Source organism: Lytechinus variegatus, chromosome 1 (assembly GCF_018143015.1).
Source record: "Lytechinus variegatus isolate NC3 chromosome 1, Lvar_3.0, whole genome shotgun sequence".
NCBI classification, from domain to species: Eukaryota; Metazoa; Echinodermata; class Echinoidea; order Temnopleuroida; family Toxopneustidae; genus Lytechinus; species Lytechinus variegatus.
Window position 1 is genome coordinate 59,753,177 of NC_054740.1, and position 144,179 is coordinate 59,897,355.

Here is a 144,179-nt window from a genome sequence, read left to right on the forward strand (position 1 = left end):
AATGACATTTGCATATTAATGAATATCGTACAGATGATGTGGAGCGTTGTGGCCCTGTGGATTAGTCTTCCAACTTTTTTTTTTTTTTTTTTATCCACATTGCGCAGCACTCAATCCAAGAGAGATGAATGGGTACCTGGCAGGACTTTATTCCTCGAAAACCCAGGGTAATAATATCCAGGTCATTGGACATAATGTGATATGTGCTAAACAAGAACTGATTTATTATCATTAACCAATTCCTGATGAAAGTTGCAGGCAAAATATATGAGATACCATATTGGCCTTCAATTTGATGTAGGCAAAAAATTGACCACCCCTTGTACACTTCCAGAACCAGTTAGTTGGATCAGTTGGTAGAATGTACTTCTCACAAACAGGTGTGGGGGGTATTTGCTACCACCCTGTTCGGCGTTCAACATTTAGAGTACAGAGCCTCATCGGTCTGGAGCTGCACAGTGGCTGCCGGGCTCACAATAAATTGGGTAAAGAGAATTATGGAATATTTCTTAACTCAGATTTCTATTACGAACATTAAAATATTATCTTAATCACAATCCCTGATTGAAAACTCTGGGATTGTATGGGAATCTTTATCATTGGAACACACAGTAGATTTATGTCATAAATATTTCCAAGGAGAAGCTGATATCATTGTGGCAAGTGGTAGAAACTGATGGACAATAGCAGCAATTCTTAAGGGTTCACTACCCTCAGGCCTTGGTTTGAGATCTCAAGACTGTCTGAGCATCCAAAGACCACTCCATAAACCACATCTACAAGTTACTTCTGTCATTGCTTTGTAAGCCAAAAATAGTGTAGATATACACCTCAGATGCCACAAAATTATCAAGAATATTACTAGGTCTACATTCTATACAAGTGAACGCAACTTTGTAAGTAACCCAAGTTTGGCAAGTTTTACCATTATGCCTGTATGATTTGCCTGGTATGATTTTGACAACCTCATCCATCACCACTATTTCCTCCTTTCTACATTCTTCTGATATGAAAGGGTATTTTTTTTTTTTTTTTTTTTTGGCACATGAACACCTCAATATTACATATTGCTGAGGACTTGGAACAGATTTCAAATAATGAAAAGTAAAGGCAAAGAAATAGTCTTCTCCCTACTGCTTGTGGGGAAGGGTTAGTGTTAGATTGTCATAAGTCCCGGTTATGAGTGGGGGCCCTGAAATATGGTGCATTGAAAGAACGCCTGGCGGCCCCGTTCCCCACCATGAGGATTCCTATGACTTTCCCAGCGGCCCCTTTCATTCCTGGCGTCGCTACCAGAGCAAGGGAAGAGGGGGATGACCTTTTAAGTTCATTATAGGTCTAGGGTATGGAGCTAGAGCTAGCGTATGGAGGTCTCTGGTCTGGGCCTGGCCCTGGACTAGGGCCTGGCGGACTACATGTGTAGGTCTACTCGAGGAGAGCTAATAACAAGTCTTGTCAGCTGTGGTGTTGGCTGAAAAAGAATTGTGCAATACTTCATGAAAGTGTCCATAAACAAGTCCTTACCTTCGCAAGGAAGCTTATTGAGAATGAGAAGTCCAGCTCAGTAGCTGCCCCTTTCTCAATCATCTTGAGAGCATCTAGTCTTTAGCCCTCCTTGCCCTTGTGCATAGCAGTGTTGATTGCTGCTTGCTCATACTGGAGATCAGCGATTTTGTGACTCTAGCAATAAGTTCTTGTCATTGGTAGAGACTCAGTCCAAGCCGCTCAGCTTCACTACGAGCGGATATCAGATACCCCTAGTAGTACATCGCGAAAACCATACCGCTCCGGGCGGCCACGTCCAGCGCTGCAACTGTAAGCTGATAGTCGGCTGAGTGGTAACCAGTGCCGCGGCGAGGGTTACGGCCCGATCTAGTCTTCCTCGCTCCCGCATCCCCGACACGGAAAGCAACGTCCGGGGCCGAAGGGATGCACAAAAAATCCTCAAAGTCTTGAGCGGTAAACCGATAAAGTTCGAGACTTCTTTACTGATGGGTATAGGCTGAGAGTGTTGCTTATCTGGGAGCGGACGTCCCGAAAGCAGGATCTATATACGGAACGTCCATCTTGATCGCAGACGGACGAGTTCAGGCGGAAGATTGACTTCTCTCTCGCTCATTATTCGCTAGCTACGTATACGCTACTGGTATACTGTTTTCGGCCCGAAGATGAGGGCAGTATTTAAAAGGCATGTTCCCACTAGTCGGAGTATCACGTTTGAGTAAGCCAGAACTCTCTCGTACCCCTAATGGTGAATCTCTCGATCGAATCCCATTTGCTGGGCAGCTTTCAGGGAATGCAAGGAGCTGCTACACTGTTAGAAAATTTATCCTTAAAATAAAAGAAGTTCCTGCAGCAGAGTCTCGAGAACACCTGTAATCTTAGCGAATTGCGTAATCTTACAGGAAATTGGTATTTGGTGTATGGAGACTTACATATTTCCTTGAATAAAACACCCTTTTTCCCCTTTTTAAACAGACCTGTTCTGTAGAATTGCAGAAAAGTTCCTGTTTAATGAATTTACAGAATGATTCTGTTATTGCTTTCTGCATAATCTTCTGTTTATTTTCTGTAAAATCACGGTGTTTTTTTTTTTTTTTTTTTACAGTGTATAAGGATTTGATTGGGGAAATCGCCCCCAATCTCTTCTAATGAATTGGGTCGGTGGTAATCGAATTCCGAATCAGATTCTCCCACGATGGAAAACTATTATCTACGGCTAGTACGAGGCGAGTTATCATTAGCCCCAACTCCGCGATCTGTATGAGGCGATCTAGGCCTCTTTCTCTCTACGTCTAGAGCATTGAATTATGGTCTAGAATGAGTCGAGTTTTCATTAGCTCATTGTCTCGGGCGGCTAGGGGTCGGGATGGGTCGATTGCAGCACCCGATGGGGGAGGATCGCCTGCAAGGCTTCCAAGATCCAACTACTACAATTGTTAATAATTTCTCTTAATTATTATTTTAAACCGCATGTACGTAGAATAGATCTTAATTCCACAGCACTGAATGAACTCCTGCACAATTCTACAAGTACGATGATACACCAACCTGGTGGACTGTAATGATAACTGATGATGACCCGTCTCGGCGGGGTCTGGCAATGAATGGACTGACCGGTCACAATCCCGGGCCAGTCGAAGCTTCTTATAAAATATAGGGGTTGTAGTGGGTCGTTAACTCGAGCCTGATTGTCATTAGAACACGAGTGGTCATCGCGAGGCTTCTTCTTGCCCGCCCTATACTCTTTGATGAGAAGTTTTAGTTACCCCGATCGGAAGGAGTGTAAACAGCTTCTTCCGATTTATCCGTACCCTTGTCTACTTCCCGCCTAAGGGGCTGGGTGTCTGATTGTGTAGTGTCATTAGCCGGCGTTGTCTTGGCCGGGTTACAAGTGTTAGACTTCTTATTCTTCGGCTTTATCTTGGCCGCCTTATCATCGTGCTGTTATTATTTCTCGGCTTTGTCTTGACCGAGATAATGGCCCTCGGCTTTATCTTGACCGAGTTGATCTCCCCTATTTATTGAGATCTTAGGGTTGGAAAATAATGCTTATTTCAGTTATTTCTTCAGACATCGTGATTCATAAAAAAAAATTGCGCGGTGGCTAAACGTTTCGAGTGTACTCAACGACGTCGCGGTAACGAAAGAGGAGGCTTATATGTGGCGAGGGGGTTTTATGGGTCTCGTCCCGTGACGGGTTTCCCAGGCTATCTGATTGCAGTTAGCCTCTTTCGGGGAGTTTTTTACCGGTGGCTATTCGAGTCAGGGTAACGAATAGCAATTTGATGAGATGGTATAGGTAAGTATAGCGCAGTGTAGTAAATCTTTTGGTGTTGTGTTGGGCCAATTTTTACTAAAGCACAGTACCAAATTTGAAATAGTTGTTTTATGGTAGGGATCAGCACTAGATGTTGGGTGAACTAATCATACTAATGTCATTTTGGAACCTTTTTTGTAAACTCTGTTACATGTTGGATCTCAGTTTTGCTTCCTTAGGAAATGCACAAATTACTCCCTACCTGTATGACCTACGTCCCCTGAATAATATTAATGTCATAGTACTTCCCAAGCAATGATTACAGAAGGTCAAAAGTTCTAGGAATTAAACAAAAGGTAAGATAAGGGATTAATAGATTTTGACATAAAAAAGAAAGATACTTCTCAAACATTCTGCCCTAATATTGAATTAAGATTATGCAAGTGCTAACAATAACAATAGCAATTGATTGTTTTTATCCCTGACAAGTCAATTTCATACTCATCCATCTTCCTACAATTTCACTTCCTTAAGAAGAATAAATTCTGCTTTAAGCTATCCAAACTCATCAAAATATGCAGTTACCCTACAGATATGAATATAAGATATCCTTTTCAATTTTGAAAATTGAAGAAATGAAAATGAATCCTGAAAATCAATCACTATGTGATTTTTCGATTCACTATTGTGGAGGCTAAACTTCATATACAGGTGTACATAAAAGGTTCATATATTTACAGATATATATTCACAAAAAGCTGAAGGTTCGAAAGACTCAAGAAAGTATAAAAATTTCAGATGTTAAGTACTCGTGCATTATATGCGCAAAGACTATTTTTTGAAGAGAGAATATTGTAAAAATGAGCAATTTCTTCCTTTTCAATATTCAGTTTTAAAAATTGTATCATTTTTTGTTCATAAAGTGACACCAGCGTCCCGTTTAATATAAGGTAGACTTTGCAAAAGTCAAGCATTCCATAAATGATGAATGATTGACAGAGTACCTGCTTTCTGATTCACCTCACCCTTTCTGTACCATGATTGCCGATGTAACGCCTGCAGTATTTGTGGAAGAGAGAATCTTGAAAAGTCTGTGGGTGCAGCCTACATGCAACGATGGTCGAAACAGACTCTCTGCAAACACTGAACTGGAGGTCAAAATTGCATGCCTGTGTTCTACTTTTGATTTCTATTGACTTCTTTCTCTACTTGACAGAAATGGAGGGCATTGGAAAACTCCTGAAACGATGCTATGGAAAACAGCGGTTGACATGTTACCATGGGAACGGATGTTAGTTGTAAAATGAAGAGACTGTGTAGAGAGGAGTCGATATTGCTCTGGCGAAAGACACTGTCATGAAGTTGATAGAGTATGGTCCCTGGAGGATGAGATAAAATGAGAAAGAACAAGAGAAACAATGCAATTTTGTTTTTAGCCAACTTTGCAATTATGAGGGTTTTGGAAACTATATGAATAAAATTGCGACAGTTGGAATTTTTTTTATGTTTTGTGAAATCTATGTACTTACAGTAATTGTACAAAGAAGAATAATTTCACAGTTCAGATAGGTCAACTCAGTACATGCAATTTTGATTGCTTGAAAGCATTATATTGACCAAGCATTGAAAGCATTATATTGACCAAGAATCTAAAGAAGTTCCTTCTCTTATTGGAATTGTAAATCATGTTAGGCTGGTACAGTCTGTCCACTTTCAATGAAAGATTTTTTTATGGGGAAATGCATTAGAGTAACACACATAATCTAAATAAAAATGTAAATCTAAATTCAAAACATTTTACAAATTTTATGATAAGTGATCTGAAAATACAATGTATAACAAGTGGTTGTAAAAAATTACCTGTTTTTATGAGTTGAGGGCAGCATTGAACTGTCTGCTGATATTAGCCTCCGAGCGTGACCGGGTCTTGTTTTCTTCATCTCCCCTCTATCGTACCCACTGGTAGGAAACACCCCTGCTCCAACACCCCCACGGGAAGAGCCTTTACGCTTCGTATCTGCAGTCTTTGTCCTTTTGAGTGGCTGTCAGATAAAGACAATTTAAAATGAAAATGTAAAAGAAATGACATGGAACATTTGCTGCTTCTCAGGGGAAAATGAAGGAAAATTCAATACTTTTAAAAGGAATTCATTATTGTGGTCCCCCAAATGGTAAAAGGCTTTGGTAGCCAATAAAAATCAAGCTTTCCATTGTTTTTAACCTTTATTTTCCCCCAGTCCAACAATCTCACTATGCATTGCATTATAGATCAGACGCTTTTCGTAAACTTACAAATTCCTAAATTGAACTCCAAGATAGGTCAGTAAAGTATAACCTGTTCATGTTCTTCAGTGCCAGTATTCTCAAATAAGTTAAAAAACCTATTTTTCTATATTATGTTATCTTGCAAAGCACATTGAGCATGTTCAATGGAAAAGCGCTATTGCTCAACATATGTAATGGCAAAGTCACAATTATGAAATGAGCGACATTATTCAAATAATGGTTAAAGGCAATTAGTAATTTCCTGCAGGAAAATCAAAATCATTAATTCAGATGGCAATTTTTCGCTCCTCATTTCAATTCTTGAAGTCAGACAGGAATTGGTAGAGCTACATGAGAAAAATGGTCACCCAGTTTTTCACCAAGATATCTACAAAGTCACAATAAAAACTTCTTTTAGCAGGCAGGTGCCTGTGCCTCACGCTCTGCAACCAACATGGCCTGCCTGTCGGGTGCTCTCAGGCATGGTCTATGGCAAACCTTTATCATTATTACCTTTTTAACAAGTTAATGACTTGAGTTTTTCCTAAAAAGTTCAGATGGGTGTTTCATAAAGCTGTTCGTAAGTTTAGAGCGACTTTAAGAATGACTAGTGATCGCTTCTTGTGGAAAACGGTACGCACCAAAATGTTCATTGGCGATGGTTTAGTGCATTCTTAAAGTCGCTCTTAACATACAAACAGCTTTATGAAACATTTCCCAGGTATTGTTGAACATCGTCTATTCAATGCTTCCTACTCTTAATTGTTCCTGAATCTATTACTATTATATTTGTACTTTTTCTCTTTCGCTCTTTCTTTCACTGCGCCTTGGACACTCTGCAGAGTGGATTTGGTGCATTACAAATCACATATATTCTTATTATTATTATTTAAGAGATGTAGTAAACCTCTATCTATTAGAAGTAAATTCAATTACTTTTGACATGGTTAATTCATCCCTTAAATCATTGTCCAAAATGGTGATTGAAGACACGCCATCATACCTTTCTGTTGATCACTGCTAAGATATCGTTGACAGGAACGAAGATCCCATGATTTCTTGGGCACCAGAAATATCTTACACCATGGACCATCCCATCATGCTTCCCAACTGAAGAGCAAAAGAAATGGAAAACTATCAATTATGTGCTTCCGAAGCTACTTGGATATTGTCTCCCTGGATTGAGCATGGCAAGCCTTCAATAGTGCACAAGCATTTCAAGAAAAATTCCCTGCCAGGTATCCATATACCTTACCTGGGTTAGTTGCAGCACAATGTTGATAAATTTCTTGCTGAAAGAAATTACGCCATGGCTGGGATTCAAACACACGACCTTCTATTTCAAAGTCTTAAAGGCAATCCACGTAGGAAAAGAATAATGTTAACAAAATTAGTTAATACTCTGCATCCCGGGGGGTCACACTCCATATGGCCCGCTACGCACCCGCATCCATAAAAAGCGTCGAAAAGGGTCCCGTTTCAGGCACTCAGGTGTCAACGTCTTGAGCAAAAAAAGGTAGCATTTAAGCACTATTCGCTGGTAAATCGCCCTATGGGTAGCCTTTTTGCTCTCTTTACGCCATTAAGGGGTGCAAATTTCATTTAGGCAAATTTGAGGAAACCCGGGAGCAGACCTAAGTCATAAACACCATGAAGGGCGTGATTTTAAGGGATACAAAATAATCCTCGCACACGTCAGCCAGCGCAGCAGGCCTAGCTAGTCTCTTACACCTAGCTCTATACTTGCAGCACACATCACCTATACCAACCCGCTCACAGGTATCAAATTAATTGATTTCTATGTTTACGCAACTTAGGGTATCAAATTAGGGAATTTCCTTGTTCACGCCACTTAGGGTGGCTTTTCTTGTGGGTTACGCCATTTAGGGTTGCAAATTTATTTAATGTAGTTACGCCGTTTAGGGTGCATTTCTGAGGTTGTCGGACATGGATGGATAGCAGTCCATGTGGAGAGCGACCCCCCCTGGTCTGCATCATTCATACTGATGGCATGAGATATCATCTCACAGCTGCCATAATAAAGAATAAACACCAAAACTGGTGGAATGCCTCTGACAGTCTCGCTTGCATTACACAATGCGATAAAGCAGTAGTGCTGACTTTGAAAACATTGATTGAATAATTATTCACAGAAGAAAACATTCATATAATAATAAAATACTATGTCCACTGACTCAAAAACCTTTGAACATGATCATGTGACCTAAAACATGTACAAAACAATTAAACAAATACCCTCAACATGGCCAAAGTTCACTGACCTTTAAATGACCTGTGATCTTGGTCATTTGACCTGAAACATGCACATTTGAACGGTGACTTAAGACTTGTCAACTACATCCATGTCCACATTTCATCCACTCCATCCATAAACTTTCAAAGTTATGATGGCAATTCAAAAATTACCCCAACATGGCCTAAGTTGATTGACCTGAAACTCGTACAGGAAATTCAGGGATATATGGTTGCTCTTAGGCCCAAGTTTCATGAACTAGATCCATAAACTTTTAAAGTTATGACAACAGTTTCCCAAATACATCTTCCATCATACATCTTTATTCAACTGCAAATAAAACCTTGTACTGTTCAATCTGGCTTATTAAACCATGCATGAGACGCAGTCACAAATGACAATATTACCTGGAGCATCTAGATGAAGTCCAACAAATACAGTATTTGGTACTGAACTCTTTTCTAGGTGGCCAATAAACCTGACAAAGCCAGTCCTCTCTCCTTTAATCAACACATGGTCTTCAAGTCTCACAGTCAGGCTGTAAAAGTAAAAAAAAAGAGGATTGATAATTTAACTTTTGGTATTTTAGATGTCAAGCTATAGTCAATAAAGAATCCTGTACTAGCTTTATATGATCCAACATCATAATATAATGTTTATTGTTCAGTTTAGTCGCAACACCGGCAACAAGGAAGGCTGGGCCGGGACCGCCATATCGTAACCACATAGCAACGCATATTCAATGTGACGTCAGTTACATCATCGCGCATCAAATATGCAAATGAGACATATTACTACATTAGAAGAAACTGATTATCCATTCTTCAGCTTGATAAATCAAAGACATCTAATTGCAGACATCAAACAAAACAATTTCTTGAATATTAAGTCATTAAAATCATACTATACCAAACTTAGTAAACTTTTGCTAGATTAAACCAAAGAAATTAAAGTGCAGAAACATTTTTTTTCAGAGCACAAGAAAAAAAAAATCATTTACTGGAATGAAAGTGCTCCACCGACAATTGCCATGAAAAATGTTACATTTAGCAGGTTTATATAAATTTTCATCAAAATAGAGGCACAAAGACATTAATCACATATGAATTTGAAAACATAGCAACCAATCCCGGTGTGTTGGCTCAGTTGGTAGAGCATCCGTCTCACAACCAGGAGGTCGGGGGTTCAAACCCCGGCCGCATCACCAAAAGACGTTAAAAGATGGGAGTTGCTGCTACCCTGTTTGGCGTTCAACGATTACAGGGATAGAGCCTCATCGATCTGGCCACTGCACAGCGGCTGCCGGGCCCACGATCAATTGGGCAAAGCGAATTTTCGGAGTATTTCATTTCATGTCTATTTCGAACCATAAAATATGGATTTTCATCATTTTCATTTTTCATCATCTATTTCAGTGCTTTGTTTTTTTTCTCAAAAGTCAGACTACAGAAACACAAAATCAAGAGATGCTTTACTTGTTCTGGTTGTTCTCCGTTTTGTTGGTTCTTGTGCTGCTAATCCCATCTCCTCTATTGATAGGACTAGTTGGGTCTGGATTCCTAGGACTGACCTGTCTGGGGCTTGCTATAGGTGGAAGTCTGCAGGAAAGCATCAAAACCAAACATACTGCTGTGTATATGTGTTCTGGGTCAGGACCCATATTCACAACACCCAATTACCTGTAAGTCTAATTATCACCTAATTACAAAGGCTATGTTACACTAATAGGTGATTACTAGTCTTATTATTGTTTTATGAATATGGGTCCAGGTGGGTGTTTCATAAAGCTATTCGCAAGTTAGGAATGACTGGTGACCATTTCTTGCACTAAATGATTTATCCCTATGTAGCTGATTACCACCTAAGAACATGTTCCAGTCATGCATAAAGTCAAGAGGGGGAGAGGGAGGGGGAGGGAGGGAGGAGAGGCAGTCAGTCTGAACAAGCCTAATCACCTTTGTTCTGTTTATCATTTGTAGGTAATAAGGTGGGTGGGGTACTTCTGAAGTCACGTGAATGTGAGGGGGTGGTCTAAACAAGACTTACCCTTCGCTAAGTTTATCATGTGTTGTTGATAAGGTTGTGTGGGGGTACTTCTGAAATCCCACGAATGCTATTGGGGCGGGAGAGGAGGTCGGTCTAAACAAGTCTGACCCTTCACTATGTTTATCGTGTGTGGTGATAAGGTTGTGTGAGGTACTTCTGAAATCCCATGAATGCTATTGGGGGAGGGGAGAGGTAGGGAGAGGAGGGAAGGAGAGGAGGAAGCTAGCCTAAACAAGGCTTACCCGTCATTCTGTTTATCATGTGTTGGTGATAAGGGTGGGTGGGGTACTTCGGAAATCCCTTGGATGCTGTGACTCCGACTTCTCTTCAGTAGTGGAGTTGGAGACATCTCGTTTTCAATCTGAAATCCACACACTCCTCCCGTCTGCATTAGTGACAGAAATAAATAGGGATACAGTGAAATATGAAATAGCAAGTATATCTAGATTTCAAATGGCAATCCAATCAAAGTAATTAGAATTTCCTTACCTTAGAAGTAAAGGAAAAGAAGTTGATCAAGACAACATGAAATAATTTCCCCTAAAATTTTCATTGTACATAATAACACTGATAAATAACAAATGCATACACCCTGATGCCACAAAATACTGGGTAGGAAATTGTGATTAATGAAAATTAGATTTACATTGAATTGATAAGTATGCTTTATAATCACATTTCTTGTTTAAATTTTGAAATAAAAGATAAGACATTTATAGGTATATTGAGTATCCTTAGGGATGGAATTGTTTCATTTTTGCAATATTGTCGTTATCATTATTAACCTACCCACAGCTGCCAGTGCAAAATATGGGAAGAGTTAACGTTCTTCAAAGAAATGAAAATGGATTTACTACCTTTTGACACTGAGCTCTCTCTATGTTTGCATTCACTTTGTAATTTATCAGGGTGATAGGTCATTAAGGGTCAGTCTGATATGCGGTTTCAAAACTATATGAATTTATTACCTTTTAGCACCAAATTCTTCCTATATATTAGTTTTGTGATTTATCAGAGTGACAGGGCATTATAGGTTATTCCGATATCCGGTTTTCAAGATAAAGAGTTTCGAGGGCTCTGGTTTAAAAAGAAATGCCAGTAGTTGCAGTAAACACTGATTCCATGAGAAAGTCTGTAAAACCCGGCTTAATTGTCAGTATATCATGGAGGATCTAGATCTGGTACAGTGAACTTTGTGAAATCTTGAAATCTACGCTAAAAAATGTTCACGCTGAAGATCACCAACACAGATAGGCACACGTGGGACAGTGTATTATTATTGTTGGAATAAAGACCCGACGGAAGTGACCGAATCCGCGCTTATCCTTTGGCACATATTTTTTATTCATACAAACAGACACTTGGGTGGTTATTATATTAGATTCTGTAAAAAGTCATTTTGAGATCATTACCAATACTGGAATTTATCTTTAACCTCGCCTGACTTCTAATTCATGAAATATACAGGCTCACTGCAACAAAGTATATCAAGTAAATTGTTGCTACCATTAACATGGCATTGCATGGCCACGTCAAGCAACTGAAGGACTCTGGCCCATTTTTAAAGGAATTGTTAAATTACCAAAGGCTTTGTACATCATCATCATTTCTAATATAATTCTACTTTCCTGATATATATATATATATATATATCAAGATCATAGCTTAACATTTCAAAAAGAAATTCGTAGTCACACATGTGTCATTGATTAAAACTTTGCAAAATGTTTGATTACACAGGTCTTAAATCAACTATGATTTGATTCTTAAAAAAGTGCATTATTCAATGAAGAGGAGACGATACCAATAAGCAACATACTCAATGCGGGAATGAAGCCAATCATTTAACTTTGCTTGCATTTTAAAGACAAAACAAAAACAAAACTAATTAATTTTGCCTAGAATGAGTATCAAACACGGTATACATCTATTGCAATGAAAATTGCACAAAGTGTATATCACTCTACCTCTTTGTCTCCCGGTGACCATTCTTTCACTTTCGACCCCAGTCTGACCTCTTCCAGCTCGGCTCTGACTCTCAGGAGTTCATTCTCAAGAGCTTCCCTCGCTTGGCAAGCTGTCATATCAAATTCAATTTACGATCATTTTTTAAACATGAACTTGCAGTTTTTGCACCATCTAATGCACTTCCCTCTTTATGATTCAATAGTATACACTGGTGATCCCTTTCTTGCCCCCCCCCCCTTCCTCCTCATTTTTCAAAGTGGTATTCCCCCATTTGATACAAAGGATGGAAAATGTATCATTTAAAAAGTCAAAATCCAACCTATAGGGGAAAAGGGACAAACATCATATATCTATTCACTGACTTTCTGTGTCCTTTGCTCCATGGAGCTTGGCAGACAATGTAACTGTTTTAGTCACGTGTAAAGTTTGGTTATTTTAGTAGACCAAATAAAACAAGCTCTGTCATACCAAAGCCAACATATTTGTTTCACCCATCTTTGCAGTCACATAGATTCTGATGTTTCTTTACAATTTCAAAGTTAATCGGCCACAAATATTTTGCCCTGGTGGGCTGTTTGTAATTTAAGAGCGACTTTAAAAATGACTGTTGATCCTTTCTTGTGTTAAATTGTGTACACCAAAATGTTCATTGATGATGGTTTAACGCGTAAGAATGGATCACCATGTCTTTCTTAAAGTCGCTCTTAACTTACGAACAGCTTTATGAAACGGGCCCCAGAAAACAAACAGTAGCATGGTAACAACAACACACAGATTTATTGGTGGAAAAACAGATGACATAGAAACAAAACTTAGCAAGCAGAAGACAAATTAGGATTCAATGAGATTGTAGTTTCAGATTCAGTAATTGTTACAGTCTAGACGCAAAGATTTGATGGACCTAAATGGCTCCCAATGGAAAATGAATATACACAGATTGTGACCTAGAATGGAAAGTTCATGTCATGAGCTTCATGTGACTTTTAATCTGTCTATTTATGCTACAGGGAATACCAAACATCTTCTACAAATCAAAGCTTGTAAAAAGCATTAAAAGAGAGAAAAAAAGATGTTGTTGGAAACTGATTGTCTACACATGTAGTTGGCAATTATCTGCCTTGAACAGAAAGATACATGAGCTACATAAAATGAAATTACTTGGGCAACACAAAAAAATCATAAGTTATGTCATTTTTTATTGTAGAGATGTCTATGCATCTGTAATATATTTATTTCTTGCTTTTTTGTTGAATGCAAATTATTTTTTGGGGGGAGAAGTTATGTTATATAAAAAGTTATGATCACTGAAAGATTCTAAAAAAATCATTACAAATTTCAGTTTATTTCTACTATGTATGGAATTTGTAATGCCTTAGAGTAGCTTTTCTTAATAATCCTGGACAATTGATTACTCACATTCCTGAGTGCAACTCTACTGCAATCCTTAATGTCTTTAGTTTAAAAAAAACTTACTGTTGAGGACATAAAAACATACATCTAAATCAATACAAATGAAAAAGGAATACTAAATTTTTAGAGATTATCGAACTTATGTGTACACTTGAACATCCTAACAACTTTCTGTTTCTCACCTTCTTGGTACTGCTGCTGAAGACACATATCACCTTCTGGCACTTCTGAAGGTAAACTCTGAGTCTCAATTGACCTCCTTTCTAATGTTGAGGCGTGTGAATGGACATCACTCTGAAACATATGTCAAAGATCAAAGGTCAAATAAATCAATGATCGAAATGCTAAGGTCAATCTTGGGATTGGAAATGTGAAAATCAAAGGCCTGTTGTATGAACATTTAATAGGAACTCTGTTAATAACTCATCATGGAATATTGGCTTTTGAGCAACTGTTGAGCAACATGCCATACTCAACAGCCAATCAAAATTCAGTATCCCATAAAGAATTAGTACATGTTTATGTACATAATAAAATAGCAAAGTTACTATTATACTATGCATAGGACTCCCAGATCTTAGAACCAACGATTATTGAGCAGCTTGTATGAGAAAGCTGGAACCTACACTTTTGTGATGTGAATTGGATGAAGATGAAAAACTGGTGAATCAAAACAGCAGTTTCGTCCCGGACTCTGGACAAACTACATTTTGCCATTTTTCTCCAGCTCCGAAACTTTGAATGAAACTGCTGTTCCAGTTCACAAATATTCGACAAAGACCTCTCTGTTGTTCATTGCCATATGCCAGGGCATTTTGAATACATTCACTGCGTTTGAGATTGAGCCCGTATTCTGAAGTCAGGTTTACTTTAGACCATGGTCTAACTCAGTGCTAAAGTTATGGGAAGCCAAAAGCATCAAAATTCTTATTAAGTTGTTCTTATCTTTTTGTGCTCTTTCCTGATTCATCGATGGTGAAGACAATCATCTATTTACCTAGACAATTATGAATGATTTGAGAGCCAAATGAGTTGAAATATGATATATCTACCGGTAGTGATTTATGTAACAATTGGCTGTCCATACTTAAACCACAACTTTAAACCTGAGTTTAAGTTAAACCCGACTTCAGAATACGGGCCCATGAGTCTAAGAGCGTTGTAGAAGCAATTACTCCATAATATTCCAAACAGACCAACCTGTATGCTGGTAACACTTGGCACTCTATGGACTTCAGCCAGCACAAGACGTTGGTTGGGCAAGAGAGTTGATGATGATGATATTGGGTGGGGCTCCCCATCCTCTACTGGTGACTCTTGAGGGTGGGGCATCGATGGGACATCTGCCAAAGATCCACATGAAGCACTGGAGAGCTCCAAGGAGTTGGGGAGGGGTGGCGATGGGGAGCGGGGCGAGGAACACGGGCTGCATGGGGAACTCAGCAGGGGCGACTCGGCAGGTTTCTGGAATGAAAATTTGTACTCTTTCATTATGGTTTGTAAAAGAAAAAAAAAGACTAATCAGAAACTAATAAGGGCATGGGCTACATGGAAAAAATGGCAGGAGTGACTGCAGATTTCTGGCATGAAAATATGTACTCTTTCATTATAGGTTTCAAGATAATAAAGATCATCAAAAACTTATAGGAACCTACACTGTGGGCTGCATGGGGATCACAGCAGGAGTGACTGTGGATTTCTGGAATGAAAATTTGTATTCTGTCATGATAGGTTGCAACAGATTATTATTCAAAACAATCCGTTCATCAGATATTAATCAAGCAAATTTAAACACAACCTCCCTAAAATTAAACTAAATAAAACAGATATAAATGTCTAAAACTTAAAATATTTCAACTCAAGTTTTGACAAATATAAAAAGAATCTGTTTCTCATGAACCAATCTGTCATAGAAATCTGGAAGAACATGGAATTTCAAGGAAAACACAATTTCTTCATGCCAAGTAAGTAGAATTTTCAATGAATACATTAAAAATGAAATGATTGCAAAATCCTTAAAATAAGATGCATATCTATGGTGAAAACCTGACCATCAAACCAGTTCGAAGCATCATCTTTTCTCCCAAGATTTATCTGCATAGAAATTTATGTTTTTCTAAGATTTTCACTAATTACATTTCCTTTTATCATGTGCTTTGTACATCTCACTAAAGAATGAGAAATGCAATGATTAGAACACAGAAGAGCATGGAATTAGCATAAAAAAAAAACAACATCATAAAACTGGGTCTCTAATCTTACCTTTAATCTAGCACTAGATTGCCTTGACAACATCTGCATATCTATGTGAGGATGGGTGGGGCTAGTAGACCTACTTGTCCTGCCACTGAGACTTGCCCCGCTCTTTTTCAGTCTCTGGATTTCCGCACGCTGCTTCTCGATCGTCCGCTCTAACCTACAGATCAAGTGAGCACAGATAAAAAAGTTATCGGTTAAAGGGGGAGTAAACTGTGTGTGGTCTCTCATTGACTGTGTTATAGCCTTTTTACACAGGCTAAAATTTCCTTAACCCCGTACTATTGGTGGGGCTAAATGGCAATTTAGCCCCACCTATAGTACGGGGTTAAGCTTAGCCCACTTTCGTTTTACACAGCGTTTTTGCAAAGTGGGCTAACCCCACCAATAGTACGGGATTATTTGGCCCTGCAAAAAAGCAGGGTTATCCCACCAATTGCGGTGCTAAGAGCAATAGTACGGGGTTAAGCTCGCATGTGTAAAACGAAAGTGGGCTAAGCTTAACCCCGTACTATTTGGCCCCACCTATAGTACGGGGTTAAGGAAATTGTAGCGTGTGTAAAAAGTGTACGACTGAAGCACTTGTACTACGAATGATCAACAAAAACCACTAGTCCGGGGTTAGCGAGTTTCGTGTGTAAAAAGCAAGCATTTCTTATCCGGGGTTAGCAATAACAATTTGGCATGTGTGAAAAGGAAAAAAAATAGTACGGGGTTAAGGATAGTACGGGGTTAGCGATAGTCCGGGGTTAAGAAAATCCTGTGTAAAAAGGGCATTAATAGTCTTGAAATAAACATCTACTCATACTACAGAAAATAATATGAACTACAATAGTATTTATATAGAGAAACTAAAATGTTCTGAGAAGAAAAGTAATTGTTTTGCTACTTGGTAACATAATTATTGCGGTATAAATGTATTGAGTAGTTAATTAGCATGTTATCATTCAAGTGGGTCTTTATTACTAGATTACACTAGCATTGTGGGTCAGGAAAATGGCCAGGTATGAGTACTTGAGTTGAGGATGGCGCTATTGATTCGTATCTGTATTAAAGGACATACAAACCTTGTATAGTGCCACCTCAAGTTCTCAACCATTCAAATCTGGCCAGATGACGAACCCATGATGCAACATTCTGATCATTGCAGTCTTGCAATATTGGCCCAATTGAATTAAAACACACCAATCGAATACCAAATACATCAATGCCACATGTATATGTAACTACATGTAAGTAGCAAAACAAGTACTTTTCCTCTCAAAAGTATTTTCGTTTGTTAAAGAAAAAAACATGCTATTTTGTTCTCTGTATCATTAATAGTTACATTTCAAAACTTGAGACTAGCAATTTACCATACACAATAAGAATGCGTTGGTCAGTTCATTCCCATTAAAATGCATTTTGATCAACCCTTTGTATTTTCCCCTTGTATCCGCTACAAAATTTCCAGAATGGTTAATGATTTTTAAAGCCTGGCTAAAGCTTCTAAATGGTAAGAAATGAATATCAGCTAACATGCTAATTTACGCATAAGTGTAGTCACCTAAGTACTTTCAACCATGAATTCTCTAGTCAATGTTACTTTTGTTTTTTTTTTTAACCCCATATCTCCCGGGGTATTTTGATTCTTGTCATTCCGGGGGGGGGGGGGGCATTATGGCCCCCCCTTAAGATCTCAGCCGTGGATTGCGCGATCACGACAAAAATTTGCATGATGGTAGAGAATGACGTAATCTACGCAGTTGCATTGGTAAATCTCACTAAATTCATTTTTTAAAATTTTATATGAATTAATTATGCTAATTTATTCATGAAATCATACTTTTTGCTCTGATTCACTAAATATAGCTCCTAGAATGCTATTTTTTGGTGAAAATATTCTTTATAGCATTCCTAACAATTGTGAATGAAAAAAATTCTGGTACCAAGACCGATTTCTTATGTATTTTATTGCTTTTTAAAATTCTAATGTATTTCCTTTTTTTTCTTTTATTGTTTTTTTTAATGGAAATTGTTGCAGACTTAATTCTGATCATAAACAAGGCAAAATTAATTAAGTTTAATCAGTAAAAGTAGAAATAATGATACATTTATGAATTTTGGCTAAATACACAATTTGCATTGGATTTGTACATGAAATCACGTTTATGAGCAATTTGGGGTCTGGCATGCACTTACATAATGTTGTTCAATGTCGTTACCGCGTATCCGAGTGTCACAAATTTGGTCTCAAAATTTGCGCGAGACTTGAAAGTAAAAAGTCTGCGAGCAGCGAGGTCAACAAATTTTGCACAGCGGATATATCGCGAAAATTGTGGAGGGGGGCATTATGGCCCCCCCCCCTTGACAATTTTCGCGATATCCCCCCTCCCCCCCCCCCCCCCCCCGCGGGAGAATTAGGGTTAAAAAAAAGATCTGTTGATCACTGATCTTTGGGTATAAGAATCAGCACACACAAATTATATCTTGAAAGTATCAACCTCTTCTTCACAAAAGGGGGTAATATACATATATATATTATTGGTGCACAAATTGATTTTGATAAGTTGCCTTATCAAAATTGATTTTGATTTAAAAATCAGTCAATTTATAAAATTTTATATCATCTAGTAAGTCATTGGAATAATAACATGCAATTTTGGAGGATATACCAAAACTTAAAATAAGCTTACGACTATTCAGATATTTTTTTTCATGAGCTGTGACAAATGGATGAAGTTTGTTCTCTCATGAAATTAGATGCAAATACATGTATAGGTAATTCAAGACCATTTATATCAATATAGGAAATCACTGGTGCATATGTTGCAATTTTTCATTGATGATATAAAGGCTTTTTTTTCACCACTTCATGACCAAAATAAGCATACAGCATGCTTTATCTGTGAACTGTGAATTTTTTAAGTCCTACTTATCAACCTAAGAAGAGTTGTGTTAATCATTCATAATGACAAAGATAGTAGAATTCACCTGAGCATCAAGCTTTTGATAGCTTGAATAAATGCTTTAGAGAGATTTTTACACAGTTATGCTAAGTTATTCATCTGCACACAGTTAAGATGTTCATCTCTAAGAAAGGTTATGTCCGTGAAGAGGGTATTATGTGAAGGTTAGACCACAGTGAAACATGAACACAGCCCCCTATTTACAAATAAAAGGGATGAGAGTGAATTGTATACCAGGATGAGGGTGAATTATATACCAACTGCAAGTTTATAAGCCAATTAACTTAAAGGAATAAATTTTGTGTGAAAAATATGTATAACAAATAATGAGCAATCTTTAATACACTTGTGGCAGTTGACTTGTTTAAGAGATGATGTGAGTCAGTGACTTTGAATCAATGAAGCAGCAGATCATGTTTTAAATTTTGAATTGATGGGCAGTTCACAGTGTAGCTGCAGCAGTGGGATGAGTTTCAGTGGTCGAACTGATTATAATGTGGTAGTGCCGGACCGTAGACTACCACTACGGTAGTGGTAGGTTTATTTTGATCCATTATATTATTTTCAACGTGGCAATGGTGTGCTTATTTCAATGTGGCAACAGTTGTATTGTTTTTAGAGAGACAGCAGTTACGTTGTTTTTCAATGTGGCAGCAGTGGGATTGTTTCAATGTGGCAGTAGTGGGATTTGTTCCAATGTGGCAGCAGTGGGATCGGTTTTGATGTGGCAGCAGTGGGATTGTTTTTTATGTAGCAATGGTGGGATTCTTAATGCGGTGGTGGAATCATTTTCATTATGGCAGCAGTTAGATTGTTTCTCAATGTGGCAGCAGTGGGATTGGTATCAATGTGGCAGCAGTTGGATTGGTTTCATTGTGGCAGCAGTGGGATTGGTATCAATGTGGCAGCAGTGGGATTGGTATCAATGTGGCAGCAGTTGGATTCTTTTCAATGTGGCAATTGTAGGATTACTTCAATGTGGCAGCTGAAGGATTATTTCACTACACATGGCATTGGTGGAATTGTTTATGGTATGGCAGTGGTGGGATTATTTCAATGTGGCAGTGGAGGGATGGTTTCAATGTGGCAGCATTGGAATTGTGTTCACTGTGGCAGTGGTGTGTTTTCACTGTGGCCGTTTTGATTGTTACAGCTGTGAGATTGATTTCAATCAATGTGGCAGCAGGAAGATTATTTTCAATGTGGTAGCAGTGCAGCAGCGGTGTTATTTCAATGTGGCAGCATTAGGGTTTTAATTCACTGTGTCAGCTGTGGGATTATTTCAATGTGGCAATGGTGGGATTGTAGTCTCTTTTCCAGCATTTGAACTGTTTCAATGTGGCATCAGTGAGATTGTGTTCACTGTCGCAGCAGAGGGATTGTTTTCAATGTGGCCGAAGAGGCGCAGTTTTTGATGTGTAAGTCATCTTCTATGGTGATTCTCAATGTCAAATTAATATTATAAAGTCCTGGAATGCGCTACAGCTTATATATTGTATTATTCACTCTAAAGATGTTGCCTTTTGTGCAAAACAACATATTACAACAAAGAAGAGGAAGAAATCTAGTACAGTGTTCTGAGATTTTGTCAAGTCAAAGAAAAGTATAAGACAATATCCATCTTGCATCCCTTTCCAAGATATCTGTTAGCCTGCCTGTTTGTTTGTTTTCATCACTCCTGTCCAACAAAGTAGGCCATGTTAAGCCAATGAGCAAATAACAATCGATAAAACTATCTTTTCTTCCTTGCCGCTTCTCTTAAGCTGGCACTCCACCTGAGCCCTGCTTGTCTTGGGATGCCAACAAATGCGCTGAATGAGGCGATAAGTGTGTTAGTACATGCAGAAGGTCTACATATTGTACCTCTTCACAGTAAGGGCTCCAGCATGATATATTTTTAGATCTCACTTGTCCATGTACTACTTATAAAGTATTGTGGAACACAGTCCTAACACCGATTTTTAAAGCCTACATATCTAAAGGTTTGGTAAATCCCTAAAAACCAATGGTCCATATTCTGAACTCTGATTTAATTCAAACCTGAGTGCAAAGTTGTGGTTCAAGTATGGATAGCCAGTTGTGACAAAAATCTCTAAAAACGGCACAGGTTTGATTAATCAGCTCTACTGTCACTCAGATCATTCATATCTGTCTCAGGAAATAAATAGAATTACTGAATTAGTTAGTCCCTTGGCTATTATCACTTATTACATAATAAACATAAGAAAGATTCAATGTTAGGCCTACTAAATTTTTTGACACTTTCAGCTTTCCATAATTTACTTCACACTGTGGTAGTCTATTCTTGTTGTTAAAAACAGTGATTAAAAACAGATATATCAGTAACCCAACCCTTATCCATGGGTAGTTCATACTTGGATGAAGCATGGACTTCTCTTGTCCCCCATTCCACACACACTTAACCCTTCTTCTCTCACAAGCCTCTATCAAACCAAATGTGTGATACATGATACAAAGACTGTCAACAATTCAGGAGGCTAGGTGTTAATCCCAGGATCCCGCCTCCTGTCCTGCCTGCTTGGCCACGCTTGAATTCTAGAAAGGGGGTGAAAAGTGGCCGGGCTTACAAACGCACAATGAATCCGCTGCCCTTACAAGTCTGTTAAGGGTGGTCGGCCATTGTTTGTTGGTTCATTTCAATTCAGCGCCCATGCAGGAATGTAGGTAAGGATGCTCGACAAACAAAGATTTGACAAGAACTCACTCACAGTCTCACAAGATATCAACCAAAGAATGAAGCCAGACATGGGGTAATCTGAAGTTCCTAACGAAAAACAGTACCACGATGCTCTAATTTATATTCCTGTACGACAGACAGGTGACTATTTAACTAATAAGGTATCCTTACCATGTTCCTGAAATGAAGTCTGGGAAAAATCTAACTTAAACCTTCTCCCAACTGATATGAAAAATAAAAATCTTCAGGATTGACTTGAAAGTAAAGTTTTGAAGACCTACATGTACTTAGTGTACAGCTGAGCTGATACCTGTAGATTACACTTCTGAACACGTGCATGCACTTTAATCTGAAATGACCAGTCGAGCCCCATTTTACAAAGAGCTGTGATTGAATCAATCACACGCAAATTGAAATTGATGTAATTATAGTGCAGATAAGAAAAAACAATTTCATTACATTTTACTGTAATTTGAATCCACAGTGCATTGCTATTTTGTGCGAGATGATCGAGGCCCACTAGGGCATGGCTCCAGTCTCGTCAAGGCACAGGTCTGGATTTTTATTTTAAAGCAAGATCCTAATATTTGGTCACCAAAATTATATTTCATTTCTCTAAAATTCTGTCACATCTGTCACTGATGACAAGAAAAAGCTTCCTATGTGTACACTACAACAATCATTGCATATTATACAATACATGTAGTCTCTCAAATAAGAGGAATTCTAACACATAGTTGAAAAGTTACAAAATAACATGATTTTTCACTAGATTATCCTTTTAAAAAATGATTGACAGTCAGCAATTTGCAGAAAACAGCAAGAAAAATTAGGAAATGTCTCCTACTCTTCTGCTGCCTCTTTTTACAACTTTTGAGGGCAACTGCATGAGAAATAGCTACAGTAGAGATACTGTGGGCAACTTGTGGGTAGCACAAATAGTTACCTGCAAGTCACACCCAAGGCTTGCACAGGACGATGTTACAGGGCCTTTACCAGATTCACAAAAAGCCTATACCAAAGCTAAGCATCCATCCCAACAAAAAGTTGATTTGAACAAATAAAGTAAAATCGGAGAAACATAACACTGAAAATTTCATTGAAATCGGATGTAAAATCGGAGAGTTATGACATTTTAAAGTTTAGCTAAATTTCACAAAACAGTTATATATGCACATCTTGGTCGGTATGCAAATGAGGGGACTGGTGACGTGACATCACTCACTCACTATTTCTTTTGTATTTTATTATATGAAAGATGAAATATGTTAGTTTTCTCCTCATTGGAAGATAAACAGTTTTCTTCCTTCATGAACATGGGGAATTACAATTGTTCTAACTAATATGATTCAGAAAAACTGGTCCTTATTGTCAAATCTGTAAAAAATTGAAATACTGTATAATTCAAACAATAAATAACAAAAGAAATACTGAGTGAGGGACATCATCGACTCTCATTTGAGTGTTGCCGAGTTGTGCTATTAAACTGTTTTGTGAAAAATGAGCGAAACTTCAAAATGTCATAACTTTCTTATTTTACATCCGATTCTGATGAAATTTTCAGCGTTATGCTTGTTAGATTTTTCTCCATTTATTCAAGTCAACATTTTCTGGGATGGGCTTGACCTTTAAAAATCTTACTTGAGTTTATTTCTCAAAATAGCAGCCACATCAGCACACAAAGGAACTATTCCTCTCCTGCTGCTGTTGACGACAAATGCCACTGCCTTAGCTGCCACATCTTTGTCATGGACTAGATCAGTCAAACCAGCTAGGGAACCTGTGTTGGAAAAAAAAAATAAAAAAAGAAAATTCAGTGTATATTGGGGGTAAAGAGACAATTTTATCTTAATTGTCGCAAATGCTATTAGTTACACCCTGCTTGTTCAAGAAATATGGAACAAGGGTCCCGTAACACAAAGGTTAGCGATTGATCGCTAATTTAAAAGAAGAATTCTGATTGGTTCATAGTCAGTCTACTTAGCAAAATGCGCATGCAACGAGGATCTTGATTGGTCATTTCATATTTCCCTTTTTTATAAGAACAAGCAGGGTGTAACGATTTTTATCTCTTTAAATGCATCCTTATATTATCATAGCATTGTTATATTATTGCAGAATAGGAGATATCAATAAAATAGAACTAAAAATATGCAAAACCCAGCATTTTGAGAGTGATTTTTTAAAGGAACTAGTCACTCATTACATCACAATGATCACAGTAAATAGAAAGCACATTTTGCCATTGAAATTGATGCGCAATTAGTAATGCGCAGCGCGATGCTTGAATACGCACGTAATACGGTCTCATACTACTTTGTTGAATACAGCACTGGGCATATCTTATCAAATTAAGTTTTATTTTGATATCATGACTTTGGAAATCAATAGAAAGGTGAACCTCATGTAAGGCCCAGGGGGCCACTTACATTGACAAGTGGATACCATGCGTGACAAAAAAAGATCTCTTTTTCAGGATAGGGCATGTTATGTGTGTAACGTAGTAAGGGTGCCAAAAACACTAAAATAATGAAGAAAGGGTATATATTTTGCTAGGAAAACTACATATTACCGTCCAATTTGCGAGGGTATAAAAAGACTAAAATACTTTATAAAGGATGTACTTTTAGCCCCAACACTCCATGTTTAGGGTCCAATAGTTGTTAAGGGGTGCATTTTCAGAACATGGAAAATACTTGTTTAGGGTGCTTTTTGAAACCCCATTGTCACGCATGGTATCAACTCGTCAATGGAAGACCCCCCCCCCCCCCCCCCCCGGAAGTAAGGTTAGCATGCACAGATTCAATACAAGTCAAGTTCACTGTTGTTCGCAATGTGAAGGGGGTGTGGCCATAAATGTGAACATAATGTTCGTGTAGTTGCATCTGTCATTGCGTGATACATGATAGACACAACATTGATTACATACTATGGGTGGTCTGACAGGTGCAGTAGGCCTGTGTATGATAACATCCAATGTCACAATGAAAATGTTGTCATGTAGTTTAGACAATTGGGTAATTGAGGGGGTAGTAGTTTCTAGAGAAAAATAGTTGAGTAAAGATCTACATGGAACTGGTCTACAAGCAGTTGGTCTTCTCAGATAGTCTCGTACTATATGGTTTAAACCCATTTTGTTAACTAAACCCTTTAGCCTAAAAATAATAATTAATAATAGCGCTTTATCAATCTACGACTGTTCAAAGCGCTTCACATTTATTATTACCTGGTCACTGGATTCATAGCATTTCAAGCAGCCTGTTAGGAGCACACTTGCTATTAGAAGCAGTCTAATTTTCATTTAGTCTAATGCACACATGGTCTCTATTCTATTTCGTCTAGTAATCAAAACAGTTTGCCATTCTTATCTAATGAAAATTTGATTTGTATACTAAACTTTTCATATAATATGTAACCATGTATGGACTCAGTGGTGTAAATGGTATATTGGCTCGATGTTATACATGTAAGACCAAATGGTTTATATTTATAGACAAATTGCTTGCTGATGAACTAGGTAGATATCGAACAACACCGAATAGAAAGTAGAAAAACTTGATGGACAGCAAACTGTGATAATACCATTACAAATTTGGGCAATTTGTAGAGCGGTGGGGGGGGGGGGAGTGAGGGGGTGTAATTGTAACTAGAAAGAAAAAAATATTCAAGACCCAAGATATTACAAAAACCTCATTACAACATCATCATTTTAATTTTCCAAGTACTGAGAGATAAATTTTCAACATTTTTTCATAACACCATACTCACTAAAGGGGAATGAAACCTTTGGAACATGTGCACTAGTGTTGAACGGAAAAATTAAGGAATAAGAACAAAGAAAATTTGAGAAAAATCAAATACTGAGAAAGTAATGAGAAAGTAATGAGCATTTGGATATTGCGATATCACCACAGATAGAGATCCTCAATGTGACAAAGATGTGTGATGTCACATGTTAACAACTTTCCCTTTGGTGGACTATAAAATACTACCAAACTGTCTCTTTTTGCTATTTGTTATGGTGATACCATGGTGATATAAACTCTTTTATCCATAATGTATTCTTTGAAAACTGGTATTACATGTCCTCCTATAGAAAGAATACATGATCTTCTGATACATGTAGATGTGATAAAAGAGGCAGTTTAAAGGGAAATATATAAAAGTACTGGGAGAGTTGTTGACAAGTGACATCACACATCTCTGTCGCATTAACAATGGAAGGATCTCCGTAACATCACTGATTGCAATATCAAAATGCTCAGAACTTTCTCATTATTTGTCCGATTTTTGTCAAACTTTCATTGATCTATTTCTTTGACATTTCTGTCTTCACACAAGCTATCTTGTTTCAAAGGTTTCATTTTCCCTAAGAACATAAATGGTTTGGAAAGGGCAGAGGGGTCACTGGGTTTTCAATCCTTTAAATAAAACACTAGACTCATTCTAAAGAGGAAGTTCATCCTGAATTTATTCTTTGTAAAAATAGTACCACAAAAATAACATTGCTGAAGGTTTGTGGAAGATCCATCAAAGATTTAAAAAATGATTACTATTGTTATTTTATTCCAAAAAGTTTGACATCATATATGAGCAGTTTTCCCCCATACATGTGTATCGTGGAGTAATAAATCAACAAAATTTGTGCATTTTAATATGGGGCAGCTGCCGGTATGATGTAAAATCAAAATCTTTAAATTTCAATAACTTTCTCAATCTTTGGTGGATTTTTCTCTAAGCTTCGTCAATATTCTTTATAATTTTTCTGATTTTTTACAACAAATTTTTCATCAAGGTGAACTTCCCCTTTAGATATGATTCCTCCATTTCCACTCTTTCATTTTTATAGTGTTCGACACAAACTATCAGAATTTCGCCCCAAGTAGCATCCATTCCTGGACAAACCACACATAAAATGACATTATTGTAGTTTGTCTTGAGTCTTAATTAATTCACTTCACTTTGATGTCAAAAATTGTTTGCAAAACTCTTAATGCTGATTTTTCTTCAGGTGATGATGACGATGCTGATAATAGTGATGACAATTATGATTATGATGGTGATGCTGATGATGATGACAATGTTGATTATAAGGAATAAGCTGAGTTTGATTATGCTGATCATGATAATAGTGATGATGATGCTGCTGTTGATGATGGTCCTAATAATAATGGTATAAGACAATTCATATGCATGCAAGCATGTTTTTCTTCAAGACTTTTCGAACAGAATAGCATTTAAATGCCCGGTAAATCCCACCCCCAAAAGAAACATTCAAGACACGGACTGATGTAAAAACGAATGATACAACCAGCACCAGCGCTTTAATACATTAGAAGAAAGAATCTACTTGACAATTTTCTGCAAAATTCTGAATGTAGTACAGAGTTTGGCTTTGTAAAGCTCAAACAAGTATTGATTCATAAAAAGTAGGGCAGATCATCACCCCCACTGGGGATGAAATGTGGCAGGCCCAACCTTTACTGGCTAGCCTAACCCTTAGAATAGACTCATTTGACTTCACTATAGTTCTAAACCAAATATGAAAGTGGTACAAGATTTATCCTGTATACTGCACCTCTTTATTCGACGACATTCTGCCGACATGATTTATGAAACCATAAACATTTCAATTTGTGTTAGGGTTGACTGGTGAGAAATATTTTTCTATTCATTGGGGTTAAAGACACAAAAAAGAAAGCAAGTTAAAAGCACTTGTTAGAATTATTTGACATTGATAATGTCTGACCTGCAAGATCCTATATTTGTCACCCATGCCCGTGATATGCTTCACAATTGAAGCCGTGAAAGATTGCACTCGAAAATCATCATATATAGAGCTTCAAAATGCATGGTGAATAAGAAAGCGAATAGAGACAAAGTTCCTGCTATTCCATACATAAATTAACATGTACATGTACGTGTACGTGTTACAATTAATCTACCCTGGAGGTAAATTAAATGATGGTTTTTCAGAGACAAATATCTTGAAAGTGTTTGCACAGATTTTATTTTTTTCTTGATCTTTTCTATACTCATCAATGATTTTAATATTTTGTTTTGCTTTATGAATTATATGCAGGCCTAGAGAACACATGTCGGCCTTCATACTTTTCCTTCATACAGTTGACTATCCTTTTCTGCTTATAACATTTTTCACTGCAATGCATTGATTAGGTGTACAGGGAGCATAGCGAGCTAAGACTTTGGGGCTTATCCTGTGAGAGAACGTGCATATACCACAATATCCTCAGCTTTCAAGTATTTGTCGTTATTACCTGTTCTATTTTTGCCCTTTTTATTTGTCCAATGTTGAAAGGCTAATCCCACTGTAAAAATCACACAGAAAGCAGTCAGGGAAGGGATTTAATTCTCTACAGTAAGGTCCTTTGACAGAACTAAGCCAAATCTTTTTCTTTCATTGAGCTTTGGGCTCCTGTGTGGATGTATTCACACCTACACTAAAGCATGAAAATACCTGTACATCGCAAGCGACTGTTAAGGCTTTCAAATCAACCAAAAATTATTTCTAGTTCATATCTATCTACAATAGATAGGCCTAACTCTCATATCTATAAGCCAGCAACCAAAGTTTGCCATTCATCTAACAAAGGATATTGGCTTATCTCACATAATTACATAACTTTTTCATTACAGGCTTTGACCTACTTTAAAAAAAAATCCCTGAAATCATAAAGAAAACCCTGCAAATGATTCTTGAGATTTTTAAATGCAAATTTGCAGATATTTTGTTTCAGAGATATATGCAGGAACTTTGCTTTTGAAAAACTGTGGCAAAATACAGGAGCCCCCCAAAGATTACCAACAATTGTAACTAGAATCGTAACAGCTTGGGCTCAGCAGCCAATCACAAAAAGAATATTCCATGGAAATTACAATACTGGCAAATTTACAACAATGCTAATAAAGCATGTATAAAACAGATTCCAGGTATTTTGTTTCAGGGATGTTGCAAAAAACTTTGCTTTCAACTCTGGCAAAATAAAATACCCGATAAGAAAAAAATTAAGGTATGTTTTGTAATGAGACGTGTGTGAAACATCCATATCAACAAATTGGGCAGAGGACAATAATACACCTCTGAATAGAAGGGAGGTGTAGAAAAGAAGCGGCTGAGAAGTATACAAAACCATCTTGCCTTGCCAGGGGATAAATCTACGAACACTAAAGAAATCTTCTCCCTTTTCCCTTCTGGCTCCTTCAAGCTTTCAATGTTTTTATTGTGCATCTTTCAGGTAATTCTTGCATTTCCAGTCATGTATCCCCACTAAGATGTAACCTTCTTTATCTTTCTTCTCTCCTTTGGCTCCTATCCTTCTTGCGTCATTTCTGCCTTGGAGATGTTATTATCATGTCAAAAATTAGAATGTATACCGTATACTTTGTGACAGATCATGGCATGGAAATTGCTTGTACGTTTAAATGATGAGAAATTAACGAGACTTTCTTATATGAAAATAAAATCATTTGCAGCTCGTTTAATAATACAAATGAAATTTCGAAGGGGTATCTAACAAGAAATTAATCTGAAGTTGAATTCAACAAAGTGATCTGATTTCTGATGGAAAATGACTAGGTTGGCTTGCCTTGTAATAAGCATGGCATTCCGCTAACAGACAGACTATAAATTTATCTATCTATCTATCAGGGTTGGGCGGTAAATACCGGTAGCGGTAATTACCGGTGGTAAATACCGGTAAATACCGTCCGGTAAATAAGATGGGCGTCCGGTAAATATGTAAAAAACGGGAAATATGATTTATAATTATTTTTTTCAATAATTTTAGTTGTTTTTAACCTCAACAAGTGAAAATAAGTGTTCTGAAATAATTAGAATCACAAAACTCATAGTAGAAACACACAAACAGATAAAATCCATACTGCATACATGTACATACATGTACCCAAACACACATAGGATCTAAGTCCACACATACGTACACAAACTCAAATTATGTTCCTGGAAATTGAATAATCATATTAAAACATATTTCTCCCGGGGTTTAACTTTTTCCTTTAACCCTAAATCTCCCAGGGTATTTTGATTCTTGTCATTCCGGGGGGGGGGGGGGGATAATATCTCAGCCGCGAAATGTGCCATCACAAAAATTTGCATGATGGTAGAGAATGACGTAATCTACGCAGTTGCATTGGTAAATTTCACTGAATTCATATACATGTATTCTTATTTTAATTTATTCATGAAATCATACTTTTTGCTCTGATTTACTAAACTAGTCTAGAATGCAATTTTTTGCTGAAAATATTTTTTATAGCATTCCTAACAATTGTGAATGAAGAAAATTCTGGTACCAAGACCGATTTCTTCTGTATTTTATTGTTTTTTAAATTTCTCTTGTATTTCTTTGTTTTTTACTGTTTTTTCAATGGAAATCGTTCCAGACTTAATTCTGATCATAAACAAGCAAAGTTAATTAAGTTTAATCAGTAAAAAAGAAATAATGATACATTTATGAATTTTGGCTAAATACACAATTTGCATTGGATTTGTACATGAAATCACATTTATGAGCAATTTTGGGTCTGACATGCACTTACATAATTTTGCGTAATGTTGTCACCGTGTACCCGGGCGTCACAAATTTGGTATCAAAATATGCGTGAGACTTGAAAGTAAAAAGTCAGTGAGCAGCGAGGTCAAAAAATTTTGCGCAGCAGATATACAGCGAAAATTGTCGAGGGGGGGCATTATGCCCCCCCCCCCCGCGAAGGAATTAGGGTTAAGAAATATAAAATGAATTCAATAACAACATAATTGGCATACTTTTAGCTACTGCATGTTTCATGGGAAATGTAAAATAAATAACTTGTACAGTTTGTCATATTCATATTGATTGAAAGCTATTGTAAACAAATCAATCTTGGAGCATGCTCCATTGTTTCCCTTTACAATAGCTTCTTCTCTTTTTAATCAGTCACATTAGGCGGTGCTGCACCATCCCGAGTTTGCTCAATCTCGAGATTTTAGCCCGATCAGCCCTCTTCGCGATTAATCTCGAGATTCAAGAAACCCCGTCTCCACCATCGCACGAAGAGCGATTCTTACTCGAGCGAGGCAACAAGCCCGATATTCCGAGCATGCGCACTTTCGATCTTGGAGTTTCAACGGCCCGCGCTTTTGAATAACTTCCCGCGATATGCAATCAAGTACATGTACTCTTTCGCCGAATTCGACCGTTGTTATGTAACAATCCTCTCAGCTCAGCCGCGCTATAATTATAAGCGAGTGATGGCCGACTCCGAGGCAACGACAGAGGGGGAGAGAGAGAGAGGGGGGAGGAAAGAAATGCTATTTGCTCACATTTTGCGAAGGAATAAGACGACAATGCTGTCAGTATTGTTATTGACTATGACCATCGTCGATAATGAGCGCCTCCCCCATCGGTCTGGTCTCTCCCAAAATCCATTCTAGGGGGGCTTGACACCATCGTTGCTGATTGGGGAATTGATGAACGCTATGATAAAGTTGACTTTCGCATGCGTTCGGTATAATCGCTGTTTATGTTTTTACCAAGGCGGAAATGGAACGCGAATTGCATTATGGACTGAAGGTCATGAATAAATTAACCCGAGTCCAAACCCGAGTGCGTCTGCACCTACGAATTAGCGCGATAATTCGTAAATAGCGCGCTATTTTGCAAATAAACCCGAGTTGACTTGGGATTGCAATCTCGAGATTAATCCTACGAACTAGCGCGATAATTGCGTCTGCATTACAAACAATCTCGAGATTTTTCAGATCGGGATAATTTGCCGGATCAGAAATAGCGCGCTAATTTGAAAACTCGGGATGGTGCAGACGGCCCTAGTGAGATCAACAAAATTTCAAAAGAACGTCTGGTGCACATTGAGACAAGGATATCCTCGATATACATGTACATGTATGACCAAGGAGATGGTATGATGAAGAAAGATATAGCAGAGATACAATGTAGTGACATCAATGAGGATGACAGAGAAATTAAAGAATCTGAATTAGATGTATATTTGGGATCTTTTTAGTATTTTATTTTTCCAGCATTTCATGATAACAGACATAGATAACACCCAAACACAAACATAAACACACACACAAACAAACACACACACTCACACAAATGGTACACACCAGAGCAACCATACTGGCCACCTTTCTTTTTATATTCAAAATTTGACAATCCCTATAGAAAACTGAGTGGAAAATTATATTTCCCAGTATTTCCCGGTGAAAAGTGGTAAATACCGGAAAAAAGCGGTAAATACCGGTAAATACCGCTTATTTCCCGGCGTCCGGGAAATAAGCCTCCAAAACGGGAAATATGCCAACCCTGCTATCTATCAATCAATCAATCAATCAATCAATCAGTCAGTCAGTCAGTCAGTCAGTCAGTCAGTCAGTCAGTCAGTCAGTCAGTCAGTCAGTCTGTCTGTCTGTCTGTCTGTCTGTCTGTCTGTCTGTCTGTCTATCTTTCTATCTATCTATCTATCTATATCTACTTTTTCAGAATTAGATATCTTTGGGGCCCATTTGTGCCTGTAAGTGATCTGTTTGAGAATAATTGAGTTTGTAACATCATTTTACAAGACTTACTGTCTGCTTTAAACTCTTGGATCTGCACTCATAGATTTCGTGGATCATTATTTTTAACTTTTTAATAGTCAGTCAAGAACTCAGGAGCATTTTGGAAGACTAGTCACAGGTAATGTAGAATAAATTCTCCATCATGGAATTGAACAGTCCAACCCCACAAGGTGGGAAAAACAAGACATTTAATGATGATGATGATGACTGAAACCAGTTATTCTTTGTATTAGGCCGATCTTTGTATGCATGTTTCTTTAAATAAAGTTTATATAAATTCATTGTCTACATAGAAAACACTGAACAGGATTCTCAAAGCCTGATCTCAAAATGGTGAACGCAACAACCAAAATCGGAGCATTCCTAGTAGCCTCGCAAAAATAACCCTTCAAAAAAGCAAGGTAAAGGATTACAGTGTCCTTCAAATCTTCAAACATTCAAAACTCATGCCATTTCGAAGGATGTTTTGGAGACAATTTTAATGATGGAGCTACTGTACTACAAAGAGAATAATCGTTGGTGATGTATGTTGAAAACATCTGTACTCAATAGAAAAGATGAGGTAAAAATATCCTGAAATTAAGAATAAAGAGTTATTATTAGGCTAAAGCAGGAAGAAAAGGCGAGTTAGAGACATACACATTCACGAGGTGAGAGAAGGAATGCAAATGTTCGAGAGAGAGGCATAGTCTGAAAGCTTACAAATAAACAAGTAACAAATACCTCAAATGAAAATAACAACAATCCCAATTTTGGGGGGTGTCATCCAGCACTGTCTTCGGCATACTTTCAATCAATTAATTCTATCATTATGTAATTGAGAAGATGCTTCACTGTAGAACCCAGACTTGGTGTAACTTATATTGATCTAGAAGAAGTATAACTATCCAAATCTGCAAACAGAGTTAAATATTTAAATCTAAAGGAAACAAAAATACAAAAATGTGGCAACTGACATTATGACATGAGCTCAGAGAATGCATCACTGTTTAGCCTACCTAATGTGTTAGAATTCATCATATTCGTGTCTTCATCCTGTTTTAGAATATACAAATATTTGCAAAAATGATTTCCCTTATTAATTAAATAACATTTCACATGATTGTAGGGTAGCATGTCCCTTTAAGAATCAATAAGAGTAGATTCGAGCTGAGATGAGGAAGGAACAAATAGTAGGAATCATCTCAATTCTACAAGCTTCAAGTATCCTCTTTCAAAATCTTACCAAAAAATGGTAAAAATGGGATTAAAAAGGCTGCATTAAAGTTTAAAAAGACAAGGAAGTGTGATGACATTGTCATGTGAGTCTTCTAAATTCTCTAAAAGGATTTTTTTAAAAACCTAGCTTAAGGGTCAAGTCCACCTCAGAAAAATGTTAATTTGAATCAATAGAGAAAAATCAGACAAGCACAATGCTGAAAATTTCATCAAAATCGGATGTAAAATAAGAAAGTTATGACATTTCAAAGTTTCGCTTATTTTCAACTAAATAGTTGTATGAACGAGCCAGTTACATCCAAATGAGAGAGTCACTATTTCTTTTGTTTTTTATTGTTTCAATAATAATACAATATTTCAATTTTTACGAATTTGACGATTAGGACCTCCTTGCCTGAAGCACAAAATGTTAAAGTAATGGAATTCCACGTGTTCAGGGAGGAATGAAACTTCATTTCACATGACAATGACGAGAAAATAAAAATATTTCATATAATAAAATACAAAAGAAATAGTGAGTGATGGCATAAACTCTCTCATTTGGATGTAACTGGCTCGTTCATATAACTATTTTGTTGAAAATAAGCGAAACTTTAAAATGCCATAACTTTCTTATTTTACATCCGATTTTGATGAAATTTTCAGTGTTATGCTTGTTGAATTTTTCTCTTTTTATTCAAATCAAGTTTTTCTTGGGGTGGACTTGTCCTTTAAATGAAAAATAAACTTTCAAAAGGCAAGTCAACATCCTACATTTCCTAATGCATGTTCAGTTTGGTGTGGAACAAAAAAAAAAAAGATGTATCCTCCCATTTAACTGTCTCATGGCACATTAATTCGCTTTGTGTTTATAGGCAACACACTCTACCTCCCACAACCAGAACAAAAATGCAATTCCTTTGAAGTTTGGAAGCCTTTAATATTGCATCATATTTGGAAGAACAGCATGTTTTGCATGATGCGATTTCAATTTTGGGGATTCACATTACAGCGTGCCAGCCATCAGTTTCAACGGGAAGGCCAATTTCTAACTTTGGGGTTGACATCGCCAGTGCTGGCAGCGCACAGTGCTAGTATTCTAATGATTCACAAATTGAAAAACCTTGGCAAAAGCGGAGGAAAAATTCACTGACAACGGTCTTAATTTCGCAAAAGAAATATATGCCAAAATTTCCCCCACCTCCTAGACCCTGGTTGATAAGCATATCTACATGTATACATGCAAGCCAACTGAGTGGCATGCATGCAGTGTGCGCCACAGGCATTCAAGATGTCAACTTTTTCCCATGGGGCACTGCGAATATCGGCCTGTCCACTGCAACTGATATATAGGTGGTGCACCATATTGTGAATCCATCGAATAGGATGAACAAAAAACAAAAATTGGAAGTCCATCGCCTTTTTAAAGATGAGTAACTATATAGGACATTGAAGACAATATATGAATTGCAATAGTGTACATTAAAATCTATGAAGATGTTGTCAATTCCTAAAATGAATCCTCAAATTTTACACTCCCTACCAGTGAAATACAGGCAAAATCTATCGGTCCTAGTACTAGTAGCTTTTGTCTACTCTTAGCGTTGAGTTTATAGGAATTTAAATTTCTTTGAGACAAACCCTCAGCATTTTCTATAGTGTATTATCTTTCTTTCCCTGTGCACCTCAACAATGCCAGACTGCCAGTAACACCCAGCTCCACACACTTATTCTATGCTTCATTCACAATCTTCATACAACCCGCCAAAACTTCCTTAGCAACTTTTCTAGCTCTAACAACCCTTAGGAAGTGTCTGCATTCATTTCTACTGATACTAGCGATCTCCGACCTTAACATAGGAAAGATACTTGTAAGAGAGAGATAAAACCTGTATAAAACTAATTAATATCAAAAGCAGAAAAATATCAGATATGTAAACATGTTAATAATAATTTGGCAATAACAGAGTTTTATCATTTGACAAAGATGAAAGAAGAGAGACCAACTGATAGATGGAGAAGAAGATTAGACAAAGAAAATGGGGAAAAAGGAAATGAAAAAGATGAAAAGATGGGGAAAGAGAAGACTATGAACAAGAACAAAATAATTTGAATAATATGACTGTAATCATTTCCAGTGTTTTTATGTAATATTTTGTAATACCACCTAGTTATACAAAATCATGAAATTTATGAACACATCTCCTTATCCATTCATAATCATTCAAGGATTAATATTTGATGCAAATACTAATTTGCTTGGAATATGCAATTATTTGTTGTCAGTCTGCCATTCAAATATCCTCAATTAATGATAAATGATTTCTTGAAGAGTCAGTTATCACCCAATACACTCCACTAGCTGGGCACAGACTGCACTGTGTACAGATTTAGTGGTAGGCTTCGAACGCTGTCGCTCCACGGCCCGGTCGGGGTCTGTTCCGCCGAGTGGTAGGCACTCCAATTTCAAAGGAGTCGTAACCAATGTAAACTATCTACTTTCTTTCAAACTTACCATCTTTTAGTCCTCGCATCAGAGCCGATTCTGTCCCCCAAAGTTTCTCGAAAGATCCACTAGGACAAGTAGGACTTCCAATGGAGTCTGAGCTATTATCGGAACCAGATAAATCCATGGCGACTCCCACCATCCAGTTGAAACTTTCTAGAAATTAAAAAAAAAAAAATTTCACTTCTCCACCATGGTATCGGATCGGACTAATAAAAGTTTTACGTAAATCAATCGCTCTCCATATGCATATGCACTGCGAATCCAAAATCACTGCAAGCCAATTCCTTTGACTTTCGAATTCGATGAAGTTAGGTGATTTTCAAACTTCAGAGTGTCGCCTGTGATGGAAACTGTAACATGAATTGACACTGACTAGTCGTTCATCTCCTTTTGTATTTCGTTTTCGGCGACATCGAGAATTCGTATTTTCTCTGGTATTCCGGGGTGGTATTTACATGAATTTTTAGTAGTTGTCCCCGATCTCACAGATTCCATTCCTTACAACTGAAACTCTAATACAGTTACAGCGCCACTTCTGGTAGAAGGACGCACATGCTCGACAGGTGGAATGTAATATGCAAAAGGTATGCAACTCAACTCAAATTGTTTCTTCAAGGTATCGTAAGACATGTAAAAAATAATAATAATAACAAATCAATTTTAAAAAAATCCCAAACTAAGTTCATTCAGGGAATTGAGCCGAGTCGACCAGATACATTTTCGTTACATTTATGATTAGGTAGCCGTCTAACTTATCACATATATTGTGGATATTGGGATATTGTTGGCCCTGCATCCAATTAAGAGATTTGTTTTCAATCTGTCTTCGGGGATGTTGTAAGAAAATATTTGCGAACAATATTGCAAATATTCTGTTGCAGTTTTACAACTGATAGATCAACGTTAATAGCAAATCAGATTAAATTTCTTGTTTCTAGGAGCAGATTAGCAATCAATCACTAATTTTCAATTAACTGCATTTGGACATGACTAGGGACCAAAAATCGATCGACTTGCAGTTGATCGTAAGTTTCTTGCAACGCCCAATTAGAATACTTTCTAAAAAAAGTCAGTAAAGGGAAAAAAAAGAAATGAGTTCAAGTTTGAGCGTGCCTGTCAAGCCTGCCTACCCTGCAGTCACTTCAGTTTCTTTCTTTCTTTCTTTTCTTCTATCTATCTATCTATCTTTCTTTCTTCATTTATTTCTCTCTCTCTTTCTTTCTTTCTTTCTTTTTCTTTCTTTCTTTCTTTCTTTCTTTCCTTCCTTCTTTCTTTATTTCTATCTTTCTTTCTTCCTTGCACTATTTTTTTTTCATATATAATCTCGAATAAATAAACAAGCAGAGATATTGGGGGCGGTCCATCAACTCATCAATTGCCAATGATAAGGAAAAATAATAGTTTGTGACGCATTTTCCTTTCAACAGAATCACATATTTACATGATTATTATTTGATAATAGGCTTTTATTTGCTTTAAGATATCGGAGCATTGAAGTACAATGTATAATGTTCCCGTCGGGGTTCCCGTTGAAATATTGGAACTGATAATAAATTTATTTAAGTCTTAATATAAGTCTTTTTTTATTTTTTTCAAGTCGATACACGTCTTTTTATCACGCTAATTACCTGAAATCGACCTAATAAATGTTCTAGTGATTGGAAAAGGTATTTCAGTTTTTCAAATGTCATTGTCGCCCTTGTATAACATTATAATCATCTGCCATAAGAGATATATACAGCTTTGTGTTTAGTTTTATTTACAAATAACTGAATAAAACCACAATGGTAACTATCGTATATTCTTTTGAAAATGACGTATTTCGGCTGTTCGCTACATATTCAGCAATGCTGATTGCATTAATGATGTTCCTGAATGTTGTATTACATGACGTGAAATGGATGCGAGGGGGAAACATCCCGTTCAACATTGAGTAAGTATATATGCCTATCAAAAATTATATGTATATAATATTTTGCTAATCGTGAAACGGAAACAAGTAAATCAATAGAAATCTGAAGTTCTAAACGTTATTTAATGAAGAATGCATATGTTATGCATGTTTTTCATTGTAAACATGATTACGAAATGTTCTTTGATGATTGTGGAATATGAACATATCAATCAATAAATAAATAAATAAAAAAGAATAATATGATAACTTTTTTCGGTATCGAGACATCTCCTTGGTCCTGGCCTGGGAAGCGGGGGGTACCGGGGATGATGCACCTCAAAAAATTCCTTGGTGATGTGTTATTTTCTAGAGGCAGCACCCCTGGAAATCTGGTAGGTATGATGAATGGCAGAAATGTAATGAAAATGGACAACATTTTGTAGCCTGTCAGTGGGCACGTCGTGGCTAGTGGTTCTGGCTCTCGCCTTTCAAAGGGTCGTACGTTCGAATCCTAGCCGTGACGTGTTTTCCTTTAGCAAGAAATTTATCACACTGTGAATCTGTGATGCTCTCCACCCAGGTGAGGTGAATGAGTACCCGGCAGGATTAATTCCTTGAATGCACGAGCGCTGAAAGGCAGCTCGAGCTAAAGCCAGTGTAATAATAATAAAAATTACAAAATAATTACAAAATTAGATTTTTGTTGGCTTTATTAAGAATGGTCGAAATTTCCACTCACTCGCAACTATTGATAAATTTTGCCCGATACGCCATATCTGGCCCCCTTAGATAATTATTTTTGGTTAATTATGCCACTGCTGGTGCTTAAAAGAAATAGCATCAAACAAAATGATATGAACCATATACCATGCATATGCAGTGTGGTATACAGGGATTTGAAATGAAATGAATGCTGAGGTTACTGACTACAAGCCACACTTCCGTGACTGCAGCTGGTCATAATAGATTCAATGCAATTTGTTTTATTTCAATATCTATCCAAAGGGTAGACATTAAAACTTAAAGTGTAGATTTATCCATGACTTGAAGTGATGGATCCACAATTACTTAATATGATAGAAATAGAATATTTAGCGATAAAATGGAATTTGAATTTGAACAGTTGCCCTGACCTTGTTTGGTGAGCCTTACAATTTCTTATTGGTAGAACAAGTCGTTCGTTGAAAAAAAAACCCTCTAGATAGTGAGGGAAGCATTTTTATCTTTGCAAATCTATTTTCATGACAGATTTTCACACAATGTCCAAAAACTTTCATTTTCTTTTTAAATCCCCTTTTATTTCTCCCCTCCCAGGATAATTAAGGACCCGTTTCATTAAGGGGGTGGGAGTCGGGTGAAGAGCACTGGCCCCTATAGTATAAAGGCTTAATCAACCTCATTCTTAAAAAGGGTGTGTTGCAATTAAAATATTGCAATCAATTGTAAATATTACTCTGTTCAAATTTTACAATTGATGTGGATATATCAGTTTTAACTGCAGCAAATCAGATTACGCCTTGTTTCCAGAAGTAGATTAGCAATCAATCGCGAATTCACAATTAATTTCAAGACTTACAATTGATTTAGGGACCGAAAATAGACTTGCAATTGGTTGCTAGTTTCTTGTAATGCCCCTTCAGTTTCGTCTCATTTTCTCCTCTGTGTTCAATGCGATATGGAAATCAGACTGAGGTTCAGAAAATAGACTTTGACAAGTAGGATGTAAATAATTTTGTTTACTTAACATATGTATTATTTATTTTTTTCGCTCTTGATACATTTCTAAGAATTATTCATACGAACTACTCAAAACAATGTAATGTTTATTGCCCTCGTCTGGTAATCTGAATTTATCTGCCAATGTTGATCATGATTATAATAGATCTAGGCTACATGTTCCTGCTTGTCTAAGTACAAACCTGTTTAGGCCTGTTCACGAGGGCGATTTTGTTATTCATAAATCACAGCTTACTCAAAATGGACAACAGAGTAAATCAGCTATTCCAAGCAGTAAAACTTGACATAACAACATCTTATGAGAATGGACATTAGGGACATTAGCCCGGCCTTGTGGACTCGCGTCCTCTTGGGCCCTCCGTGAATTTCTGCTTTCCTAAACGCTATGCATAACAACGTTTGTTATCAATTCTCTTGTTCTCAATCTTTCACCCCCCCCCCTTCCCTTGGCATGCACTTCTTCGCCTCATCCTGCAGAGTCGATGCAAACGTGGTCAAAGAACTGATGAACAACCTCATCTTCATATCGCTGGGATTCTTCTATGTCGGCACTGAACCGGATCCTGATCTCACGTTTCGAATGGTCAGAATTTACTTTGCCTGTCGTTTCATCCATGTCGTCATCACGGTGTTCACCAAAATGGAACGTCAACCGATCATCGAATTCCTACGCCGTTTCTCTTTGTTCATTTACGTCGTTGTCCACGGAACCATGGCCCTTACGATCATATATAATGATGGTAATGGAAAGTTTTAGTTTCTGGAAATATGAAATTATAAAAAATCTGAGGGAGAGGTTCCGCGGCCATGCACCTTTTCGATAAAATGAAGATGCACTTATACTGTGTTTCAATATTCTTCGCTATTTTTACTTATATTCCACTTTCTCTTTATTCATGTTTTCTCTTTTATAACAATTTGATTGTCAAATCGTATTAAAAAAAAAATCACTTGAAAAATTAAAGGACCGCTCGCTAGTTCCCCTGTGTAATACAGCCCCACTATGTATACTCGAACAGAAAATATATTTGTATGATGAGAGACCATTAGTTTGTAATAGTATCAAAATTTATTATTTTCTGTAGGCAATTAGGTTACGGATATTGACGATAATGATTATTATGTATATAGAAAAGAAAAAATGCAGAATTTAACAATCAGTTTGGCCCTGGTTATTTTTTTTCAGTTTCTTGTTACAAGCATGTTCATAATTTATGTTGTATTCTCATGGTTCAGTTCAATTGAAACAGTGGGTAGCATTGTATAATTTTAATTAGCCCGTTTTAGTTAATTTGAGGAGTCATAACATTTCCATACGGCTTTTATAAAGTCATTTTCAGTTATTTGAAAAATTGCAGATTGAAATAAAAACAATCTTAAAACAAGCAAGTACATATAGCGTTCCACAACTGTTTATTTCAATTTAATTAAATTATTATTTTTCTTTTCTGAAAGCCTACGAAGGTAGAATTAATATGACTAATATAATTATAATAAGAATCAGTTGTCATTTAAGTATATGATAAACAAACAATTATATATGAAAATTGAAATGAATAATATGTTCTATTTTTATACTTTCAGTTCTTTCCTCGAATATCTCTGTTAATCGTGGTTTGTCACAAATAAAAATGTCGAACTAATTTCTTTATACAAGATTATTTCGGTAACGAGCTGCTATATGAATATGAGTTGTCAGTAAAGACACTAATGTTTTCGGTTGTCATGAATATGTTTCCCGCTTGACGAAGACATCTTTGTTGAAAGAATTTCATATTGTTTTATTCATGAAATAAAAGTCTGATGAAAAAAAATGGAGATTTAAGATGCAGTATAATTAGTGGTGAGGATGGAATGGGGGGGCGGCGTGGTATCCCTTGCACGGCATTGATCATGAGGCTCCTTATCTCTTTAATTCCAATCTCTTTCTCTTTATTCTTCTCTGTTTCTCCATGGAGGTCGGACCCCCCCCCCCCCGCTTCTTGGCGAAATGAGCGAAATATTTTTAGGGAACTCAACGTGGCATATGAGGCAACGTATAAAAGTGACGGGTTAGCGACCTCTTTAAAATGAAAAGAAGTGCGTTGTGATAGATTTTGACAAAAAAAATCAGACATTAAAGTAATACTCATCTTTCACCCTTTCCTCTTCTTTTCTTCACTTTCTTTTTTGCAGGAGGAGGGGGATTTCTTCTCACCCCATCTCTCTATTTCTAATTATCTTTCCTCCGTTCCCCTCCATCTCCAATGCAATCCCTCCCTTTTCTGTCTCGCCCTCATTCTGTCCGCCTCTCTCTCCCTCTTACCACGCCAATCTCCTCCACCCTCTCCTGTTCCTCATGCACCCCAACTCCATCTCTTCTCTTTCTTGACCCCAAGTATTTTTCTCCCTGACCCTTCTCTGTTTATCGCACAACCCTTCTCTACCCACATCTCTTCCTTCCCCCTGTTGCCCCCATTATCTTGTGTTCCTTCTCTCTCTCTGTCTCTCCCCCTTTCAAACCATCTCCTGTATCCCCTCCTCCCTCCGTGTCTTTTGGCCCACCTATACATACATCTCCCCCATGTATTCCAAGTTTACCCCCCCCCCATCTCTGATCTCTCTTTGTCCCCTCTCTGTTTCTTCAATAAAAATCACGTCTCACAGTAACCCCAGGAGCCTAGGAATGATTTTTTTTTAATAGAGGGAACTGGTTTTGAAAAAAAAAATGACAGGCAAAAAAGGTTTATACTCCAAACTGTACGTCATTTTTTGTAAAAAAAGAAAAGTTGACACGGAAAAAAGGGGATGGGTTGCTCCAATCTAAAAGATTTTGGTCAGGGACCATTCCAAAACTGGATTGAAAGTATCTTTAATTCTAAATCTTTTACAATGAAAACTTAAATTCTGGACTGGTCCCACATCGCAATCTATATCAATCAGAAGAATATAACTGCTACTTGGTCTACTAGCAGATTATCCAACACCATCATGGCCAACCCCATTTTGTCTACTCTGAATTTGGTCCAACTGGCCCATCATGGCTAAAACCACTCTTAACTTGGTCCAAATGCCATTTGGTCTACTACTCATACAGACTAACTGGCAAATTGTCTAATGCCCAGATGGTCTAACTTCCACTTCATCTACTTGCACTTATAGAATTTGTCAAATTAATAACTGGGTTCACAAACAGTGTTTGATTGAATGGGATTTTTTTACCCGATTGCTAAGAAAGCAGAAATGCTTGTAAGCAAGCAACCAGAGGACCGATGGCTTATGGTCCTCTCCAAAGGACCTGGTAATGAGGATAAGAGCCTTACCAAAGGGCACAGGCGCAACAAGTGGGAATCAAACCCGGGTCACCGGAATATGAATCCCCTGCTCCACCGACTGAGCAATCGCGCCTCCATAAACAGTGATCATATAGACTAAGTGATTCCAACCAAGTAGGTATTAATGAAGATGGGTATAGCCTACTAAACTGGAATTAGACAAAATGGTAAATGGGGTTTAATGCAATTAGACCAAATGGTTGGTAGACAAACTGGTTGTAGATGAGCTCTATCTCTAAGCTAAGAGCTAAGACTGGATCATAGGTGATTAGACCAGAGAGCAGACCAAAGTTAGTTTAGACCAATCACCCATTTATGGATATAGGCTTGTTTCAATTGTTTGTGGCAGTGGCACCAGGTCACAACACACTATGTAATTCTGATAAATTCCTGCATGAACAATGAATACAATTGTTTTAGATGATTTCTTTATTGCACCTTGCATAGTAAACAAACAAGACTGTGAAGAGGCAAAATATAATTAAAAGACTTCAGAATCTCATTCAAAACTGATGGATTCCGAATAAAAATATTAATTCTTTAAACAATATACATGAACTTCAAATGATTTAACATTTCGTAACATAGAATAATTATTTGAAGATTTTGGGGATTCACGCTTCAGACTTAGGACTTGCCAAAACACAATACAAAATGGTACTGTTGAAAAGTTGTGTACTGGAGCAAAAATTTCAGGGATCAATTTTTTTCCAAGCATGTGAAACAAATATACAAAGTATGGGATTCTTTAACAAATATTTATATTTGTCATAGATATGATGGGTTGTAGAGTCATAAGGTCTGATAATTAGGAAGATAGACAAAATCTACAATGGTCACAAATAAAAAAAAAAAATAATAATTTAGAAAATAAAACCCAAACAAGATTTTCAGCAATTAGGATCACATGAAATAAGGTGTACTGTTAGAGAGGAATTAAGAAAAAAGAGTGTGGGTTTTCATAATCGGATCATGATTAAAATTAAGCCAATCTTAATTTAAATTCAGTTAAATAGATAATGCATCACTGCAATGGGTGAGCTATGACAATGGGATGTGCTCTATCGCAAATAAATCAATTAGATTATGGGTGGAATATCAAGTGCATGTGCAGGACATTGGTACTTTATAAAAATACCTTTTACTCTGTTTTAAATCTTTGTGAAGCACTGCCCATATGAGTTTGGGATTTACTTTTTTAGCCAATATATCTCTAAACAGCTGAAAATTTCAAGGTTATCTGAAGGGGGGGGGGTGTTTAACAAAGATTTAAGTATGACTCAGTGTCATACTTAAGTGCCGAAGCCTGTATGATATGCAATGTGCAATCTTATTGATCAATACGCAGTAGCCAGCATCCTCTTGGCATGATCTGACCCATGCGGTCATGTCTTTTATAATGCACGCAACTAGGCATTTAAGTGCGACCCTTAGTCCTACTTCGATCTTTGTGAAACACCTCCCTGGTCACACAAACACCCCTACTGTACTTATTTGATGCTTGGCTTTCACTGGATTAGTAACCATGGAAACTTATAAACAACATATCACTTTCATTCATCAAGGAATTCAAGCTCTGAGACAGTAGGTAGATTCCATTATCCTTTCTCACTAGGACCCAGTTTCACAAAACTGGTAGTAATAACAACTGTAAAAACTACTGATACAGTGATCCGATTGGCTGATGCTAAAGTGGTCTTAGAAATTTCACATTCATCATTTGTAACAAGTTTCACAAAATCAAACTCTGGGGAGCCTTTCACAAAACAAATGGTCAATGATTTTCACTGACTATATATATTTTTGTTGCTTCGGAAATCCTTGCATCTGATTGGCTCAGAGTAAATTTTCCAATGACAATCACTGATGAGATGGTTCATGCAAAACTCCCGACGTCCCTCACGTAGCTGATGTCCCAAGTGCTTCTTCTAGTTTTGCAAAGTGATCATCAATCTCTTTGATTTCATTGGCATGTTGGATGTCTTCCCGATCTCTTTCCTTAGACAACTCCTCCAAGAAATAGGACCAATTATCTTCTCTCTTCTTACGTTGATCATCAAGTGTCTTGATCTGACAACAACAACAATAAAAACAATAATAATCATCATAATAACAATAATAATATTAACAATAATAACAATAATATTCCTGATAATATTCATAATGATAATAATAATAATTATAATAGTATGCAACGCTTAGAAACATCTGTATTGAGCGCTAAATAAATGTTGCATATTATCACAAAAATAATGATACTATTAATGGTAATAATCATAATGAAAATGATAACAATGATAACAATATTCATGATAGTAATATAAAAACAACAATAATAATGATAATAATAATAACAATAACATTGTTTAAAGGAAAATAAAAGCAATGCCAAGAGATGGTATTAGATAGCACCAATGATAGATTTGAATTCTAATGGCTTAAAAAGGCACAATGTCCACTACTCTACGTATAATTGGAGTGTTAGAAGTTACTTGAGTTATAATTAACATTATTGACCCTTTATAAAAGCTTTATTAGCTGGATTTTAATAAAATATGAAAATATGCACATCTAGCTAGGCTTATTCAGACCGAATTGTAGCATTGAGAAAGTTGTCTACACTCCTCTCTCTGTAGGCCTAGTTCATATGCAGTTCTCACATTCATTCCCCACCCCCCACCCATTCCTCTCTCTCTCTTTCATTCATTCGCTTTCTTTCTATATTTTCTCATTCCCGAGTTTTTGCGTAATTTTTGTATATTTTGGTTATTTGATATTTTCTTTTAATGATGTCTTCTGTTGGCTCTCATGGTTTCTGATTTGATTTGTATATATAAAATTTATTTCTCGTTTGTCATATTTTGAGGAGCCCACAATATACAAGCCTAGCTCTTTAGTGGGATCCTCCATTTTCACAAATTATAAATCACAATTTCTTTACACATGATTATTTTATATGTAACTGTTTTATAACATGTCTTTCTAAAGTTGATTTTATGACAATGATATATTTTTTATGATGTTGACTTGTTATGATTGTATTTATTTGATTTATAGTTTGTTGAAAATGAAATGAAAATGAAAACCCGCTGAAATCCAACAGGTAATTTTCTATCATCTCCTGTCAATTCTTTGCTTAGTCAGTGAGTTGTCATAATAGATAGGTTCATCTATACTCTTCCTGTGCATTACATGTAGAAACCCCCTCAGATTATTGAATGGCAAAATCTAAAATATGAGTAGTAATTAATTTCCATGAATCAGCTCACATTTAAATCAAATTGCTTAAATCTCTCTTTTATTTCTAGAGATTTTTTTTTTGAAAGTGTAGCATCAACTCACCTCCATATGTTTTTCCTCTTTGCTCTGCAGATTAGAACATATCTTGTTAGCTGCCTCCACTGCAAAATATATCATACAAACAATAAAAAGGGTTAATCTAGTTCTTTTTATTTGACCAATCTAAGCTCTTACAGGACAGGTCCATCCAAACAATGGTTAAAATTTCACTGAAATTGGATGTAAAATACAACATTTATGACATTCTCAAGTGTCTTAAAGTCTCCCTTTAAAAAGTTACACTATACAGTGCGTCCCAGAAAAAACGAAACCGAGATTTAGCGATCATTTATCATAACGTAACCATAAATAGAATAGACAAATGACCTACCAACTTAAAGCTTAGAATCTCTTCTTTCATATGATATTACTTAAGTTATTTCTCATTCACGCATGAGTGAGCAAAAACAATTTGAAGAAAGGATACCAAAAACTCATTTGGCGGGGGGTATCTGAGTTTCAAAAAGAAAACCACATTTTTGAAAAGTTCAATATCTGTTCTTAAATTTGATACCTCGATTACAGAAAATGGTAAAAAAATAAAAAGTTCTGGTCATTTGAAATAAGGCTTGTATTTCCATAATTTCATTAGATAAACGTGTTTTCACCAGATTCCCACAGAAGCTATCGCATGGTGAACAAAAGATTTAATGCATGGCTGATCGTCAACAAAACGGAGTGTCAAGTGAGTTTCAACGCTAGCCTGGAGAACCTCTTCATTTTATCAAATTATTGAAATTCAAGCCTTATTTCAAATGACCAGAACTTTGTTATTTCTTGACCATTTTCTGTAATTGAGGTATCAAATTAAAGAGCAGATATTGATCTTTTCAAAAATGTGGTTTTCTTTTTGAAACCTAGATACCCCCCGCCAAATGAGTTTTTGGTATCCTTTCTTCAAATTGTTTTTGCTCACTCATGCGTGAATGAGAAATAATCTAAGTAATATCAGATGAAAGAGGAGATTCTAAGCTTTAAATTGGTAGGTCATTTGTCTATTTTATATATGATTAAGTTATGATAAATGATCATTAAATCTCGGTTTCGTTTTTGTGGGATGCACTGTACAGTGATATGCCAATGAGAAAGTCAATGATCTCACTCACTATTTCTTTGGTATTATATGGATATAGAATGTTTTTGCAGATTTGACAATAAGAAAGGAAGCATCTCCGTGGACAACAATAGGATGCAAAAATACCAATCCCACATCCTAACAGAGGAATGACACATTGTTTTGCATTTTCATGAGGAAAAATAAGGTTTTTCATATTTTCCATTTGAAAATAATACATGATCAGTCCAGTTGGAATACTTACAAAACAACTGCACAATATTACTGAATAATAATATCTATAGATCCTATGCAGTGCACATATATGTTTTTACTTTGAAAATAGGTTGTCTGTAGGCCAATTTCATCAAAATATTACCAATAATTTTCATTCATGAGATTTAGAAGTTAAGGCCTTAGTTACAATATTTCTTACAAAATAAAAACAATATATTTCATCATTCATAACATACCCTAAGCATATTTTCTCAACTAAATGTACATGCAGCAAGTGTCAAACATACATACAAGGAATTTTACCGAGTAAATAAGTTTTAACTGATTTAAAAATCTTTGATTTGAATCAGAGGAACTTGTTTGACTTCATCTGAGAGGTAGAGAACATGTTTAATTCACAATCAACATAGGTGAGGTACAACACATGCTTTCCCTAATTCAATGAGGTAAAAAACACGTTTTGCACCATTCATCTTCATAAAAGAGACAAATGACAAGTTTTACAGCGAGTTAGAAGAATATATGTTTTGAATATTTTGGTCAGAGAAATTTGCTCTGACCTGGGAAATTACACTGTACACTGTATTCCAAAAGAGAAACACCAATTTATGGGGTTTTAACTAATAATAAGATACATTTTGTTTTGGTGACTTACATTGATCAAGCAAGTTTGGAATGTGTTCTTTCATGATACCTATGCAATCTGGAGCGACAGTTTCATCTACATCTTTCAATTTCTGAAGGGTGGCTTCGAGTCTCTTGCATTCCCGGTCATTTCGCTTTGTCTGCAAGAAGTAACATTCCATTTTTATTTCATTTATTTCCACTTCAAGATAAAGACATTTTATACATTCATATAAGTTTCCAAACAAGGTGATACAATTAATATTGCTGGAAGCTCATGAAAAGCACATAGATGGCTTGATGGAAATGATCCTCATGAACATACCTAAAACAAAGACTGAATTAAACTAAAGATGGATTGAAATAGAAGGGGGAAAGAATGGAAATTGCATCATAATGTACGAAATATACTAAAGGAGAGCAATAGAAAAGATAATTGCATTTGATAAAAAAATATTGCCTATATAGTATTCCTATTCTCATAAAATATTGTTTTTAAGTTACCATCAAAGTTATCATCAAAAGATGCTGACAGCTAATATTCGCTTGGTATTCAAGCAGTCTTATACCACAAGGGCTACATCCATTTGATTTCCTATCAGTTTAGTCTAATTGCTATTTGGTCTACATTACTCTTGGCCTAATACCCACTTAAACTAACTCTCATATAGTCTCCAATGCCTGGCAAATATATTTTCCACTTTGTTTTAAATAAAGGAAAATTTAATTCATCAGCAGTTAATCTGACTTTGAACCACAAGGTCCGTGGTTCAAATCCCACCACAGCACTCGTGTCCTTTAGCAAGGAGTTTATCTACAATTGCCACTCTTCACCCAGATAAAGTAAATGGGTACCCGGTGGCCGGAATTCCTTGAATGCTTGAGCGCCCGATCAGAGTAGCTGTGCTAAAACCGGGTAATAGTATGCAGCGCTTAGAAATTTGTATTGAGCGCTATATAAATGTTTCTTATTCATATTGTGTAGTAGACCAAGTGGACATTAGACAAATTGGGTATAACATTTTGAAATTAGTCAAAATTGTGATGGCTAAATGACATTACTGGTATTCTGATTGCTTAGTAGATAGACTGGTGGTGACACGACTTCTGCTTCTCCAACAACTGCTCTTTGATTTATTTCATCCAAGATATAGGGTCAGAGTTTGGGTAGCAATGGAGTTTAAGTTTGGTTTATGCTTGGGTTTAAGATAGGATAGTGTTATAATCCAGGGTTAAAGTTGGCCATTCCTTTAGTGTATGGAATTAACAGGAGAGCTATTGTCGGCAGAGCAAATGTCATGGAACTAAACCAAACTTGTAGACAGACTAAGATTAGACCATGTGGGACAGGGGCGGATACAGAATTTTCCCAAAGGGGGGGGCACATTTTTCTGAGGAAGAAAAAAGAAAGTTTTTAACAAAAAAATCAGGATATTTTGTCTCCGAAAAAAAATTGACAAGCAAAAAAAAAAAAATAAAGGTTTTCATCTTCAAAGGGGGGGGGTCACATTCCTGTTTTAATGGCATTTTTCCTTCTCAAAGGTAATGTGAGATGAGACTAAAAACAGAAAATAACCAAACTGGGTTTTGGCTGTTGACCAATTCGAAATTTACCAATATGGCGCACAAGACAGGTTAAGCACAAGAAATGTGTTAAAGTTTAAGATTCCTTGCCAAGTTAGATCATCAAGTTGCCCTTGATAGGATTTTTATACCTCGGTCACATTTGCTCTGCAGCGGCCATACAGCAATTCCAAAACAGCCGTTTTAACATTTTCTGTACCAGCAACATATAGGTGGTTTGAATAAAAATGAACAAAAAGGCTTTTTCCACTCACAGTACGGCCGCCGTAGAACAAATGTGACCAAGATATTACACAGGGAAATAGACCATCCGACAAGATAGCCTTTGAGAAAACTGATGCCTTAGGCCCTACCCCTCCCTCAGTTGAAGTGTTGCAATATACCAAGTTGACAGTCAAGCTGCTCAAACCTTTAAGACTCCTCATCTCATCTATACTCATGGATGTAGAAACTCCTCAACTCATCTACTCTCTGTCCAAGTCATCACATCTTGTCTGGTTTACAGTCATGTTAAGGAGTTCACCTTACCTAAAGAATGACTCCTCTCCTCTCTCATCTATATCTTGTAAATTTCTTTTCAATCTCTCTAAATGTAATATATAGTTCCTCTTTCATTTCACCATCACAATAATCCTTTTCAGGACTAATCACATGGTGCATTAAAGCCTATCTGAACCACCATGCAAACCTTCAATGACAGCTGTCATCATATACTTCAATTAAGTCAAAGACTATTACTACGAAATAAGAGTTCCTATTGGTGATCCCTGCTATCCTCACCCCTATAAATGTAGGAGATATTAAGCAAGGAGATAAATTAATGAATAAAATGGTGAGTCCTGTACATGTAAACACAGCTTACCTCAAATTCTTTGATGAAATATTTTATTTCTCCTTGCAAAATGGCTCTGTGGTCAAACAGTCTTGCAGAAATTTCCCCAATATCTAAAATATCAGGGAGTAAGAAATAGGAGATAAAGCAAGATAGAGAATGATCCTCATAAGTTATAAACAGAATTAGACAATGGAAGACCAAATAACTTTCATTAGCTACATGCAAAATGAAGAAGAAATCATAAAACATTCTTCATGATGAATTTTGTATTTTGTTATATGTTCAAAATCTTTTTACAATTTTGTCTCGCTCGTTATATTGGTTTCCTCTGAAATAAAAATGAGCTGTCTTCTTGTGTCAACAATTCTTTTGACATGCATGATCATGATCTGTACAAGAGCACTGCCTGCGAGTCCATTGTGTCCATTGTGTAAATGTGGCAAAGCTTAAATGCCGGAAGATCATGCTTATTTATCTGGGTCAGCAAAGAAACTACCGGATGATCGGATCAGTGATTTCTTCAAGTATGTCACCTTTAAGAAATCTGAGTTTATCATTATTTTTGGCAAGTTGTTCCTGTCATTTTTTATCTTGTATTTTGAAATGTTGAAAAGTAGACTACGATTTGTTGTTACATTTGAACATTGTTTGGAAGTGTAGGGAATTCACATTTGCATCAAAATTTGACTAGTTTAAAACCATGCATGGATTCACCATGGAAACAAGGGGCTAAATTTTTAAATGTGCTCAGCCACTGTTAAATCTGCAAGCCCAAGTTAATCCTTGTATTTATTGTCAACATTCACTATTGTCTAGTCTAATTTGAATTTTTAAAAAATTATCGTCATCAATTAAGAACTGAAAAAAAAAATATTAATGCAAGCCATCAAGATTGAGGATCGTAACTGTGCTATTTACATAGCAATGTAGCATAGATTTTTTTATTTTATACATTAAACCACTAAACCACAAGCGACTGACTGCACCATATTCAAGGCATAAGCAATTAAAAGCAGAACTAAATCAAGTGGTTTAAACTTTAATATTTAGTTTAAGGGGAAGTTCACCCTGAAGACAACTTTGTTGTAAAAATAGCGGAAAAAATATTAAAAAATATTGGTGAAGGTTTGAGGAAAATCTGTTAAAGAGTAAGAAAGTTATTAGAGTTCAAAGTTTTGGATTTGTGACATCATAAATGAGCAGCTGCCCCATGTGTTATGTAATATAAAATGCATGAATTTCAAATTTTGTATGGTTACTGATGACTTAATTTTGTTTTCTATTCATGATCGGGTGCGAAATGATTTGTCTATTGATATACAAAAGGTACAGTGAAAACCATTTTCAATTTTCTGAGAAAATGACATCTCATTGATTCTTTACCATTCGCTATGTAGGAATGCTCCTCGCATATGACGTCACAGATTAAATAATTGAAATTCTTCATGAATTTTTCTCAAACCTTTTGCGATATTTTTTATTATTTTTCTGCTATTTTTACAATAAACTTTTTGTCAGGGTGAACTTCCCCTTTAATAGACAGAAAAATACCAGTCTAGAATCTCAGCATTGTAAAATTTAAATGCCAATAAATCAATTTCTTTATAAAGAGCTTAAATCATAATAATCAAAGCATAGCCTACTAAACTCGTAATACTACTAATACGAGTGGGTAAAAATATTTTCACAATGAAAGAATATCTACAGACTCAGTCAGCAATCTCTGAGTTAGACAAGAGATCTCATTTGACTTTCACACTAAATCACACTCGGAGACAAACCCAAGCTGGGAACCCAAGCAAGCCCAGGAAATATTGAAATGACAAGGCCATGGGCAAGGCAATGGTCCAGTGGTGTGAATCCCTGACATCACTATCACAAGTGAGATGTGGTTTGTGCTAGTCTTGAGGACTCCATGATGATGTTTTCTTAATATTTTGTCAAAATATATTAATATTTTGTCAAAATATTTATATTTTAATATTTTTTTCTCAAAATATTAAACAAACATCATCATGGAGTCCTCAAGACTAGGTCTTTGCCACTCATCCTACAAACTAGACCCAAAGCTTCTGTCTCTGTTATGTTGGTTGTTCTGCTGAACTCCGTTTGCTCCACTCACCAAATAGAAAAACAGAGACCGAAGTTCTACTTCTAGTGCGATCTGTACAGGGGACCCAATGGCCATATGTTCATGCGTTAAGTTCGGATAAAACAAGGAAGTGTAGTTGCGCGACAGCCAAAGAAGTCTCGTTTTTTCCCCCTTTTAAGTTTATTTTTCCACTGTTTGGTACATTTCAGGCCAAAACGAAATAGTATCTGGTACAGTTCTTTTTACATATTTTTATTTTATGAAATAAAGACAAAAATCGACGAGCCCCGTCAGGGGGATTTTGCATTGTTAATCTCCTAACGGCGACTGCATGATAGCAAGCCATCTGTGTACGAGGAGATATTAAAAAAAAACATAAATGTTTAAAAACTCCTCGAAACAGATGGCTTCCAGTTGTCTATCTACGAACAGGCTGTGTGGGCCTGTGGCAGTATCTGTGCCCCAATTTCCCAAAGACAAAGTTAAAGGGGAAGTTCACCCTGAAGAAAACTTTCTTGCAAAATAGCAGAAAAAATAATAAAAAATATTGGTGAAGGTTTGAGGAAAATCCGTTAGAGTAAGAAAGTTATTAGAGTTAAAAGTTTTGGATTTGTGACGTCATAAACGAGCAGCTGTCCCATGTGTTATGTAATATAAAATGCATAAATTTCAAATTTTGTATGGTTCCTGATGACTTAATTTTGTTTTCTTTTCATGATCTGGTGTGAAACGATTAGTCTATTGATATACAAAAGTTACAGTGAAAACCGTTTTCAATTTTCTGAGAAAATGACATTTAATGTAGGTATGTTGCAAAAGCGCCCTCTAGGTGCATTCTGAATGAGGCATTGAGTGTGCTGGCTAGAATTGCAGGGCGACTGTGGAGGCATTGCTTTGTATTGTTTTTGTATGTCCAAGGAAAAGTTATTCCCCATTGCATCATTGTTTTTACGTAGTTGAATGTTTATGGCAGCTATATAGACTTGAAAAAAATTCTCACTTGCTAATCTTGCGACTCTGTGTGCTACTGGAACTTTGGCCTTGCTTTCAACCTCTTGCTATTCACATTTACAGGTATCATACCACAAAATGTATTCATTCCGATAGAGCAACATTTAAACTATATTGTGGTGAAATTTGAATGAAATCTACTGACGCTTAAGATGTTTTTTATGTCCCTGTTTCGGCGGCGTCTGTTATTTTGGGGAGTGTTTTGGGGCACTTCCATGTGCAAATGCATGCGCATTTCTGTTTTCTATTAGTGCACCTTGGTCCCAGTTAAGATCACAACTTTTGGCTTAAAAAACAAAGAAATACATAAGAATTGAATAGGCGATTTATATGACCTTAAAACTGCAATAACTTTATTTCTGGAGCTATTGAGATAAATGAGGTGTTAAATTAAAGGTTCTTGATGAGCTCTAAATGATGCCATGAAGAAAACACCTTATTTCTGAGATTTTTTTGCAACATACCTCAGTAGAGGCGCACGGCCAATGTGGGAGACTCTCTCCAATAGGGGAGACAATCTCCCACATTGGAGACTTGCTTTGCAGAAGGACAAAAGAAACAACACCAACAAAAGCATGATTTTTTCCACCCAAAATTTTGTCTCACTGAGGTCACTCATTCAATGAACAAGGTTATAATATAACCTTGTTCTCAGTTATATCTCCATGTGTGACAAAATAAAGGTGGCAATGTTTGGCTTATTTTCTCTTTTTCTTTGGGGAAAATGCTTGATTTTTTTACACTGACAGTTTCCATTAGACCTGTTAATTCATACTGCTTGGCTCTTATTTAAATTTGATTCTTTATATCATTTTTTCTTAATTAAAAATAGAGATCAAAAAATGAAAATTTTCTTGCCATATTACTTTCCACCAATAGAGGGCGTACACAAAAATATGCCCAAAATTCAAGTTTCTGAGCGCTCTGGTGAATACAAAAATTATTCCCACATTACTAATGATAAATAAATTAAAACTATATGGAAATTAGTAATTTTGGTCACAAAAGTGATATTTTAATGATTTTTTAAAGTGTGTGCTCTATACAGCATTGGCATACCATAGTCCTACCTGTAGATTCTCCACAGGCTAGATGGTAGCAGTGAACAAGTGGTTGAGGTCAGAAGCCCATTTGTTTTGTGTGTGATTGACAACAAAAATCCTTATCAAAACAAAAGTAGACGGTGAATTTTTAAAGTAGACGGTGAAAAGGGTTAATTTTTCACGAGGAATCTGCTTATCACATTTTTATTTGCCGCCAAGGTAATCCTTTTGCCGCAAATGTAAACAAAGGAAATTGGTCTCCAAAACTGGAGACTGTCTCTGAAATTGGATACCCAAATTCTTCACAAAAGTCTCTGATATTGGAGATAATCTCCCACATTGGAGACAGTCTCCAATATTGGCCGTGCGCCTCTACTGTACCTAGTCACATTTCATTAATTTTTTACCATTCGCTACGTAGGAATGCTGCTTGCATATGACGTAACAAATCAAATAATTGAAATTCTAATAACTTTTTAATTATTTGATGAATTTTTCTCAAACCTTTGGCAATATTTTGCATTAATTTTTCTATTTTTACGATGAACTTCCTCTTTAACCACTCACACATTGTACGAGGTTAGTATGTACTAACCTCGTACAATAGACCGTGTTTGACCCTGGATTTCGAAGTAGTCGGCAAACATCGCTTCATTGCTGAAGTAATATTTGCCGAAGCTCCTTCTCGCTACGCACCGGGGCTCTTGCCGGTAAGTAGCAAGAGTTTGTTGAATATAAAAATAATAATCCGATAAAAAAAGCACATTTTGCTTACCTCGGCCTCGAAAGTGACTTCGCTTGTCTCTTCCACGGAAATACAAGGAAGCCCGTTGGTGGCGCTAATAATTTCACAACCTTGATTCAGCTCCTCGGTAATTTTATAACTGTATCTAAATTCTTTGAATGCGCAATCCTCATGATTAATTTACTAATTATGGGCACCAATTCATGAAATGCCTTCAAAAAACATAATTAATGATTATTATTGGTGATGATAACACTCATTTGCATTAATTTAAAAAGATGACTGATAAAAAAAAATGAAAATAATATACGTGCCTGGAAAGAAACCAGCAGTACAAGCTTTGACGAACGTCAATAATACGTATACGGTATACCAAAGTCTATACAATGAAAAGATTGGACACTTCACGGACTTTGCGTAATGCCTTGCGTCGATATGCGTGTAAAATAGTGTAGGTGCCTATTCTTTCCCTTGTCGTGTCTTTGATATGAATATAAATCGCGCGCCCTCTTCAGGAGAAAATTGATATCAACGCTGACTGATTTCTATCTCCGTAAAATCTTCACTAAAGATCAAGAAAATATACATATTTTTAGAAAGAAACTTCAAGAAGTCACGGAAGGATCTAAATGATTCGGTAAGTGTCATAGCAGGATGTGGAATATTTATTTATACATAATATTTTATGTGGGCAAAAGCCCACTGTATTTTCGAAGTGTAGTGGTGTGTCGCGTGCGTATGACTGATAATCCTTCACTCGCGAGACGATATGAACCCTTGGGCACTCTAGGCGACACCGCAATACTTACCCGTGTTAAGAAACTGGGACTCCACTCACGCGCATTTGGGCCGCCCTAGCTTAGAACTAAGCTTTCTTTCCGTAAAAAAAAATTATTCTTATGATTAAATAAATATTAATTAATACATGAATACTGTTAAATCGGTACTCACCGGTTCTCTTCTTGAATTTTCTGCCAATTTCCCACGCTGCTGGCTGCAATTCCGCGGTAAATTTCGTCGCCATAGAGAGCTGTTCATGCAACGTTATTTATAAATGGAGCGCCCTTTACGAGAGTTGTTAATGCCGCGGAGAAATCGTTAGGCATTTTGGCCTGTGTTCAAGGCGTAGCTGTTCTATTTTTTTTATAAAATTATGTGTGAGATCGAAATCTCAGCGAGTAAACACTCTTCCAATATGGAAGAGTGTATACTCGCTGTGATATGATCCCGATAGGGAGGCGCAACACCCCCACCCACATGGGCGCAAACCCCAGGGCCGGGGGACATGTCCCCTCACCCAAAATAGTAGGGGGCACATTATGAAATGTCCCCCTACTATTTTTGGTCATGTCGTTCAAATTCGAAATGTATTTTGGAAGAGACGATCTTACTTTTGGCATGCCCCCTTTTTTTTGCTTGTTTGCTTGTCAAATTTCTTTTGGTCAAGATGACCTTCTTTAGAGGGTGATAAACCTTCTTTTTTTGTTTGTTTTTTGCTTGTCAAATTTTCCAGCCCCTGGTCCCCCTACCTTTGGGGAGAGATTTCCGCCCTTGCAAGTAGACATATACTCTTGATATTGTTTGCGAATCTGCACGGGCGTCGATCGAGGGCTGGGGATGAGGAAAAGCGGTGAGACGAGAAAAAAAAATAGAACTTAGAAGGGAAAAGGCGACAGAAAAAAAGTGAACGAAAGAAAAATTAATGGAAAATAAAAGGGAAGAGTAAATAGGGAGAAATGTGATGGGTAAAATAAATTATGGGAAAAGAGGACAGAAAAAAAGTGAACGAAAGAAAAATTAATGGAAAATAAAAGGGAGGAGAAAATAGGAGAAATGTGATGGGTAAACAAAATTATGGGGAAAGATTCTGGACGCACTATTCATGTTTTATCATGAAAAGGATAAGTTATTTATCCGCGAGCAGACACTTTTTGATATTGTGATCTGAAACTGGATAATGATTTAAATAGAGAACAATCTGCGTATCTGAATTAACGTGTGTTTTAGATTTCGACCTAGAATTTGGGTATTCTAAGTAACTTTCTTATCATGAAAATCAATAAAGAGAGCGCAAAGCGCGAGCTAAAAATATATGATATAACAAAGGGTGAATTTAAGCTCTGTAATGCAAACACTTTGTGGGAAAATTGTGAATTGTGATGGATCACAGTTAAAAAAGAGCTGATGTATTTTATTTTTATTACTTTGAGTTTTTACATAGGACCGGAACATGCTATGAGGGCATTATGTCATCATATGAAATTGATGACCATCTTCCTATTTCTCTCGCATGGGAGCGCGAAATGTGTTAATTTTATGGCCTGAAAACTGGACATTTAAAGCACTTTGTAATTATGCATAAGAGGCATTATATATCTATCAATGCGAGCAGAAATCGCGAGTCGAAGTTTTTGATAAACTGTCATCAAATTAGTTTGATTTAGAATTAATATTGGGATATACATAACCGACTAATCCAAATGCTATAGCGTGCGGCGCTAGCTGATACGTTTTAACAATCTGACCTGAATAGGGAACTTTTTGAGAACTTTATGGAATACAGGAAAATAATACGTACCTGAAAATTCAAATTTTGCGAGCGCGCAGCGCAAGCAGAAAATGATAATGTTCAGATGATATCACAGACATTTTTACAGAGCACTTTTTAAAAATCAATTTGTAAATGAAACAAAATAATGAAAGTTCAATTTCCCAGCTGAAATATGTTTTGTATAATGACTTCAAAGTTTGATTTTTCAAGCTCCATATTGAGCAAGATATGCAAATACCCTAAAAGACAATAAGGCGCGAAGCGCGAGCGAAAATTTTTTATCCTAACAAATAGATTTTAAAAAAATTATTTTCAGAGTCTTCCCCTAATGTTATTTCATTTAATCATGTTCCTCCTCTTATGTTTGCCTTTCTTCTTTTTTCCTCTCTTTTCCCTTCCTTTTCTTTTTTCCTTTCTTTTTTTTTTCTTTTTTTGCTCCGCCAATAGGGGGGCCCGGGCCCCTCGGCCCCCCTGGATCCGCCTATGTTAGCGGTTGTAGGTATAAATCGCGCTCTAACGCTCTAAAACTGTGTTCTTTATCAAAAAGCTGTCTTTCATATTCATTTTGTTCGCAAAAGAATATAAAGTTAATTTCAATCATTGTATATAGTTATCCTGTTTATGATAAAAATACTTAGAAATTGGGTTAGGTTAGGGTTATCAAATTATCAGGGCAGAAAATATATATTTTTTCTCATTTTGCGCGTCGAGCTGGCACTATTTGATCTGTGTTATTATGTTTTTGATGACATTCATTGTATTCACAACAATAATTATTAAACATTGCGCACGCGCCGTGCGCCGCATGAATTATGTAGATCAGGTGAATAACTTACCGCTACACACGAGCAGTTGCTCTATATATTCTATGTAATATAATATATAGAGCAACTGCCCATTTTTAATGGTCCATAATATACCCACTTTCTTCTTTTTTTGGAACGAGTATGAATTTATCTACTGATATACTGAATGTACAATAAAAGTCATTATCATGTATTTCTTGGCATTTCATTTACTTTTTTTACCATAATTATATCACACAGCTGTTCGCATAGGCCTACGCCGTCACAAATAACAAAACAAAATCTCACTTTTTTTCTTTTTTGGTGGGGGATAGATTTTCCATACGCATACGTACAATTTTTCAAATTATTTTTTTCTGCTATTTTCATAATAAACTTTAAATGATTTCGCCTTTGCACTATTATTTTTTTAAAGACAAAATTACATCATCATCATATCATCGTCACCAACTTCATTCTCATCTTTATCACCACTACCACCATCATTATTATCATCATCATCATCATCATCACCGCCACCATCACCACCACTATCATCTTCACCAAGATAAATCCTGCTTTTTTTCCTTCCTATTTTCCTCTTTTTAGAGGGCACACCACCACGCCCCCTTACTGGATATCCGCCTCTAACGTTTGTTGTTGTATATAAGATATAAGTTGGCGGATGCCTCATGAAATGAAATAATATAAAATAAGGAAAGGGAAACTAATTAGAAAAAGGACTGAGGAGAAGAAAAAAGAAAGCCAAACAAACAAGAAAAAACAATATCAAAATTTTGTTGTAAAGTCTTCTACGTCAGTTTAATAATTATGTTTTCAATGAAATGAGAACATAAAAAAATGAAACAAGTAAGATGGGCTATACATCGTAGCAAAGAAATAGAGGGAAGCTCCGAGACAATAAAAAGGGTGAGAAAAAGAAAAGACTTTGAAATACTCACAACACGAGCATAATAAAAAAAATTGGAATAAGCAAGGACAAGTAGCTGAGGGACACCCCCCCCCCCTCTCTCTCTAGTTATTTATGTATCAAACTCGCATACACAAGAATTTCTTACTAATCAAAATATTGCGAGCAAAAAGCACGAGCTGACATTTTTTTAAATATTCAAAACTGATAGAGAGACACATTTTAAACAATTCATGAATCATAATAATTATACAACTAGCTTACCAATCGAATCATTCGATTGCGACAAATGATCTGAGAATTAATGCTTTTAGGAATTCATTAAATTAAAGCAAAGTATCTCAACATTAAAATAATTAAGGCGGGCGCAAGGTATCAGCTACTACACCGATAATTTTTTTTTTGACATTTGAAGTATTTTCGGTAATCATGAAAAAGATCGGATATTTCATGAAAGCTCAAATCCCGAAGAGCGGAATATTTTTATTAATTGACTTTTTAAAAAAATGTTCTAAGCCCCATTTAATATTTGATTATAAGTCGATGCATTAAAAGCTGAAAAAATAAAGTATTTTGTGTTCCTCTATCATAATTGTCTTTCTCTTTAACCCTGGTTCTTTTTTTCTGGGGGGAAGCATTTTGGTTAAAAAAAGAGAGAAAAAAGATAATTGCTGGCTTGTGGACGCCCGGTGTGGACGGTGGTAGGGACACCCCCCCCCCCCCGTAGTTACGCCAATATGGGACCAAATGATCCTAAATGTCCGAGGCGAAACTTGTGCAGTCAAACGTTATTTCTGAATAAATTAAAGCTTGCGCTGTTCAACTTCAATCTCTTTCAGCTAAATTTGCGATGAACGCTGCGTTATGAAATATATAATTATCAACATCTGGCGAAAAGAATAACCGACCGATCACCTGACGAGAACGCGTATACGTGATCTGCATATCAGGTCCGATCGAGAGTCAGAAGTGAAGGACAACTGCCAAGAAAATCAGGAAAAAGTCGTCAAAATGTAAGTTCCCCTTCATTTCTTTCAATTTTTTGTTACTTATTGAAGCATTAATGTATCATTAAAGCAAAATTTCAACAAAAGCCTCAAATTTAGCTAGTACTTTTGTTGAAATTACAATAAATTTAGATCCACATAAATCTCTAACCCAATTTTAGCACTGATGTCGCCTATGAGGTCCATACATGTAATGTTTGGACCTCATTGGTACTAGGAGTGCCTAATATGAACCCATGGCCATGGGTGCCCTTTAACTAGCATTTATCATCACACTACTAAAGCAAGAAAAAAAACAATCAAAATATTCCTCACGAAACTTGAACAGGGATTACTTATCGAGGACTAGTTCGATTATTGGATGAGGAAGTACAATTTTCATTAGTTTAAACTTTATTTTATTTTTAGCTATGGCCCTATGCCAACGTGTTCGGGCTGCAGCAGTAATGCCAACACCAAACGAAGTATCTGGGACTGGTCTGGGGTAATGCTTTGAAGAAAACTAGATCTACCAAATTTTAACTCACCTTTCGTTACATTTTCCAAAGCGGAGTCTTTTAAAATATTCATTGTGACAATCTTCACAGTGTCAGTCGTTCGTCACACTATCGAAGCAGCCAATATAAAAGTTAAAGCTGAGCTTTAAGGCGAACAGAAATAGAAAGAAGAATGGAAATGGGCGTTGTCTTGTCTTGTTGATGTTTACGATTTGACGAAGAGGCGTGGCAAATAAGTAACACGTGTACCACTTGTCCAATAAAAACCGGCCACGGGTTTACTCGCCTCCTGTACTGCTGTGTGTCTGTGAGGTACGGTGCGTCGAACTTATCCTCGCCGATGGCCTGGCCTGACAGGCTAGCTGCATAGGTATAGCGCATGTGACATCACCTTAGTGTTGATTGAATGTGGCTTCGACGCATGTCGAGATTTTAACTCTGAAATTAACTATAATATCTATTTTTCAAACTGCACGAATTCTGTCAGAAGTGAAGCTTACAACCATAGGAGGATGCGTGGTATATTAGGTGAGTATATTTTACCAGTATTTTTTTAGCTGATTTGAAATGTTGAAATATTAGGACTAGGTCTAGGAGTCAGAGGAGGATACATTAGCCGACTGATTTTTTTTTTTTTAAATCCTGGCTGAATCTGCTTTGTCCGCCTGTCTCAGTCACTCTTATCAATAAGCCTGAGTCGAATCAATTTTAAAGTCGGTGTTCGATCGATGTCATCGAACACCGTCACCGGTACAGATTTTGCAAAATCGGTGCATCGAAAAAAAAAAAATACGTCGGCTGGCCGATTCGTTTGGTTCACCCAATCAACAGATCAATCATCAAAATATCAGTTAATGACAATGTCCAACTTGACTAGGCCTACTACTTAAGTTACTTGATTTCTATTGCCCCCAAAATGAAACCGATTGAGTAATTATGATGCTATTCACCATTAATTTGAAGTTTATTTCGATCATAGTTCGAGTATTCATGAATGGAAGTCATGGCCATCGATCGTGCATGCGCAGTACTGTTCTTTAATCAAACCAGAAAATGGCCGGAAATTGACGCGATCAACGTAAAATAAATTTTGCTTTCATGAACAATATTAATATCATGACCATAGAACATTATTTAATCGTAATGTTTAACAATAATTTGCATATGATAATCATTGATATGAATTTAGAGCTTGATGCGAAACGTTTGTATTTCATTTCAATTTTCAATGGCGGACATCTCATGACGATCGACTTGACTTCTTGAGTCGAGCTAGTGCACTAATTGTCAAAAAAAATAATCATCACGTCACTTGTTCACTGCTACCATCTGGCCTGTGGAGAATGTACAGGTAGGACTATGGTATGCCAATGCTGTATAGAGCACACACTTTAAAAAATCATTAAAATATCACTTTTGTGACCAAAATTACTAATTTCCATACTGTTTTAATTCATTTATCATTAGTAATGTGGGAATAATTTTTGTATTCGCCAGAGCGCTCAAAAACTTGAATTTTTGGCATATTTTTGTGTACGCCCTCTATTGGTGGAAAGTAATATGGCAAGAAAATTTTCATTTTTTTATCTCTATTTTTGATTAAGAAAAAATGATATAAAGAATCAAATTTAAATAAGAGCCAAGCAGTATGAATTAACAGGTCTAATGGAAACTGTCGGTGTAAAAAAAAATCAAGCATTTGCCCCAAAGAAAAAGAGAAAATAAGCCAAACATTGCCACCCTTATTTTGTCACACATGGAGATATAACTGAGAACAAGGTTATATTATAACCTTGTTCATTGAATGAGTGCATCACGTCAGGATTGATTGATTCTCGAACATTGTCTACATGCAAAAACTCTATTCAAGTTCGTAATATCACCATATAATAACATTTTACATGACAAAACAGAGAAAATTGCGTTTGATATTTTTTCCCATCAATTTGAAGCTAGTTTGTGCCCAACTTTGGGCTCTGATTTCATAAATGGGAAAATATGTCATACGTCATCGAACACGCATGCGCATTGTCATAGGTCCATAATGTTAATGTTATGCTATCTAATGTTAGATCTAAAATCAATATAATTTATAGATTATAGTTCAGGGCAGTGTCCAACATCAAGCAAATCGAGTCTGTCAAAACAATTGCATTTTAGAAGTTGTTTGCCAGCTGAGCAGAGATGAGAGAGATAGCACTAGATAAACTACAATGTAAAAATGTGCACAATGAAGATATTGACATTTCTTCGTGAGATATTTGAGACCAGGCAAAATTAACCAAAACTTTGCTGATGATGGCGCGATTATCTTGGTTTTTGACCATTTTATTCTCAAAATGTTATAAGTTAAGTGTATTAAAAAGCTCAAGTCTTGTCAAACCAGTTCGTAAAAATCATGACGAATGCAATTACAATTTACAAATTATATAATTATTGGACATTGGTCCTTAGTCTTACAACATCGTTGGAGTAAACTAAACTATATCCCTTTTACTGAAAATAGGTCTAACTCCTTGTTGTAGTGTATGAAAATAAAGGAAATAGCAAACCTGGCTTATTGTACTCAGTAGAAAAGTATTGCCTGATATCCTTCTCCTTCATATCAGAGAACCAAAAAGAAATCAAAGCTAATTATTGAAGCTTCCTTGTGATGTCAATGAAAAAACAGCCAGATTTCCTGTATACATTACACAGATTTACTTGTGTTTGTTTAATCACTATCAGTACTATTCAATTTTTTTTTCATTCAATATGCAGTTTTTCTCGTGGCTGTCGGAGCTGCATCTGCCCTCTACAGTGCTAGTGACGATGTGGTGGAACTCACAGCTGGAAATTTCAATTCAAAAGTCATCAACAGTGATGCTGTTTGGCTTGTGGAGTTTTATGCACCATGGTAGGTGAACCAACCACAAATTATTAAATGATAAATTTAAAAATCAATTTTTCAATTCTCTATGCTGTCACCAATAATCGCATTTCAATGAACAGAATTTAAATTGAGCACACTGTTGGTTACTCATGTTATAGCTTTTCTGACCTAGCAAGAGAAATTGTGAGCAATTCTAATAAAATCTCATTGCCATTTGGCACATGAAAATTAGTGCTACTACTCTGTAATAACCATGCATGGTTATGCTGGTTTTGTGATGTGTATTCAATAGTAGCACCTTATACATTATCTACTCATGTTGGTATCAAAGAACGGAAATGCATACAGAATTTCAAATGAATATATTTTGAGTCATGATTACTTCATTAATGGACTCAAAGTAAAGAAAGATTTTTCCATTAAACGATTTACACTTAATCAGATTGTATGGCTGAATAGTGGATGGCATTTAAGCAAATGGTGCTTTATGACACACTGTAGAGTTACGAATGATAAAAGTGACAGTTGTCTCAAGATTGTAACAAATTTCCTGACTAGACAGATCATTGTATCATTTATAATCTGTGCCATATTCAGGTATGATTGCGTTTATCAATGCAATGGGATTATTTTAAATTACATAATTTTTCATATACTTCTATAATTGTACTTATTTTATTTCCCTTTCATCAAATAGGTGTGGCCATTGTAAAAACCTAGCACCAGAGTGGAAGAAAGCTGCTACTGCTTTGAAGGTAATTATTGATGAAGGCCACAATTATGTGTAGGTCTTGCAGCAGTGCGAGGTGGGGACAGTGATTTTTCGTTTTGACACAGAATTACAGGCTTTCAGTAATGGATATGGACATTTTGTAAAACGGAATATCACTTGTCTTACTGAGGTATTTTGTTCAAACAAATTATTTTTAGAATCTTAAGAATGTAGTTCAAATTCCAATAGCAACCCTAAGTGCAGTGGAATCATTAGCGGATCTTAATCAAATCCTACTGAAAGACAGACGATGCCAGTCAGCGTACTATCATCTCTGTTATTTCCAGCGGGTATTTCCGGTAATTCTATTGAATTTTTTGATACATTACCTTAATAATATGGAAAATTGAGGTGAAAACGTAGCATTCCAAAGAACTGTGGACTACATGAAACACCAAGTAGTCTGGGGTTCAAAATAGGTTTAGTCATCAGAATACTTCTTAAATTGTTAATCAAGTATACAAATGTAATTATTATTATTAATGAATATTCATGAATGTGTGATTGATTTATGTTATTTTTGTCCATGCAGGGCATTGTTAATGTCGGAGCAGTTGACATGGATGTTCATGGTTCAGTTGGCGGCCCATATAACGTCAGGGGATTCCCCACAATTAAGATCTTTGGAGCCAACAAGAACAGTCCTTCAGATTACAACGGTAATGATGGAATTTCAAGTTTTGACTTTAAATTTAAGTTTTTCCCAAATCTCAGAGATTTTTGAGAAACATTCCCTATCTTATCCTACTGTAGAATAGTCCCATTTCCCAGTGACAAAACATTCTAGGATGTTTATTTAAAAAAAATATCCTATGAGGAAAATGTAATTAAAAAAAAATATGCATTAGCATACATGTATGTATTAGATTCTGGTCTACAAAAAAGTACTTTTTATTCAAAGGATTTTTTTGTGAGGATGGTAATCAACGGATTTAATTTTTCTGTAAAATTGTAGAAATAAGTTTGTTAAAACGAGTAATGCTGAATGTAATTTTTCTCAAGTAAGCTTAATAAGGAATTATTGAAAGTATGTTAATTTTGATTATTTTTCTGCTTGCCTAGGTGCTCGATCAGCTTCCGGAATCACGGATGCTGCGATGAAGACCCTCAAGGAGACGGTTTCTGCAAGGCTCAGTGGTGGTGGTGGTGGCAAGCGTGGAGGGAGTAGCGGAGGAAGTGGCGGCGGAGGAGGTGGAGGCAACAAGGGAAACGTAAGGTGTCTTTTGCTGAATTTACGGGGCTACTGCCCTACTCTACATTTTAATGTCCAATAGGTATAGCGATATTGCAATGGAATACAAGTTGGAAATTCCTAATTTTTGTTTTGCTTTGTTTAAACTTTCACATATTTGCTTCTCAGAATTTTTTAAATTCTCTCGTAAATTGAACTCACCCATTAGAGCTGCATTCCTGACTCGTATTACAAATTGATTTCTTGCATTCCGTCATTACTTGGAAAATCTGTCTTTAATTGCGCTCGCACACTAGAATAGTTTCAGCTATTCATACTGTTTTGATGTGAGTTTAGCATTCTCCAATGTATCAGAATTCTTGTTATCTCGTTAAGTTGTTTCAAGTTACTTTTATGGGTAATCTTATCAGGTTTCGCTAAAAAACTTGCATGATGTCCATGTTACGTAGGTATCAACTATTCTATTTCACAGTGAAGATCAGTTCAGATGTGGTTTAGTTTTACTATGTCAAAGTGAGGATGGTCTCCAACCATAGAAATTCATGTTTGCACGAATAGCTATCTTGAAATCTTTTGTGGAGTTGCTGTAGTTCAAATCAACTTTTTACCATAATACCAATCTAACATGGACATCACATATACATGTATCATTGGCAATTGACTGTCAGGTCTGAAATTGCAATATATCATGATGTTGAATTTTATAAGTATACTTTCCTAGGACTTAAATATTTTGCTGAAGTGAACGTTGAAAGATATTTTCGTTGTTTTATTTAATAAATGAGACTGGTTTTTTAGTTTGCATATGCCTCAAATATGGACCCAACCCTCTGGAATAACCCTAATATTTTGTTTTTTCAGTCAGACGACGTGATTGAATTGACCGATGGTAACTTTGAGAAGGAGGTACTTCAATCTAAAGAGGGATTCTTGGTTGAGTTTTTCGCTCCGTGGTGCGGCCATTGCCAGAGACTTGCACCCGAGTATGCTAAAGCAGCCACGGAACTCAAAGGGAAAATCAAACTCGGAGCGTTGGACGCTACAGCACATACTGTGATGGCCTCACGATTTCAGGTAAGACTTAACCACCCCCTTTCATACTAGGCAGATTTTACTAGGGGACACATGTTGAAATCTCTTGTGCAAAATGCTTTTTGGATAAATTGCTAATTAAAACACCAATAAAAGAACCAAACTTACTGAGATTTTTAATACCGAGGGGTCGTTTCAGAAAGAGTGAAGTGTAATTTTAAGTCATGCTTAACCCTAAATAGACTGGGCTATTTCGACGCCTAAGAAGACTGGGAGGGCTGATTCAGCCTCCCCTTATGATCTCGACCGTCGATCGCGCTATCGCGACGAAAATTGGCACGCGTGTTACCCATGGCATTATCTACAAAAGTATAATATCAAATTCTGCGAAAAATGTCATTGCTCATTAATTATGCTACTTTATGCGTAAAATCATAAATTTGCTCTAATTGATGAAATAATGCCCCTAAAATGCTAATTTTTGTTTCACATTTATTTTCTTATGTATAATATTGTTTTTTAAATTTCATATATATTTCTTTGTTTTTCGACTTTTTTTTTTTTTTTTTTTAATGGAAACTGTCAGGGACTTTATTTTGACCATAAACAAGATAAAATTAATTGATTTTAAGCAGTAAAATGAAAAATACTGATACATTTCATGAATTTTGGCTAAAAACACTATTTGCATTGGATTTGTACACAAATTCACGTTTTTGAGCAATTTTAGGTCTGCATGCACTTACGAAATGTTGCGTAATTTGTAATATGTTATGTGACGTGTTGGCATTTTGGCATGTTTTGACCAATGTGGTGTAACGTTTCCACCGCACGCAACTGGAAATTTATGTGTGACTTCAAGTCGCACTTAAATGTTTGTGAAATATCCCCCAGGGCTCCAATCATTGAGAGGAACTATTGGCAAGATGTAGGCAAAAAAAATTGATGTTTCTTAAAAATTGCAACCAGCAAACAAAATGATAGGAGGGTATGGTGTATTAAGTATGTACCAATGAAGTTTAGCAAGAGAATATCCTTTAGCGGCTTTCTTTCTTTTTTGTGGCGAAAATGCTAAAAAATTTATGTTATCCCACAAATTATTTACTTAACCTACACTAGCAAATTAAAGCAACTGTCGAAAGGACCTTTGTAATAATGATCTGAACTCTATTTTCCTAAGCCAAGTCTATTTTAAGATGCCATACATCAGCCATGTAACCCTCTACTCCATCCTGGTGGTGAGAGACATTATGTCATAATGTAATTTCATGCTTTTATCAAGATTTGATTTTAATCCTGTCTAAAACTTTGGTACAGGATCACTAATGTATTTCAGGCCGTTAGAATTCATATTTGCCTTTTTTAAAGATATTAGAGTTTGAAGTTGGCATCTAGTGCCATCTCTCTACAATCTAAAAAATTATTTGAAACCGGCTGATTCTCTACAATTTTTGCAACATTTTGTGTGCAGAGGCTTCAGATTGACATGTATCCCAAAATGCATCATTCCCTCCCTATCCTCTCCCCTCTCTTCCAGGTGAAAGGCTACCCCACTCTCAAGTATTTCCCTGCCGGTGCTAAGGATTTTAACAGCGCTGTTGATTATACCGGTGGTCGTACAGCATCGGATATCGTCGCCTGGGGACTTGAAAAAGCTGCTGATTCCGTGGAACCGCCAGAAATCTTGGAGGTAGGTCCAATTGGATTGTTCAATGAGAATATATATGTGTAGGTACCAGTGGTTTGCTCCGCATGTTGCCCCTAGTCCATCCATTGCCCCTTTTCTCCCCTATGAGTATTTTCACAATTCTAATAAACGAAAGTCTGCAATGATTGCAAACTTTACACCTGCAATAAATAGATATTCATTGAAAATTCTTGGTCAAAATGGGGAAATAATATTGAATTTTAGATAATCATGTTTGATTAGTAAAAGTTTTTTATTTTTTAGGTTCAATAACATAGGGCCCCGTCATACATTTGGGTGATTCTCATATATCATACCAATGGAAGTGATGAAATTTCATTATATGTTTTGGCCTCTAAATGATGATAAATGTTAGCCTATGAATATCAACGTGTTTGATTCATTATCTAGCTTACCAAGTCTGATATGCCAATTCAAAGTTGATGGAATTTCACCTAGATTTGATTTCAGCTGCAGTATAAAAAGTATATGTTTTTTTTTATTCACTTGATTTTGTTGTCAAGCTGAGCAGAATGAGCCATGGCACCTCAAGATATTGTATTTTGATTATTCTTCAGCTTACAGGTAATGAAGTTTTAACAGAAGCATGCCAGGAGCATCCTCTGTGCATCGTCTCAGTTCTTCCACACATCTTGGATACTGGAGCCGTGGGTAGGAATCAGTACATACAGATTCTCAGAGAGTTAGGAGAAAAATACAAAGCTAAGCTTTGGGGGTAAGTTACAGGACTTGGATGCTTAGGGAACGGGTTGTTTGTATATGTTTCTTGTTTAGAAACAGTAATGTATCTCAAACATCTTTATGAAAATGCTTTTTATGTGGTCACCATGTGTGAATGCACATATGATGTTACGGGTGTCAAGAGCTGGTAAGATCTGGCAATAAGGTATCAGTATAGTGGTATCAGAAATTTGGAAATGAATGGAAAGGATAGGAGATTTTCAGATGTCTTTCAAAACTGTACAACACATAAAACCCCTCTTTCAGGTGTTCAGATCTGCAATGTGAGGCTTCCTGGTATAAGATGTAAAAATTTTACTCATTTTTTTAGGTGAATTTCATGGGCCTGTTTCATAAAACCTGTTATAATATTAAATTTGCAGTAACTTTTATAAGCTCCTGAAATTCTTCTATCTGATTGGCTGATGGTAAATTTGATGTAGAAATGATGTATTTATTACTTTGATGAATCTTCATGAAATGAGACTCGGGAGATGATTTATGCTGCGGATGGTGTTCAGTGCTCAATGTGACATGCCCCTTTCCTTTGGATAAGATTGAATGCTTGATCTAAAAAGTAATTAGTTGAATGTTCAATCTGTACCCACTACTGGAAACCAAGTTGTTCGAAAGGGGCAATTTAACCTTGTAAGTTATTTTGCAAGATGTCTTGTCACATCTAAGAAATTGACAAGATCTCTCTTATCGTTCTTTTATACAGATGGGTGTGGACAGCAGCAGGAGAGCATTCGTCGTTGGAGCAGTCTCTTGATATCGGGGGCTTTGGATACCCTGCCATGGCCGTTATGAATGTTAGGAAAAAGAAGTTTTCTATCCTCAGGGGGTCATTTGACAAAGCAGGAATCGATGAATTTTTGCGGTAAGAAAGTAATTGTAGAAGGATATTGTGCCATATTATTGAAAAGTTGTTAATTTTTTATATAAGTGATGATGATGACGACGATGCTGTGGATGATGATGACAATGGTGATGATGATTGTGGATGATGACGATGATGTTGATGATGATTGCGATGCTAGGGATAAAGCTTGTGGTGGAAATGATGACAACGGTGATGACGATGATGATAATGGTGATGGTGATAAAATGATGATGGTAATAATGATGATGAATGAAGGAGACAATGAAGAAGATAATTATGATATTGATAATGATAGTGATTATGGTTGTAATAATGGTAATGATTTTGATGATGATGACGATGATGATAATGGAAATGGCGACAGATGATGATGATGATGACAGAATCAAGTAAAACATTGAAATGCCCATACAGTACATGTATAATTCATTTCATCTTGTAATTATTTTGGACTTTGTAAAATGTCAACAGTTCACTTAATCATCATATAAACTATTGCTGTATAAAGACCAAATGGATATTAGACGAAATGGGTATCATGTAAATGGAACTTTGACAAGATGGTAAATGGGCAAATTGGCAATTAGATCAAATAGTCATCAAGCCGGTTGTAGACAAAACTAGGATGAGATCAAAACCGAAAGTAGACAAAGCAGGTGATCTGTATTAGACCGGGGGCCGTTGCAGAAAGAGTTGCAATCAAACGCAACTCTAAAAATCAAACAAAACTCTAAAAATCAAACGCAACTCTAAAAATCATGCGCAACTCTAAAAATCATGCGCAACTTGATTTTCAACCAATCAACAGCGTGCATTTTTGGACTTGCGAATGATATTTTGATTTGAGTTTAATCGCAACTCTATCTTCAACGGACCCCAGGGCCCTGTCTTACAAAGAGTTGTGATTGATTCAATAAATCGTAACTCTATGGAAATCCATCGGTGTCATAATTTTGTCTAAAGGAAATTTGCACAATGTCTTTGTAAATGAAGAGAAGCACAGTCAATTTTCAAAAAAACAATGAATTGCATGAATATGCATAGTTAAAAAATATTTTGAACAAACAGGCATAATACATGTTGACATTGCTGGCAGTCCATAGTTATGATTGATCGGATCAATTGTAACTCTTTGTTAGACAGGGCCCAAGTGATAACTTTATTCACCTCCTTTGGCAACTTAAAACATGAACCAACACCCTTTACACCAAAATTTAACTTTGTTTCTCTTGTTACTCTGGGCTTTGGGCTTGGTTTTGGAGGCAGAGTTTAAGAACATGGCTCTACTTTTTGGCAATTTTCATTAAAGTCTCTATTAGTTTGTAATTGTATACATGGATATGTAGTGAATTTGGGCATGATGCAGTGATAACTTGAATAATGTTACTGATGAATGATGAATTTGCTGATCATAATGATCATAATGAATGTGATGATAAAAGCATTGATAATCACAATGAAAATAATCATCATCAGTAGAACTTTTTTGAATTTTCAGTGATCACTGTTCAATTAATGCAGTTCAGCTTTGAACACATCAACAATTTTCATAATACTGTGTACAAGAGATATGCTAATATGTTCACTGAATTCAGAATAATCCATAGTTCTCCACCTGGTCTTTCTTTTTCAGTGCAATTTCTGTTGGAAGGGGCTCAACACAAACTTTAAGAGAAGGACTCCCAGAGATTCAATCTGTAGAAGCATGGGATGGGAAAGACGGACAGGTAAGAAATATGCTTATTAATTTCTAATTAATCCTCATAAGCATGACATATGTTTAAAATCATTTTTGTCTCACCTGAACGAATTTGTATTTGTATTTTTTTATTATTTTTATTATTTGTTTGGCATCACCTGTGCCTGGGAGATGAAAAGGGAACTGAATCACTAGGACCTGCAGGTCTCTCCTCCCGATATAACTGATTGGGGGAGTGCAGGTGGACCACTATACCGGGGTTTCCCCCTACTCTTATACAAATAGTGCAGTGGGTTCTTAACGTGCAAAGGTGGTGACTCTCCCCTACACGGGACCTCCATTTAACATCCTATCTGAGGGACAGGGTGTTTTCCATTGTAACATATAGCCTGCATCTATGAAACATGGGAGAGACGTTTACACACAATGCACTGGTTTCATACGGGCAGATGTGTTACCGATTGAGCCAACAATGCTCTCAATTTTGCCAGAGATGTAGTTATCACCTAGTGATCACTTTTTCTGTAAGTCTGTTGAACTGTTAAAGATGAAGATTTTTTTCTTGGAAGACCCTGTAGATATATTTTTGTGCAAGCTCTGAAATCAGATATACACACTGTGTACGTTATTTATTTTCTTTACTTAGCTGCCAGTGGAGGATGATATTGACCTCAGTGACATTGACTGGGATGATGAAGAACCAAATAAGGATGAACTTTGAACTTTGACCTCAACACTCATATTAATTTATTCAACCCTGGACTCCTGCAATAATCTTCAAGCTTCATGTCGTGTGTGTAGTCTCGCTTCAAGGTAGATAGATCTGAGGATGTAACATGAAAGAGATATACTTGCTTGTACAATTTATTTGTAACATTCTGTAATGTTTTGCTGTAAACATACAGTTATGTTTAATCGTACAATTGATGTTATCTTTATGATTACAGGGCTCTGATTGTTGATCTAAGTTTTATTCATGTAGAATGGGATGATTATCATGCGTATTATTACTGTCCATATTGTGCTATGGTTTTAAAGTAATTCTTTCTGAGAAGGACTGCTGTGGAGGGATTGATAAATCAATGTCTTTTGTGTGATAACTCTAGATGTTTTTTTTCGGAATGTTATCCACAATGCTCAGTTATGTACCCCCACTTCTGTTGTACATCAACCCTTTACATGTACACACTACTTTAATAACTGGTTTTATGCAGAACCAGTTTACCTCAATTTTCAACAAGATTGTTTAAACTGTATCATCACCAGTGTCTTTCTGCCTTGAAGACAGACTATGTTTTTATGGAGTGTATGGTTCGTGAGTTCATGTTCCTAATTTTCATATCCCTAATTTTGTTTGAAAGGTTTTTTTTTTTTTTAGAATTCAAAGAATGTATACGTGTTTGGTCATTTGAGATTTTCTAGATGCTAAAATGTATGGTCCTTACTATGGTTGTCATGACAACCTTAGAAATGAATCTGGTAGATATTGCATGAAAGGCCACTGAGTCCAAGTATTGTTGACCAAAGTCAGACAGTAGTACACCTGTCAGGGTGTACAGTAGTACAGCCACATCTTGCAGCCCCATCTATCAAATGGTTGAAATTAGACAGTACTTGAAGTGAAATGGCACAGTGTACTTTTATATGTTTTATTTTCTGGCAATTCTAAAAGCTTTGATAATTCCCTTGTTGAAGTCACTTCCACTCTGACTGAAAAAAGGTCCTCATTTGATGCCAAACTTTTGTTTCAAGCCAGATGTACGTTATACCTGTATATTAAATTTGAAGCAGTTTGAACTGCTTACTTACAATTTCAATGTCACTAATGAAAAATTGCCTTTTATCTGTATTTCACAGATGTAGCAGATGTAAAAAGGAAAAGAAGAACAATACAATAATGCATTGTAAATATATTACCTGGTGGGTGTTTCATAAAGCTGTTCGTAAGATACGAATGACTTTATACATGACTGGCGATCCTTTCTTAAGCTGTGAGATATTCCTGTATAATTGATTTATGACGTAAGAACATGTTCCAGTTGTGCGTAACTTTATGAACAGCTTTATGAAACAGCTATCTGGCCCCCTAACACAAAGCTTATTCAAGAGTTGTGAAAGTGATTTTTATGATTGATTGCATTGATAATTGTGTACAATCTATTATAAAGATTAACCTGTACGTCGTAACAGGGCCTGACGCAAAAGAGAACTTCGTACTTTTTCAGTTCTCTTCTAAATTCTGGTAGATATCTCGAAAATGCAAACTTCAGTTCTACTCAGTAATTCATGTAAATGTCCTGTTTGCAGTCCATCCTTTTCTTGTTTCTATTTAATCCCTGCTTTATATAGATATCTTTGTGTTAGGGGATTCTAATCTTATTCACAATAATGTTCATTTTTGTGTATTTCACATAATTTGTTACCTTTATATACCTACTTATTTTTCGCACCAGATTATGTATGAATCGCCAAAATCTTATAATATATAAGCATTATCTAGTATATTTCATTGACCCACTGTCTGGAAAGGTGATTTTCCATATACCTGTAAAGTTTTTCCAAATTATTTGATAAAAATTGTAAGTTTGGGGAACGGGAGAGGAAGTTCAACTTTACCTCTCCATTTCTGAAAATGTTTGTCTGTACGTATGTAAACATAGCCAGTAATTTCTCTTGAATTGTTCAATTGTTTTTGCCCAGCAATATTAAGGGATTTGCAGTTACTAATATTATGACAAACAATCATGATTTGTACACTCCTTTTCACCCTTTGTTTATAATTACCATCATCCATCATTTTTTGTACTGACATGAAAGAAATTGAACTCTTTTATTTGTGAAAACTCTTGATGGCAAACAGAGTATTGAGTTTCTTTGGTTTTGTCTCATGGGTTTGATGCATTCTTGTAACATTCCAACATATTGATCTTCTTTTTTCTTTAAATACACAATTACATGCTGATAATGAGGTTTCAACCAGTACTCAAATTTGTTTGTACCTTCTTTTTTTTTTGGGGGGGGGGGTATGTAGATTTGATTTATGTTTGGGTCAGTAGAAGGCATAATAGAGAGGGAATCAATTAAAGTTGTCATTTTATTCCAAGAGGTGAAAAACTATGATGCACATTATTAATCAATGAATATTATTGAATATTATGTCAGTCATTAATGTGTTATTGTTCATATTTTGCTTTGCTTTCCAACATTTGTCACCACACACAGGTGTGATGTATGATTGTATGGCACTATCACAGATATTCAACTTCATGAATGGAATGATATTGCATTACTTATTGCATATATACCCTTTCACTCTCTCTTTTGCACCTTTATACAGCTTGGGTAACAATTATGAGACTAGTTTTTACCAAGTTCCCATATATGGTATGGTCTAATAATTATATCCCAAGCTGTTGGTCCTCGACTATTGAGATCACATTTTTGAATCGTAGTAAGACATAAATCCAGTCTTCGAAAGAGAAAATTATGAAGTATACCATTTTGGTTCTTCATTGGCTACAACTATAGGTGCCTTGGGAAGTAACGCTAGAATAGAATATTGATTTATTCCTTATTTTAGATGTTTGTGTTGCTCAGGTCTTTTGTAAGTATGCCTACAGATCCTATACATTTCAGACAAGTTTTCTAATCCCTAACAGGGGCCGCGGGAGCGGGGGCACTTCAGCCCCCACTTTTTTCCAAAACCGTGTACAAAAACGTAAAAATGACCATATGGTTGTTATTTTTTGCATGGTCAGCCCCCCACTTTGAAAACCGCTCCGCCCCTGCCTAATCATACGACTATGGACTTCATCGTCCTAGTCAAAGCAATGCCAGGAGGAAGATATCTCTAATTGTTAGCCAGTTTAGTTTTAAAACAATATTGCCATGGGAACCAGGGAAACTGATTTGAATTTTTTCCTTTTTCTATTCTCAAGTGACTTATAATGCTGGTTTCTTTTGATATATATAAATTCTGTTTACATACATAAAAAAGGCTAATTGCCTTTTAATTCTGTAGTAATATGAGGTTTGGGGTTTCATTAATATTTGGCTGTTGTTTAATTGACAAGGGTGACTATTTGTGCAGTTGATTCTAAATAAAAGAAGTCTGTATCAACCATTGTTTTCTTGATAATGTAACACTGTGGGGGAAAAGTACAGGCGAAACATATGTTGCCTTGTTTCATGACCAGGGGCCTGTAACACAAAGCTTAGCAATCATCGTAGAACATTTTTCTATGATTGATTGCATTGACTACAATGTACAATCAGTCGTAAAAATCAAGTCTACGATTAATTGCTAACATTTGTGTTACAGGACCAAGGGCAATCTAACACAAAGGTAACCTCCATGTAGTAATTGTATATCAAATTATACATGTATAATTGATTGCATAGACTACATTGTACAAGCATTCATGGAAATCAAACATACAATCAATCACTAAAAGTCTTTTTGTGATTGGACCAAGTTTTTCACATTTTGTATATCCTGCGTGATGTAGTTGTTGGAAGGTTCGCATATAGGGTGCGTCGTGGTCTAGTGGTTCTGATTCTCACCTTTGAAACAGAGAGTCATGGGTTCGAATCCTTGCCATGGCGTGTTTTCCTTCAGCAAGAAATTTATCCACACTGCTGCACTCGACCCAGGTCAGGTGAATGGGTACCCGGCAGGAGTAATTCCTTGCATGCACTGAGTGCCGGTGATGGTAGCATGAGCTAAAGCCGGGGTAATAATAGCAGCGCTTTGTATCCTCGGGCAAAAAGTGCTTTATAAACCCAGCTATTGTTATTATTATAGCTCATTTCCAGATATTGAGTGATGTCGTGCCTGCCCGTGTAATATAAGAGGGATCCCATTCAACTTCTCTTGGGCCCTGTTACATAAAGAGTTACAGCTATGGTAACTTTGCCATTATGGTAACAGGCCTTAGTCACAGGGCTGGGCAGCCAATCACAAGGTTTCCTTGGTAGTTGTAATCAATTTACCATATATAGTTGAATTTCTGAATGAAATAAGTCCCTTCACTGGTTGATAGATATTGATAAAGCTCGTTATTTGATAGACAGGAATAACCATCATTTCTGGGGACTTGAATAAAATCTGACATTTTGCCATTAATCCCCATTCATGTACTGGTGAGTGGAGCTAACGTAGTTCAACGGAACAATCGATGTACAGAGACTGAAGTTTTGGTCTAATTATTTGAATGCCATGTACTGCCGTTGGTAATGCAGTTCAATCTGAATCAACCATATGTCGTTTCTTTTATTTATTTCAAGAGGATTTTAGTTTTGGGGTCTAACCTTTCATGTCATTTTTGCATTTTCTGATGAATAAATGCCTCACATGTTTTTCAAATAGAGAGATTTCAAGTAGTGTCATTTTTGTTTTGTCTTTAGAGACTATTAGTTTCTGTCATGTATGCCGAGTGTTGGAAGAAGTTTATTTACACATATGCATGATGGTGTGTGTGTGGGGGGGGGGGGGGGTAAGGGGAAGCAAAGAGGTGGAGGGAGGGGGTCATAGTAACACATACATGTATTAATATTGATGATAAATGATAATATGAAGAAGAGGAATAATTCATACTAGTGAAAATTGAAGTTTGATAAAATGGGTATGATGGGATTACATGACACAGGCATATCTCTTGGTATTTTTCTTTCTTTCACTGCAAAATCACCGGAAAAAAGGTTAGGGGTCTCAATTGTCCATTGTTTAAGACTGATTATGAAAAGAACTGATTAACAGGGGTGTCGATTCATTTCTGTCTCACCTGCGAAGCAGAGTGAGACTTAAGGCGCTGCTTTTCCGACGGCGGCGTCAACACTAAATTTTAACCAAAGGTTAAGTTTTTGAAATGACAGCATAACTTGGAAAAATATATGGACCTAGTTCATGAAACTTGGACATAAAGTTAATCAAGTATTGCTAAACATCCTGCCTGAGTTTTGAGTCACATGACCAAGGTCAAAGGTCATTTAGGGTCAATGAACCTTGGCCAAATTAGGGGTATTTGTTGTATCACCATCATAACTTGAAAAGTTTATGGATCTGATTCATGAAACTTGGACATAAGAGTAATCAAGTATCACTCAACATCTTGTGCGAGTTTCAGGTCACATCATTAAGATCAAAGGTCAGTGAACCTTGGCCATAATGGGGGTATCTGTCGAATTACCATCATAACTTCGAAAGAAAAATCTGAAAAAAATTGACAATTTAATGAACGTTTTCGATAATGAACAAAATATCATATATCCAACAAAAGATTATTGCAATCGATGAGGGAGTTCTTTTGAGGTTTAGAACTGGAAACGGGAAATTCTATTCACCTATTTGATAATGAAAAGTATGGGTTTTTGCTACAGAAATGATGCAAGTGCGAAGCAAGAGATGATTTTTTTTATATTCCAATCTGAAAAAAGGGACATTTTGAGCACTATTGAAAAAAAAACGTTGCGTATCTCAATCTCACTTGCTGATTTCTGTGTTAACATTACAAACTTAATTCTATTTTTGCACATGCGGAATTGGCAAAACGATATGTTTGCCCCCTCCCAATAATTTCATTGATGGGGCGATCACCCCCCCCCCCCCCGATCGACGTCCCTGCTGATGAAAGTATGTACCTTACTATTATTAAATAACCTATGTGAAAGCGAAGTGCGAGCTAAAAAATTTGAATATTAACCTGAAAACTGGTAATCTTCAGCGTTTTAATTCAGTTTTCATCCCCCTTATTTTCTTTATTTTTCTTTCTCATCTTCATCCTCTCCTTTTGTCTCCTTCTCTCCTCTTCTTTTTTTTTGTTTCTCACACCCTTGAAACTGTAAACTGTGGCCTGACATGATTTGATATAGCGTCTTGTATTATTGTAAAAATGCACCATCTTCAAAATTAATTAACCTACGAATGAAAAGTTACAGTGTCTCAAAATATTGTCAAATATAGAAAATCACTCTCTTGAGCACAAGCCTAAATTAACTTGCCAAAGGGGGGGGGGGGATTGCTGGCACTTAGAAGGGTACTTGCCTTAATTGGGGCATATGATGAACCCTAGGAGGCCTATACAGCGTTATGAGCCAACATTTCGAAGGGGGGGGGGGGGAGAAATGGCGTATGGGAAAGAGTATATAAAGAGTTTCAAGTGATCCAAGTTAGCGAGCAAAATTGTAACTTTCAAAACGGCAATATATTTCTTTCTTTCTTTTTATATAGATTTTTACATGCTATTCCGAAAAAAGGTATATCTTACACTATGATTCTTTTTAGTCTTTTTTCCTTGTCATGAAAAAAATGGGGATCCATGCATGCCCCCAGTCCGACCCTCCTCTACGCCAGTGCATGCATGGGACCCCCTAATCAAAAGTGCAAGAAAAAGAAATCAACGGGTCACACGGCTTTTCAGAAAATTTTGTTGCCTATAGTTGTCCGTCGAAGGAAATACTTATTTTTTACACTTACCATGTCCAAAGTGAGAACGAGATGCCAATCGCTCTGTCTGTGTTAAATTGAACCAGTCAAGGTACAGGGTGCAGTGAATCTACCCTCAATCCCGGGGGGGGGGCCACTTCCACAAGTGGATACCATGCGCGACCATGGGGTCTCGAAAAGCGCCCTAAACACGTAATTTCCATATTCTGAAAATGCACCCCTTAACAAGTATTGGCGTGTGAAACCCTACCCTTAACAAGTATTGGAAACAAAACGATACTCTTGGCAAATATTCCCTGAAATGAACCCCTAAACAAGTACAGGAATGTTTTATTGTTACGGGTCCTTCGGTCGTCGGCTTTACCTTAGTACGACCCCACCTTCTACACCTCGCGCAAATCGGACTCTAAACACGAAGTGTTGGGGCAAAAAGGACATCCTTTATAAAACATTTTAATTTTGTTTTATCATCCCCGCAAATTCGACCCTAAACACGTAATTTTCCTAGCGAAATAGATACCCTTTTTTCATTATTTTTGTGTTTTTGACACCCTTATCACGTTACGTACCCTATCGTGACAAAGACATCCTTTTTACGTGTTTTTTGGGTCGCGCATGGTATCCACTTGTCAATGTAAGTGGCCCCTCCGGGCCCTCAATACTTCAGACAATGCATCATCGACTGCAAAGTACTATAGTATGCGATTTGCAACATCTAAGGGTCTCTGTGTGCAGACTACATTTCTACTTTTATTTTTAGATGTGACGTGTTCCGTCGGGGAATTCCCGTTTTGCAGACTACTGCAAATGCGCAAGCGCAAGCGCAAGTACATGTGCATATATTACAAGCCAATGTGAAAATTTAGTCGAAGCCAAAGTACCGTCAGGTTCTGGTTCAGGATCAAGATACTGGAAGAAAAAAATCCCTGTAGTTGGGCTTCTTGTTCTGTTCCGTCATCATCATAGTTTTGGACCGTACTTCTTTTTGAGCTGAGTCAGATAGGGCGGCCGGTAAGGAATAATTAATATTTGCGTATGTTCACCGCACTGAACGTACCCGTCCCCAACGCCGAGCCCGAGTCCTCACCGGCCGGCGATGGGCACCACTAGCCGTGCGCGTACCAGGGAGGGCACTTACACGTATTCTAGCGAGGTTAAGACTTAGACTACTATTAAAAGAATAAAAGTGACAAGACTTCCATATATTCCCTCCACTAAAATTGAAAAAAAAATGTGGAGAAGGTTTATCAAGAATATGAGTATTACTAGACAGCTGGAAGCCATCTGTTTCGAGGAGTTTTTTTTACATTTTTTATTTATCTAATTTTCTCCTCGTACATAGCAGAGTGGAGGCGTCTGGGGAGTAAAAGTCATCAACTCTACGTAGGCTTACCCCCCACTGACACCTGGGATCCCAAGCTATATTCACCCACGTACGGGTACAAAACCTGAAAATTTCACCCCCGACGAGATTTCTACTTTCCCTCTGAAAGTTCTAGCCCTAAAACACGTACATGGGGTTCATCTTCATTTCCAACATTTATGCGATATTGATTTCATTTTTAAAGAAGAATTCATTAAAAAAAACAAGAAAAATGTTATGAAAAGATGGGAAGAGCTTACGGCCGTGTTTACGTCGCCATCTTGATTTCTTTTTCTTCCGCTTGAGTTAATGATTTGTCAATTTCTTTTCATGTTGAATTGCAATACATGTTTATTTATATTCCTTTCATGTTTGAATATTTTCCAATTTGTAATTAGATCTAATTCAAGCTTGCTAGAAATTATATTTGTATCATTACCACATGCTTTTCTTGGTATACCTAACTCAGAAAACAAGTAAACATACGGGACTGCACAATAAAAGAAAGGACATAATTTTTCAGTAATTTTGCTGATCTTCATTTATGTATGGATAAATTAAGGTCTATGTGTGCTGCACTGTCGTAAAAATTACCTCATGTCCAGCGTTGGAAAAAACATTTACGGTCATCTGTTGAAATGAGTGAATTTTTACAATGAAATTAAAACAAAAATCTTGACTTGAATATTGAATTGGTCTGGTGGCTATCCAAAAGTAGCACTAGAACTACAACTACCTGCAAACGATGGTGGAATATAATGTAATGATCACAAAACATTGTACTCCTCACAGCAAATCTGATGCATAGTTCTGGAGTCTAGTTGCTAGGTATCTTTTTGCAATTCATGTGCAAAGAATTTTAGATTTTGTCATAACTGGAGCAAAAATTAACGGATGTGTGTGACGTTTGTTACGGCCTTAAACTGTAAACTCTTGCTATAGTGTAACTCGCTCCCTAGCTTATTGAAAATGTGTCCAGTGTGTGCGCGCACTGCCTCTGTGTTGTTTGGTACCATTTGTTTGTACACCAACGCACCGGATGCACGTATAGGATCCACTGCATGCACACGTACACGATCGCCTATGATTTGCTCTAAATGAAACATATGCTGCAGTTTTTTACCAGGTTATTATGTCTTAAATCTCTTTTATTTTGTGATAAGAAAGATGTGTTTTTGTAGAACGGACTACAACTCCCCATCCCAAAGGAAAAACTTAAGTAGTTGGAAAATAGAAACATACAGAGTGTTTGTGCGTGAATATTTTGTACTGTTCAAAGCGATATTCTTGCGTAAAGTCCCCATTCACTGTGCGCTCGTACATTATATTTGCAATAGAACACTTTTACCCGAACTTACCCAGCGAGTTACGCTATAAGCACGATTCGCTTATAAGATTGTATCAGACATTATTGATCCCCCTTTCATTTCCTTCTAAATGAAAACTGTAGCAAAAATTAACTCAAGCTTAGATGATAATTTGCATATGGTCATGCGTCATGAGCTCGCCCCCCAAAAAGGGTGGTGCTGTTACACACTTTGGCTTCGTGCTATAGTAATTCTTAATTATTTTCAAAACCATAGAGGCTATTCCAGCAAATTTAGTATGATTTTAAAGCTGAATTAATAGGGCAATAGCCTGGACACTTTCATTGCTGTAGACTTTATAGAACTTGAGTTATAGCTCTCAAAATTCAGGACACCAGAGGTGATGAGGGGTGGTGCCGGATGCGGCGCCGCCTGTACAAAGTCAATGGGAAAACGCAATTTTGGTGCAATTTTGGGGAAAACATCAATATTTATGTCAAAACTTGGCCTAAACCTACAAACTTGGTATCAAATTAAAGCTAACATACTCTACTTTACTGTCTTATGATTGAAAAGTAAGTTTGGCCATGTCATAGACCTGTGTGATAAGGTTGAAACATAAAAATCTGATATATTTGCAATGTCTTAATTTTGACATTTCTTCCAGATTGACACATATTTGAATGACAGTTATTTTTAGCAATAAACTTGCATCAATTACAAAAAAAAAAAAACACTTTCTACAATTCTGAGGGGGTGAAAATACTGCTCAGTATTAAGGCAAATCATCCAAATTATTACATGTAACTGACAAAGGTCAATGACCTTCAAACATCCAGGAAATGTGTTACAAATTTTAGAAGGTCTAGCATTGTTTTCTTAAAAGCACCAAGTTTATACTTCTTCACCGATGTCTTGTTACACATTCATGTATAAATATTTCACTAAATACACACACTGACATTAAACAATAAGTGTCTGTGTGAAATGGTCAAATGGACATAACCTACCTCATTCGCTCAAATGCTATCATACCAAAGGACTACATACTATATTCTGGCTTTGAACTCATCAAAACCCACCATGGCTTTAAACTATCAGACATAGACTATGTGGATATACATGTAATGTGTGCAATTGCACTTTAGAAACTTCTTTCATGAAGCTGCAGTAGTAATATAAATTTATGTATGTTTGTTCATACAGCATGTGCAAACATGTTTCAGTCTTTACTCCTGAACCTATAGACATTGTCTCCTGCATGTCATCATCACTTGGCAGATCATTGTAATAAGAGCCTCAGTAAGCAAATTGTGTAACTTACATTTCAATTGTTACTTTTCCTTTGAATTGTTTACATGTGCCATCAATTCCTTTTAAAATGTTAATAACAAATAAATTCTGATGTACAAGGCAAAGAAAACCCAACAAATGTTGGTATTGCAAGCATTATAACACCTGATATATAGTATGCGATTCCTGAAACGCATGATTTTTGGGGGCTAAAGTCGGGGTCAATTTTCAGATCATTAATTGAACATGAACCCTACACAATTATATATTGTTAGAAAGGTCTGAATGTGTTCTGTCATAATATAGCATTATTTTTGTCATAGGGGGACTACACAAAATTTTATAACAAAAACCATGAGAATAAAGAAAAATCAGAATTTCCCTATTCAAGTCCATGTAAAACTGTTGCCTTACACCTAATGCTATTTTTGAGTGCAGATTTGGATTCCTTGTTTAATTTCCTTTCAGAAAATGTATACTGTTGCTATCATAGGGTGTATACTTTGTCAGATAAATGTTTTTAAAGTTGGAAGTGCGTCGCGAAAGCAAAAATCACCATGTAACGCAAAAGGGGACAGCCTCATGACGCATGACCATATAGTTTTAATATCTTTTGTTTGTATGTTTGAATATTCATGTATACTTTGTTATATTGATTTACATTTATATGAATATTAATTGCCTTAAATAATTTGCATGGAGTGTTTCCAAGAAAATAACAAGGCTTTAACTCATTAAAAACTGGGAGTTGGCCAGTAAGTTCTCATCATGACAACATGTCTGCTGGCTGCCTCTGTGTTAAGAGTTCTAGAAAATGTGAAATTGTAAGAACCCCGTACTACACTAGGTATCTTTTTGCAATTCATGTGCAAAGAATTTTAGATTTTGTCATAACTGGAGCAAAAATTAACGGATATGTGTGACGTTATTGTTATTGATCCCCCTTTCATTTCCTTCTAAATGAAAGGGAGCTGCTTTGTTGTGCATGGGATGGTAATATGTACTGTACACGACATTTGTACATGATTGTAGATTTATACATAGCTTGAATACTGAAGATTAGTACTTATTCTTGTTTCCTAGATCCTAGTTTGACCCTCATCCAAGCCGTCATCCAGCATGACTACTATTGAAAGTGACTTTCAAAAGCTGAATTTGAACGACCAATCAGCAAAGGGAAAACAGAACATGCTTCCATCCAAGAGCAACAAAATGGAGACAGGTAAAGTTGAATTGTTTAAAGAAGAACTGAAAGGTTGAATCAATTTTGCCAAATGTAGCAAAACTTGCTTTTGATAGAATGAGAGGTATATATGCTTTCTCTTCCTAGCTTTCATAACACCCTGAACACTTTTCAATGAAATAATATGAACTATCTAAAAGAGCAACAAAAAAATATTCAAGGTTTTCCAGGCACCATACCCATAGTTTGTTATCTACATTTGCTATTATATCCCTTACTTAAGATTGGTGTATTGAGAGTGTACACAAGGAGAAAAAGAATTGTTTTACTACGAAAAATGTTTGCCATGAAATAATTCATTTTCCTTGCTGACGTCACGCATAGTCCATTTTTCCCCAGAGAAAAGTGAACGATATGTTTTATTTTACCCCTCCCTACGTTGCGATTCGCGAGCTGTGCGGCACGATGCGAGCAGAGTGCTGCTCAGCCAAACGGTACTATCCACTACATGCCATGCCACGATCCATACGGCAAGACTTATTATTTTCTCAACTTCTCAACGATTGTTCTCTATCGACTTATTAAAAATCGTTTTGCTGTAAAATGGTAGGAGAGGAAAGTATGACCCATTCTCGGAACAGGCTAAAACTATTCGCACTCAGGTACATCACATAGTACTATGTGATGTTCCTTCGATGCGAATAGTTTTAGCCAGATCCTCGATTGTCATTGTATACTATCTACCCAGTTGAAGTAAATGGGTACTTGGTACATGTAAGAAGAACTTTTATGTTTGTTATTATACATGCATGCAAATGACGCCCTTAATGTGACGTTGCTCCTTCGCGTTAATCCTGAAAGACTGATCAACTTCAGTGTACCGGTACTCATCTCAATGCATTGCTTGCAGCACTTGTTCCATTTATGAAATGTCCATTGAAACAATATTTATCTGGTATCTCATTTATTCTGTAGTTCTACTGATTAATATTAATAATTCTTCATTAGGATTCTTTGTTGATTAAGATATTTTTATTTGTCAATTCTCACCTGCCGCATATGCCATTGTTATTGTCTTAGGAGAAAGTGGTCAAGGCCATTCTGTTGATAATGAATGATGCTGGTGCATATATTATGAAGTGCACAAAATCCTTGAATGCTCAAGAACAATCAGGTTAATAGGGATAGTAGTAAACAGTGCTTAGAAATAGTGCATTATTTTTTTATATAAATGTTTTTATTTATGATTATAATCAAATAATTATATTTTGATTATTAAATCATTTTCCAATCATATACATTGTATATGAAAACAATGCAGATCAACCTGGAGTGGATACCCCTGACTCCTGTCCCAGCAAGCCAGCATCAGTACCAGATGTACTTATGCCAGGACATACTTTAAAGGGCAGCATGGTTCAAGGAGTTCCTACTCAACAAAATGAACTGCCCAAGACAGATGACCAAAAATGTGAGTTAATAGTCTGGAGGGATTTAATATGCTCAGTTTAAAATTGTTCTTGTGGAAGAGCCGTGGTGTAGTAATTCTGACTTTCGCCTTGTTAACAGAGGGTTGTGTGTTCAAATCCCACCGCGGCCTAGCGTCCTTTGGCAAGGCGTTGATCCACACTTTGCCACTCTCGACCCCGATGCTAAATGGGCACCCGGTAGGATGCGAAAGTGTTTGTATGTTTGAATTTGCCAGCGCCATAATGAGGCTGTGATGAATGCAAGGAATGCTTCCTAGGGAGTGGAAATTGTGCACTTTTTGTGTGGGATTGAAATGAATCCAATGACCAGGGTAATGATGTGCTGTAAAACGCTTTGAGTTGTTCTTGGAAAAGCGCTATATAGAAATTGGCTATTATTATTCTTGCGAAATGCTCCTGCTCTGTGTGGGATATGTTTTACAGATCAGCCACTATTGAAATCATGGTCATCAGGGTTTGATCACAAAGTATTTAAAGTGGTACTCAAGACTGAAAGTAATATTATTTGAACAGACAAAGTAAAATCGGACAAACAAAGCATTAAATGTTTCATCATCATCGGACAAGGAATAAAAACGCTATGACATCTTAATGTCTTGCATTATTTGGTGAAACAGCTAGTTCTATGCATGTCTTCTTGAATATGCAGTGAGCAAACTGATGATGTCATATCCCAACTTATTCTTTTTTATTGTATCATATGAAATTATATTTATTCACTTTTTCCTCCAAGAATGAAAACAAATTGACTCATGATATAATGTGTGAGATAATCACTGCTGCAACTTGTTGGAACAAAAACACAAATTTGTCACTGCAGTGATTGTTATAACACATGTTTATATTCTCTGATACCGGTAGTTGATGGATGTAGATTTCAAATGTTTATTTCAAAATGAAGGTCTTGAGATGGAGACATCAGAGGATAGTGTGGATGCAGTGCCTTCAAGCAAACCTAGAGCAAGGGTGTCGGCAATGCCGCAAGCCAATCTGCCTGTACCGCAGCAGGAAACTGGTGCTACAGCTGCTTCTGGTTCAGGTGCTGTTCCTAGAAGTGAACCCCAAACTCAGGAAAGTCAAGGAGCTCAAGAGTACGCTGCTCAGTAAGTATTTTATGCAGCAGGAGATGGTGGTATAAGACAATGGCCCGAATTCTCAAAGGTGATTTTTGAAAACCCACGGTTGAGTCCATGGTTTATGCAGATTTCCTGTATAAACTACGCTTAATTTACCACGTATGTTAAAAAATGTTCAATGCTCATGCGCGCTTTTGTCACAGTGCGCCAAATTGACGCCTGTTGCCGTGGTTATCCACACTATTTTATTTATGAGTTCTCTGTTTTGAATTAATGAGTCCACTCTTCAAACAGTGGAATCATGAATAAAATAGCATATCTAACCATGGTAACAGGCATCAATTTGGCGCACTGTGACAAAAGCGCGCATCAGCTTTGGATATTTTTTATACAAGCGCTAAATTAAGCGTAATTTATACAGGAAATCTGCATAAACCATGGATTCAACCGCGGGTTTTCAAAACCACCTTTGTGAATTTTGGCCGTTATGTTTAATTTTATTACCTGTCTGTTCATCAGTTGCGTTTTTGTTCTCCTGATTTAATTCAATTCTGTTAAATCGCATTTATTTCATTCTCGATTAAAAGTATACATAATACAAAGTATAAGAAAGTATTAACAAGCCAAAGTAACAATGAAAGTGAAATGGGGTACTGAATAAATAAAGCCAAGAGGCCTTGTATATGGTCCTTTTCATATATGCGCAGTTCCTAAAGATTGATTCTGTAGAATACATACAGTTGATATTGATTGGATCAGTTGTAACTCTTTGTAAGACAAGGCCCTGATTTGAATTTGGGGTCACAAGGTCAAGGTCATGGATATCATGTGAGAGAAAAGTTTGTCTTTTAATTTGAGGAATTTTTGATGGATCAGCTTGTATACAATATCTCCATGCAGGATATTGAGCCTTTTTCAAAGGAAGGTCATCAGTGTTACAATAGCAACAACAAAATAATATTGATAATGATAATAATAATAATGTCAATGATGATAATTATAATAATAATAATGTCAATGATGATAATGATTATAATAATGATAATTGTAGTTATAATAATGATCATCATAATAATTATACTATGATTAATAATGATAATACAACTAATAATGAATAATTCTGATTATAATAATGATAATATGCAATTTAAGTCAGATAATTGATTAGAGTTTGACACAAAATTAATGAGAGTTTGGCCATAACTATTAATTTCATGTATAATTTTTCTTGTTTACTTTGACAGACAAGCACCAGACCTTGAAGGAGAAAAAGATTTGATACTCTATGAATTAGCAGATCAACTTGCTGGAAGCTGTGGCCTCAGGAAATTAGCACTCCCACTACGAATCAGGGAAAATGAGGTTGCGCAAATTGAATTTGGCTCTCAAGGTTCAGTTGTAACGCAGTTTTACAAGGTTTTCCAGCTGTTCTCCTCAAGAGTGCCAGGTTCACAGTTGTTCAAACAGTTGCTGGAGGTACTGACTAGAGCTGATCAGAGGTCTGCTGCATCCTGGCTACGGAATAGTAAGTTTGCAAATTTGTTTGTGCTCCTGCAAAATGCTCACTTGATGTCACCGCCTCTAGTTCGCTTGGGAAATGGGGTGGGAGTATTACAAAAAAAATACAGAATTGTAGATTTTCATTTGACAGATGAACAACACCAGACTTGAAACCACCCTTTTATATCATGTAAGACCCTCCTTTCCTTCTGGGTCGACATCGCTTTCTTTGATAGCATACAGAGAATATGGAAATTTATTAAATTTTTAAATGGATCCCAAGTGCAGGAAAGAAAGAAGAAAAAGATTGGCTGAACTACAAAAAAGATCTCTGTGTGCCAATAAGGTTTGTCATCATTTTAAAAGAGAAATATGTGGTTTTGAGCACACTGTTAACCACTCTCTCGGTATAAACACAAATGAGTGATGTCACAATATGGACATATCTTCGGTGCATGTATTTACTATTGTGAAACCCTGGTATTGGCATCTGATTGGTTCATTTCCTTGTAATTTCTCACCATTTTTGACCAGGAATTGGACAAAGTGAGCCAGAGCCATTATTGCATGGTAGTGAGTCCAGTCCCATCTCCGATGCCATACTCCAGACAGAGACAAGACAAGGAAACGTCAACAGTGAATTCTACGATGTCTTTCTCTTCCACACTGGCAAAAGCGATGGCACAGAGAAGTGAGTAGCGGTATCTAGATACTCCTGCCAAACAAAGTGGGAAGGAGGTATACTTGACTCGGGGTATCGTTGGGTGGGCCCTTCTGTTGCTAATTGTGTGTTTTGAATTACAGATCCAAACTACTTTCTCATTTTTCACCCAATGCTCATAAGACTTGACACCCACATTGGTCTTGGACTAAAGACCTGCAATATACATGTTCAAGTATTCAAAAGTTTGATGCCAAGGCATAATCTCTGTTTGCCTCAGGCAGACTGCCTCTGCTCAGATACCCACTGTGTCCGCTGGACATGTTTTTCAAACTTCAATCTTTTTTTAGAGACTCTGTTATCTCTAAATTTGAATTTAAATATAGATGCCTACATCCTACGTAAATGTGAAGTCTATGAATGTGTTTATTCTGTCATGATAGACATTTCGACGTAGAAGCAAATGAAGAGGGCATTAAGGCGAATAGTGAACAACAAAAAAAGACAAAAGAATTCGCCTTTCTGTCGGATCTGGTATGATATCTTGAAGGACTTTGGTATCATTTGATTGCTTATCCACTCAGTTCTATTACAGACTAAGGTCTGTTCATGATGATTGTTTTCAGTGTTCTTTTACAATGCTGGGGTCAGCAAATTTATCTACTTTCTTCAAAAGCTGACGGCCATATCTCTTTAACATGCCAGAGAAATGTCAGTTTTATGGAATTTATCTGCCTGATAGCTACATTGGTATGTGAAGAGATATTGGGCACATCTTACTGATAAGGAGGATATTTTTTCCCCTAATAAACCAATTATCTCATCACTGGTTGTGGATTTTTTGGAAATAGAAAATGAATTTTATGGAAACTTGTACAGTCTTGTGCAAGGACTGAGACTAATTGTGGGTATTAAGGCTATGTCCTTTCCCAATGAAAAAATCTAAATGTTTTTAGATGAGGCAGGTTTTGGAAATAATGTCTTCTTTAGAAATATGTAAAATATAACTTATTGGAAAGTGAGCATATATTACTTTGTAATGTCAGTTTTGATTTATATAAATTCTGTCCATGTTCTAGATTCCAGAGAATGTGCGAGCGGCATGGGTGGACTTTGAAAAGCTCCGACACCATTCCAGCTGCTGCCCCTGTCCATGCTGCCATTGAGAAAATTCTAAATACCTCAACGCATCTGGTCCTGATAATCACAGAGAGTGACTGCATTAACTACAAAAAAGGAGAAATGTGTATGACAGTGGAGATGGCTTTACAACTGGCTTACAATGACAACAACTTGTTAGGAAGAGTCCTTCCCATACGGTGTTGTAATAAGAGGAGCTTACCCCTCCTTTTGCAGGCCTTGACCGGTGCACATATAGATGACGAAAGCTTTGAGAATCGGATGATTGCAACCATCAATACCAAAACAAGGGAAGCAAGGATGAGAGAAATGCAAGACTAAATGAATGTCTTACATGGGCGCGTTGTGGTCTAGTGGTTCTGACTCTCGCATTTCAAACAGGGTCGTGGGTTTGAATCCTAACCAAGGCGTGTTTTCCTTCAGCAAGAAATTTATCCACACTGTGCTGCACTAAACCCAGGTGAGGTCAATGGGTACCTGGCAGGATTAATTCATTGCATGCACTGAGCGCCGGTGATGGTAGCTCGAGCGAAAGCCGGGGTATTAATAGCGAGTGCTTTGTATCCTCTGGCAAAAAGCGCTATATAAATCCAGTTATTATTATTGTTATTATTACGTTGGGGAGGAATCGAACAAAAAGAAACACAAAAAAGAAAGAAAGATCAAGACCCATCTAAACTGGAAATCAGGAATGTATTCAAGGCTGGTTTTTCTGAGACACAAGGTGGATGGTGGACTTGGAGAATACCTTCTCCTATAGACTCATTACATTTAACTTGGCTGAGGCCAAGGCCGACAAAATGTAGCGTCAAGGCCGGCCTTTACTAAATCCCTGCCTCAAATTGGCAATTAAGAGAGTACGTTATGACGCACTATGATTGTAGAGATAACTCCCCCATTTGTCATTACATTACATGTATATATTCCCGCTTGAAATGATCAGGAATCTGTTGTTCACTCCTAGCCATGTTTTCGTATAATCTGTTCTTTCCTGTTTTGATAAAGAAAAATAACATAATGACTAAAATTAACATCTGCATTTTTAGTTGATTGTGTATAAAACTTAAAAGAGCCGGGTTATTTGGACCCATCTCACAGCAGAGGAGGGGCGGATTTCTTCCCCCTGAGATCTCGGCCTTTGATCGCGCGAGTGCCGCAAAAATTTGCACAGTGATAGTGTGCGATATAATCTATAAGGCTGTATGGTTAAATTTTTTTTAAATAATAGGATTTTTCATTTACTGAATCAATTATGCTAATTTATTCATGAAATAAAAGATTTGCTCAAATCAACTATTAAACTGCCTCAAAAACTGCTAATATTTTATTCACGGAATCTTTGTAGGATCCCCATCAAATGTACTTCAAACAAAATTTGGTATCGCAATTTGTTTTGATGTATTTTTTTTTTTTATTGTGTTTTAAATTTCTTTTATATTTCTTTTTTGGACTTCTTTTTTTGATGGAAATTGTTGCAGACGTAACTTTGATCGTAACCAAGACAAAATTAATTAAATTTAATCAATAAAAGTAGAAATAATGATACATTTATTAATTTTGGCTAAGTACACAATTTGCATTGGATTTGTACATGAACTCACATTTTTTAGCAGTTTTGGGTTTGACATGCACTCACATAATGTAAAATTTCGCAATCGTATAACCAGGCATCACAAATTTGGTCTCAAACTTTGTGCGAGATTTGAAAGTAGAAAGTCGGCGAGTGGCGGTCTCAAAAAATTTTGCGCGGTGGATTTATCATGAAAAATGTAGAGGGGGGGCAGAATCCGCCCCCAGGCCTATTAGGGTTAAAGCAAATGAGCTGATCCTGGTCTACAAGACAGACATGATCTCGATGGCATCACCAACACAGTCAATTTGAAATTCCCAACTTGCATCAACTTTTTAAAAGGTCATAGCCGCCTAATTTTCTTGTCTGTTATCATTTCTTCCATCAAATAAGGGACCAAGTTAGAAAGGATTAAAGAAAGTAGTCAACAGATACATGCTTATTCCATCGTGGTAGCTGAAGGAAAATAATAATGAAAACTAGCATGTTATCAGTGTGAACTCAAAGATGTATTCAGACAATATTTCGTCGCTGAATCCACGAAGTGTCACACGCAACCATTGAAGCGCAAAATCACTTTTAGAGATAAACGCGATTAAAGATTTTTACATTTTCGATTGCCAGTTGCTATAGGATTGTGAAGTTTAACAGAATAAAGAATCACATACCACTAGCCAGATATTTACTCCTGCTTCCCATGTAAAAATTTTATCGAATGATCATCAAATCTTGACATAGTAGTGATTCAACCGCATGACAAGTGGAAAATATTACTTCAGGGTGCTTAGAAACGGCGCACACGTGCATGCCATTTTTAGGATTATTTTACAACGGCTTTAAGGCAAGTGTCGTTTTTTCACTTTAATTATCTCATTGATTACAGAGAATTTGGTTCTAAAATTTCAGTGAAATGATAGACCATAGCCAAGGCATACTAAAGCTGAAAGATACTTGAAATTGAATACTAAATCGGAAATATACTCAAAATTTACTTTTCACATGATTTTGGGACGTTGTGCCATTTCGTGGATTCAGCGACGATTTTAGGAGGGCGTTTCATGAAAAATAAATAGTCTTTGAATTTTGAAGTTGTTATATATGCTCCTTTTAACTACTGAGACCAGATTAGTCTGTGAAAATCACTGGCAAACCTTTCCATGAAGTATTCCCAAGGGCTGTTCAATTGCTCTTGTAGATATATATTCCTATATGTCATTTTGTAAAACCAGGTTTTCTCTTTTTTTGTTCTACAATGCTGCAAATTGAATAAGCCTTCTGTACATTTGAAATAAAAGATTGGATATTTTGAATTTTATTGGAGTATCATGATTCAGGTTTTTCATAAAGTGTAGTGACCATTATGATTCTTAATTACAAATGGATTTGACTGTCAAATTGTATTTTGCATTCTTTGTTGGCAATGGTATTATTTCCCCCTATTAAACACCCTAAATGTGCTTTTTCCCTTTTTATTTAGATTTAATTTTTCTTAACATTCATAATCTTTAATCATACAATTCAAAATTTGGAAATTATCTTCAGACTCAGATTTTGCCAAAACCTAAAAAGACTCGTAGGGCCTGGTCCCACTGGCCGATGGACATATAACGTACTCATAATGGATACAGCGGAAAAGCAAGTTTGGGGAGGCTTCATCCGCTCCAGACAATGGAAAAAATGGGTGAACAATGAAATCACAGTGGACGGATGCTTGGATATAGAGCATATGAAACACGTATGCAAAGAGTACACAACGGACACAAAGTTTTCCAATGGAAGGCAAGATTCTTTTATGTCTTACCTCCTCTTTGCATTTGTAAGTGCAGAGGGACCAAGCCTTTAAATTGTACTTATTGCATCTTAAAGAGTAAACCAATACAACTAGACTTTTGTACATTTGTACTAGTTTTATTCATATTCTATCTTGTATACTAGTATCATACATTAAATGTAAAATGTATTGTTGTTTACTGCTAATCATGTGAGAATGTTATTAGATTTTTAAAAAGTACTATTTTTTATATGTATACAGATCGGATTGAAGACGTAATGTATTAAAGATGGCCTGAAATATTATCCAGGTGTTTGTTTTGTTAATGGTTTGTAGATATTGTGTGGTTTCATGGTTAACCTTTCAAATAGAGGGTTTAGGGTTCCAATCCCAGCCATTGCATGAATTCCTTCAGCAAGAAGATGTATATCCACATTGTGTCGCATTTAACCCAGGTGAGAATAACAGGTACCTGGCAGGATTAAATGCTGCGAGTGTTTGAAGTAGTGATGGAGGTAGGGAGAAAGCAGCTCGAGCTAAGGCCAAAGCAATTTTCAAACAGTGTGAAAAATTCAGTTACTTAAATGTTTTAACATTTTAGTACCATGAAAGTTCTTATTGATGGTATAGCTTTTGGTTTGTTCTTATGTTTATAGGGGCTTGCACAGCAAGTTGTATCGCTCAAATATCAGTAAATACAGCACTTACAGAGTACTGAAGTGTTACGTCATCAAGTTTCAAATTTTGCATTTCAGCATTTTTGATACCATATTTTAGTGGGAATAAGTCCATGAATACATAATTAGCCCCATTGAAGTCATTGGCCTGGTTCCTCATTATGTATTCATGGACCAATTCGCACCAAATTTTGATATTGGAGGTAATATGGTATGTTCATAAGATTTTAAATTCTATTATTTCATGCCAAAAAATGTTACACAAAATGGGAAAAAACATATTCTGCACTTCATTAAATGAGTAAAACACAATTGCTAAATGGCGAACACATTTACTCATCTTTCTGACAATAAACGCACACCATTTTCAGAAGATATCAATGCTTTTTTGTATTTATACGTTTTATTGGGTCAACACGGACCAAGTATAAAAAAAGTAACAAATCAAACATAATTAAACTATTTAAAAATAATCATAACATCATTAGAACCCCAAGAAACATAAATGATAATAATCTTTAAAAAAAAACGGAAAGTTTTATGCAATGGCACAGACATGATATTTACAACTTTGATGGCAAGTATTCGTATACTTATATACAGTTAACAGGATACGTGCAATGATAAATTATAATTGAAACTTCAATTTCTTAAAATGAGCTGCGAGTTTGTGTCTTTTTTGGTCACACAATATTAAATTTCTTTATGCTTCTTAACAAAAGATCTAAATGCTCCAAAGTTTGGATCAACTTTGCTGAATTTACAGATGTAAATGCAGTTCTTCAATAATAAAAATAAGTAGGATATGAACTTATCATCCGGATCACTAAACATTTTTTCCGAAATTAGATAAAAGAAAATTGGAATTAAACTTCTGTACTAAAATAGTTAAAGAGTTTTGCCACAGGGGTGAAACCTTTTCAAAATCACAAAATATATGAACCGATGTTTCAGGGACTTTGTTGCAAAATTCACACAAAGGGGGAAACTTTTCTTTTAATCTTAAAAAGAAAATCATTAAAAGCAATGAATATATGAAAAACTTTGTAATAGAAAGAACAAATTTTAGTGTCTATTGAACATTTGAAGTTATTGCAATGTATTTTCTCCCATGAAATATTGTCAGGAATGGGTAAGATACTGCTCCAATATTCATAACGTGCGTCAGGGCTAAATTTGCCACTTAAGTATTATAAGCTTAGCTGGGTAATTTTTTAATAACTACTAATTTAAGAATTAACATATGATGAACATCATCACTTTTATAAACACCAGCATTTTGAAGATTTGGGAATAAGCCAGTCTTTAGGGATATTCTGGATTAGAAAATAAAATTTCTGTCAGAAAACAGGGTATAATAAAATCCAAGATTAATTCTTCAAACAATTTATGGCCAGGGAGAGGTGCAGTAAGCAAATCTGATATTAAGTGAACATTTTTATTATACCATGAACCACAATAAAATTTTGTTTGAATTTGGAATGAATCATTCTGTTAAACCATAATGACTGACATGCACCTAAGTCAGAAAAACTACAATCAAAGATATAAAAAATGGCTTGTTCTTGATATATATACTAGGTGCGTAAAGAATCAGCGAGTTGTGTACGTATTAAACAATGTTTTTCTTTTCACATTATAATATCAGATCAGTTCCAAAAAGAAAAATGGCTTAAGCGAAAGGTGGACTTACAATATATTTTTATTTAAAAATATTCTATTTTGTCAAAAATTAGAGTAAGAAAAATAAAACAGCTCAAATAACTTGTCCTGAAAAAAGGGATTAACTAAGGGATCTGAAAGAAGAGGAGGATCCGAGTGTGATTAGGTCTTAGAGATACAGTATTTGGGATCAGGTTGTAAAGTAATATAAAAGTAACATAATATTTCAGTTCATGATACCACTAATTCTACTGCTCTACATAACGAAAGAGTAAATAAATGTGATTACTGACATTTACATAATGGAAATACATATCATTTAGGTATTGTTTCCTTATTTAGTCAAATAGTATGTTTGTAGTCATCTGAAAAAAAATCAATACCAACAGCTTTTGATAAATATATAACTTACTTTATAATACCTTGGTAAATAGGATTCTTTTTGTAAGAGATGTTAAATACAAATGCATTTAGAAATATGTATATTTTTGAATTTGAGAAAATATAGTTATATAAACTTTATGTATAAATAAATATGCACAACTTTCTTACCATTTTATCAATTCTTCCCATTAGTGAAATCTTTTTCACTTTTTCTCTCCCCCCCCCCCCTCTTAAAGGTCAATTCCACCCCAGGAAAATGCTGACTTTAATAAATAAAGAAAATTCAAACTAGCATAGTGCTGAAAATTCCATCAAAATAGAAAGATTAAATGAGAACAAAGTTTGAAATTTAATATTTATTTTATGAGTAATTCGGAGGGAGAGATTACAGGAGATCCCGCCCGCGCATGCGCAGTCATCATTCAAAGCATCAAATATGACTCCTGATAAAACAGCAAGAAAGATTAAACTAAGATGAGAACAAGTTAGAACTAATTTTGCCTTAGAGTAATGGGAGGGAGTGGAGGGCCTGTAATCTCTCCCTCCGAATTACTCATAAAATAAATATTAAATTTCAAACTTTGTTCTCATTTAATCTTTCTATTTTATTTCGTAATTCTCCTGGAGAAATTACAGGAGATTTCAAAGCTCAGGAGGCATATTTGATACCAAAATTACACCAAGTCACAACCCTGGTGTGAACAAAACATAATACCTCTATACAACCGAGGATGAGGCACTGCCTAACAAGGAGGCTGAGAAGTCACTTTTCTGATCCAAAGACTTATGGTAGAACTGTTGAAAGGTTTTCTCACTAGACCATCCAGCCTGTCTGAGAATAGCAGCGATGGGAACTTCTGACCTCTCAGCTGCTGACACCGACGCAGCCCTCGTTGAGTGCGCCTTGTAGATATCAGTGTCTACCCCAGCTGCAGCTAGAGTTACTCGTATCCATCTGGAGATGGTTTGTTTACTTATCCTCCCATGAGGCTTCTGATAGCTGATGAAAAGGAATTTTTCTGATCCCCTCAAACGTTCTGTTCTTCGAATATAATGTTTTAGATAATGAAGTACACACAGTCGTTTATCTAGAGGGTAAGCTTCCAACGTCATATCTCCGGTGATATGTCCTGGTCTGTCTTGTTTTAGTAGTTGACCAAACCAAAACGTAGCTCCACTATCTTTAAGAGTCATTTGCTCAATGTTTAACTGATGAAGCGACTGCACCCGCTGCGCTGAGGTTAGTGCCAAGAGGGTGACAAGTTTCAGGCTCAAAAGCTTGAGGCTAAGGGTTTTCGCAGGTGCTAGCTTCCTTAAATGGTTCAACACCAATTTAACGTCCCAGATATGAGTATACCTGGGTTTGGGTGGTCGAAGTTGAAAGGTTCCTTTCATAAACCGGTGCACTAAGGGATGAGTTCCCACCGTAAAAGGACCATCTAAAACTAAAAATGTAGATAAAGCACTTCTTGCAGTGTTCAAGGTACTATAACCAGCTCCATGTTCAAACAAACTTGTAAGGAACTCCAATAAATTTTCTACTGATGATTGAACATAATTCCAACCTTTGTCCAAACAAAATTTTTTCCATTTTCTTATGTAGGTACAGTATTGATTTTTAGTAGAGTCTCTCCATGAAGACATTATGATCTCCGTAGTCTTTTTATTCAGTCTCTTGAAAGGTTTCCGGAGATCCTGCAACATAATAGATCAATGCGATCCCAAAAGGGGTGAGTGACATTTGAGAAAGGTAGAGTTAGTAACCCTTTTCTCCTCTTAATTTCTACAGGTTTCCCTACTGTCATAATGTGGAGCAAGGGAAACCAAGACTGTGAGGGCCAATTTGGGACAACTAGTAGGCCCGTAGCTTTGTCATTCAGAATTTTCTGCAAGCAACTTGGTATGAGACAGAATGGTGGGAAGGCATAAAAATTCAACTTGGCCCAGTTTAGGGAGAATGCATCAACCGAGAATGCACTAGGATCAGGTAGCCAAGAGACATACCTTGGCAATTGATTATTCAGTCGAGATGCAAATAAGTCAATATCTGGGGAGCCAAAGTAATGAGTAATTTGGTTAAAAGCTTGCTTATCCAGTGTCCACTCTGTCCTATCATTGAATTTCCGAGACAGCTTGTCAGCTTCTACATTTAGCTTGCCTGGAATATAGGAAATAGACAGCCAAATATTTCTCTCTAAACACCATTTCCAGATTGTATTTGCAATTTCATTGCAACTGCATGATCTAGTACCCCCCATGTGCTGGAGATAGGTAACTGCAGTTACATTATCTATGCGTAGTAGGATATGGACATTTTTCATAGATGTACAAAAGGACTTTAGTCCGAGAAAAGCTGCCAGTAACTCAAGATAATTAATCTCATTATTCTTAGCCTTGACAAGCTCCTCGGCATTCCATCGTCCACCTGTGCTAGAATTTAGCTCCATACACTTAGCTCCCCATCCCGAACCACTTGCATCGGAGTACAACTCCAGGTCCGGTTCTTTTCTCTGAATAGACGAGTATACAATGTGCAGGTTTGCTATCCACCATTCAAGATCGTACCGAGCTGCCTGCGAAAGTTGCATGGGCCTATCAAAATGACCTTTGTTAATTTTCAGTGCTACAATTTTGTCTGATTCTAAAGCCCGATAGAAAAGCGGACCATATTGGACAGCAGGGAATGTTGCTACAATTTTCCCAATTGTTCTGGAGACTGCTCTAATACTAGGCAAGTTAGTTTGGAGGAGGTCTAAGCAACACTTTTTAACTTCATTTACTTTGTCAGAAGGAAGTGTAATGGACATATTCACTGAATTAAGTACAAATCCAAGGAAAGTAAGTTCCTGTAATGGTTTGAGTACCGACTTATCAGGGTGAATAACAAACCCAAGCTGTGATAAAAGGCTAACCGTAGCATCAATTGCCTTGTATACTTTGGCCTTATTGTTACCAATAATAATGGTGTCATCAAGGTAACCCACTAAGATGTGATTTGCTTGGTGCAGTGTGGCGAACACTGGTTTCAAAATTTTGGTAAAGAGCCGTGGTGCAGTACTCAAACCATTTGGTAAACAAGTGAATTGAAAAAGAGTGTCTTGCCAAATAAATCTTAAGTACTTTCTATCTGAAGGGTGAACTGGGACCGAAAAATAAGCATCCCGGAGGTCCACTGAGGCAAGAAAACAATTTTCTGACATTAATTGTGTTGCTGTATGTATGCTATCCATCTTAAAATGCTGATAGCTCATATACTTGTTCAGGTCAGAAAGATCCAGAATAACTCTTAGCCCACCATTTTTCTTGGGCCGAGTAAAAATGTTGGACACAAACTCTCCCTTCTCATGGGAGCACTGTTCAATCACCCTTTTCTCAAGTAAGTGTATAATTTCTTGATTGATTTTAATTACTTCAGCTGTCCTGATGTGAAAACAGCGTGGGGGTAGTGAACGGTATGGTTTAATGGATACATTTTCAAATTCTAATTTATACCCTTCAACAGCTGATAAGATAACGTGATCAGAAGTAATCCTTCTCCAATTGTTTACAAAATGCCTCAGTCGGCCACCAATAGGAAACTTTGAATAATCATTAAGTAAACTCACCTCTTCAGCAGAAGTAGTTACTTTGTTTTCTTCCAAGGTGCACCCTGCTTTGGGGAAAGGGGCTGTGGGAAGGCATTCTGCTCTGCGAGCCTGGGTTCTGCCACTGGTCTTGACCCTTGTTCTTGCGTCTTTTCCACTGGGGCTGCCCTAAAAAAAGGACCCTCTGGGTTGCCTGACCACAAATCATGTTGGGCTGATTGCGCCCATCCCAAGTCACGGGTACTGGTTTTATTCCTGGCATATGGGTGATAAGAGTGAGTCTTGAATTGCTTGTCCTTTAATTGACCTCTCATCATCCCTGCAGCTGCCTTTTGTTGCTCACTCAGGTCTTTCACTTGCTTAGCAAGATCATCTCCAAACAAGAACTTGCCCACTTGGGAAGATTTGCACAATGGTGTAAACTTCATATTCATATCAGGTCTGATAAGACGTTTCCTAGTGCAATTTAGCTCAAAATTGGCATTGCTGAGCAAAGCGAGACAATCTTGTTGAGCTTCAGAAATATTCCCCGGGTCTAAAGATTGCAAAAATGCTGTCAAACCTCTGGTTAGTGAACGTTGAATTTTTTGTAGTTGCAGGTCTCTTTGTCTAGTTGCTTGTTTCAATTTGTCCCAAATGGGACCATTAACTCTTGGCACATCGACCAAGGGGCAATTGGTGGGTGGGGGGTATTTTCCCAAAGACTCCTCAAGAGCCTTTTCACCCAACTTGTTGGAGAGTAAATACGATGCAGACATCGCTAGATTATCATCAATTGCTTGTCCCATCTCTTGGGGCTGGGCAAACTTAGCGGCTAATGCCGGAATGCTTGGGCCTTGGCCCACATCACATTCACCTTCCCCACTCTCGAAATCTGGTGCTTGTGAATAGTCATCACTGACATTGGTCACATGGACCTGACCTGCGTGAAACTGAGAATTCTGATCATCATAGCCATAATTACTATCATCGTAAAAAGACTCGGCCTCAGAAGGGGCACTATCTTGATAACGGGTGGCCTGATTCTCAAGTGCTTTAGTCAAAAGCGATTCCAATTTAGTAAGTCTCTCCTCGAACTCAGAGTTTGAAGTTGAGGGGGATGGTTTATTCTTTTTTGGCTTGGCTTTTGATGATGGTGCCATATCGGTTCCTAAGCCCGAAGAGCCCGGCAGAGATTTAATATCTCCTTTGTCTTTATGTTTCTTGACAATTTTATTGGGCTTGGCTTTCAATAGTGCCATATCGGTACCTATGCCCGAAGAGCCCGACGGAGATTTGATATCTCCTTTATCGTGCGAAGCTGGTTGCTGGCTCGCGGAACGGGTCCCTGCGCCCGGCTTCGCCGGCGTCTGGCCCGGTGGAGAAACCGCACTCCGCTGCGACTGAGTCGCCGGCGGGCTGGTATCCACATTCAAGAGATCACGATTCATGATCTAAATTCCGACAGGAAGAACTCCAACTCGGAACAAATGTCGATGTTAGAAGGAGGTTGTTAAAGAAAAAAGTTCTAGCACATTAATTCCAGCAACCAACTCGAAGAAGGGTAAGAAAAAACAATTTTTGTCTTACCCAAAATGGCGGAAAATGACTGCCAAAACAATGCTGCGAACGTAATGACTGCGCATGCGCGGGCGGGATCTCCTGTAATTTCTCCAGGAGAATTACGAAATAAAATCGGATTTAAAGTTTCGCTTATTTTTCACAAAACAGTGATATGCACAACTAGGTGAGTCAGTCGAAGATGTTCTTCACCATTTCTTTTGTTTTTTATTGTTTGAATTATACGATATTTCATTTTTTTTTATAAATTTGACAATAAGGACCATAACTTGGCTGAACCATATAGTATTAAACAATGCTAATTCTACATGTTCAGGGAGGAATTAATCGTATCACTTGACAATGTGGAGAAAATTAGAATATTTCATATTTCATAAAATAGAATACAAAAGAAATAGTGAGTGGATGACGTCATAGTCTCCTCATTTGTATACCAGCCAGGATGTGAAATTAAGCGAAAATTTAAAATGTCATAACTTTCTTATTTTACATCTGATTTTCATGAAATTTTCAGTGATGAGCTTGTTGGATTTTTCTCTTTTTATTCAAATCAACTTTTTGTTGGGGTGGACTTGTCCTTTAAATTAAATCTTCCACCCCTCTCACTCACTCCTCCTATCTCTCCCCCCCCCCCCCCCAATATCATCATATCCCCAATCTGTTTCTCTCGCTTTCTCTCTCTCTCTCATCTTATCTTTCTCCTCTCTGTGAGATCTGAATGCATTTTTCTAGTTTTCTCTCCACTACCTCCATTATTTTTTCAAAAAAATATACTAAAATACTCTACCTACTATCGGATTTTCCCATATGCTTTCATTAAAACCTCTCTATTCTCACTCATTTGTTCTGCAAAAGAGTTTATAATCCTTCCCTTGCTTCCATGCCAGGCACATCCAAATCACTGTCTACTCTCCCTTCTGACTCAGCATGAATAGGGAGTGTCATGAACTAGACAGTGCTTGACTTCTCTTCTCTTTCATGTCTGCCTGAGCGGTTTGAAGAGCGAGGCTACAGTCGGGAAAGTCTGGTTGGATTGCAAGAGCTTTCTGGAAATCTGAGATGCCTTCTTGGAAACGACCTAAAATGAGAGAAAAGTGAATTAAACATAGGGATGAGGATATGGCACTGACTTAAGTCAATAAATTGTTTATTACTAAACCTAATCACCATTCTTCTTCTCATCCTCCTTCGTTTTTCTTCTTTCAGTACAATTATGAGCATCATCATCAACATCATTATTGCCATAATCATAATATTCTGAGATGTTTCCTGCCAGTGGCGGACCGTGACCTGGAGGAGACAAAGCATGGGGGCTGGGGGCACAGCATTGTTCACAGACAATGCAGTGCCCCCCCAATGCTTTGTCTCGTCCGGGTCACGGTCCGCTACTGTTTCCTGCCATCATAGGATCCCACTATCATGGCTGTTGATTTTATGTTGACTTGATTCAACAACTCTTTTGTGGCTACTGACACAAGAATTTGACTTAACAAATGACAAATTCAGACGGGAGTTTTCATTTAGTATCCAACCTTTTATCAACATATATCCAAATCCATCACTGTCGGATGGGGTTAATCTTGCACAACATGGCTCATTGCAATTACTATTATTATCTACCCAAAATATTAGATTTATTTTAATTCTCACCTAGCCTGTAATGGATTTGACCCCTGTTGTAGAATGCAACACTAAAGTCTGGTTTGTGTTGTAATGCCAATGTATAATCCTCAATGGCATCATCAAAGTCAACTCTTTTGTATTTAATCTGACCTCGGTCGTTCAAGGCTGATGCTACTTTCAATAATCTAGTACACAGAAAGAAAAAAAATGAATAAAACTAGTTAAATGATTCACATGAAAAACATAATCAACACTCAAAAGGATTGTTTTTCTGTCTCATATTTACACCTCATGTTTATTGACTTTCATGGATAACCTCATATTAACTTGGTCACTAGACCAAAAGCTTCAGTCTCTGTACATTTGGATGTTCCCCTGAACTACGTTGGCTCAACTCGATGGAGATGACAGTAAAATTTCAGAAATTGTTAAAAGCATTTGGTTTACTTCTAAGACAGTCTGCAAAAGTTATAGCCATATGGCTTAAATCTATTTGATTGCCAGTTGGTCTACACTCCACTAGAATGGTCTAATTTTGACTTTGTGTGTAAATGTGCTACAATTAATTGTATTTTTTTTATATCTTCCAAGTATTGCGAGATTGAATATCCACTTTTACTACGAGGGTTCATTGAATGAGTGGACCAGTGGATAATCATGATGAATGTCCAATGTGAATGTGACTAAATTGTGCATATAACTATTTTGTGAAAAATAAGTGAAACTTTAAGATTTCTTAACTAAATGTATAAATTTCTTATTTTTCTTATTCGAATCGATTTTCAATTTCAGCCATTAATCTATGCTTGTCTGATTTTTCTCTTTTGATTCAAATCAACATTTTTGAGGTGGACTTGACCTTTATAACAAGTACCATAATGTAAACCTACCAAGTATGATATGTAAACCTACCCTTAACAAGCGGTGACAGCCCGCTAGACCGAAGGTCCGCGAGACCGAGGGTCCGCTAGACCGAGGGTCCGCGAGACCGAGGGTCCGCGAGACCGAAGGCCCGCGAGGCCGAAGGTCCGCGAGACCGATTTTTTCCCCTTCATCGGTTGCCGCGGTCGAGTGGTTTAAGGCGCCTCGTTGCAGCGGCGTAACAGGTACTTGTTATCAGAGGGGGCGGGGGGGGGGCAGAGCCAAATATTTCCGAGTAATTCCGTCTAGAATTAATTGCCAGGATTTCAGTTTCGGTGGCAGAAGTGAGCAAGGGAAGCGCGTTCCAGGGAGTGTACCTACCCCCCCCCCCCCGCGAGAAACGAGGAAGGTCCAACGTTTCTGTAAATTGTTCCTTAGCTGCTCTCGCTCATCTTAATCCATCCTTTGCCTGTTAACGGAGGGGGGGGGGGACAAATTTCGAATTGCGGAACCTCCGACGTTTCTTTGAATCGTTCACTAGTCTGCATCCGCTCTTATTACGTTTTCTGCCTGAAATGGGGAGGGGCACAAAAAAAACTTCCCGTTAACTAAGTCTAAAATTAGTGGCAAAGCTAGGATCTAATTAAGGGGGCGGTAGTCAGCACGCGAAGCGTGTGAAAGACTTACTGAGCGCGCAAAACGCGTTCCCGGGGGGGGGGGGGCGGGTGCAAGGAGGGAGAAGCTGCGACGATCCCTTGAACTATTCCCTGTCTGCTCTCGCTCGTCTTACGTTCTCCATTTTCATTTTCTCGCTCACGTTTCCCCCTTTTTTTGGCGGGGGGTTGCGTTTGTTTTGTGTTTTTGGCTACGAGGGTGTAATGAATTAATAAATATAATTGTTCATTTATTTATTCATTCATTCACTCATTCAATTATTCTTTAACAGATTCCCTATTTAACATCATTTTTGTACATAGATAACATTTCAGCTTCTGCCGGAGTATCATTAGACTGGGAATACATGTAGTTTGCAAAAATGCTTTTCATAATAATAATTAACATTTTAATGCGTAACATTAAAATTTTAACTGAAGAATTATATTCATAATTATTCATAATTAAAAAAGTGCTTGAAATGTCCAGTTTCCAGGCCATAATATCATCAGATTTCTCGCCCTCATTAGGCATTGATAAATAATTCACTAATTTAATGATTAAATTGTCCCTTTTGTTTCATCTTAGCAAGAGGAATAGGAAGATAGTCATCATTTTCATATGACATGTCCTAAGGATGTCCCGGTCCTATGTCAAAACTCAAAAATTACTGAAAAATATCAGCTGTTTATTAAGTGCGATCCATATCCACCTGACAATTTTCCTACAAAGTACTTGAAATGTTTAGCTCAAATTGACTCTTTTTTCAGATCGGAATATGAAATAGTTTAAGCTCGCGCTCGCTTTGGTTTTTCATGATAAAAGATGTGTAGAATGCCTAGATTTTATGTCTAAATCTGAAACACGTGCATGTTTATTCAGATATTCAACTTGTTTTCTATTTACATCATTATCCAGTTTCAGATCACTAAATCAAACAAGTGGAATGCCTCTGGCCGTCTCACCTGCATCACGCGGTTCAATATAGCAGCAGTGCACACTTTGAATACTACTCTAACTCGCACAAGATGTTCAGTGATACATGGTTACTCTTATGTCCACTTTTTATGAACTAGACCAATAAACTTACAGAGATATGATGGTTATTCAACAAAAGACCCCAACATGGCCAAACTTCATTGACCTTACATGACCTTTGACCTTGATCATGTGACCTGAAACTCGAACAGGATGTTCAGTGATACTTGATTACTCTTATGTACAAGTTTCATGAATCAGATCCATAAACTTTCAAAGTTATGATGGTAATTCAACAGATACACCCAATTCGGCCAAAGTTCATTGATCTTTGACCTTGGTCATGTGACCTGAAACGCGCACAGGATGTTCAGTGATACTTGATTACTCTAATGTCCAAGTTTAATGAACTAGACCAATAAACTTTCAAAGTTATGATGGTAATTCAACAGATACCCCCGATTCGGCCAAAGTTCATTGACCCTAAATGACCTTTGACCTTAATCATGAGACCTGAAACTTGCACAAAAATTTTCAGTGATGCTTGATTACTATTATGTCCAAGTTTCATGAATCAGATCCATAAACTTTCAAAGTTATGATGGGAATTCAACAGATATCCCCAATTCGGCCAAAGTTCATTGACCCTAAATGACCTTTGACCTTGGTCATGTGACGTGAACTCATGCAGGATGTTCAGTGATACTTGATTAACCTTATGTCCAAGTTTCATGAACTAGGTCCATATATTTTCTAAGTTATGATGACATTTCAAAAACTTAACCTCAGGTTAAGATTTCGAGGTTGATTCCTCCAACATGGTCTAAGTTCATTGACCCTAAATGACCTTTGACCTTGGTCATGTGACATGAAACTCTAATAGGATGTTCAGTAATACTTGATTAACCTTATGGCCAAGTTTTATTTACTAGGTCCATATACTTTCTAAGTTATGACGTCATTTCAAAAACTTAACCTCAGGTTAAGATTTGATGTTGACGCCGCCGCCGTCGCCGTCGGAAAAGCGGCGCCTATAGTCTCACTTTGCTTCGCAGGTGAGACAAAAACTTCTGCTCGCATTATTAATGTAGAAAGATACCCTATTACTCATCCCTTTCATGATTTACAAAACATAACTACAGTGTCCCGTTCTAGGTCTAAATCTCGAATTTTTCCACTCGCGCTTCGCGCTCGCATTATTTGATTGCTGAAATAAACTCCTCAAAAAAGTTTAGAAATCTGACTTTGATTGGTAATCCCTTCTTGGTTTTAGTAAATATCAAGGTGTAATTAATAGCAATCATTAGAACATCTAATTTTCTTTAAAATGATACCCCACATGATATGATTATCGTTCAAATGAAGGTGCAATGCCTTGAAATGTGGGCAAGGTTAAAATTCAAAAGTTGCAAAATAACACAATATTGAAAGTCACTGTTTTTTTTTTCATTGGTGATGAGTGAGTTTCTCAGCGGTTTCTTTTTTTTCATGCATCTCAACATCTACATAAAGATGGAATCAAACAATCTCTCCAAAAGCAAACACATAATAAACAAACATGCATGGGTATATTTCAAACCACGATCACTCATACCATGTTATCTCACAGAACCAGCACTAAAGAAGCAGGGGCTTGATTTGAATATATTTTCATCTCTATTGACACAGACAAAAGAATCATGTTCTGTATTGACCCTTCATGATGACTATTTCTGCTCGTTTTCAGACCTCATCCAACACTTTTGAATCCTGCTCTTTTCGTAATGGCATGATCATAACAAGCATGGTATCGTTCTAAAGAGAATTAAATTATCTTTCGAATGATTTGAAAAATGCATTGTGTAAAATTGGAAGTTGGGAGAAATTAATGGCCAAACACAGATTTTCAAACTTTTTTTGAGGAGTTTATGTAACGTCTTCATGGCTAAGTGCAAGCAGTCCTTAAACATGTTAAAAGGCACTTTTCGATCAGATCAACACATTTACAAACATTTTTTTCTCGCGCTTTGCGCTCGCATTATTAATGAAGGAAGATCCCCCTTTCTCATCCCTTTCATGATTTACAAAACATAACTAGAGTGTCCCGTTTTAGGTCTAAAACTAGAATTTTTCCACTCGCGCTTCGCACTCGCATCAATTGTTTAGTTATATAGCTATCTTGTTCATGATTACAAAAAGTTATTGAAGTTTTCCATTCTTACTGTAGAAATGTCAAAATTTTTCATCTCGTGCTTTGCGCTCGCACTATTTAATTGTTGAAATATGTAACGTCTTCATGGCTATCTGCAAGCAGTCTGGTAGGCCTACCTTTCCAATCAGTTCAAAACATATATCAAAAATTTCTGCTCACGCTTTGCGTTCGTTCTGCAGGCAAACTATTTTTTCAGAATGTTCAAATTTTAGGAAAAAATACAATTTAAAAAGAAATTTGCTCGCGCTTCGTGCTCGCATTATAAAATAAGTATTATGATATTATATATTTATGCTGATTTAAAGAATAAAGTTGAGAAGTGACTTATAGGACTATCCTCTGAAAAGAAACAGACAAAAAATCATCTTCGAGAGGCCGATCGGGGAAAATATGGCTGAAAAAAATCCGCTTCCCCCCCTTTTGGCGAAGGCTGGATCCGTCCCTGTACCTATTATGCCTTAGTTACAAAAAGAGCTTAGAATTTCCATTCTTCGCGCTCACATTTATTTTGATTGTTGAAATATGTAACATGCAAGCAGTCTTTAACAGGTACCTTTTCCATCAGTTAATTTCTGCTTGCACTTCGCGTTCGTAGTAATCATTTAGTTGCATACACATATTTTTCACTGAGGATAACAAACATTGCCCAGAATGTTCAAGTCTTAGGAAATATACAAAAAAATTCCACCCAAAAAAATTTTGCTCGCGCTTCGCGCTCGCATTATAAAAATAAGTATTATGATATTACGTTGATTTATAAGAATAAAGCTAAGAAGTGACCATGAGGACTATTCCCCTTCAATGAACCAAGCAAAAATCATCTTTGAGCGGCCGATCGGGGATTAATACATGGCTGAAAAATATTTCAGCCCCCGCTATTGACGAAGGCTGGATCCGTCCCCCCCTACCTTTCGGGACAGATTTCCGCCCATGCATTTCACCCAGGAAATTTGGCAATTGACCACTGAAAGTGCACGGTAGACTCAAACTAAGGTATTTATAAACAGTTTTCTTTTCTCTCAATTTAAAGTTGGGAGTAGAATTATCGAAATCTCTATAGTCAAGGGCTGATTTTAATAGTATGTGGCAATTAAAATGTATCGATTTCTTTCTTTGTAAATGCTGTATTAGGCCAAATTGGGGGAGGGGCTGGAGTGCACTATTAACAAGGGGCAGATGAAGCTTACATGATATGCGAGCAAAGCATCGACAACTGCAACAATTATATTTTTTAAAACCCTGAACTATGCCCTTTAAAAGGCTATAAAAAATCTTATGAGATGCTGAAGCAAAAGCAAAGCGAACGAGCTTCACAAAAATGTGGCAGTTAAACCGTCAGAAGACTCTTTTTATTATCTGATGCATTTACACTACGAATGGGAAGGGGGCGCTTATGCCTCAATATTAATATTATGAGTTTCTCCATTGTCTACATAATCTTTTTTTCTCCTTTGCTTCTACGCTCACCTCCAAGTGCCACCCCATGTTATATTTGAATTTCTTTCAAAATAATGTTTAACCCTGGCGAATGCTGTATAAGGCCACACCGGGGAACAACATTCAAAGAAGAAAAAAAAATTCTACTTAAAAAAAAAATCTTCTATATAAAAAAAAGGCTGGCCAGTAATCAGAATACTCAACCCTTGGCGTAAATCCCGGGGATGGGGGATATACCCACGCCCCCACACACTCACTTTCTGGAATGGGCGGTTGGCGTGTGCAAATACCCCCCCCCACTTTTTAGGGAAGAAAATATATTTTAAGTAATCAGTAAAAAAAAAAAAATACTTCAAAATTTCTATTTGAAAATGCGATTGAAAACCAAAACAGTTGTTATTTTGGGGTCGCTCGCTTCGCCCCCTCGTAATATTTTAAAATTTATATTATGAAATGTGATTAAAAACGAGAAAATTGGTTCTTTATGGCTCGTTCGCTTCGACCACTCGCTAAATAGATATTCAAATGTGTGTATAGAGGGGGCAGGGGCGGATCCAGCCTTCGCCAATAGGGATCCCGGAATTTTTTTCAGCCATATTTTCCCCGATCGGCCGATCGAAGATGATTTTTTGTTTGTTTCCTTGAAGGGGGTAGTCCTATGAGTCACTTCTTATCTTTATTCTTAAATCAACGTAAATATATAATATCATAATCCTTTTTTGATAATGCGAGCGCGAAGCGCGAGCAAATTTCTTTTTAAATTGTATGTATTTTTCCTAAAATTTAAACATTCTGAAGAAAAGATGTGCCTGCAATAATTACTACGAACGCGAAGCGCGAGCAGAATTTTTTTATACACGTTTTGAAATGATCGGAAATGTAGGCCTACCTGTTAAAGACTGCTTGCAGTTAGCCATAAAGATGTTACATATTTCAACAATAAAAAAAGGCGAGCGCGAATTGCGAGCAGAAAAATTTTGACATTTCTACATAAAGAATGGAAAATTATTTTTTGTAATCATGAAAGGATAGCTACATAACTAAACAATTGGTGCGAGCGCGAAGCTCGAGCGGAAAAATTCTAGTTTTAGACCTAGAACGGAACACTATTCATGTTTTGTAAATAATGAAAAGGATGATTAAGAGGGGATCTTTTTACATTAATAATTCGAGCACCAAGGGCGAGCAGAAAGTTTTTGATATTGTGATCTGAAACTTGATAACTGAATGAACATGCGCGCGCGTGTTTCAGATTTAGACATAGAATCTAGGCATTCTATATTCATCTTTTAGCATGAAATAAAGGTGAGCGCGAAGTGCGAGCTAAAATATTTGATATTCCGATTTGAAAAAGAGGGTCAATTTCAGCTTTATATTTCAAACACTTTGTAGGAAAATTGTAAGGTGGATATAAATCGCACTTGATAAAGAGCTGATATTTTTCATTATTATTTTGAGTTCGGGACAAAGGACCATGACATCCTTAGGACATGTTATATGAATATGATGACTATATATCTTCCTATTCATCTTGTCAAGCACTAGATTAAACAAAAGGGACAATTTATTTATTAAATTGATACCTTATTTATTAATGCATAATGAGGGCGTGGAATCTGATGATATTATGGCCTGAACTTTTATAATCATGAATAGGATGCTTCAGTAATCAGTTGATATATTTTCAACCATTAATGCGGGTGCAAATCGGGAGCCGAAATTTTCTTATAAACTGCCATGAAAAGGTCATTTTAAGTAGTTTGTTGAGACATAAATACATCGCAAATCAAAATGCAAGCATGGCAGCGCTTATAGCTGATATGTTTTGACAATCAGACCTGAAAAGGGAAATTTTTAAAACTTTAGGTAATACATGAAAATAATAGGTACCTGATAAATCATTTTCGCGAGCGCGCAGCGCGAGCAAAAAATGTGAATATTTAGACAATAAAACTGACATTTTTACAGCAGAGCACTTTTTAGTCATCAATTTGTAAATCACACAAATTAATGAAAGTTCGATTTCCAAGGAGAAATATGTTTTGTATATTGACTTCCAAACTTGATATTTAAGCTCCATGTTGAACAAGATATGTGAATTGCCTGACAGGCAATGCGAGCGCGAGCGAAAATTTTATACAGTGACATGAAAGATTCTTTTTTTTAAGTCTTCCTCTCCTCTTATTTATATACTCGTCTTCCTACCGGGCCCATCGCCCCCCTGGATCCGCCTATGGGGGGGGGGGATAAAACTCGATCATCCCCCACTCCTTAAAGTGGATTTACGCTGGTGTACTCAACACACCCTTTCGAGACAAGCCCCCTCCCTAGTTCCCATGAATAGGTGTTTATTAATTTATCTTGAGTTGAGTTTATTAACATTAACATATTTACATGAATGAATATATGTATAATACATATTTACAAGAATGTGTTTGTATAACATGAATCATATAAATGCAGTTCATAACATAAGCATAGTCTATATAAGAACACAATGTGATACCCATATCAGCATATAATACAAGAGTCTTGATGCAGTTTCACCTGACAAGAAGCAAGTCACCACAAAAATTAAAAAATAAATTTGAATTGAATTGATCGTATGCATGAACATAAACTATAAATGGTTTGGGTGATTTTGCACCAAAAGAAATGCTGTTTAAGGGAGAACCAAATGTAAGCAAAAGTGCTAGTCGAGAATGATTTCTCCAAAAGAATCAAAGTGCAATGTATCTACTCTACTAAAACAACTTTCTTTTTATTTTTCCCCCAAACTCATGTCAATCATCAAACTTCATTAATCAAGAGAGTTTTCATATCTTTTACGAAATGAAAACCGTGTTCTTGAATACTCTGGGGCAAACTATTCAAAAACTCCAATAAAATATATAGAAAAAGTGCCATGTGTAGTGTTACTTTTCATGCTTTTGGGGAGTCTTAGCATGGAATGTTCTCCCCGCTGTCAAGCCATCCTGTCGCGATAACTGGAGAAGGGGTGGGAAGGGGGGGTGGGCTTCTGTCGATAGGGTGCGGCCATCCCCGCTCTGCTCACCCACCCTTTCGACACATCGACAATCCCTTCCCCGCTTGCTCTCACTTTGTTTGCTTTTGTTTTGTGTTATTTTTTCTCCAGCCCGGTTGAAGAATTAATGTGTGTTTTTTTCTTGGGGGGGGGGGGGGGAACCCCGCCCACTCTGGTTTTTTTAATGACGCAATCGATCCGCATCTTTCAGTTCTTGTATATCACGTCGATCTGTCATCATCTGTGGGATTACCCAGAAAGGTGGGGGACTGAGGCCATGCGGCATGTTATCTTTTGATAGAACTTTATACAGAATACTTACCCTCATCCTATGTGGACGAGCCCCATCCTCAACTTGGAAAACAATTGTTGTTGCTCGTCCCTGACATTGCTTCCTTCAACAACGCCAAGATATAATGATGCCACATTTACTTTGTTTTTTGTGATATCTGTGGCCATGAGCAACTAGAACGAGCCCCCTCCCAATCCCGGCTTTGACACATGCGTCTAATTCTTGAGCCATTTTGACAGAAGATAAAATGAAAGATGTGCCCGTTCTCAGGTGCATGCCATTGGTCAAGTGGGATTGTACATATCATGAATGTTAATTTCGTCGTGAGTCTGCCAGAAGGGCGTTAACTCCCGCTCACACTGTACAATTCACATAGAGAGCGCTCAAGCTAACGCCCTTCTGCCAGACAGAAAAATTGAAATTGGAGCTCGCGCATGCTACCCTTCGCTTTCTGCCCCCTTTTCTGCCAGCTGCATGACGAACTTTTCTCATTATGTATTCACCGTATTCTAGGGAAATAAGCATGAATGTTCAATGTTCCAGGTGTATGTATTTCCATAATATTTCCAGTTTTCTTGTTAAACATTAAATGCACAAGATCATGAAGCAGAATTACCATAAAAATAAACGTTAAATGAGTAGAGGTAATGATTTAGTAGTGTCAGTGAAATTAGGCAACGTAAGTTTCTACTGTAAGTATCGGACCCCCCCCTATAAGAGAGCCCTTTCATGCGCGCAGTGTTTCGCACGATTCGCGTGCTCACTACAGCCCACTACCGGGAAATGTTTTGGCTCTAACCCCCCCCTCCGAAAACAGGCATACGCCGCTTCAACGAGGCCCTTTACACCACTCGTCACCTGCTCATGAAGGAAAAAAAGTCGGTCTCACCCACTTGTTCACTGCTACCATCTGGCCTGTAGAGAATCTACAGGTAGGACTATGGTATGCCAATGCTGTATAGAGCACACACTTTAAAAAATCATTAAAATATCACTTTTGTGACCAAAATTACTAATTTCCATACAGTTGCAATTTATTTATCATTAGTAATGTGGGAATATTTTTTGTATTTACTAGAGCGCTCAAAAACTTGAATTTTTGGCATATTTTTGTGTACGCCCTCTATTGGTGGAAAGTAATATGGCAAGAAAATTTACATTTTTTTATCTCTATTTTTAATTAAGAATAAATGATATAAAGAATCAAATTTAAATAAGAGCCAAGCAGTATGAAATAACAGGTCTAATGGAAACTGTCAGTGTAAAAAATCAAGCATTTGCCCCAAAGAAAAAGAGAAAATAAGCCAAACATTGCCACCCTTATTTTGTCACACATGGAGATATAACCGAGAACAAGGTTATATTATAACCTTGTTCATTGAATGAGTGGTCTCACGGGCCCTCGGTCTCGCGGACCTTCGGTCAAGTGGTCGGACCCCTAACAAGCATTGGGTACGAAACCACGCTTTTCTTTAGCTACCGAATCACAACAAAATAAAACTAACTTTTATTTCAGTACGAAATGCAAAACGAAGCCCAACAATACATTAGGCCTACCCCTATACCGTTTTCCCAACATCAATTTGTATATGTGGGCCACTATACAAAAATTAGACCAACTTACAACTCATTATCTTCACGTTCTAAGGTAGATAAACGGTGAATCGAATCATCAATGAAGCTTGAATATTTGATTTCAGCCATCCTAAGGTTCCCATTCGTAAAATAATTGTTTGCTTCTATGAAATTATCAGTCATTTTGATATCCTACTCAATGAAAAATATACAAGTCGCTTGATTCGCGTTCTATAGAATAAAGTTATGGAACGCGTGCAGCTAGCTAGCAGCATGCATATACAGGCAGCAAAGAAAGAACTTGTACTTTGTAGCGTATACTTAGTTATTTTAACTTACCTCTATAAGGTTCTGCTTGTAGAAGAAATTTATTTAGTTTGAATATTATTTGGATTCACAATAGTAATTGCCAAGTGATTTAAAAGGGAGTCATTTGATTCAATTTTCCCAGATTTATGATAATTATTTGAGAAATATTCAAAACAACGGAGCGCATAGACGCCAAGTGGGATATCTTTATTTTTTCTTGTTTATTTATCATTTTTAAGGAAAGGACAGGTCGTTATATTTTAAGTACACCCACAACACAACAAAAGGTTGATTTGAATAAAGAAATAAAAATAGAAAATTCCAACAAGCACAACAATGAAAATTTCATCAAAATCGGATGCAAAATAAAATTATTTTTCACATAATAGTTATATGCACAAATTCAAGAATATGAGAATATTCACTGTTCATTTTGTTTTTACTGTTAAATCATGCAACATTTCAAGTTTGCAGACTTGACAATAAGGACCAACCTTATGAACCATGACATTTTTAAAACAATGATAATTCTACAAGTTCAGGGAGGAATAAAAGTTTGTATCACATGAAGACAATGAGGAGAAAATGAAAATTTTACATATTTCAGATGATAAAATACAAAATGAATAGTGAGATAATGGATGATGTCATCAGTCCCCTCGTTTTCATTCCAACTAGGATATGAATATAACTTTTTTTGTAAAACTGAGCTATACTTTGAAATGTCATTACAGTTTCTTATATTATAACATCCCGATTTCAATAAATTTTCAGCTTCTGCTTGCTTGATTTTTTAAATCAACTTTTTGTCGGGCTGGAATGATCCTTTAATTAAACAAGCATATAGGTTCTTAATTTCATCAATATGCAAGGAACTTATGACAGTAAATAAAAACAAAATTGTCATTTTCTGCGGCACCACAGGTGATACACAAGTATAAGAGAGCCAAAGATGTGACAAAGTTAATGAGGAGAGAGATGACATCATCCACTCATAGGACCCTGATTTCTTTTTGTATTTCGTTACATGAAATATGAATATTCTAATTTTCTCCTTATTATCATGTTGATCACAGTTTTATTTCTCCCTGTACGTGAGGAATTGCCCTCATTGTTTAACACTTTGAGGTTCAAACAAGATCTATGCGCGAACAGGGGCGGATCCAGCTTTCGCCAATGGGGGGGGGGCCGAAAATATTTAGATCAGCATTTTTTCGATTGGCCGCTACAATCTGGCTTTTTTGGGTTGGTTTTTCAGGGGTAGTCCTAACTAAAGACTGAAGTTTTAAGTATATGTTAGCTTTTATTGCTATAAACAATATAATGTATCTCATGTGGTCTTAATATATAATGCGAGCGCGAAGCGCGAGCTAAAAATCATTGACATTTTATGTCCTTAGAACTGAAGATTTAGAGCAGTTTTTATAATCATGAACAGAGATAAGTATCCAACTAAACAATGCGAGCGCGAAGCGCGAGCCGAAATTTTATCATATATAGTAACGTGAAAAGTGACTCAATTAGGACTATTTTTAGTGATTAATGAAGAGGATACAAGTATCACCAATTAAATAATGAGAGTGCGAAGCGCGAGTTCAAAATTTCTGATATTCCGACCTGAAAAAAATGAACAGTCTAAGCGCGTTTTTATTGAAATAAACAAGCTGTGTGTCTCAAACAATTAAATGCGAGCGTGAAGCATGAGCCTAATTTTTTGATATATTCTGACATGATAAAGGAGCATTTTGACAAATTTTGGTAAGAATTTCCAAAGAGCATAGGTTTCTCACAAATCAAACAATGCGAGCGCGCAGCGCGAGCTGAACATTTTGATAAACATTAACAACTTGTGTAAATCAAACAAAATAATGAAAGCTTGATGTGCGAGCTAAAAAATTGTGTGCAAATTGATATCAGAACTGGATATATTGTATATATATATATTGGTTATATATTAGTGTCATTTAACCCTCTTGAATGGGATTCATTACACAGGCAATGCGAGCGCGAAGCGCGAGCGAAAAAATTATATAAAGTCTATTTGCCAATTCTTCCCCCACCTTTTTTTTTTGTTTCCTTTCGGGGTCGGGCCGGTCGTTACGAGGCTGTACCTCTTTCTTACTTTTCTGTCTGTTTTTCGTAGTTTTTATCAAGGTAAAGAGTACACTTTTTTCTGCAGGTTGTCAAAAAATAGGGGGGGGGGGGCCGGGGCTGGCTCTGCCCCCTCCTGGATCCGCGCCTGGCGAATGATCTGTAAAAATGAAAGTATTGTATAATTTAAACGCTAAAAAAAAATGAGGGAGGTCATCGACTCTCTCAATTGCATATCAATTAGTTTTGCATAATGTATTTTGTGAAAAATAAGCTTAACTTTAAAATGTCATAACTTTCTCATTCTACAACCGATTCAGTGATGAAAAGCATTCAGCATTATGCTTCTTCGATTTTCCTCTATTGAACTTTTTTCATCAAAATCGGATAACAAATAATAAAGTTATTGAAGTTTTAGCAATATTTGTGAAAACAGTCGTCATGAATATTCATTAGGTTGTCTGATGATGTCACATCTCCACTTTCCATTTTCTTATGTTATTACATAAAAACAGTTTTCTTCATTATTTCATACTTGTGTGAATGATATGTCTCCCTTATAATGAAATAAGTTACATAAAAAAATATCTAATGCACTAAATCAGTTGTCAATCCAATATAGTTCTTGGAGGAAAAAATATGAATAAGCCCATATAATAAAATACAAAATAAGAAGTGGGGATGTGACATCATCAGCCCACCCAATGAATATTCATGACGATTGTTTTCACAAAATATTGCTAAACTTTAAAATTCAATAACTTTATTTGTCATCCGATTTTGACGAAAATTTCAGCATTTTGCTAAGTGAATACTGTATTTATCGAGCTATAAATACTTTCAGCCCGGACCATCCCTTTATTTCTCCCTTTAAATGCTAGCGCAGCCACAATCAATGGCTTTGCTCATTATTTACCCTCTATTGTTATAATGTATTCAAGGATCGCCGTAACGTGTAAACGCACAAAGCCAAAAAGCAAACAATATGCCCTGTTTACCCGCCGTGTTCGCTCGCCGAGGCTGTCTGATGAAAATCGGATCTTAGTTACTGCATTCATGAGTCAGTGGTATTCTCTGTGAACTATTACCGAACGTAATATTCAAAGAACTTATTCATTGATGTTTCACACAGTGTTACAATTCGTGGACAGATTTGTACGAAAGGTTTATACATATCACCCGGGTCATGTAACGTGTCTTGCTGCGGTATGGTTATAGTTTGATGTAAAAATATACTTCCTCCATCATATTTCGAGGACGGAAACTTATCAGCGTTCAGTAAGCGTAAGTAACCCATTAATACCATGGAGGTTAATAATCTACTGTAACTCATTTCATTTAAAACCAAGTTTGATGGATGCCACAGGATGAAATAATTATGTCAGCCATTTGGTTCATTGGATTTTTCTTGCAGATTACAGACAAAGGGCTTCCCTTATTATAGTACAAACTTACTGGCCAGTTACAAAAGCCAATATAAATATGTTTTGGTAATGATGATTACTTTCGCTGACTCTGAGCAGACACATTGCTCAATTTTACTAAGCAAAACTAAATGTACAATTTCGTAAAATAATTATGATTTGAACTTACTCGAATGGCAGCATATGTGGCCACATGCACTGCGACACATTATTATTCCCACAAACTATTCTTAATTTTTTATAGCGTGGAAGTGTTTGGAAATTTATAAATGTTTATTTAAAAGAAAATAATGTAAAATTCTGAAGTTTTAATTTGTCATATTTTGAAACTGTCATCAAACAATATTATGCAAAATTTCAGGAGACAATAAGGCTTTGAGAAATATTTCGTCGTGTGTTTAATATTCATGTTTTGTGATCAAATAAATAGGAAATATGCTAAATTATTTTTTCCATGATCTGGCGGCATCCTAGGTCGTCACCAAAGGCTACAGTGCAACTGTGTATTAATTTGTACTTCTCTCCTCCCCCTTTTTTTAAAACCATAATGACTATATCACGTATTCTGGTTTCATATATAACTACATACATATTTGAAATATAGTTCATTATCATATTTGACGCTAATTCTTTCCCGGAATTTCTTGGAACTCCGAAACGATTTACATTCTTGTTAAATACACAACGTTCTTCATTATCATCACTCTTTTTTTATATCGAGAAATATACACTGTAAAAATTATTTGGTAATTTTTTTATGGCTTGTGTACAACCAATTTTGGGCAGTATTTTACCCAATGCGGGAAACATATTGTCCAGTAAGGTTAAAAAACTAATAAGCAATAATTATTTTAGAATGGGCAAAATTTTCATTCCACTGGATAAATAAAAATGCCCCAAAGAAATGCCCAATTTTGGTTGGACACATAATTCAATAATTACCCTCATGAAGCCGGATGGAGCACTTTAACCAAATATTTTTATAGACATTTTCACATTACATTATTGTACAAAGGCAACGAATAGACCTATTCTTTTACTGATTTTTTCTGTATATTTCGATGGGATAGAAGAATAGATCCTTACACAATGTTGACATTAGGCGGAATCATCTATATCAAGATTCCAACATATTTTACAGATCAGGTCGCACGGTCTTGATGTCATCGATGATGACGCTTTATAATTGGATCACCGTTCTCTTCCTAACGGTGATGATCTCGACATCGTCTTCTTCGTGGCCGGACTTCGATCTCCCGGACGATCTGCCCGATGATCTCCCAGTTAAGATACCAGATCATCTGCCGGATTTCGTCACCATACTACCCGATCTGTTCAAGAACCTCAGTATCTCAGTCGCCTGTGATGCCGCCCTTGCTCGGATGTTCGATGACAAGCGTTCCCGGGAGGCCACCCTAGGTAAAAAAAACAGTATAATATGTATGTATATAACAAAAACAAAAACACCCAAATTCACTTTTCATCGAGTTGATATCGGGGAGGGGGCACTCGGGTTTGGAGAGTGCAGGGGTGTTCCGTGTACGGTCCCAAATGAAAGAAGGGGCTTAAGGACAAGACATCCCTTTGCAATTGGGGATGCTTAAGAGCTGGAATCTAACATGAAATTGGGTCTTCGATCGAGAACTGACGCCTGGAATAAGGGGGCTAAGGAAAGGGAAGAAATGGGTCGGTCATATGTAGCACTGGCGGATCCAGTGGTCCACTTGTGCCTTGAGAGGCAGAATTACATTTTTTAATGTGCCGTTAAAACAGAAGTGTGCCCCCATTTGAAAATAAAACTTTTTTTTTTTTTTTCGGAAAGTCCTGGATCCGCCCCAGCAAAGAAGAATGGTGAAAATGTATCGCTTATAAAGGATCTGCTGGCAAAGTCTTAAGGGCCGCACATACCCACACTGCCATTATACTTGAGTGCCCCTCCCGGATGATATATGCTTCTATCAAAAAAATATTTGTATGGATGAATCTACAGCATAATAGGGCATTTATAGCGATGCATTGAAAACGAGCATTTCGTCGATATGATTTGCACGTGCGATATAATTATATCATATCTTCTGCACAAAGAGCCGAAATTTTACACAGGCTTCTACACGAAACTTTCTATGCAACACTGCACAGTCTCCTCCTCAATTGAAGATAGCATTGCTGATATGATGTGATTTTCATTCATTGGACAAGAGAAATATTCCACTCATCGTGCAATATATCGTAACTGGTGGAACATTTCTTGTATCCAGTTCCGAATCATCCAAAATATAACATAGGCCCTAGTTATTTTGTGAGCGTTCATATAATTATTTGAAAAATACTTTTAAAATGTATCTTATTTTTCTTGTTACAGCTCTAGATGCTTGTGGCAAGCCGATGCCTGGTTTTTTAGTGGGCAACCTAGCCTGGCTGGGACACTGGCCCGAGTGTAAGAGTCTGGAGGAGTTTCATTTCTGCACCACCTTTCTCAAATTGAACATGTCCGCTGGGGTAATTGTGCATTTTTACATGATTTGTTGCAAAAGTATTTTTTTCTAAAGATTTGGGTTGTATGGATCTGTTAGTGAGCAGGCAGATAACCGGGTCTGTGGAACCGGGCCGGGGGGGGGGGGGGGGCTGCCCCCACTTTTCAATTTAGCGTGTACATATAAACGTAAAAAATACCATATGATTGTACATGAGATTTTGACGATTTAGCGCCCCCACAAAACTGTTCCACGGCCCACAGAGAAATCATCTCGATGCACATATTTTAGAACTCCATTTCAACTGAAAGGCCAAGTCCATCCCAACAAAAAGTTGACTTGAAAAAAAAAGACCAGATACCATTTACTACAATTCCAAGGTCTCATTGGTCCCCCTCTCCCTCCTCCCCCCCCCCCCCCTCTCTCTCTCTCTATCCACGCTAACCCATAATCTTCTCCATACACTCTTCTTAGCTCACTGTCCCCGTGATGAAGTGGGGTTTATGTCTTCCAGATGAATGCGATGAGAAAGATGTTTTCAATTCTATCACTGAAATAATTGGTAAGATTTCTTTTTCCTATTTGATTTATATACTTTTCAGGACTTTCTAGTTTTGATATATTATTGGTGGTACAGTTCACATGTATATATTCGCGTATTTTATAATCTAATTATCCCCTATGAATTGAACTTCATGCCCCATTATTAATCAACCAATGTGATTTAATTATTGAATGATAAATTTTCTGTGTTTTAAATAAATACTATCATAATAATTAGTAAATGCATTGCATCTTCTGGGTCTACATTTTTGCGGATTCTTTGCAGTCATTCATAAATATGTTTTGGTTAATTGTTAGATTTGTTAGATTTTGCATTGAGAATCTAACAATCAAATCGTACATTTAACACTGGTCCATTACATTTGTCGCAACGGTTAGAACAATGGCATTGTAAAGATTTCCGAAAAGGAACATATTAGTTGAAATAATTATTTTGTTTTGATTAATGGTCATTTTTGTGCTTGCTCGTGATACTTGACGCACAACGAGGTTATTGAATTATACGTCATCAGTAATGATTTCGCAGAGTTTAACCTCGAACCACCTCAAAGTAAATTCAACCTTAATCTCTTGTGAAAAATCATCGAAAACATGAATGAAATATAAACACCGATCGACATTCAAACCACGTATCTCTTTTGCTTGGTAATCAAACACCTTGTAACTTTGATAACAAATCATAAGCAAATATACTTATTTTATCTAAACACCCCCCAAATAGTTTAAGGTCATGAAAAGACAATTCCCATTGAAACATAGTTTTTTATCTGACTATTTCAACCACCACATGGACTCTTGTACGTAAACAAAAATGGGACTTACGGCTATACGTCCCATCCATACCTGGCTACCAGGATACACGATTTGAAGTTCAACCCAGATAACTAGATTTTGACACTACGATCCACATGTATATCAGAGTTGTTGTGCCTCTTAGAAATGTAATTCGTTATTTAAATAAAAAGGTTTAAAAGGGATCTATATTAAGACAGGACCCCCTTCGAAATAAACTCCATACACCCCAAATATTTTGGGGTACCTAATGAAACAGGTCAATAAATTAAAACAATATCATATGCTGTATTTGTAATGACTAAAAGAGAACAGCAATACCAGTCGAAACACCCGGTTTTGATTTGTAAAGGAGTATCATAGTTCACAGAAATATATATTTAGTATTGTATATTCAGGACTATTTCAAATTATGATATTATGAAAGTATATATATTTTATGCTTGGTCTTAGCAATTTATTGTTTTGTCCCTACCTTTTGTATTAATGTTCTGAATAAGAAAGAGAGTTACACGTGACTCCCTTTTTTATATTCAGAACATTAATTAAAAAAAAACAATCGTTAGCAAATAGGTTAAAATCACGTCGCTTTGTTTCCCCTATTTCACTGACGGTACTTCACAGATTAGCCTATATAGCCAGTGGATGTATGGATATTACAAAAAAAATGATATTCAATTTTTAAAATTTCTAATTTCATTCGTGCATGCAGACAAGCTAGAATACGATGAACTGAGTACGCTTAATCCCCAAGTTATAAAGGTCCAATGTGCGACATCTCCACCTCGGGCTTACGACGCAGGCTTCTACTCTACAGTGTAAGTTACATGTATCGATCATCTTCATGATTTTATTTTATGTTTTCTTTGAATTTCTACAAGGGATCTAGGGAAATGACCGACTTCTGTTTAAAAAATTGTAATATTTTTATCATCCATGTACAATTATTACAATCATTTTTTTTTTCATTTTGATGATATTTGTCGTCGTGGATATGAATGATGAATAATGCCAATGTGGTTGTTTATACATGGGAAGAATGGGGGGGGGGGGGGTGACCAATGAGAAGTCAAGTTTTTTTCTTTAAGATATATAATTGTATATAAAATATTCATTTTTTTATTTCTTTTTCCCCAATGCTTTCTCTTTTTTATGTAATATCGATGTTTTACTTGTACATTGAATTGTATTTTGTATTTCTTAATTGTATATACATGTAATGTTTTTATTTAATTATACACGGATGTTCTGAAGAACAGCATTTGGCTGATGTCACGTGTATACCGTGTCGAAATAAAATAAAATGAAAATGAAATGAAAAAAAAAACACGCGAAATTTTGAATTGTTATCCCGGGGGAGGGGGTGGAAAAGGTAAAAGCACAATCTATAGAAGAGCTCATAAATTCCCAATTGAATTAAAGCAGTATATTATAAAATTACAACGCCCATGGCTCTCACTTTATGCTCTTCATCCTTTCCTTTCCCTTTTTAATTTATATTGAAAAACATATTTTAATCAGCGAAAAATAAGGAGACTAAAAGAGCTAAATAAAAGGAAAATGAAGAAATAAGACCAGCAAGAGAAGTGTTATGCTGTATAAGTCGTCCCACTTGAAATTAATCTTTCAACTGCATGACAGCTTGATAAATGACGTCACGACTAGATCACCTAATCTCGATTACCCCATATCTAAATTCCCTGAAGCCGCCCTTGGTATAAAGCGAGGGGGTATCCAATGCATACACTTACCAGGGGGGGGGGGGGGCTGGTCTTGTCTAAAGGGACGTCATCGCGACTTACTGATGGGGTGCATGGGTCGGGTGAAAACGATTTTAGGATTACATGATTTTCCTGGATTGAATTCCTGAATTAAAATAACTTTATACATTGTAATATCTTCAGATTAATTGCTTTTCAGCATGGTCTTGTTAACATAAAAAAGCAACGATGAAATATAAAGAATGAAGTAAATTAGGATAAGATTTAACAATCAATCGATTAAATTAAATCACTGTTATACAATCATCTTTCAACATAACATAATAAATATATGAGGAAAGTTACTTCACTCATAGGATATTAGAATACAGTAAAATTTAAATTAAAGAGTACGATACAATTGACATATTAAATAATTTCAATGAATTTATGAATGAATTAAGTCAAATGAGAATAGTTGAACTTATTGAACAAATGAGAAAAGTACTGGATATTAAATCGCGGTAAAGTAGAGATTAATACATTTACCATTGAGTGTAACCCATTGAAGTCACTGAATTTAAGTAGAGGTTACAAAAGGTTATAGGGTTGCATACGCTCCCATGTATCATACCTCTCTTTTTGTGCTTTTTTTCCCACCCGGCCAATTATTTGTCACTATATACTTGGAAAAGTCATTAGGGGGTTTCTTTCGTAGCCCCGCCTCTGCCTTCCGTAAAAGTTAATTATCAATCGATATGAATATTTTATACATGTAGGATCCTTTGCTGTGTTGTTGCCTTGTTAATGGTATCTGGCTCTCTATTCGACGTGCACAAAGAAAGACAAAAGAAGACAAGAGAGGAGCACATCGAGGATTCGGAAGCCTTATTACTGCTTCGACAAGACAGTAAACCAAATGGTTACGGCTCGTCTCACCAGCATGCCGCCAAACAAAAGAAAGGTGAGTGTAAAATTCACTGGTCTTGATCTTTCAAAGGGTATAGCGTGCAGAGGGTTATTATAGTCTGCAAACACAGACTCATATTTGACACTTAAACCAATAACATGTCTAGAGTTAAAAAACTAGACGCCAAAGGTTCTATTGGTAGAGCCAGCAACAGTAGGCCGACATCTATAGACTAGTCTTACTATACTTCATACTCTGCATTATGCACAAAGCGAATCGCGAAAATCAAGGGTCTGAGCCCGCAGACTAATGGAATTCATACATGCATACCATGGATACTGTGAACAACTATTGTTCAACATTTGATGTCATTCGAGAGTCTAAACCAATAAACTTTTGTCAATAAATGCTGCGTCATGCAGGGACCATGTGTGAATAGAAGCAGAGGGTCAGGGTGCAACAAAAGGAAAGAGACTCTTCGTTATTTAAGGGGGTATCTCACTGGGCTTGAAACTAGTTCGCGACTAGTTCGCGACTTCAAATTTTGCTAGTTGCAGAGACGTCTCCGCGACATCTCTGAGACGTCTCATGAAAATTACAGAGTCTCCGAGGAGTCGCAAGAAGATTAAACATGTTTAATATTTTTGGAGACTGTTTCTAGTCTCCGCGACGTCTCCGAGAAGTCTCCATCAGTTGCTGCGACGTCTCGGAGACTAATGATATATGCGACTGCTGAGACGTCGCCGCGATGTCTCCGCGATGTCTCAGAGACGTCTCAGAGACATCGCGAAGACCTGCTGGAGACCAAAAAAATTATAATACATTGCGGAGACGTCTCCGCGACACTTCTTCACACTGTTTGACCCACTTCAGAAACCACGTGACTGAACGCGTGCTGATATCCCTCCTCCTGCTCCAAGTCAGGTGTATGATCTTTCAAACGTTCCATCGAGACGTCTCCTTGGTGAGAGCGCAAGCCATTTTTGTCTCCGAGACGTCTCCGCGACTGCAGCGACTGATAAGTTGGAGACTGTCGCGGCGACGTCTCCGTTGGTGAGATAGGGCCTTTAAACGAGAGTTTTGGACCTGGATTATGACGTAATCAAAATAGACAAACGACGTGGAATTACATGTAAGGATTTGACAAAAACTGGCAATGACGTCACCTTGAGGTTACCTTGGATGCCAATACCATTCCATCATAGCGATGTATCGATGCACTGTATTGATGATTACATTGCTTACAGGGGTTCAACCCCCTTTAAATTTTGATACCCAAATCCGTCCCCCTGAGAATTACCCCCCCCCTCGAAAAAATTTAAGACTTTTTTTGCTTGTCAATTTTTTTAGGTACGAAGCGACCTAAAATTGGTGGTGAAGACTTTTTTTGGGGGGTGGGGGGGTGTCAAAATTCAATTCAGCTTGAACTCTCCCCCTAAAAAAATCCTGCTTACGCTATACTGCATCAATATGTATATATATTTACATGTATATATTCAGACTATTCGTCCCATAAAAAAATCCGAGAGGTATCGATGCTTAAGCATGACTTAATTACACATATAATAGAGAAATAGCCGATTAATGTAACGATCAGAGCCTCTTCTAGGTCCATGTTTCATCTGATATAACTTGGATGTTTATTCCTTACGCGTGAGCGAGCATAAATAATTCGAAGAAAGGATTTTTAAAATGTCATTTGGCGGGCGGTATCTGAATTTCAAAAAAGTAAAATCACATGTCACCTCAATTTATGAAAATGATCAAGGTATCAACAAGTTCTATTTCTTTTAGATAATGCTTGAATTTAATATATTTTTTTAAGGATGTTTACAAGCTAGCTGCGGACGTACCCAACGCTTCGTTGTTTGACAGTTTGTCATGTATAAACTTGATTTAATTTTTAGTTAACGATGTTAATTATAGGAAAACAATAAAAAAACGCATTTGTTTAATGAAATAATGGAAATACAAACATTATTTCAAAGAAACAGAACTATGCTTTTCGTTGATTATATTCTTTGATTCAGGAATCATATTAAAGAGCAGATTTTAAACTTTTTAGACACGTGATTTTCTCTTTGAAATTCAGATAAATGTCGTCAAGTAACCTTTTGGGGGAATCCTTTCTTCAAACTATGATTGTTCATTTATGCGTGAATAGATAATCATCAAAGTTATATCACAACAAAATGACGCTTTAAAATATGGTCGGTCATTAATTTGTCTATTGTACTTGTGACTGAGTTATGAGAGGTAATTTTTTGCTTACTATCAATTAACATAATTTGGTAACAAATCAACCTTTTCCCTTACCATCTCAGATCGCAAAGGATGTTGCGAGCGATTCCTCCTCAGCTTCTCCTTCCCTCGGAACCTGAAGCAGATTCTCAAGACAGATACCAAAGAAGGAAGTATGCTTTGTTTGAATGGCATCCGGGTCATCAGTATGACCTGGGTCATCTTAGGTCACACCATCATGCTTGTCTACCAGGTCTTCGGAGACACGTGTAAGTTTATACGATCAGTTTTCTGTAACAGTCAGACCAACGAAACCGACTCCAGACCGATCAAAACTTATACGTATTTTTTGAATTATATATCATCGGTCGATTTGGAGTCGGTTATACGCTTGTGTGACGGTATATCCATGGCATTGCTCAATTTGCGCAACAGTTGCTCCGATGGAAAATCTGCATTTTAAGCCAAACGTAAAGCTTAATTACCTCCAAAACTAAATAGACCCTATTCTTTATTTTTTTTAATTATTCTTAACCAAAAACTCTATTGCAATCCCAGCTTTAACCCTTTGCCCTCAGACGTATTGAATACCAAGGTGAGAGCAAGTTGTCACAGGAGCATATCCTCTCACCATGGAGCTATATTAATAGCTCCATGCTCTCACCGTAAAAAAGACCTGTTAATACAGTTTCGTATGTTAAAACGTCTTGTTCATTTTCTGTCAGAGTTGTAAGGGAAGTATAAAACGGGTTTTATTAAAAGATATATTTTTCCTAAGGAACACTTTCGGTATATTGATAAAAATCAAGTCAACCTTCATGACCATACGTATAGATATTGCCGTCCTCCAAAAGTGTTTATGCCTCTGATACAATATTCATCCCTGTCTCCTCATATCTGTGTCTAAATTATATTTCAGATCAGTCTCTTTTATCCATCGCTTCTTTCAGAGTATTGTGTTGTGTTCCTTAAATCTGTCATTGTCTTTATATGATATTGCGTCTGCTAATATATTAGACTTTCTTACATTATTTTTTATCAAACCATTTCCAACTGTGAAACGAAATATCAATACATCAAAATCAAAATCAAATCAAATGAAATAACGTCAGATCACTATTCATTTTATTTTGTTTTTATCAGGGCGCGGCATATTTGCGCTTGATTATATATTTTACTTTCTTACGTTATTTTTTATCAAACTATTTCCAACTGTGAAACGAAATATCAATAAATCAAAATCAAGATCAAATAAAATGAAATCACGTCAGATCACTATTCGTTTTGTTTTGTTTTTATCAGGGGACGGCATATTTGCGCTGGATTTGCTGAAGTCGTTTCCTATGCAGGCGATCCTCAATGCGTTCCCATCCGTGGATTCATTTTTTCTTCTCAGGTAAGAATAGATACATCCTTTCCATTATAAGGGGACCGCATTTTCATGGAAGCTGAAGCGGCATCACAAGGGATTTCACGGGCCTAATTACAACTGGCTGGCGATTAGATATCAATTTGAGCCAACCCATTCTCAATTTTACCTATTGAACTTCCTTTTTCCAGATATACCACTACTTTGGAACTATTTTTTATACTGGAGGAAGAATTAGGGCCATTTTACATTCTCAAGTAATGAATGTGTGTGTGTGTGTGTGTGTGTGTGTAAATTTGAGTTTGATCCTGTCAGGTGTAGTCTTCTTAAATGCCGATTTATTTTTAAAATGAACCGATCGAGGTTCACTTTTCTGGTCAGATATGGAATGTCAGACAAATATCCTGTCCACTGGTAGTAAACATTCAACCCTCGGATTTCATCCTTATTTTTATGATTTTTTTAAGTACCACTTTAACAGACTAGTCTATTTGAAATGAATTAGGCCTGTGAAACCAGGGTGGGGGTGGGGCGTTATATATAACATCTAAAAGCAACCCTATGTCATCCTAAATCTTAAATCGCTTCACGCGTCACACGATGCTTTTCTTTTCTAGGGAAAAGACGCTATTTAAATACATTTATCATCAATTTTATAATCATTTAGAGTTGTGAACTCTATATCTTGTTGTTTGAACATTGTCTTTTCTCTCTCCCTCTTGTACTCTTCTCATGTAGATCCTTTGTGTAAATATTGTTATATTTGATGATTCATTTCAATGAAAACTTAAATATAAAAAAAGAAGAAAAAAGAGGAGAAAATAGAGAAATATAGAGATAAAAGAACAAATGCGAAAAAGAAGCAAGGAGACACCTTTGTCATTTGACTGATTTTAAATGAGGTCACTATAGGGTTGTCATGTCCCTTAGCACCCTCCTGTCTCCCCTGGTCATCACTGAGAACGAGTACCATAGTAACACTCACACAACGGTCCCCTTGACCTCCTAGCACCCGGTATGTCTTCGAAAGTTCCCTACACTTATCTACAAGGGGCATGGGTCTCATTCTATTCAGCTGGATAAAAATAAATGGAATGATTGACAATTGGCCTATTTATTGACTGGTTGATATTATCGGTGTCATGTTTTGTTGATTCTGTGTTGATTCTTTGTTCTGCCTGTCAGTGGATTGCTAATTACATACATCACATTGGGTCGTATGGCAAGATCGGATGGTCGTATACCATGGGCGCTTTTCTATTTCCATCGCTATTGGAGGTGAGTGCACTCTAAATTTCAAGGATTTTATTTAGATAAATCAAGATCGTTTGTGAGTACAGACCAGCCGAATATTGGATATTCTTTTAATCTGTAAGGATGAAATCCAAATCAAATATAGCTTTATACAATCGGCTTGTTATCTATTGCCGATCTACAGAATAAAACAAAATAGATAAAAAGATTTTTTGCATGGATGCCGGATTGGCTTGTACATCTTTTACAACTAGCAGGGAGGAGTCTAGGAACAGCTGTTTAAATGGTTTGTTCTAAAATAATAGTCAGAATCTTTTAAGAATGTATGGAAAATTCATTGTAAAATTAAATGTGTATTACAAGACAAACCTCGAAATACCTGACCAGACATGGTGGCTCAGTGGTTGAGCGCCCACCTCATGAACGTACATGGGTTCAATCCCTGGCCGAGTCATACCAAAGACTATTGGACCTTATGCCTTCTTGCTGGGCGCTCAGCATTTAGATTGGAGAAGGGTATATGCAGGGCCTGCTGGTAGAGCAGTTACGTAACTGAAGTGACTGCCCTGGGTAAGTCATGTAAGTACAGTAAAACATTAATATGAATACTAATATTGTAATTATTAAACGAAAAAAAAAATTAAACTTCATTCTACCTATATCATCTATTCCTGTATCAGATTACTCCCGGGTCTTGGTGCTGCCATGTTGTTCGCCCTTTACATCCGTCCGTATCTAGGCGAGGGACCCCTCTGGAGTAACAGTGCTCGCGGTACCTTCAACTGTGACAAGTATTGGTGGACAAATTTACTCTTCATTAATAACTTCTACCCGCAAGCTGGCACTCAAGGGGTAAGTAATCTGGATCATATTGTATTATAATTTTTCTATGATTCTTTCTGATTTCTTAGGGAAAGAATATTATTATAGAGGATAATTTTGACATTTTACCACATATTGCTTGAGGTTTATTGTCAATGTTGTTGCTTATGTAATAATAATAAAAATACACATCGAAAAAGATTATATAAAGATGATGGCGCTATATAAATGCCTATCACCATCACCATCATCATCTTTATTATTATTATTATCATCATCATCATCATTATTATCATTATTATTATTTTCATTAGTATCAGCAGCAGCTGTAGTAGTAGTAGTAGTATTAGTAGTATAGTATCAATAATTACTGTTTGTAGGGCCTATTACCATCTTTTATTTTGATGAGCGGAAAAATTTGTATACCTGTAAAACTATAAGATGAAACGCATTTTCAACACGTAAGAAGTACATGTCCTAACGACGATAATCATACATTTTTTGATGAAATACTTCATAAGTTACAAGAATTTGATTGTGAATCTGTTCTTTGGGGTGGGGATTTTAATCTGGTTTTGGATGTAAACAAAGACAAAAAAGGTGGCCGCCAAACCACACATTTGCACTCTTTAAATTCAATTGATATAATAATGGATGAATATAATTTAGTAGATATTTGGCGCTTTCATAATGTTGATATCCAGAAGTTTACTTGGAAATTCAAGAAATGTATTCTGTCGCTTGGACTTTTTCTTAGTTTCGCACAACTTGATTACACAAATTGATAATTGTGATATCCTACCTGGTTTCAAAACCGACCATTCGGCGATATTTTGTAATTTACATTTTTTAAATAAAACTAGGGGGAGAGGTTTTTGGAAATATAATACTTCATTATTACAAGATGAAACATACACGGAATTGGTTCGTGATTGTATAAAAGAAAACAAGAATATGTTTTTGAATAATTTAGATCCTAATACGTTCTGGGATTTTCTTAAATGTCAAATTAGATCATTAACGATTGGCTATTCAATAGAGAAAGCCAGGCAAGGTAGAGCTCGAGAAAAAAATATTATAGCTAGACTCAAATTCCTTGAGTCCAGTTATTCCCAGAATCAATCTGAAGTGATTAAAAATGAGATAATATCTTGTAAAGAGGATCTTGAGATGTTATATGAGAGAAAGACAGCAGGTGCAATTATAAGAGCAAGAGCTAATTGGATCGAAAATGGTGAAAGAAACACACGTTATTTTATAAATCTTGAAAAAAGGAATCAACGACAGAATGTTATAACTAAATTACAAATTGATAATCATATAATTGTGACTTCACAAAAACAAATACTAATTTCTCTCAGAGACTATTATCAAACTATATTCACATCATCTCATCCATCTCAAATTGATCTTTACGATATTTTACCTCAGGGTGATAAATGCAATATTTTATCACCAGAGTTACAAAAGAAATGTGAAGGTGTTATAACAATGCAAGAATGTGTTAATGCTCTGAAATCAATGAATAACAACAAGACTCCGGGAACGGATGGGTTCCCGTGTGAATTCTATAAATTTTTCTTTAAAGAATTAGGAGATGTTTTAATCAATAGTTTTAATTATTCCTTTATACAAGGTAAATTGTCATTGGATCAGAGGAGAGGAATTATTCATCTCATTCCTAAAAAAGACCAAAATCCTTTGCTTTTAAAAAGTTGGAGGCCCATCTCTATTTTAAACACCGACTATAAACTTCTTGCAAAATGTTTAGCTTTGAGATTGCGAAAGGTGTTAGGTGGTATTATCAATAATGACCAGACAGGATTTTTACATGGTCGGTATATTGGTGAAAATATTCGCTTAGCCTTAGATATGATTGAATTTACAAATGAACACGATATTCCAGGTTTTATGTTAATGGCCGACATAGAAAATGCATTTGATAAATTAGAATGGTCCTTTTTACTTCAAGCTTTGAAATATTTCAATTTTGGTGAAGATTTGATATTATGGATTAGAGTTATGTACAATGATATATATTCTTGTATTTTGAATAATGGACATGCTTCAGAATTTTTTCAAATTTCATGTGGAGTAAGACAGGGCTGCCCTTTAAGTCCTCTTCTTTATATCATTTGTAATGAAATTATGTGTTTATGGATAAGGGGAAACAGTGATATTAAAGGTATAACAGTGAATGGAATAGAAATTAAGCTGAACTCTTATGCAGATGACACAACATTTTATATAAATGACGTCAAGTCTCTTAAAATCATTATGTATATTTTGGATGAATTTAAGTTTTTTTCAGGGCTTTGCATTAATCGAAATAAATCTGAAATTGTGGCACTAGGTTATTACAAAGCACATCCTCCAGACATATCCTTTTCCGGATTAAGATTTTCTAATGGCCCATTTAGATTATTGGGAGTATATTTTTCACCTGACTTAAAAGACATATTTGAATTGAATTTTATTCCAAAGCTTAAGAAAATAATGAATGTTTTAAGAGTATGGAAAATGAGAAATTTAACTCCAATAGGGAAAATAACTATTTTGAAGTCACTCGGCCTTTCTCAAATTATATTTCTGTTGTCTGTATTACCAAAACCTCCTGAAGATTTTATGAAAGAATTAGAACATTCAATTTACTCTTTTATTTGGAATGAAAAACCGGATAAAATCAGTCGTCTTACAATTATTGGAGACTATAGTCAAGGTGGATTGAAAATGTTACATTTACCTTCTGTAATTTCTGGCTTTAAAATTGCGTGGGTTAAACGTTATATGAGCACAGAAAATAAAGGAAAATGGAAATGTTTTTTCGAACACAACTTGGTCACCTTTGGAGGAGAATTGTTTTGGACATGTAATTTAAAATACGATGATCCCAAAATATTACAAATAAAAAATCAATTCATTCGAGAAATCTTAATTACTTGGAGTCGTTTAACATTCTCTCCTAATTTATCTGATTTGAATATAAAGAATCAAGTGTTATGGAATAACTCATTGATCAAAGTAGATGGGAAAGTTATATATAAACAACTTTGGCTTAAAAATGGGATCATCAGTATTAAACATTTAATGGATGAACAAAACAATTTTCTCTCACATACAACTTTTTTACAAAAATACAAAATTAATTGTAATTTTCTTGAATATCATTCATTGATTTCTGCAATACCCAATGAATGGAAACATTTTAGTCAACATCTTGTCGAGAGTAAAACAACTCAAGAAGATTTGTTGTATAATTTAAATAATGTTTTTAAGGTATGCAAGTTTATCCATAGAATTTCTGTTGATAAAATCTTAAAGTCCCCCACTTCGCAATCAAAATGGGCATCCATTTTAAATGAACCGGTTAATAATTGGAACAGATTGTATATGATTCCCTTTAAATGCTGTCTTTCAACAAAACTCCGCTACTTTCAATATAAACTTTTCAATCGGATAATGGGGGTGAACAAACATCTTTACGATATTGGCTTGTCTGAATCTAATTTATGTACATTTTGTTCTTCCTCTGTTGAAAGTATTTCACATCTGTTTTGGGACTGCCCTGTAACTCAACAATTTATTCAAAACTTCCAAACCTCTTATTTGAACAATAACGTGGATTTGAATAAGAATTTATTTTTGTTTGGTTGCCCAGACGCTCAATACTCTACTGTAAACCGTTATATTCTTTATGCTAAATATTTCATTTTTTCCACACGTTGTAAGGGTAATCAGTTGTGTTTTAGCTCTTTTAAGAGTGTATTGAAACGCTATTGTGAAATTGAAAGGGTTCTCAGTCAAAAACATCGTAATTTTGTCATATCATTAGATAATAGCACGCATGTACAGTTGTTGTAAACATGTTCGCTTCATGATTCTTTTGTAAATTGAATTGCTTTCGTGTTTGATTTCTGAATAAAATCTTTCTATGAAAGAAAAAAAAAAGAAGTTAATGTAGAAATTTTGAAATAATTTCATTATTGCTGTAATGCTAATTTCAAAACGCTTTTCATTTTTGTCAACAGTGTATTTACTGGGTGTGGTATTTGGCTAATGATATGCAATTCTTCCTCATTAGTCCCATCTTACTAGTATCATTATACAGGTTAGTACACCCGTAAAAGGATCATAAAATGATACAATAACATGACATGTTATCAGTGACTGGATGAAAGCGCACACGAGACCATTTTTTTTTTATCTCAAACGTTTGACAAAAGAACCGTCTCACACTATGCAATCCGGTGAGACGCGATTTTTAACTAGTCGCATTTTGCAAATTCGAAAGTGCATAGAAGTGAAATTATTTGACTTAAAATTTGGCATATTGTTAGGAAAACTAAAATCATATTTTCACTTTGATGCAAGCCCTATGGTCGGAGTAAAGTCCAAATCGGCTTCAAGTCGCAGCCGATGATGACGTCATTACGATTTGGAATTTAATTTGTTTTTATTCATTTAGGGAGGCTCTTACTGGACTGAATTTCGATTTCGATAGTCCTGCCATTATTCTTAACCATGATCAGTAATATTTCATTAGCTGGAATATCCGTATCAAATGTTATTACAATTAAATAAATTTGATATTCGGATCGCAACGAATCGCATACTCAGACGGGCTTTACAGCCGTGCATAAAAAAAAGAAACTGAACTTTAACTCTATACGTTCTAACGCACACACGATATCTAAGGGCATCAACCGGTTCTGTATAAAACGGGGCCATGTTAACCAATGTCTACATGTGTATCTAAGTTAGATGTAGAACTATTATGGACCTTTATGTCAAGTTCGCCCTACCATTAAGGTGCCTTTAAATAAGCAGAAAAGATAGGAATAAATTTTTCCCTTTTTTTGCACAAAATCCATCATAGAGTTCGTTATTTTTTTTCTCCATGGGGGGGGGGGGGGTGGGCGACTTAACGCACAGCTGGGGCCCGTTGCATAAAACTTTTTACCTGAGAAAACTCTGGCAAAAACTGAAAACTAAGGTTAGTCTGATTTCCGCCATTGACTTTAACACAGGGCAAAAACTCCGGTAAAAATTCTCAGGTAAAAGTTTTATGCAACGGGGCCCTGATGACACTGGTGCTAAATCGATTTGCTTTCCATTAGCGACAGTTGAAATATGTTTTTTTTTAATGATCAAAATTCTCTTTTTACGAGCTTTTAAATAGAAAATTATATATTTTTCAAGCTTGATTAGATCTTTACGAAATGCACTTCCATCGTGCTAAGGCAATACATTGCATCACTATTATTTTAGCACAAAACAATTGACACTATTCGTGTATTCATGTATAAATTCAAAATGGCACACCCAGTTTGGTTAGAAAAAAATGTGTATAAAGCATTATCTCTTTCCCCACCCCAATACACTTGGGTGTTACAATTATTATTTACTACAATTTCTGAAAATATACATGTTAATAATGAGAATTTCTCACTTTTTACAGGAAACCTATCGTCGGAATGATCATTATTGCAATATTGTGTGTAGCGAGTTTGGCAACGACTATTGGACTGATGGTTGCCAATGATTTCAAAGTCGCTCTTATGTAAGTAATGTTGCAGGAATGTTTATTCTAAGAACAATTTTTAAAGAATTAATTCTATTTCGTAACATACAACCTTCTCAACAACTATACTCAGTTACCATGGTCTTCAACAATTTAAAAGTCACTCATTTTGTAAGGAACATTGCATATTCCCCTTTTGTTTTAATTATAACGAATAACATTTCAAGAATGGATTTAAAGAGAAATTCCAGTAGTTGCAGTAAACACCGATTTCATGAGAAAGTCTGTAAAACCAGGCTTAACTGTCAGTATATCACCGAGGATCTAGATCTGGTACAGTTACATAAACTGAACTTTGTGAAATCTTGAAATCTATGCTGAAAAATGTTCACACTGAAGATCACCAACACAGATAGGCACACGTGGGACAGTGTATTATTATTGCTGGAATAAAGACCCGACGGAAGTGACCGAATCCGCACTTATTTTGCTGATTTCTCAGCAATTACACAATTTCTTCCAGAATCCTTTGGCACATATTTTTAATTCATACAAACAGACACTTGGGTGGTCATTATATTAGATTCTGTAAAAAAGTCATTTTGAGATCGTTACCAAAACTGGAATTTATCTTTAACCTTTTGAAATCAAATCTCTTGCGACTACTTCTTATGATTATGCCTCGTGCAGTTACAGAGTACAAGCAATGTGCTGTATGGGAATGTTATTGCGAATCATGTACGGTTACCTAAACACTTTGCATTATTTTACTCATTTATTGGTTGGTGCTAACCCCCATGAGCATGTTTTACATCTTATTGCGAACCTACTACGATGTATTATGTTACAGTGACTCAAACAATGATTGTTTGTCCGTGAGATTTGGTCATGAAATTCAATTCTTTTCAATAGATACATTTGAATCAGACCATTATTAATTACTTTGTCTTTCCTCCTTTTTGTTCCACAAAGGGGGTTCGGTTCGAGTTATTCGGGAAACGATATATTTTCGACGGTGTATATCAAACCATACTGTCGTATTACACCATACCTTGTTGGGATGGTCCTAGGATACGCATTTCACTCGTGGAGGGGCACGAGAATCCGGGTCCGTAAGGTAAGAACCCTGAGTAAGAATCTGCCCTATCCGATTTTTTTTTTTTTTTTGGGGGGGGAGTTTGTTTTTTCAAATCACATTTTAGAGTAAATGATCGGTAGAGGTGACTTTTTTTTTACTTCACCTGATTGCTAAGGATAGCATGAATGCTTGTAAACAAGCGACCAGAGGACCGAAAGATTAAGGTCCTCTACGAGGGACCCGATAATGAGAATAGAATTAATGCCTTATTTTTTCCGGGAGGCGGTTAATTAGCACGTTAACATTGCAAAGATTATCATAAGAAATAAATATGACGTTCTGTGATTTCAAAACTGCACATTGTCAGTGAAATTGTAATATATATATTCTCGTTTTTATTTTTTGGCAGCTTGTTGTAATCATTGGATGGGCAGTCGCCACAGCTACGGGTTTGGCAGTGGTGTATGGTCTCTATGGAGAATTCAATGGACGTCCTTTGAGCACTGCTGAGAATGCCATCTACATGGCCTTTGGGCACTTTGCATGGGCCATCGCCCTTTCCTGGGTCATTTTTGCATGTCACTATGGTTACGGAGGTAAGCCTTCTTGTTTTCTTTTATTTTAATTTTTATTCATTTTTTAACTATGAAGTGCATTGTGCACACAATTTGTAGGTAGCCATTCTGTGTGTTTTGATATCTTGTCTTTTATACTATGTACATGGTTTCTCAATAATAATGAAATGATCATTGCTTATTTTATTTTTATTTTATTGTAACATATTTATTAAGGATAAAGATAAAACATGATCAGCCGAGGCTGTTTTACATCATGGTCCAGACAACACACACACATACACAATTTATACAATGCACAAAATTATTTTAAATAGAGGAAACGATACCTACTTATGAAGGAAGAATTCAAACTGACCGTCATTATTTCTTGCCATATTAAAATCAAACTTTGTAAACTCAGACTTTCTGATCAATCTATTCATTGCGGTACCTCAAAAAATTCATTGCCACGGTAAAGAAATATCAGGAAGATGAACAAATGAAAGAAGATTCATGTCAAATTGAATAATTTTAGATAGATATCGGGACTACAACAGCAGCACCAATCCCCTGAATGGAAAAGGACGGAGCAGGAGATTATTCTCTAACAACTAGAATCAATCAGTGTCCAAACATCAGGACCAAGTTTCTAGAACTTTTTTCTATCCGTCCACTCCTCTGCTTCGCTCTATTCCCCGTGCCCCATCCCCACACGTATCTCTTTCCGATCTTCCTGTCTGTTTCCACACCTTAAAATTTACTATATACTTTCCATTCCCCTCTCTGACTACCAGCTCCTCTCTTTTGCTTTATTTTTCGCCTTCCCCCCTCTCTCTCTATACACCTTACATTTTCTTCTGATTTTTTGTCTGTTTTCCACAAATTTGCTTTGATATATTCCTCGTCTCTTCCTGTCTACACCTATCTCTTTCTTCTCCCTACCTTCGCATCCAATTTATAACACCCCCTCTCTTGTCAATCTCTCCGTTCTGTCCACTGTTTTCTTTTTATCTTTCTCGCCAGTTCATTTCCATCTTCCTTCCGGTTTTTCGTTTCTTCTTAATTTCTCCTTAATTATCCTACCTGGTTGCCCCAAATAGTACCCAAATTGTTTCAGTCTTTCTCATTTTCTTTTAAACATTTCACTTGCTTTTTATACACAAATGACCCAAATTGCTTGACATGTTACTATTGATTTTTTTTTAGCCAGTCTAGATTTTATTAAAGATTAATCAACAATTAAAGCAATGCATATATACATGAAGAAGTATTTGTAAGCAACAATTAGACGAAATGATTTTATTGACTCTGGCATTCGATGTAGTATGTGATAAGACCAACTGGCTGTCCGACAATAAGCGAAAGCCAGACAATTATATTTCCCACCCGGCTTCCGAATTTCTGCGAGATGGCAATGAGCGGGATCTGTCCATGTATAAAATAGAAACAGTAATATATATATTTTTTTTCATCCAATCTGGTTTGAATAGCAAGGCAAGATAGGAAGAGAATACAGCGTTTCAAAATGTAAAACTTCGATGTTCCTTTCGTTCTCTCATATGTTATACCTTTATAATATTTGCCGAATCGGGTAAGAACACAAGATTAGCTCTCATAAAAATTGATTTCTTACAGTATATACAATTCATGTAGAATTACAAACAAATGGGCCAACGTCACAACTATGACAACTGTAACATATTATTTGAGTATCAATACACTTGATGGCGGAGTAATCGACAGTGACACAATACAAAGATAACGAAAGTGTGAGAGACAATATTATCATGATTATTATGACTAAATTACCAGTGTAAATGCTATAAGACGATCGCTATTTGTAGCGGAATGCGAATGATTTGAACATAATAAACTCCCAACTTGAGTTAACTCATAGAGACTTAATGTAAACAACATTATTAACATGAACAATCTTATACAATTAGTTCCCCATGTACATTTTACAAGAAAGCATCAACAATATTGTTCTCGGATAAAATGGAATTCATTGGAAACATACGCCAAATGATCGCAATTTCTTATCCTTAAAATACATTCCTACCTTGAAAACCAATTAAAAAGTATGGATAAGATATTTAACAAAATGAGTTTAAATGTAAATTTCACATCAGTTAAAAATCAACTGCGGTAGTTTAATCTATGACTAGGGATTTCATCATATCATTTTATCACCCTAGTCCTTATGAGTTCTGGGATCCATGTCATAAAACCTGTTATAATAACACATTTACATTAACAGTTAAAAACTACTGAAATCCTTTAATCTGATTGGCTGATATCAAATTTGTGACAGAAATTGTGTATTTGTTATAGTCTTTATAGGATTCAGACTTCGTTATAACGAGTTACCTCCCTGTCTTTGGTTTCACATCTCGTAAATACATAGTTATCTTCCTAATTATTACATTATCAGTGGCCCGAGGCAGAAAGAGTTGCAATCAATCGCAACTCTAAAAAATCATGCGCAACTTGATTTTCAACCAATCAACAGCGCGCAATTGGGACTTGCAATTGATTTTTTTGACTTGCGTTTAAACGCAACTCTTTCTGCAACGGACCCCCTGATCTCATTGTGCCAAGCCATCACTTACTGGACGAGGATACAAATGACATGGATAAAGGGTAGTTCATAAAAAAGTACACTATTTGACAAAATTAAATTAAAAAAATAACCCATGAAAAAAAAATCATCACGATATTAATTGATTGTTGGTGTACACTGTCAAAAACAGTAATTTTACAGAAAAAAAACCCAAGATTTTGCAGAAAGCAGTAACGGAATCACTCTGTAATTTCATAAAACAGGAATTTTTCTGCAATTTAACAGAACAGGTCTGTTTAAAAAGGGGGAAATTGTGTTTTATTTAAGGAAATTTGTAATTTTCCATACACCAAATACCAACTTCCTGTAAGATTACAATAAGATTAAAGGTTTTCTCGAGACTGCTGCAGGAACTTCCTTTTTTTTTAAGGATAAATTTACTAACAGTGTAGTACCTGAGCCATCATGCCGCCAAAAGACCAGTGGGTTAGTAGCTTCAGAGGAACACTGGCAAGATACTGTGAGCACAAACAATAATATAACGTAAATCAATATAGATTAGAAAATAATCACATCATTGTAAAGTAGTCCCCCCACTCTGATTAGTATTTCTTGCAAATACAATCGTGAATTAAGAATTGGTGGTGCACAGATATTGACAATTTTTCTGACAAGTCTTTAACCCCCCCCCCCCCGAAACACTTGTTTCATAATCGACTACTTTATCTCTATTGTTGCTTTTAAAAACACATTGAGATATTTATACATGCTATTCTTAGAAAGCATGCAAATAAGGGAGCGTATTATGTCATTCATTATATACATGGTATATTTTTGGTGATGAAGCTGACGTCATTACATCAAATTTGAATAGATCATTACCTCATGGAAAATGGCAGAAAGTAGGAATACGGCGAGAACGGCTTGGAATTTAGAATAGCCCAGACCACGCACTGGTTTATACACGTGCCTTGAAAGAGAATGGTTATAGTAATGTTAATGATGACATTTTATAATTTTTAAATAAGATATATACATATAAAATATAACAACAAAAGCAAAAAAACAGGGCATGGTGAGTCAGAAGTTGAGCGCCTGAGCGGGAGGTCGTAGGTTCGATTGTCAACCTAGTCTTAAGACTGAGTCAGCTCTAGCTGCATTATCTTGGGTAAATTATTATTGAGAATAAACATCCCTCATCGTAACTGCCTTGGCATTTGTTCGCAGGGATTATGATATTGCCACAATATTTTAAAGACTTGATTAAATCTAACATATCTTAGGAATGACAGATAGATGATCAAATGCATTTTACAATTTGATGATATTATTGTGGTTTTAAAGTGATAGAGTCATTAAGGCCTCACCTGACACACCACTTGTGGACAGGAATGTTCCACTTTCTCCAAAATTCCTCGATGTTAGAGGAGTTCCTGAAAGTATACCAAGTTAAAATCAAGCAACAATAATCAATTAAATTTGCTAACAGATCACAATTTCGGATTAATGTAGTATACGGACACGGTAACTACGATCGTAACCTGGTTTCTTTTATTAACTGATCAGGTATTGTTCGAATTTTAAACCTAACTTTTGTTACAACAGTTTTCTATATCTAAATACTTGGCAAGGAAAAATGAACATTGCTGTTTCAGTTATATAAACACCACCATAGTAAGAGAAAAATAATCATAATTGCCACAAGAAGATTAAACTTGAAATAAATGACGAGAGTAAAGAGAAAATCATATTCTATTGTCACATTAGCTGTTGAAATATTGATTTGACCAGTTTTTTCCTTAAAACAATATTTTGAAAATTTACTGCCAATACCAAGGTGAAACATACTTTTATTTACAAATATATTTGTATATCTATGTCTATGAAAATCATTACCAGTTATTATTGAATTATTCAAACAGGGGTATTTGTTAATTTACTACGTAGGAAAATAAAAAGAACTGTCGTCGTCGGGAAAGCCACTTGAAAACTTAATAAATAGTTTTTAAAACTTGGGAGTATGTAATATTTTTTGCATATTCATTGCATATTTACACCGATATAAATATAACTATATGTATATACCACCAGTCGGAATAGAAATTCCTGTCAGCGAAACGAGTCACCTCGGCAAATATGTTGAGAAGGAGATGGAAATAGATATAAAAGAATAACAACCAAGACAGATGATTTGCCAACTGAAAAGAGAAAGTGAGAAAACACCAAATAACATCACATTAAATAGTAAAATTTAGGCTTTTCAAAGAAATGCAACTATGATACATTAAAATATGTTTCGTTAAAATTGTGAGAAATTTATCAACTTTTTCTACGTGCACAAATTATTTTTTAAATCAAAGGCAGTATATTTCTTCACCCATGAGTAAGTCCTCCTCAAAAATTTAATTATTTACATTTTGATATTCTGTTTGATAAAAATCAAGTTTGTATAGGAACTGAAGTCACATTAAGACCTTAATGGCGGACTAGCCTAAAAGTCCATACGGGGAGACTTACGTGATGACTTTTATAATTGATATCAAAATGAAAATATTACTTGGAATGTCACAATGAGAACAACTTCATATTTTGTTTCATTTACAAAAGGTAGCATTGTCAGTTACATAAGTGCATTACAAAGCGGTCCGTTGAAATAACTTAAAAAACCCCACAAAACTATACATAAATATGTATTTACCCAAAAGGATTGCTGGGAGCGAGAGAGAAAATCTCTTACCATATAACTAATAACAAATAGAATTTAACAAATCAGGCTAATGTGTGAAAATTGATATGAAGGCATCAAAATTTCAAACACATAATTTATTCTTAAAAATGAACTAGATACGAATTAAACGTAAACTTACGGCCACCCTGAGGAAGGACTCTACTGTTCCGATGATATCATAGTCCTAAAAAGGGAGATGAAATGACAATGATGTCAGGAGCAGGGTCATTAAAGGGATGGTCCGGGCTGAAAGTATTTATAGCTTAATAAATAGAGTAGAATTCACTGAGCAAAATGCTGAAAATTTCATCAAAATCGGATTACAAATAAAGTTGAATTTACAAGTTTGGCAATATTTTTTTTTAAACAGTCATCATGAATATTCATTAGGTGAGTTGATAATGTTACATCCCCACTTGTTCTTTTGTATTTTATTATATGAAATAAGGTTTATTGAAATTTTTTCCTCAAAGAACTAGAAAAAATGAATTGACAACTGATTTAGTGCATTAGATATTTATTGCTGCAATTATAAGGGAGACATATGATTCACACAAGTATGAAATGAAAAAATATGATTTTATGTAATAACATAAGAAAACGGAAAGTGGGGATGTGACATCACCAGCCCACCCATTGAATATTCATGACAACTGTTTTCACAAAATATTGCCACACTTTAAACTTCAATAACTTTATTATTTGTTATCCGATTTTGATGAAATTTTCTGCATTTTGCTCAGTGAAGTCTACTCTATGTATTAGGATATAAATATTTTCATCCCCGACCATCATTTTAAGGCTGCTGACGTAAAATTGCTACAGATTGGTTGGAAAATATATATGATGATTTTAAATCGCATGAGAAGCAATATCTTTATACGAAGCTGAACTTATAAATGATTAATTGTGCATAATTATGATAAAATATAAAGCCCTCGTTTCCACTATGCCTATTTTAGTGTGATTTGGCAAACCTACAAATTGGACAGGATCGGGGGGGGGGGGGGGGTTGGGAGAACAATTAACCAACAATGAGTCAGCTACTAACATATACATGTACATGAATAAAAATTGTCTACTTGGAACTGGTTCCTATACCATTAACATGATTGATAATAAACAGCACATGACCTAAACAATATCTTAACCAGTTAACCTTTTGAAGAAAAAAATAGGTTTGTGTAAAAAAGAATAAAATTTTGATCAGTAAATTTACCATTAATGGCTCTGCTGTTGCTACTACAGCTGGTGCAGTCCACTATAAAGGAAGAGGGAAATAAATCAACTATTTTTTTTTCATTTGTTAGATGACTACACTCACAATTAAATCCCCTTTTGAAATAAGAGTCAACTACGTAGCTTACCCAGACTTATAGGGCATTTTTTCAAAAATCCCCCCCTTGTCC

General features: G+C 36.3%; 6 protein-coding genes across 7 annotated transcripts in view; 3 read left to right on the forward strand and 3 right to left on the reverse strand.

The window, feature by feature from the left end:
• Positions 1-4,428: 4,428 nt before the first annotated feature.
• Positions 4,429-36,385, reverse strand: LOC121418485 (dual specificity protein kinase splA-like). The gene is made up of 12 exons (XM_041612394.1): positions 35,921-36,385; positions 23,247-23,385; positions 15,966-16,119; positions 14,904-15,167; positions 13,886-13,997; positions 12,293-12,402; positions 10,568-10,710; positions 9,755-9,877; positions 8,687-8,817; positions 7,029-7,135; positions 5,621-5,802; positions 4,429-5,139 (listed from the first exon to the last, which is right to left on the reverse strand). Exons 1-12 carry the CDS (start codon positions 36,051-36,053, stop codon positions 5,115-5,117), a joined length of 1,623 nt encoding a protein of 540 aa, XP_041468328.1. The 5' UTR covers positions 36,054-36,385; the 3' UTR covers positions 4,429-5,114.
• A 6,219-nt stretch (positions 36,386-42,604) lies between these two features.
• Positions 42,605-61,401, reverse strand: LOC121418509 (biogenesis of lysosome-related organelles complex 1 subunit 5-like). Its single transcript, XM_041612426.1, has 5 exons — positions 61,225-61,401; positions 50,560-50,642; positions 48,145-48,274; positions 46,202-46,260; positions 42,605-44,929 (listed from the first exon to the last, which is right to left on the reverse strand). The coding sequence occupies exons 1-5, from the start codon at positions 61,265-61,267 to the stop codon at positions 44,759-44,761; spliced, it is 486 nt and encodes a 161-aa protein (XP_041468360.1). The 5' UTR covers positions 61,268-61,401; the 3' UTR covers positions 42,605-44,758.
• A 102-nt stretch (positions 61,402-61,503) lies between these two features.
• On the forward strand, positions 61,504-73,773 carry LOC121418495 (protein disulfide-isomerase A6 homolog). Of its 2 annotated transcripts, XM_041612413.1 has the most exons (12): positions 61,504-61,672; positions 61,703-61,722; positions 63,955-64,090; positions 64,764-64,821; positions 65,371-65,497; positions 65,901-66,049; positions 66,892-67,104; positions 68,600-68,752; positions 69,328-69,485; positions 70,212-70,370; positions 72,007-72,100; positions 72,719-73,773. In XM_041612413.1, exons 2-12 carry the CDS (start codon positions 61,707-61,709, stop codon positions 72,791-72,793), a joined length of 1,338 nt encoding a protein of 445 aa, XP_041468347.1. In that variant the 5' UTR covers positions 61,504-61,672; positions 61,703-61,706; the 3' UTR covers positions 72,794-73,773. The 2 variants fall into 2 exon arrangements, with proteins under 2 accessions (XP_041468347.1, XP_041468339.1); XM_041612405.1 differs by having other exon boundaries at positions 61,506-61,722.
• A 6,583-nt stretch (positions 73,774-80,356) lies between these two features.
• Positions 80,357-90,947, forward strand: LOC121418520. Its single transcript, XM_041612435.1, has 7 exons — positions 80,357-80,527; positions 84,563-84,701; positions 85,984-86,133; positions 87,054-87,255; positions 88,473-88,753; positions 89,263-89,419; positions 90,469-90,947. Exons 2-7 carry the CDS (start codon positions 84,599-84,601, stop codon positions 90,848-90,850), a joined length of 1,275 nt encoding a protein of 424 aa, XP_041468369.1. The 5' UTR covers positions 80,357-80,527; positions 84,563-84,598; the 3' UTR covers positions 90,851-90,947.
• An 11,488-nt stretch (positions 90,948-102,435) lies between these two features.
• On the reverse strand, positions 102,436-114,612 carry LOC121406488 (tetratricopeptide repeat protein 32-like). Its single transcript, XM_041597498.1, has 3 exons — positions 114,423-114,612; positions 103,388-103,545; positions 102,436-102,815 (listed from the first exon to the last, which is right to left on the reverse strand). Exons 1-3 carry the CDS (start codon positions 114,554-114,556, stop codon positions 102,679-102,681), a joined length of 429 nt encoding a protein of 142 aa, XP_041453432.1. The 5' UTR covers positions 114,557-114,612; the 3' UTR covers positions 102,436-102,678.
• Positions 114,613-117,697: 3,085 nt separating this feature from the next.
• The window catches only part of LOC121418529 (nose resistant to fluoxetine protein 6-like), a 35,452-nt gene continuing 8,970 nt past the window's right edge, over positions 117,698-144,179 (forward strand). Inside the window, exons 1-14 of the mRNA XM_041612449.1 lie at positions 117,698-118,057; positions 119,339-119,616; positions 120,560-120,696; positions 121,146-121,233; positions 122,740-122,845; positions 124,507-124,691; positions 126,962-127,147; positions 128,181-128,274; positions 129,433-129,525; positions 130,182-130,353; positions 134,352-134,431; positions 135,782-135,883; positions 136,817-136,961; positions 137,332-137,518. Coding sequence (XP_041468383.1) covers positions 119,358-119,616; positions 120,560-120,696; positions 121,146-121,233; positions 122,740-122,845; positions 124,507-124,691; positions 126,962-127,147; positions 128,181-128,274; positions 129,433-129,525; positions 130,182-130,353; positions 134,352-134,431; positions 135,782-135,883; positions 136,817-136,961; positions 137,332-137,518 — 1,834 coding nt within the window. The 5' untranslated portion in view covers positions 117,698-118,057; positions 119,339-119,357. The remainder of the gene's footprint in view (positions 118,058-119,338; positions 119,617-120,559; positions 120,697-121,145; positions 121,234-122,739; positions 122,846-124,506; positions 124,692-126,961; positions 127,148-128,180; positions 128,275-129,432; positions 129,526-130,181; positions 130,354-134,351; positions 134,432-135,781; positions 135,884-136,816; positions 136,962-137,331; positions 137,519-144,179) is intronic.

Bases quoted from the DNA above. Each gene is read 5' to 3' on its own strand.
- LOC121418485 (XM_041612394.1), bottom strand. From the start codon at position 36,053: ATGGTGGGAGTCGCCATGGATTTATCTGGTTCCGATAATAGCTCAGAC. The intron at 23,386-35,920 runs GTAAGTTTGAAA...TTTCCAACACAG, and splicing joins GATGCGAGGACTAAAAGATG to GTTCCCTAGCTGGTTTGACT. The intron at 10,711-12,292 runs GTAGAGTGATAT...TCACTAATGCAG, and splicing joins GGTCACCGGGAGACAAAGAG to ACGGGAGGAGTGTGTGGATT.
- LOC121418509 (XM_041612426.1), bottom strand. From the start codon at position 61,267: ATGAATATTTTAAAAGACTCCGCTTTGGAAAATGTAACGAAAG. The intron at 48,275-50,559 runs GTAAGCTGTGTT...TACTTCTTGCAG, and splicing joins ATTTCATCAAAGAATTTGAG to ACAAAGCGAAATGACCGGGA. The intron at 46,261-48,144 runs GTAAGTCACCAA...TATATTTTGCAG, and splicing joins TCCAAACTTGCTTGATCAAT to TGGAGGCAGCTAACAAGATA.
- LOC121418495 (XM_041612413.1), top strand. The intron at 65,498-65,900 runs GTAATGATGGAA...CTGCTTGCCTAG, and splicing joins CAGTCCTTCAGATTACAACG to GTGCTCGATCAGCTTCCGGA. The intron at 70,371-72,006 runs GTAAGAAAGTAA...TTTCTTTTTCAG, and splicing joins GGAATCGATGAATTTTTGCG to TGCAATTTCTGTTGGAAGGG.
- LOC121418520 (XM_041612435.1), top strand. From the start codon at position 84,599: ATGACTACTATTGAAAGTGACTTTCAAAAGCTGAATTTGAACGACCAA. The intron at 84,702-85,983 runs GTAAAGTTGAAT...AAAACAATGCAG, and splicing joins GAGCAACAAAATGGAGACAG to ATCAACCTGGAGTGGATACC. The intron at 88,754-89,262 runs GTAAGTTTGCAA...ATTTTTGACCAG, and splicing joins TGCATCCTGGCTACGGAATA to GAATTGGACAAAGTGAGCCA.
- LOC121406488 (XM_041597498.1), bottom strand. From the start codon at position 114,556: ATGACTGATAATTTCATAGAAGCAAACAATTATTTTACGAATGGGAAC. The intron at 103,546-114,422 runs GTAAGTTGGTCT...TCTGTGTACTAG, and splicing joins GAACGTGAAGATAATGAGTT to ATTATTGAAAGTAGCATCAG. The intron at 102,816-103,387 runs GTGAGAATTAAA...CTCTCATTTTAG, and splicing joins TCAAATCCATTACAGGCTAG to GTCGTTTCCAAGAAGGCATC.